Raw genomic sequence first — 144,179 nt, 5'->3', positions numbered from 1 at the left:
GGAATCTTCTAACTACCGAATCTTTTCTTCATGTGTCTTTATTTTTAGTCTTCTTATCCCTTTATCTCTTTGTGCTGTGTTCTGGGAAATTTTCTCAAAGCAACATTTTGGCTTCCTAGTTTATCGTTCAGCTGTGTATAATCTTCTATTCACTGAATCACATTTTTTTGTTGTTAAATTTTTAATATGGTATGGTTATAGTGTTTGAGTATTTATCTCCTCTAGGAAGATTCTCCTGGTTACATCCTGAGCAGAGATGGTTTTCTAGTGGGCCTAGAATTTTTTTTAAAAAGGAGTTGACCATAAAGGAGCACTGTAGCTGCAGGGTGAGCCTGGCCCTTGCCCTGGCAAGGGTCACCATCTTTCTTAGGTGAGGATCTTAATTGTAATTGGCAGAACCCACCAGATACTTTACACAGAAAAGGCATTTTATTTCTACTTTTTACTGAGGAATGAAATTAAGCACTTAAGGTGCACTAGTACAATTATATACCTTAATTAACTTTTATCTACATATACACTTCTATAATCACCACCTACATCAAGTATAGATTATTCCCAGCCTTCCAGAAATTCTTTGTGCCTCTTTCCTGTCAGTATGCATCCCCTCCACCCACCTGAAGTAACCATTTCCTCTGATTTCTTTCACCACTGATTGGTTTTCCTGTTTTTTGAACATTATGTACATGGAATTATACCATGTGTATGTGTCTAACTTCCTTCACTGAAACAATGACTATGAGATTTCTCCTTATTGTGCCATAAATTGTCCTTTTATGTTGTAGTGTAACATTCTCTTTGATGAATAGATCACAACTTATATATCCATTCTCCTGATAGGTGTTTGGTTTTTTCCTGGTTTTTAATTATACTGAATAAAACTATGAGCATTTTTGTTTCTGTCTTTTGGTGTACATGTGCATTCATTTACCTTGGGTACAAACTTAGGGTCCTAGAGTAGGCATACATTTAATATATACAGTCAAGCAAATTTTCATGTGGTTGCGCCAATTTATATTTCTATAAGCAATTGCTTCACATCCTTGCCAATACCTAGTATTATGAGTCTTTCTATTTTTAGCCATCCTAATGGATTTGGAGTCTTGTCTTTTGGTTTTAATTTGCATTTACCTGATGGTTAGTACTGTTGATCATTGTGACAAATCAGATTTTCCAAAGAAAGTGTCAAGAACATCTCATCCCACATGGTCTTATAATGTTACTTTGATACTCTTCCCATCAAGAGATGAAGTTTGTGTCCTCTCCATGAATCTTATGACTGGTGGAAGTGGGAACATGTGGCTTCTGAGACTAGGTCATGAAAGGCATTACTCACTTTTTTGAGATACTGCTTAGAGCACTGAACTTTCATATAAGTAGTTAACTAACTTAAGGTCACCAGAAGAGGCCCAAATCAACTGGTACAAGGAGACCATGTGGAGAGGCCCTAAGATACTATGTGATAAGAAAAATATTACTATCCAATCCCCAGCTGCTTCAGTCTCCACTAGTCCAGCTTAACCACCATTTCACCACAACTACATAAAACACTCTAACCTAGAACCTTCTAGCCAAGGCATTCCCTAAGACTTGATTGTTGTTTTCAGCCAATAGTTCTCAACTGGGAGATTTTGCCCCCAGGGGACATTTGGCAATGTCTGTAGATATTATTTTTGGTTGTCATAACTTAAAGCTGGGCTACTATTAGCATGTAGTACGTAGAGACAGAGATGCTGCTAAACATCCTACAGGACACAGGATAGCCACACATGACAATGACTTATCTGGTCCCAAATGTCTATCATGCTGAGGTTGAGAAACCCTACTTTAATTCACAGAATCCACTAAATTCTAGGGTGATCGTTGCATACCAACAGTAGTAGAACAAACATGCAGGCAGGGAGTGAGTATATTAAAGAATATTAGAAAGTTTGAAGATTTCTGAAAGGGTCAGAGTGTTAGGCTTCATGACTACTCAGGGAGCAGTAATCCTCAAACCACACTCAAGTGGTCAGTGAACACCAGTGACCATGGATTCACAGGTTGTACTGATGAGACTAAAAGCAGGTTCCAGAACCTCTGAATGCTAGATGCTGATGCCACTCTCACCAGAAAGTGCAATCTATATGTTTCCTGCTTTTCAATATTGCTCACTTTGAATCAGTCTGAGTTTGGGTTATCTGATGGATGAGCTCTATGTCATATGAAAACTATCTGCAAGGGAAGCTGAGAAAGCAAGTTTTCTGGATTCTATCAGGGAGGTAGGACTGACAAAGGAAGGGTGTTCCAAAGATGCTGAGAAGCCAGGAACTTTGGCAAGATTTCATAAACATAATTTATGATGATCACAGAATAACACATGTGATGACTTTAACACAACCAACTCTTTTATGAACACATTTGGATTATGTTTTAAAAATGTAGAAGTTAAAATAATGCTGTGATACTATGCATTCTGGGCTAGAAATTTTATTTTAGAAATTATAATCCCAAAGAAATAACTATTCCCAAGTCTATCATACAAAGGTACTAATTGCTTTATTAATTATAATCACTGAAAAGTAGAAATAGTTCAAGCATATAGAACCATGGAATGACTAATTTGTGATATAATAACAAATTTATAAGATTCCCCAAGATAGTAGTAATTTCAAATATTAGGTAGATTGTCTTCATCTGTCATCTGTTTATGCCTGGTCAGACGGTGTTTCCAGTTTACCTTGGAAAATGTGGTCACTGTAAAATGGGTACTTGCATAATGCAAAGGGTCATAAGAACTTTTTTTTTCTTTTGATTGGTAAAGTTGCTTAGAATAGAAAAATAAAAAGGAAATGTTCTTTTCTCTTTAATGCTTATATTAACTTCACAGCTTGTGAAGAGCTTGCCCAATAGGTGGCAGTACTGGATAAGAGCAGATGGAAACTTTTCCAAGCTGCCTTCAAGCAGTGTTTCTCAAACTTTGGTGGACATCACAATGACCTTGTTAAAAAAAGCTTGCTGGGCCCTACTCTCAAAGTTTCTGATTTAGTAAGTGTCTTAGTTTCATAGTGCTGCTATAACAAACTACCTGACATTGACTAATTTATAAAGAAAAGAAATATATTTCTTACAATTCTGAAAAAACAGGCTGGGAAATCTAAGATCAAGGTGCTGACAGGTTCAGTGTCTGGTGGGGACCTGCTCCATTGATGGCATCTTCTCATAGCAGCATCCTCACATGGCAGAAGGCTGCTGAGCAAAAAGGCTCCAAGCTAGTTCCCTCCTTTTTAATGCACTAATTCTAATTGCCTCCTAAAGGCCCCAACTCTTAATTCCACCATAATGGAGATTAAGGTTCAACATAAAATTTCAAGGGGTGGGGCCTGAGAATCTGCATTTCTAACAATTTTCTGGATGAAATTGATGCTGTTGATGGAGGACAGCACTTGAGAGCCACAACCTTTTCATACAAGGAGCTCCTTCTTTCCTGTTTTATAGCATTCTCCAGGCCTACCTCACTCCCATGTTAGTGGAGGAATTGAACCAGCCATTCAGGGGTGCCCCATGAACAAATGTTTCTTCTTGGTCTACCTGACCCTCTATATCCCATTTTTCATTTGGAGGGAGCAAATGGCAGGATGGAGGGAATGCCCTTCATTTATTGTTACTTGGAGGCACTAACAGACTTTACAATAGGGTCCAAGTCTGGCCAATATGGTAATTACTAGTACCCCTGGTTCCTACCTCATAAACCTTTTGTCCATTCTGGGGTACATCTTGTCTCTTTGCTAGGATCTTGGGGTCATATCCACTTTATCCTTCCCCCTCTCTGTAATACTGATCTTACCCTGAACTTAAGTCTTTGGTTAGCTCATTTATTGGCTCTCTGTATGTCTTGTGTTCTAACTATTGAATAAAAAGCTCACTTTCAACTTAAAGAAATTCAAGCAAAATTTAATGTTGGATTTTTATTTTTTTAAAAATTATCTAAGTGTGCTTTGTTTTTTCCCCCACATTTTGTTTTATTCGTATAATACTGGATTTTAAAAAAAAAACTCTCTTATCAAACTTTCAACTTTTCTCCTATCTGCGCTCTGTCCATTGAGCTTGACCTTGCTTCTTACTTCACTAAGATGAATGACTTGTTTATGCTCCTGGCCAAGAACAGTCCCTCCGCCTGTGTGCTAGATTCTATTGCCTCTCAAGGACATGGCTGTGTTAATCCTTCCTTTTCTACTGCATCACTGATTTTCTCCTATTTACTGGACCATTCCTATCAGCACACACATCTGCTGTTGTTTCTTCTTTATTAAATACTTATAATCATTGCCACTGTTCAATGTTTACAATTTTTCTGCTTCTAATCTCCCATGTAACCACCTAATCAGGTTTTGTTTCCACCTGTCTACTAAAACTGTCCTAGTTGCAGAAGACCTCCACATTTTTCTCAGAACACATATCCATTCTATTAGCAAACCTTTCTGATTTATTTTCAAATTGCAGAGAATTTTATCTTAACCATTGCCTTTACCTTCCCCTGACTTCTACCATGTTGATCCAGACCACCGTCACCTCTCACCTGGATTACTGAAATAGCCTCCCAGCTGGTCTCTTTGCTTCTGTCCTTGCCCTACTGCAGTTGCTTCTCAACACAGCAGCCAATAATTGTATTAAAAGGGGGAAAATTATTGTCATTCCTTTGTTTAACCCATACCCTCCATTTGGTTCAGAATTATACCCAAGTCCTTATTATTGTTATTTGGTACTGCAGATTGAATGCTGGGGGTGTTCTACCACTGAGCTACATCCCCAGCCTTATTTATTTATTTATTTATTTTGAGACAGGATCTGGCTAAATTGCTGAGGCTACCCTTGAACTTGCAATCCTTCTGCCTCAGCCTCCCAAGTAACTGGGGTTGCAGATGTGCATTACCACACCCAGCTGAAGTTCTTATTAAGACCCACAAGCCTCCATATTCCACTGGAATTCTGATCTCTTCTACTAACCTGTCCGGCACAATCTTATCTCAAGGCCTTTGCACTCTGGCTTCTCATTACTTTGATTTCTCTTCCCTAGATGTTTGTTTGCACAGATCACTCTCTCAATTCTGCAGATGTTTTTTCTCAAAAAACCACCTTCTTGGCAGACTTTGAACAAAGCAGATTACCATCATAATGTGAGTGGGCCTCATTCAGTCAGTTGAAGGCCTTGAGGAAAAAAAAAAAAAACTGAGGTCCTCTGAGGAAGAAGAAATCATGCTAAAGACTGCCTTCAGACCTGTGCTGAAACATTAACTCTTTCCTGGGTCTCCAGGCTGCCAACCTGCCCTGCAGATTTTAGATTCGCCAGCACTGCAATCATGTGAGATAATTCTTTACCTCAACTTCTCTCTTTCTCTTTCCACTTCTCTATCTTATTTTCTCTCTCATTCTCTCTTGTTCTCCCTCTCTCTTTCTACTCTATTTCTCTGATGAACCCTTACAAATACACATTATGGTTCCCCAGCCAATGTATTTAGAATTTTAATACCTATGCCCTGGCATTAGAAAGTTATTCTGCCAGAGGCAGAGTCAGGGTGAGCAGAGGCACTGAGGAGCTTGGTGTTTTGTTTTGTTGTATTTTCGATGAGGGGTTGACTATGGAGTAGTATTTTTGGCAATTAACAAATATTTGTTTAGCATCCACTATGTGCTTTAGAGAAAAAAAAGCCTTTATTTAAAGTGTTTTTGAACTGTGGTTATGGCTCAGTGGTAGAGTGCTCGTCTAGCATGCATGAGGCCCTGGGTTCAAACCTTTGCATCACATAAAGATAAATAAATAAAGATATTGTGTCCATCTACAACTAAAAAATATTAAAAAATAAACACATAAAGTGTTTTACTGGCCCCTTATTAGGCACTAGAAATTGTTGAGAATCAAAGTTTAAATGAAACTGGGCCCCTGACCTCAATGAGCTGCCACTCTAATCAGGAACACAAAAGCTATACCAATAATCCAGATAACAGTCAAAGACAGTAATAATATTGGACACAGATCCACAGCTCCATCTGCTTCTCTGCAATGTATTGCATTCAGAAGTGATTGGTGTCGGATGTGTAGTCATCTGGGTCAGGATGACAGCAATGTGGGCAGGAGACACCTTATGTGAAACGTGGGCCAAACCTACCTTACTCAGGGCAGCTGGAGGGCCTAGCTACATGGAGGCAGGTTTACCTTTATTTAGTGAGTACCCTGAATTAATGTAGAGAAGCAGCTGGGGCAAAACTGATGTTAATTAGGAATAAAGCCTAGAGGTGTTGGGCTTAGGTGGTCCTCAGTGTTCATACTTTGTGAGACACAGCTACTGCCCCTTTTCAGTCTTGGGGATCTCAACAGTATCAGAGATCTCATCCTATATCCTCTGACGACAATGGAGGTGCTATACCCTCCCACACCCTCTCTTAAGACTGTTAGATCATCTCCTCCGATACACAATACTACCCAACCAACCAAGTACTTTCTTTTCTTTGACCTTTAAACATAAGACCACCTACCCCATTTTCAGGATGCCAGGGCCTGGTTTTGTCCAATGACTCAGCCTTTCAAAACACAGTAAGCTTAATTATATCACATTTTCTCCTCCTCCCTGTTTCAAGAATTACCTTTACTAAGGTGACTAAGGTGGTAGCTAGCTGGCAAGAGTCCAAAATCCAAGTTTATCTTCTGACAGGATATTGTGTTCTCTCTCTCTCTCTCTCTCTCTCTCTCTGTGTGTGTATGTGTGTGTGTATGTGTGTGTGTGTGTGTGTGTGTGTGTGTATCCCCACCCCTAAGCTCTTTTCTCTCCTCCATTCTTTGATAGTTCCTTTGGCACTCTGCATTCTCCCATGGATTTCCCTGTGGCCTTTCTTGCTACAACAAAACAGACACTGCCTGCTGTGAATTGGCCTCATGTGTTATCCCTTCTCCAAGAACAATGATGTTTCAGAATTTGGCTCCAAAGGGAAAAATCAATTTTCCACAAGGCTAAAGCTTAGGCTTAGGACTCACATGGGATACATTTAAAAAATAACAGCACCCATTCAAAAGATACAATTCAATGGTTTTTAGTATATTCATGGATGGGCACAATCTTCACAATAGTAACGTTTACAACATTTGAATCATGTCAAAAAGAAACACTATTCTTTAGTTATCAACCCTTTATTCATCCTCCCCATCCCCATCCTTCCCAGCCTTAAACAACCACTATTCTACTTTCTGTCTGTATTGATTTGATTATTCTAGACATTTCCTGTAAATGGCATCATACAATATTGTCCTTTGTGTCTGGTTCCTTTCACATGGCATGATGGTTTCGAGGTTCATCCACATTGTAGCATGTATCAGTACTTCATTTCTTTTTGTAGCCAAATAACATTCCCTGGTAAGGATATACTGCATTTTGTTTATCCACTTATTTATCAATGGATATTTGGGTTGTTTTCACCTTTTGACTATTATGAATAATGATGCTATGAGCATTTGCATGCAAGTTTTTGTACAGAGCTGTTTTCATCTCATGGCATATATTTTAATCCTTTAAATGAAGAACTTCCTAAAATGCACTCTGATCAATTCTGTGTTCACAAAGAAACCATGGGAGAAGTCATTTATGGCCTGCTTCCTGGATTAACGTTATTGCTATATGACAATGGCTCTTCATGGTCTCCATGTGCTGCCAGACTGTAAGCAAATATCTAATCTTGCAATTCTGGATCAACATCTCTGCTTTTTGTAATCCTCTTTCATCTAACTTCTTTATTTTCAGTGAAATTAGACAAAATTTGTCAGAATTAAGAATAAAGCATTATTTATGAAATATTTATTTAGTTAAATAACTATTTGTTCAACAAATGGATGAATAAACGATTGGTATGTTTGACAATCTCTCAGGGGTTTCTTTAGTGAACCAAAGTGCATGAGCTCTGCGACAGCAATTTCAGTGGCTCTACAGCCTCTTTTGCCCCTGCCAGGGAGAGCTGTGTTCTAGAGAGTTGAGGTTGCCAGGAGAGTGGCTTTCAGGAAAACACAGCATTGTACCATCCATGTTTTGCAAAAGGAAGAAGAATTGTAAAAAATTACATGGCAATTTTGGACCAGAAATCAAGAGACTAGGGTTCTGTAGGCTGTTCAATAGCTATCAGCTTGATTTTGGTAACTCAATCACTTCTTTGAGCTTCTGTTTTCTAGTTTTTAGTAAAGCAAGAGTGGATTAGGTAGTTCTTAACTATTTTGGGTTTGCAATCCTGATGGAAGAAGTTAGCTCTCTCTACTTAGTAGTGCACACCTACATATATACATAAAAATTCATATGTAGTTTTCCTGGTCTCTCTGTAACTCATCCCCATACCTCCAAAATTAAGAATCCAGTGATGTGACCCAGATTATCACTATGATTTCTGATTTTGAATTATGGAATTTTTAGAAATTGTAATGTCTGATTTAGGGAAAATTTGGGGTGGAAAGCCATTCCCAGAGCCCTTAATTTTTTTTTTTTGGTACCAGGGATTGAACCCAGGGGCACTCAACCACTGAACTACATCCCCAGTCCTATTTTATATTTTATGTAGAGAGAGGGTCTCACTGAGTTGCTTAGTACCCCACTTTTTGCAGAGGCTGGCTTTGAACTCGTGATCCTCCTGCCTCAGCCTCCAGAGCCACTGGGATTACAGACATGCACCACCACACCCGGCTAGAGCCCTTACATTGTATGACTTCAGGAAACTGTTCAGAAACTCTGTCTTAATAATAATATTTGAAGTTTAAAATGTGAAGTATGTTTCTCTATTGTGAGCCCAATTACAATTGTTGAGTCTTGGAAGTAATTTTTACATAGTAAAACAGAACGTTCAGTGTATTTTAAAATGGTAGTTTCTATAATAAGCTGGTTTACCTACTGTGCCTAAAAAATCAAGTGACTTAGCTTTTTTTAAAAAATACTTTTTAAATTGTAGATGAACCCAACATCTTTATTTTATTTATTTATTTTTATGTGTTACTGAGGATCGAACTCAGTGCCTTGCATGTACTAGGCAAGTGCTCTACCACTGGGCCAAAACCACAGCCCAAGTGATTTACTTTTAAGGGAAGTTTCAGAAACAACACAAATGAGTGAGAGACAGCAAAGGTGACTGAGTGGGGCCCAACTCATGTCTGGGATTCTCTGTTCCTCACTCATCCCTTCCAGTCTTTGCCATCATCCCTCCCAGTGTCCCCAGTGCTCCAAACTCAATCTTCACTCTCCTGTGAGCATCTCCCCAGACTTAAAGATCCAGTACTGCCCAGATTTTATGGTGCCCCACCCCCACCCACTGGGCCCCCAGATGTTTCCACGTTGGTGTGGCAAACCAGTTGATTTGGTTAAACTAATCAGGTTTGACCAATAACACCAGTCATATGGCCTTGACCTCTTCTCACATAATGTGTTCCATTCTGTGGATGGCACTCCTTGAAAGCTAGTGAGAGTCATTTCCAAGGGCGGCCAGGAGAATGTAGCTTACTTCCGGAAGACTAAAGAAAGGCACTGGATAAATCTAGCACTTGTGCTTTAGAACTTGAACCAGCAAATGGAAGCCGCAGCATCTCTCTTTGGGCCCTGGGAGTGAGGACAAGAAAACAAAGTAACTGCAGAGAAATAAGTGCTGGTGACTGGAGCAATTCTTCAGTAATAGGCATTAATCAGGGCAATGTTAGAATGGAATAATGTGGAATTCAATAGAAATGTACATTACATCCATTGGGAGACAGATGACTTCATCACAGCTAATGTTATTACAATGAATATAAAAGGAATTAATGATTCACCGTTTAGTTACTTTCCTCCCTTCCTCCAACACCTTTTCTTCAGTTTTAACAAACTGGTCTGGAGCCAACTGCGACATCAGTTTAGTAATGACTTTAAGCACCATTTACGCTGCTATCATGGCAATTTAAATTGTCACTTTCTATTAAAAGGTCTACCTCAGAATGGTTTTAAGTGAAAGCGTTCCACACTGACAGTGCAATTAAACAAGAAAAAAAAATCCTTTCTTGGGATGTCAGTGCAAACGCATTTTAAATAGTGGTTCAGCAGCGCCTTGCTAATTTAAACTACAGTATTGCTTTCTATTAAAGAATAGAAACTGATTTGGGCTTTTTCCCCCCCTCCTCGTACTCTGTGACAGTTTGAATTGGCACTGTGCCCCAGTCAAAGCCCTGATGTGCCAATGGGGTCCCTGAACCTAAAGTGTACCCCTCCCGAGGCAGGCATTAAACAGAAATAATTTCCCCGTGTGATGGGAAGCTTCACCTTTCACAGCATTTGCTTTTAAAATTGCCCTTTTCTGATCCAGTGTGCCTTTTTTCCAACTGTGGTCTCACTTGCTCATCAGGGAGAGAATTGTGAGTTTCAGAGGAACTGCTTTATCTAGATGACAACTTCCTCATTCAAAAATGGACAATCAACTCGAGAGAAAATTTAGTGTGGAAAATAATTCTGAGTGCAGGTGTGTGAGTCTTTCTGTCTCTCTCAGATTTGGAAGTTTAGATCTTGAGGTGGTTTCTGCATTTCCCCAACCTCTTCTTCAATTCAGCCAAGGAAAGACACTTCAGGCACTTTAGTCTTTGAATACATTTTAACACATAAACGGTAAGGGAGCACAAATGTAGTACGTGCCAGTACAAAATAACACGTTTTATCCACCTCATTTGTCTTCTGGACTCCTGTAGCCCCAATAGACCATAATTCCCAGGCATTTGGCTTAGATAGATTCCAGCTATCAGAGAGAATAACACAATTACATTCTTAGGTGTTGGTGCCTTAAATTAGAAGTTGAAGAATATTTGAACAGCAGGAATGGCTGGTATTTTATTTTAATGGTCTTGAAGTGTTTCCAGCCTCTCTGACAGAACCTTATGTCTGAGGCATATCAGGCTTACCCAAAGTAAACGAGGCATAACATTTAAGTTGCTTCTGTTACATTCTCAATTGATATCGTTATTGCTCTGAAGGACACGGAGACAGCATCTTGAGAAAAGTGTCCCAATGATGGGTATCGAGATGCAATTTTTTATGTCTACACAATTACATTTCTAACTTTACCATATTCCACACTTGACTGCCAGGGAAAAGATGATCGATGTAAACCAGCCCTCACAAGAATAATACATAAGCTGCTGGGATCGAAAGTCATTTTATTTTACAAATTAGGCAAACTTTCTTTCAGTTCCATTTGCGTCTTCTTTGTTTCTGTTAATGTAACAGATGTTTGTATTTAACTCTGGGGCAACTGGAAACAGAAGTAATGGCCTGCTGATTTGGGGTCTGATGGGGGCCAGGAAAGGGTCACCTCAAAAAAGAAATATTACCTCTTGAAAGACAGAGATGGAGGGAAGAAGAGAGACCCAGAGAAACTTTCTTTGGAACATCATATAGAAAAAATAGTGAAATCAATAAAAATCCAGAGGGACATATAAAGAGGTACACACAGGGAACACAGAGCAGGTTTTGTTTTCGTTTTTGTTGTTTGGGCTTAAAACAGCAGAAATTTATTCTGTCCCATTAGAAGTTTGAAGTCAAGCTGTTAGTAGGGATGAAGGCTCTAGAAGAAAATCCCTTCCTTGACTCCACCCCCAACTTTCGGTGCTTCCAGAGCCCTTGGCCTTCCTGGGTTTTGCAGCTACAGCATTCTAGTTGTGGCCTCTGTTTGCCTGTGGCCATCCTCCTTCAGTGTGTGTGTCTGTGTCTCTGTGTCTTTCCTTTTCTTACAAGGACAATAGTCATACTGGATTTATCCCCATTCCCCAACATGGTATGTCCTCATTTTAACAAATTACATCTACAAAGACTCTGTCTCCAGATAAAGTCATACTCTGAGGTTCTGAGTGGCATATTGGGGGACATTCTCTTTTGGACATAAATTGGAATTTTGTATTTCTCTTTGGTGAATTTCATCAATGTCTTTTGACCTGTTGCCCAGTTCACCCAGTTCTGTGGGATTAAAAAAATTACTTTAATAGGTCTTCCTCCAGGATTTTAGCTTTACAGGTTTTATGTCCTCATTCATGTTGTTGATAAAAATAATAAAACGGTTGACTAGGGCCAACCTGGGGCATACCATTTTTGATCTCCCTCTGATTAAAGTTCTTTAATCAACTGAGAAATCATGTCTCCCTCCTGTCCAAGAAGACGCTCAACATCTTTTGAAGCACATACACAAAATAGACAACATTTTCCTAATTGATCAATCTAGAAATGTTTTTACACAAACCACAATGAGATGCCAATTTGAACCTGCTAGGATGGCTATAAAAAGAAAAAAAAAGTGTTGGTGAGGATGTGAAGAAATTAGAGCTCTTGTGCTTTGCTGGTGGGAATGGAAAATGATGCAGCTGCTGTGGAAAATAACTTGGCAGTTTCCCAAAAGGTTAAACATAGAGCTACCACATGATCAAGCAATTCTGCTTCTAGGTATATTTTCAAAAGAATTGAAAATAGAGACTCAAACAGATATTTGTGCACTTATGTTCATAGTGGCACTATTCACAGTAGCCAAAAAGGTGGATACAACCCAAGGGTCCAGGAACAAATTATGCATAAACAGAATGTAGTATATACATATAATGGAATATAATTCAGCCATAAAAAGGAATGAAATTTTGGGCTGGGGATGTGGCTCAAGCGGTAACGCACTCACCTCGCATGCGTGGGGTGCTGGGTTCGATCCGCAACACCACAAAAAAATAAAGATGTTGTATCCACCAAAAACTGAAAAATGAATATTAAAAAATTCTCTCCTCTCTTTAAAAAATATTTTAAAAAATGAATGAAATTTTGATATATATTACTGCACAGATGAACCTTGAAAATGTCATGATTGGCAAAATAAACCACATATGGAAAGATAAGTATTGCATGATTTTTGCTTATATGAGTACCTAGAACAGGCATATTCATTAAGACAGAAAGTGGAATGGAAATTATTAAGGGTGGGGGAGAGGGAAGGAGGAATCATTGTTTAATGGGTACAGAGTTTTTTATTGGGGACGATGAAAAAGTTTTGAGTATAGATAGTGGTGATGGTTACCATGGCATGAATGTATTTTTTTATTTTTATTTTTTGGTACTGGGGATTGAACTTAGGGGCACTTTACTACTGAGCTACATCCCCAGCCCTTTTTATTTATTTTTTTTTATTTTGAGACAGAATCTTGCTAAGTTGCAGAGGCTGGCCTCAAACTTGAGATCCTCCTGCTTCAGCTTTCCAAGTCGCTGGGATTACAGGCATGCATCCCCATGCCCAGCTTCTCTGAATGATTTTTCATGATCACACTAAAGTTACCTTACAGTATAACAACTATTTATGTAATACACCTTTGAATGTATTTAATGTCACTGAACTGTATATTTATGAATGGTTAAAATTATAATTATGTTTATTTACCACAATAAAAATAGAAAAAGTGGCTAATAAACATAGCACCCCCCAAAAAGAGATGCTTCCCCCAAAGAAAATTAACTGGTGTGACTTCAAATGTATACCCTAGGACCCTAGAGCTGCAAAAAATCTTCAAGAGAGTGAAAGCTAAATGTTTTACAGGTGAGGAAACTGAGGATGAGAGAGTGAAGTTATCTGCGTCTATGTAACAAGTCAATGGAAAAACTAGTGCTAGAATCTAGGCTCCTCCAACTGCTTATTTAATGTTAATCCCATCACTCCAGGTAGGACCTATTAGAAATTAATTCATGTGAACCCCTACTGGTCAACTATATTTTTTAGTTTTTGGTGTTTGGGATTGAACCTAGGGCCTTATGCCTGCTAAATATATAATGCACCTCCAGCCCAGGTTCACCATCTATTAATTCATGCTAAAATTGTGCTGAAGATCCATATCTAGCTCATCCATTTGTGGTTTCCAGAACCCACACCTTTTAGTAATTAAAAGCAAAACTTGTACTACTGATCCAATTGTCCGTGCTTTGGAAAGTTCAGGTGGGGTTTGGTGTCTCTCATTTCTCTTTCCTTTTTAGTTATGGCTGCAAAGAGGACATTCTGAGAAATGTGCAAAAACTGTCATCTGATTTATTACTTGGTACAATAACTCCTTAGAAATGTGTGATTGTAGTTCGGAGACAGGAAACACACAGGGAGGGTGCCAGGTGATGATAGAGGCAGCTGTAGGCCACAGAGCTCCAGTCACCACCAGACAGAGTAAAGGCAAGCAAGGAGTCTTCAGATGAGCATGCCCATGCTACACCCTTATTTCAGACTTCAAATCCTCCAGAACTGTGAGAGAATCAATCTCCGTGTTTTCAGTCACCCAGTCTGTGGAATTTTGTTATAGCAGCTTGAGGAAACTGATACTAATGGGCATTGGGGTTGCTTCTGCTGGAGATTCAGTTTTAATACTGTGTATGTAGTATGTGTGAAATAATGCTTTTGGCCTACTCAAGATCGTTATGTCAGTTAATCTACACAACAGACTTCCGAGGCAGATTAAATCCTTCCCAGTTTTTCATCCTGAAGTCCAGAGAAGATAGCAAGCAGCCAAGTCAGGATTTGAACCCAGGTCTTCTGATTCCAGGTTCAGCACTCAACAAACCAGAATGCCAAGTAAGTAACTTACATTGGAAGAGACAAGAAAAACTGTAGCAATGACAGTGGTCAGTGTTTACTGATCATTTTTTAAGTGTCCGGGACTATGCTAAGCACTCTTTTCACAAGTGGCTGCCATTGCTAGATATTGAAACACAATATCTTCTCTTGTTGAAGTTCACACAGCTAATTAAAAAGCAGACACCAGAGATTGAATCATTGGACTATAAAGCCAGACTGTTAACCAATATACCACATTTTTTTCCTTCTTTTTATTTGTTTTTGGTGGGGTTCTTTTTTGTTTTCTTTTCTTTTGTGGAACTGGGGATCGAACCCAGGGCTTTGCGAATGCGAGGCAAAAGCTTTGCCTCTGAGCTATATCCTGGCCCCATATTGTTTTTATCATGGTGCTGAGGCTGCAGCAACTATGTTGGTATTATGAGAGAAAGATCAGGGGAACTGCAAAATACCTGAGTTCTAAAATCTTTGAGTTCCTTAAACAAGGCTTAGACTACCTTCCTCTGGTGAGTGAGAAAACATAATCTGGTGGTCTGCAGAAACCATTATTTAGTCAGAAATTTGTTGCTCACAATGAAGCATGATCTCCAATACACTCCTTTGTTTCAAGTAAATTTCACCCAACTCCTCACAGGCAAGAACTGTTAACATTCCCATTTTATAAGAAATTAAATATTTTGTTGAAGTTCATGCAGCTAATTAAGAGGCAGAAACCAGGATTTGAATCATTAGACTACAAAGCTAGACTGTTAACCAATATACCATATTGTTTTTATCTATCTTGTTTTTTCCTTGAATATTCCTATTGTTCTATCTTGTATGGCATCATTGCACAGAAACTAAAAATCCACACCCAATTCAACCACTTATGTTTTATTCAAGTACATTGATGGATCTGTTTCTATAGATTCAAGCACCCGTGTTGGAGGATAATGCTCCATAAAACTGAACATAAGGGCAGAGAAACAGGCTGTTTCATCCCTATGACATTTAATCAGAAATATATCATCATTTGAACTTGCTATATTAGCAATCAAGTAAGATTGATCATATAACAAAAGAACTTCTTGGTGGCTGAGTCATTTAGTTTAAAAAATGATTCAAAGGCAACAACTTAAAATAATACATCAAGGTTTCAGCCTTAATATATAACTATTCTTTTCTTTTTTAATTTTTAAAAAATATTTTGTTTTTCAGTTGTAGTTGGACACAATATCTTTGTTTTATTTATTTTATTTTTATGTGGTGCTGAGGATCAAATCCAGCGCCTTGCATTTGCTAGGCAAGCGCTCTACAGCTGAACCACAACCCCAGCCCGTATACCTATTCTTTTCTTAATCTAATTCTCCTCTTATAAATAATGTCTCATGAAAATCAAAGGGAGGGCCTGGGGTCGTGGCTCAGCAGTAAAGTGCTCGCCTAGCACGTGTGAGGCTGTGGGAGGTGCTGGGTTTGATCTTCAGCACCACATAAAAATAAATAAATCAAATAAAGGTACTATGTTCAACTACAACTAAATAATATTTTTTTAAAAAAATCAAAAGGACATCAATAGAGTAGAGAAAGGGGACCAGGGGGATGAGGGGAGGAGGGGAAAAGAGAGGTACTGGGGAATATATACCAACGAATCCTACTAATATGTGTAATTATACTGTGTCAACAAAAAATTAAAAAATAAATAGTGTATCATGCTTTGATGCTTAAAATATTTTTTCTTTGATCTAATTCTTTTCTCTGTGGCAATAAAAACAGTTCTCTTCTTCCCTTCTTTCTTTCCCCATAGGATGCCAGCTCAACATTGGGCATCATCCAGGAATTTCAGAATCAGCTCTGATCCTGGGATCCTCTGGATGTAAACTGGTTATAAGGGGCAGACAGAAAAGATACTCAGGAGGGTCTGAGATTGAACATTCCTCAGTAGATAACTCCCCTAGTGGATATATTTTGGGGGCATCTACCTAGGCAAAAAGCCAGTGGTTCCCCCATGCACAGGAATTGACCTTCCAAACTCCCTTACCCATGTTCCCATTTTTGCACAGTAATTCCCTTTGGAGGGGGTGTTCTTACATATATCTGTATCTCATTGGCTACGGATGATTGTCCAGAGTTGAACACTTAACAGCAATCAGAATCTGTTTCCTAGGAGATTTGGAGGTTCAATTCTGTGAGATTCAAACTCCATCTGGGGTCTAGGACAGCAGAGATATTAAAGCTCAGAAACAGTGAGGAGCAGGTATGCAGAATGCCAATTGCAGAGAAAGACAGGGAGGGTGACACTACTCCCCAACTTCCCAACAACTTAAGTTTAATTTAAATCATATTCCAAATCTTAAAAAAATTATATATATATATATATATATATATATATATATATATATATATATATTTCTTTTTAGTTGTAGTTGGACATAATACCTTTATTTAATTAATTTATTTATTTTATGTGGTGCTGAGGATTGAAACCAGCACCTTGCACATGCTAGGCTGGCCCCCATTCTAAATCTTCACTGTGAAGGAGTCACAAGTCCAACAGCCTTATACAATAATGAATTCTCATTTTGGTTAAGTCAGCTTAAGTTGATTTCTTCTACTTGTAACTAGAGCCCTAATTGATACATTATAAGAGTGACTTGAGTGACAAACATGTCAGCCATAACTAATGGACATAGTGAACATATTCAGTAAAAGCTGACATTCCCTCTCCCCCTCCAAAGCTGCAATCAACCCTAATCATTCAGAGTAGGTTTGCCTCAGAAGTGGATTATCCAGTCCATTCCTTCTGCTCCTTTCCCAGTCATTCATTCATTGGGTTGATAAATATTTGATGTGTTCCTACAGTGTGCCAGATATGTTATTAGGGGTTGGGGACACAACCCCTAATAATAGAAGGATAATAGAAGGTCTTTTCCTCATGGAATTTCAATTCCAGAGGAAAAACAAATAAATTAAGTAGCTACTGGAAAGGCAATAAATAGTATGCTATGATAGAAATAAAACAGTCAGAGAGGGCCACTTAGAAGAGTAACACTTAAGGTGAGACTGGCAGGAGAAAAGGGAGTAGGCTATGTGAGGTGCCCAAGAAAGGGTGCTGCAGGCCAAGGGGGAAGCTAGAGGGAATTCACTGAGCAGGGGAGAAGGTGTCATGCTCCCTATAGGAGTAAATGGTCAGTGGGACTGGAGCCTACTGAGGGAGAGGAAAGGAGAGGGGTATGATTCAGGTTTCAGACATAAGTGGTAGCAGCCAGGTCCAGGAGGGCCTTGGGGTCCATGATGAGGAGTTTGGATTTTATGCCACTTGAAATAAGAAGCTATTGAAGGGCTTTCAGCAGGAAAATGGTTCATTAAACTACCATATAAAACAACCCCTCTGGCTTCCAGGTGTGGAATGGCTTGAATGGGGCAAAAGCAGAAGGGAGAAGGCTAATGCAGGTGAGAGGCAATGGCAGTATCAGCATGGGAGGTGGGAGTAGCATGGAATAGGCAGGTGACCATGGAGGTGGCAAAAAGTGGGTGAATGTAATTTATGTCTTGGAGATTGAGCTGATTGACTGTGAGGGGAAGGAAAGGAGTTAAGCATGAAGGATGGGGGGAGGAAAGAGTCAAGGACAGGACCAAGTAATTGATTTAATAAAAGGATAGATCTGGGGACCATTCTTTTTTTAAAAAAAATTTTTTTTCATAGTTGTAGATGAACACAATATCTATATTTTATTTATTTATTTTTATGCAGTGCTGAGGATTGAACTCAGGGCCTCACATGTACTTGGCAAGTGCTCTACCACTGAGCTACAACCCCAGCCCCTTGGGGGCCACTCTTGAACTGGAAGATGCTAGACAAAGACCAGTTTGGAAAATCAGGATATTAAGAGTTTCATTGTGTCACAGTTTTGGTGCCATCTCCCTGATGTAAGGTGAAGAGAGAAAGGGAGGACCATAATTCACTCAAATGGGAGATGCCTATGTTTCAGGAGCCACTCCACTAGGACAGTCTGAACTGGCCAGGGAGGGCTTTGGTTTCTAACAGATGGTGTGGCCAGAAAATTAAGTTTACATGTTCCTGGCAGGGGTGGGGGTGGGGTGGTTAGACACTGTGCAGAAGTGTGAGGCTTGCCAAAGATTATTTGTTATGGGTTAATTATCTCTGATAGGAGAACAAACTCCTCTCAAAAGGCAGGCAATTATAAAATGAGTCAGTTTGCTGCATGTGCAATGTGTGTACCCCACACATCACGTATTGGGTTCAAAGGGTGTCTGTGGCTGTGTTTCTCATAATCACAGCCTAACCCTGGCTGTAACCCTGGCTGCACATTGGAACCTCTTGAACAGCAGCTTTTTTTTTTTTTTTGTACCAGAGATTGAACCCAGGGGCACTAATCACTAAGCCACATTTCTAGTCCCTTTTAATTTTTTTTTTTTTTAATTTTCAGACAGGGTCTTGCTAAATTACTTAGGACCTTGCTAAATTGCTGAGGCTGGCTTTGAACTTTTGATCCTCCTGCCTCAGCTTCCCAAGCTGCTGGGATTATAGGCATGCACTACCATGCCTGGCTTGGCAGCAGTTTTAAAACATCACTGCCCAGGCTTTACTTCAGACCAATGCATCAACAAATTGGGAGTTGGTTTCAGTTACCAGTATTTTTTTTCCCAAGGCTCTCTTCAGATTATTTCAATATAGAGCTGTGGTGTGAAAATCACTGGTAAAAAGCAATTTAAATGTACCTCATGATATTTAATAATGGCCATTTTGATCAGCTGTTAGCCTTCAAGCAATGATTCTAAACCAAGCAATACCTTGAACCAAGAAAAGGTACAATTTGTCTTTATTTTCTTGAGTGCTTTTTCATACCGCAAGATATTAAATGTGTCCATCATTCAATGCCAGTTTTTCATAGGGAAATCTCCCTAAAGCAAAACTCACCAGCCAACTCATGTCCAAACTACCCACTTGGTTGACGACTTAATGTATGACTTTTCAGCTGATTGAGCCGACTGGAGCTGGAACCATCTCCGACCGTGAAAAATGTACTTGCTTTTCTCACCACTGTGTCAAATGGCAGCTCCTGGGCTGGCTCTGGTTGGAACACTCAGTGGCTTGCAAAGCCAGCTGTTTTCATGGTCGGGCGTTCCACACAGCTTGGCTTAGGTCAGAAGCATGTTAATGGGAACCCTGCAGCCGCTCAAGTATGAAATTTCCTGATTAAGGAAATGAGAGGAAATAAGTCATTAACTAGCACCTACACACAGTGCCCCAACTTGGGGAGTTCTTTTTTTTCTTTCTTTAGGAAAATGAAAAGCAGAAGATGCTGCTGTTACAATTCTCTGAAATAAGAGGACAGATCCAAGGATAAACATTTAACAGCTGTTTTGGAACTGATTCTGGGAATAAACAAAAAACTGTGTATGGTTTCACCACAGTTAAAAAACACAGACCCTCTGTGATTTGCACATGGTCTATAGCATGCAAGTGGATCCAAAAAAATCATGCCAAGAAAAGACAATGACAAAAGGGGAGGTTTAATCATCATGATGGTTGTAATTAGAATTAAATGTAAACTTGAGAAGAGGATTGCTTCACTCTGGTAAGAAGGCCAAGGGATCTACAGCAAGTGGACCAAAGGCTGTTGCTAAAGTTTTCTCCCTACTCAAAGAACGTCAACTTAATCTATTATTAATATTTATAAAACACAGGAAAATAAAATATTATTTTGATAGTTGGTATAGGAATTCCTCCTAGAAGGTCTCAATTCTTCTCCCCCTTCTTCTTGCCCTCTCTCTCTCCTCCTCTTGCCTTAAAATTTCACAAATAAGCCCATTTAAAGTAGAATCTGAGATGGCAAGGAGTCTAAGTATGAGCAGAATTGTCTGGGATGAACCGAAGAAAGAAATTTTGTGTTTTGAATGAGAGAGAGAGAGAGAGAGAGAGAGAGAGAGAGAGAGAGAGAGAAAGAAGAAGAAGAAGAAGAAGAAGAAGAAGAAGGAGGAGGAGGAGGAGGAGGAGGAGGAGGAGGAGGAGGAGGAGGAGGAGGAGGAGGGAGTGGGGAGGGGAGTGGAGTGGAGGGGGAGCGGGGAGGAAAGGAGAGGAGAGAAAAGTTAAAGTGAAGAGAAAATGGAGTGAACAAGATGGCCAAAGACTATGGGGTACACTGTGTAAGCCCCTAAAGTTTAGCAAAGTTCTAAACTCACAGCATACTTGTATGGGGAGGGTTGGGGATCTTGTGCAACAACTGGGAAAGGGTCTGACCCTTGGCAAGGGAAGGAATCAAGAACACATGGAGGACAACAAATTAGGACCATGAAGTAGAGTCAGGAATTTGCAGAAATTGTAGGGAGGACTGTGGATCCTCATTGTCTGTGACACTTGGGGTTTTGGCCAAGTTTACCTAAATCTCTGAAGGCCAAAGAGGCTTCATCTGGGATATATTTGTAAGGATTTGGAGAAATTTTCCATTTAAAGCTACATGGCTATGAAGTCATGCAATAGGTTTTCAACGAGTGCTGTGCACTGCATTTTTTGAGCCATACCCGTAATGAGGTATAAGGTACATGAATCTCTAAGACACACTTCCCAATTCTGATTGTATTAGGTATCTATCTAACAGTTCAGACAATATCTTTCATCTGACCAGCCACCATCAATCCGTTCACCCATTAACTTAGCAAGCATATTGAGCAATTTCTGTGTTTAAGGCATCATACCAGCCATCTGGGATAAAAAAAAAATATGAGCAAGGTGTAGATCTTGATCTCAAGGAGCTTGGGCTAATGACAACAGTAGTGGGTTGAATCATGCCCCCACCCCCCAAAAAAGCTATGTCCAAGACCTAGTCCCTGATACCTATGAATATGACTTTATTTGAAAACATGGCCTTTGCAGATGTAATCAAGTGGTGGATCTCAGGAAGATATCTTCCTAGATTTAGGGTGGACGGTAAATTTGATAACAGTGTCCTTATAATACAGAAGATGAAGAGACACAGAGAAAAGACAGCCATGTGAAGATAGAGGGAGAGAAACTTATGCATCTGCAAGCCAGGAAATGGCAAGAATTATCAGCTGCCACCAGAAGCTAGGAGGGAGGAAGGGAATCAATTTTCCCTTGAAGCCTTCAGAGGAAACCTTGATTTTGGACTTCCATCTTCCAAAACTGTGAGAGAATAAATTTCTATTGTATCAAGCCACTCAGTTCATGGTTATTTGTTATGGCAACCCTAGGGAACCAATGCAGCAACTGATATCAAAATAGCTAAGTACTAGGTAGAAAGGGGTAAATGCCACATTAAAGGATAAAAGGTGTTTTGACAATTCAGAAGGTAGGACGTATTTGGCAGGAGTGTAGGAAAGGAAGCAGTTCAGAAAAGTTTTCATGGCAGTGGCAACATTTGTGATGGAGCCTGAAGGAAAACAATATGATTTTGATATTCAGAGAGGGTGGTGTAATAAATTAGTCATATGGTTCCAGTTAATTCCAGGTGTGTTTCATATAGAACACAGTTATAGCTACCAAGGAAGCAGATAGCACCCTCTGGTGGAAACGTGAAATCACTCCTGAACTGTACCCTTAGATATTTTAACAGCTTTTTTGAAGTATAATTGATACATTCAGAACAGCACATATTTTTAAAAATACTATTTTCTTGTTGTAGATGGATACAATACCTTTATTTTTATTTATTTATTTTTATGTGGTGCTGAGGATTGAACCCAGGACCTCATACATGCCAGGCAAGTGCCCCACCACTGAGCTATACCCCCAGCTCCCAGAATAGCACATATTTAAAGTGTACAATTTGATGAGTTTGTAAATGCCTAGGATACCATCACCACAATCAAGGTAATGACTTATTCAATACCTCTCAAAGTTTCTTTGTGCCCCTTAGTTTTCATTTGTTTTGTGATAAGAACACTTAACATGAGATTTATCCTCTTAATAGACTATAATAAGTCTTAATAGACTATAATAAGACTATGATATCATATTGTTAATTATAGGCTGTTTGTTGTACATCATATCTCTAGAACTTAGGCATCTTTCATGAATGAAACTATACCCATTGAACAGCAACTGTCCATTTCTCCCACCTCCCAGCCCCATCAATCACTATTGTATTCTCTGCTTCTACAAGTCTATTTTAGATGGCCTTGGCTATGCTGGACCTTGGGACTACCCTCTCCTCTCTGGAACTGTATTCTTGCCATGTGTCTGGGTCCAGTGTGATCATGCATACTAATTCATATTTTATTCCACACTGAGGTGCTGAGGGAGGATGAACCAAGCAGAAATTCCTAAGAGCCCCTGTTATTCTGCCCTTGTAGCCTAGAGACTGGTCAGACTTGGGAAGACAGTGTCCTGGCTTCTTTCCCCTGGGTCTTACCTGATCTCTTCTGAGCAAAGGGTATACTCAGCTCCATCTGAGAGGTGAGAGGGAGAGAATCCACTCAAGAGAAGAGAAATTTGGTCCCTTTACTCCTCCTGTTCTTCTACAACTTCCTCTGGAGTAGAGGAAGAATGAGGGACCCACTATATCACTTTTCCCCAAATCCCAAAGACATCCTCCCTGAGACTGAGGGTAGAGGCTAACAGTAGAGAGCTGGGAGACTGCAAAGGGCAAATTGCTTTACATTTATATCTAATTTTATCTTCACAGTTCTATATATTAAATATTATTTCTCCCTATTTTATAGTTAAAGAAACTGAAGTTCCAGAGATGACACATAACTTTGTTTTCCTTTTCTGTTTCCTGTGATTTTATTGGTCTGGCCTCTGTTTAGGTAACTTTAACATTGCAATTTCCAGAAACTGTATGTGAGAGAATAGAATGACCTAAAAGAATACTGAAGCAGAGTCAGCCAAACACGTTGCCGACCCTCAAGTTATGTTTTATATATATATATATATATATATATATATATATATATATATATATATATATATATATAATTTTTTTTTAACATAATGCTGGGGATCTAACCCAGTGCCTCACACGTGCTAGGCAAGCATTCCACCACTGAGCCACAACCCCAGACAATTTGTTTTTTTTTTTTTTTTTTGAAGATTGAGATATACTTTTATTATGATAATAACATTGAGTAGGCAAATTGTCTTGAAATAATTCTGTGCTTAAATATGGTTCTGCTATGAGAAGGAGATACTGAATAATAGTTTCCCTTGGACAAGTTTAATTCTTTTTTTTTTTTTTTTTTTGGTACTGGGGATTGAACTCAGGCACACTTGATCACTGAGCCACATCCCCAGCCCTATTTTGTATTTTATTTAGAGACAGAGTCTCACTGAGTTGCTTAGCACCTCACTAATTTGCTGAAGCTGGCTTTGAACTCACTATTCTCCTGCCTCAGTCTCCAAAGCAGCTGGGATTACAGGTGTGTGCCACTGAGTTCGGGCAAGTTTAATTCTTAACTGTGGAGTTTTAAAACAGAAGCATAAGCAACATAAGCAAATAGATAAACAAAATAAACATATTTGAACCTTTAAAGCTTGGGCTAATAATCTCCCATGGGCTTTCATTATATTTCCTAATTTTATTCAATATTGCATGTCAGAAATTTCCATAACTCAGATTTGAAGGAGCTGGTGCATGTGTTTTGGGAAGCCATTAAAGTAAAGGAAGTAAAGTCCCTCTGCTGCTTTCTAGATTGTAGATGAAAAATAAAGGCTATTGGCCTCATAAAGTCTTCATTTGCATTTGTTGTTTTGTAACACATAACTTTTCAAAGGTTACACCACCAGTAAGAAATGGATTCAGGTAGGGATGATTTTTTAAATCAAGATATAATTCATATATCAAGAATTTTCACAGTTTGAAGTGGTTTTTAGTATATTCACAAAGTTGTGCAATCACCACCACTTTAGTTCCAGAATGTTTTCATCACTCTAAAATGAAGCTCTGTATTCACTGGTAGTCACTCTTCATTGTCTCCTCCATCCAACTTCTCATCACCACTAATTTGCTTTCTGTTTGTATAGATTTGCCTATTCTGGACATTTCATATAAACAGAATTATGTAATATGGAGCCCTTTGTGTCTGGTTTCTTTCACTTAGCATTTTTCTAATGCTCATCCATGTCATATTATGAATCATAACTCAGTGTTTTTTCTTTTTCATATTTTTATTTTTTATTGGTTCTTTTTAGTTATTCATGATAATAGAATTCATTTTGACATAATTATAAATTCATGGGATAGAATCTGTTCTAATTCAGTCCCCAGTACTTCCCCTTTCTTTCCCTTTCTCTTTCCTTTTGTTCCCTTCCCTCCCCCATCCTCCTCTTGTTCCTTTACCTCTACTGTACTGATTTTTCTGCTATTTACTTATAGTTTTGTTTTAATTAGTGTCTTATGGATGTCCATGATGGTGAGATTCACTGTGGTATATTCATATATGTTCATAGGAAAGTTAGGTCAGATTCATTCCACTGTCTTTCCTTATCCCATCACTCCTCCCATCCCTTCCTTCCCCTTTGTCTACTCCACTTGTTATGGTTTGGATGTGAGGTATCCTCCAGAAGCTCATGTGTGAGACAATGCAAGAAGGTTCAGAGAAGAAAAAGAAAAAAACTGATAGGTTTTAAAAAAAGAAGGTTCAGAGAAGAAATGATTGGGTTACAAAAGCCTTAACCTAATCAGTGAATTGATTTCTGATGGGATTAACTGAGTGGTGGCTGAAGGCAGGTGGGGTATGGCTGAAGGAGGTTGGGCATTGTGGGCGTGGCTTTGGGGTATATATTTGTATCTGGCAAGTGGAGATCTCTCTCTTTCTGCTTCCTGATTATCATGTGAACTGCTTCCCTTTGCCACACTCTTCTGCCAATCAGCCTTACTTTGAGCCCTGAGGAATGGAACCTAGTGTCTGTGGAATGAGACCGCTGAAACCGTGAGCCCTCAGATAAACTTTTCCTGCTCTATAGTTGTGCTGGTTGGGTCTTTTGGTCACAGTGGCAAAAAAAGCTGACTAAAACACCACTAATCTTTCTTCTATTCTTTTTTTTAACCCCTCCACCCTTATTTTGGATTAATTTCCACATCTCAGCAAAAACATTTGACCTTTGGTTTGGGGGAATTGGATTATTTTGCTTAGCACGATAGTCTTCAGATCCATCCATTTACTGCAAATGCCATAATTTCATTCTTCTTTATGGTTGAGTAATATTCTATTGTGTATATATGCCACATTTTCTTTATCCATTTATTTGTTGAAGGGTACCTATGTTGGTTCTATAGCTTAGCTATTGTGAATTAAGCTTCTATAAACATTGATGTGGCTGTGTCATTGTAATACGATGATTTAAAATCTTTTGGATATGTACCAAGGAGTGAGATAGCTGGGTCATATGGTGGTTCTATTCATAGTTTTTTGAGGAATCTTACTCCTACATTTTTGGTAGGTCTGCAAATTAGTGAAACCTTCCTTTTTTTTTTTTTAAATGGAAGAATAACGTTCTATTGTATGGATATACTACCTTTTTAATCCATTCATCATTGATGGACATTTGGGTTGTTTCCATTTTTGGCTATTATGAATGATGCTGCTATGAAGATCCATGTACAAATTTTTGTGTGAACATGTTTTCATTCTTGGGTATATACCTTGTAGTGGAATTTCTGGATCATATGGTAACTCTATGTTTTAACTTTTGTTTGTGTGGTGCTGAGAATCAAACCCAGGGCCTTGCCCGTCCTAGACAAGTACTCTTATCATTGAGCTATAGACCTAGGCCTGTTGTAGCTTTTGGCAGATCTGTCAAAGTGTTTTCTGAAGCAGCTTTTTTATATTCCCACTTCAAACTCCCTCATTATATACCCTTTCATTCAAAATGTTACTTATCTCTTCTCTTGTATGAGTGTGCCTATTTCTCCACATTCTCACAGGCAAAACTGATTATAAACCTCCTTTTCTTCCTCCCTACCTTGCTTTCCCACTGTGTATGAGGCACCATATATAACACTAGAGACTTAGAGATAAAAATGCCACTGTGTCCATTCTTTAGGAATTCTTAGCCCAGTAGCATGTTTATCTTTACACAGCTGTCCCACTCTCAGATGTCACTTATTGGAAAATATAAAATGAACTGTAAAGATTTATGCTGGTAATTTAAATTTTTCTTTATTATTTTTATTTTTTCTTTACTTAGAAAGACATGAAATAGTAAACAAAAAACCATGAGAAGTGGAGAGAGAGAGAGGGTGGAAGAAAGGAAGAAGTTTTATATGTTAATAGTTATAATGGCAACTCAGTTCCTGATTTTGAGTAAGGGAACTCATATTTTTATTTTGCACTGGGATCCACAAATCATGCAGCTGGCCCTGCACCTGGTGGAGCCATACAGGGAGAGAGTGCTTCAAAATTAGGGTGACAAAGGGTATGGATACAGGGAAGGGTGGAGAATCAGGCCTTTGATATAATTTACCACACTGTGATTCCATAGGCTGAGAAAGCTTTTATTTTGTGAGGACAGGAAGGGAATGGAGACTCGCAACCCTCAGATCTTTAAAGTTTCTTCTTGAGAGTAATAAAAGATGGTGTTGGATTCAACAAGGACAGTTGACATATGTAGTTCTGTTTCAAGTTTATAAATAAGGTCTAATTTGGATCCAATCACTGTTTATCTTTCAACTTCAAACGCTGGAAAGTCTTAGCTGATCTTGCTCACTTCTGACATCATTAAGAGGGTTGTTTTTGTTAAGTGGTCCATAAATTACTCTGATGATACAGTCCCTTGAATTCTAGGGAAGGTGAGATAACAGTGATGACAGAGAAAACCATCCAGGGAAAAGAATATGACTTCATGTCCCATCACACTGATATTCTCCTTTTCAAATAAAATTTCTTTGCTTTTCTTTTTCTTTTTTTTTTTAAATTGAAGATCAGATCCTTTTTTTAAGAGAGAGAGAGAGAGAGAGAGAGAGAGAGAGAGAGAGAGAGAATTTTTTTAATATTTATTTTTTAGTTTTCGGCAGACACAACATCTTTGTTTGTATGTGGTGCTGAGGATCGAACCTGGGCCACACGCATGTCAGGTGAGCGCGCTACCGCTTGAGCCACATCCCCAGCCCTGCTTTTATTTTCTTGATCCAATTTCTGTCATTTGTGTTATAAACAGATTCATATTTGGTGGAAGATGTAGACTTCCACTCAGTCACTTCCTTTTTTGCCAGAAGTCCCTTAGGTAGTAATCAGAAGACCCAAGACTGGAACTCCTATCTCCATAGTGTCCATTGTACTTAAAAGAAAATTGCATCACATATTTGTAGACTATGAAGTCATTTTTGCAAATATTATTGGGGCAATATATATGTATTGTTTTTGTCATTTTTTCACTTTGCTGAGATGTAAAATTCTGTCTAGTCAAAACATTTTAAATTTATTTCATTTTCATTTTATTTTTTGCCCTGCTGGGGATTGAACCCAGGGATTTGCACATGCTAAGCAAGGGCTTTATGTCAGCCCTCCAAAAAAAAATTTTTTTAAATTTAGTTTACACTGAAAATGTTATCACAGATAGTTTTTAAGACTTCAAAAAAGTTCTTTGTTGGTAATTCTATTAACCATTAGACAAGAAATTAGAGAAATATACTCATTATCTGTTTAATTCAGCTCTTCAAAAGAGTTTCACTTAGTAATATATGTTTCCATATCAGAAATAATTAGTGGATAGTTAAATTACAAGAGAAGAGATAAGTAACATTTTGAATGAAAGGGTATATAATGAGGGAGTTTGAAGTGGGAGAAAATTACTCCCAAATAGAAGAGAATTTTGAACAAGTGAAAAAATGGTCCAGCTATTTATGTATATTACTAGTTTCAGCCATTACACTTTGGGCTCCTTTTTAATTCTGGCTTGTGTTTCTTAAACTACTGAATGCTTCAACTTTACTGTCCAGAGTTTTGGTGCTAAAAGTAAAGGTACATTGACAGCACTGTATATAAATAAATAAATAAAATAAAGGTCCATCAACAACTAAAAAAAAATTTAAAAAAGAAAAGGTACATTGATCAGATAGAGCCTCCAAGAGAGTGTGCAGATTGCTCAGTGGCACAAGAAAGCTGGTCTCTCCTTTTCTCTGTATTTTTCCTTGGGGGGGGGGGAGTGCTAGGGATTGAACCCAGGGCCTTGTGCATGCTAGGCAAGCACTCTACCACTGAGCCACATCCCCAACCCCTTTATTCTCTCTTTTTAAATTTATGTTTTATTGCAGTAAAAAACCACAGGATTTAACATCTGAACCATTTCTAAATGTACAGTTCTGTACTGTTAAGTACACTTTCATTGTTGTGCTACTGATCTTCAGAACTTTTTCATCTTGCAAAACAGAAACTCAATATCCAGTAAGCACTAATTCCTCCTTCCCCCTCCTCTCAGCCCTTGGCAACCACCTTCCTACTTTCTGTTTCTGTGATTTTAACTATTCTAGATATTTGATATGCATGGAAGCATACAGTGTTTGTCCTTCCATGACGAACTTATTTAGCATAGAGTCCTCAAGGTTCATCCATGTCATAGCATGGGACAGGATTTCTTTTTCTTTTTAATTTCCTTTTCACGACATGGCTGCAAGTAGGTCTGGTTTGTGGGAGATGCATTTGCTGAGCACCTTCCCTCACCCCAAGGACAAAAGGGCCTCGAGGGGCTACACCTTGGGAGAGGCAGGTGAAACTAGCTAATTTCTCATAGAAAAGCTAAGAGGCAAAGGGAGTCATCTAGGGAAAGGCATGTAGGTCAGGTCAATGTGAGACAGCCTCTTTGGGACTTGAGGTGGTCAGAGAAGTCATTGAAAAGTCTCAGGGGCAGGATGCTGGAATATTTTTTCCATTTATCCATTCATCCTCAAATACTAATGAAATGTTTAGTATCTGCCAGGTGGGGGACAACTAATGGGAGCCTCTTAGCCACTATGGCATATCCACACTCTTGGAAAGGTGATGTGGTTAATGCTCAGGGAGAAATCTTGACTGTGGAGGGTGGGCCAGTGGATAAAGACTCTTCTGGATCTAGGTGAGTGTTCTGGGCTGAATCTTCTACAGAATTTCACTTGGGCCCCCTATGCAGTTGAGCTACCCTTGCTAAAAGGGATGCATCCTATGTGAACTACCTATGTATGAGCTGTCACCTCAGGATCTGCATTTGGAAGGAATAAAGTTAAGATTCATTGTTTTCATCTGTTCAGAAAAGCTGAATGTTGGAAAAGGCATAATTGAAATGCAGATGCTATCAAAGGACACCAGCAGATACAGAGTAGAAACAGTGTGTCCCCAAAATGTCAGAGTAAACTCTAAGGATCTTCTGGTACATTCATTCATGAAGAACCAAAATTGTTCCCTTGGTGACCTATGCAGCTGTTCAAGGGAAGAATACCCTGACTCATGTGAACCTGGACCCCTCAGATTAATGTCCCACAGGCTCAATTTGACTGTCCTTGTCCCGAAGGAGGATCTAAGAAAGTGAAAAACAGTCCTGCTTGCAATGAGGTTGTGATATTCCTGGCTGAACATTAATAGCACTCATGGGAAATAAATGATGTCAGAGAAGTCCACTTCAAGGCCATGTTTGGAACCAAATAGACAAAAGGCCATTCTTCAACCAGGTAAATGATTAACACCCACTCCTCCCAACCAGGACACAGTTATGCTCTTTTACCAATGAGAATTCTAGCTCTGTCTTAATCTTCTCACCCCTCAATTAAAAATTGAGATTCCCAACTACTGATTACCTCTGCCTTCTGATAATATGGAGCTCAGAACATGCTCTCTCTTCCCTTAAACTCTCCTTAGAATCCCTTGACACCTACCTAAATCCTTTCCCTCTTACTGAAATGCCCTGCAGTCTCCCTGCAGTGTCCTCTTTCTGGCTACAGCTTGCTAAATGAAGCTAATTTGGTGTGGACTTCTGGTGGTCTTTCTTCAGTAGGCATCTGCATGGGTCTTTGTTGCCAGGTGATTAGCATCAGAAAAAATGCTAAGGAAAAAAATAGGCACCATTTTCAAATGTCATGCTTTCTTCTTTCCTTTCTGTCTCATTTTCTTTCTTTCATTTTTGAGGTTACTGGGAATTGAATCTAAGGCCTTGTGCATGCTAGGCAATTACTCTACTACTGAGATATAGCCCCAGCTCTTTTTTTTTTTTTTGGCTCCAGTAGAACTCAATGTCATATATTCTGCTTTTAAAAATATCTCTCCACTATGTCAAGGAAAATTGTTTATGAAACTATTGTTCATAAAAATAAAACATACTACATAATTATGGTGAGTAGCATGATTACAACTAGGCAGCAATCATCTACATGTAGCTCAGGGCTGAACTTGGGTGTCCAGGAGGGATGTATAATAGATGTGGCTTCATGGCATGAGGCATATACCAATGCTTTATATGAATAAGGGGTAGAAGAATTTGATGGATAGAACCAGTGCTTGGGTCTAAAGTGAGGTTGAGAAAGGTACTAGTGCAATTTTTTTTTTTTTTTGGTGGTGTTGGGGATTGAATCCAGGGACTTATACATGCTAGGCAAACAATCTACCAACTGAGCCATATCTCCAGCCCCTAATGCAAAATTCAATTGAGTGCCAAAAACAAAAACAAAAAAACAAAACCCATCAGTAATTAAGACAAAAAAAATGAAATATTTTGAAAAATAAGGCAAAAAATTCCATAATGAATGGTTTTTTAAAAAATGAATGAATAAATTATTATTATTATTTTAAAATTGACTCTGTATTTGCATGAACCTGAGAGTGAGTACTTCACCTGCCTCACCCTAGTCCCAGCCCTGGTTAAGACAATGTCTAGCCATGAAGGGCCAGTGGCTATTTTCCTTGTTGAGGAGTGAGCCCCATTAGGAATAAGTGACAGTCTATACTAATCCCAGAGAGGGGGTCCAAGCGCACTCATTTTGTTAGGGAATGGTTGCTCAGAGGGAAGATTATTCCATGTAGTCTGATGTTAAGTAGATCTTTCAGGGGCTTGGGCTGGGATGAGAAGACATAGTAAATGATAATGCCGTACCACACAAATCTCCCTAAAGAGATATTCTACGAACCTAGTTCTTGGAGATTCTTAGAGTATGGAATAGAGGCATGCCTATGAGTCAGAAGTAACAAATGACATTGCTATAATAACCTGGGTACCTGAGCACCACTGTCTTTGGAGGAACCAAGGCTGAAGAAAGCCCATTATGTGTGTATAAAAATATATGTGGGGGCTGGGGTTATAGCTCAGTAGTAGAGTGCTTGCCTAGCATATATGAGATATTGGGTTCCATCCTCAGCACCATATTAAAATAAAGAAATAAAATAAATATTGTGCCCATCTACACTAAAAATTCTTTAAAAAAAATATCTATTTTTATGTGGTGCTGAGGATTGAACCCAGTGCCTCATGCATGTGAGGTAAAGAGCTCTACCACTGAGCTACAACCCCAGCCCTACACTAAAAATTCTTTAAAAAAAAAAAAAAAGAAATGGGATTTGACCAGTATTATAGTTCTTATGGATGTTAGAAAAACTTCCCTAAAATTATTTCTAAACTTGACAATAAGCATAGATTTTTAATTAGTGGATAGAAGAGAAAAGGGGATTTTTAGCGGGTAAGAAACATTACATTGTCTTAACATGGGCTGACTTTTTAAGTGTGAGAAATTAAGTGGATCTTTTAATGGGAAATAATGGAGCACCATCTTTTTATTTCTCCATACTGGTATGTTCCACAATGTCCCCCATACATTGGGCAGCTGTTCTTTTCTTAACAACACTCCAAGACTATGAAACTTCCATTTAGATAAAAGAACTGAATTCTGCACTGCATCTAAATTACAATCTGTTACAAATTGAAGATGCAGGGAGAATGGAGAGTTGCGTGCAAAATCCTGTGTTTCCACAGCATCCCCACAGGGAAGGGAGTGTTGTCATGCACAGCCTGTCTGCTCTGACCCAGAGCTGGCCCTGGGTGGAAAGTCAGTCGGAGCATTCTTGTGGGGGCCATTTTTACCTGTAGATTGGGGGATTCCCAGGGCACAGGGTTGCTATTACCATTTCCCACCTTTCCTTTTTCTATTTCTTGGTACTCTTTTTCCAGTTTACTCTTCTCTTCCCAACGTATAACTGTGGGGATCCTGCAAGATTTGATTCTGATCCTAGACTCTCTTCTTTGTTTATGCTGTTCAATGCATACAAGTCTGTGACAAGGTTCCTTCTTAAATTGTGCCTTTTGTCTTTTTTTTCCATTTGTACTGCTAGGGATCAGACCTAGAGCCTGGAACATGGCTTGGTAGGTAGTCTATCACTGAGCTATACCCCCAGCCCTGCTCCTGTCATATTCTTTTCTTTGCAGTGGCAGGGATTGAACCTAGGGTCTTGCGCATACTAGGCAAGTGCTCTACCACTGACCATACCCTCAACTTGTCCTTCTGTCATTTTTTTTTTTTTATTACTGGGGATTGAACACACAGGCACCACTAAGCCACATCCCTAGCCCTATTTTGTATTTTATTTAGAGACAGTATTTTATTTATTTATTTATGTATTTTATTTTATTTATTTATTTCTCACTGAAGTTGCTTAGTACCTCGCTGTTGCTGAGGCTGACTTTGAACCCACGATCCTCCTGCCTCAGCCTCCCATGCTGCTGGTATTACAGGCATGTGCCACTGTGCCTGGCCTTCTATCATTTTTTAATGTCCCTCTTCAGTCTCTGTAAATTCTTTTTTTTTTTTTTTTTGGATTGGGAATTTAACCCAGAGGTGCTTAACCGCTGAGCCACATCCCCAGCCCTTTAATTTTTTTTTTTTTTTGAGACAGGGTGCTAAATTGCTAAGGCTGGCTTTGAACTCAATCCTCCTGCCTCAGCCTCCAGAGCCACTGGGATTACAGGAGTATGCCACCAGATCTGGCTCTCTGTAAATTCTTTCATCTTCATTCCTCCCTTCCTAATAATAATTTTCTTTTCTTTCTTTTTTTTTTTTGGTGTGTGTATGTTTTAATGACACTGGCCTACCAGGTTTTTTTTTTTGTGTGTGTGTGTGTATATGTGTGTGTATGTGTGCTGCCTCGCACACACACATGCACACATCCAATCTAGGGCCTTGTGCTAAGCAAGCACTTTGCCACTGAGCTATACTCCCAGGTCTTTTTATTTCTTATAAATTATCGTATGGCTGGATTTGGTTTTTGTTTTTTAAAAACTGATTTTGATATTTTCTGTCTTTCAATAAAATTCAGTACATCCACATTAACTCAAATGATTGATATGCTTGATTTTATGCTTTCCATATTGTGTTTATGCTATACCATTTTACTTTAATGTTTCCTCTTTTAATTTTTCCTTAGTTAAAAAATTTTTTTTGGTACCAGGAATTGAACCCAGGGGTATTTAACCACATCCCCACATCCCCAGCCCTTTTAAGTTTTTAATTCTGAGACAGGGTCTTTCTAGTTGGGTGCAGTGGTGCATGCCTGTAATCCTAGTGGCTCAGGAGGCTGAGGCAGGAGGATTGTGAGTTCAAAACCAGTCTCAGCAATGGTGAGGTGCTAAGCAACTCAGTGAGACCCTGTCTCTAAATAAAATAAAAAATAGGGCTGGAGATGTTGCTCAGTGGTCCAGCACTCCTAAGTTCACTCCTTGGTACTAAAAAAAAAAAAAAAAGGTCTTGCTTAGTTGCTGAGTCTGGCTTTGAACTTGCAATCCTTCTGCTTCAGTTTCCCAAGTTGCTGAGATTTCAGGCATGCACCACCATGCCAGGATATTTTTTCCTTATTTTTGTTGATTTTATTGTCCATTCTGTTTTTTGGCCTTGGTTTAATTTGGAAATTTCGTTGTATTTTTCCATTATCTTAATGGCAACTTTTTATTATCTGGAATGTGTACTTTGTTACCATTATTTGAAAGCAGGGCTCCCAACTATTTTCTCACAACAACAATCTATTTTTCCTTGTACTCCTTACTGAAATAAAATGATATTTCCAGACTATTTCAATTCCCATTCTTGCCCTAGTTGAGAACTTTCAAATATTTCCTCTCCATTCCACCATACCCAATGCCTATATTTTCCAAAGATAATTTACTTCTAGATTATTATTAAAATTTCCTTTGCAGGAACCTCTTGTAATTTAAGGATCTTTATTTAGTACTCATATCACATGTTCTAAGGTATTCACTCATGATCAATTTAGGTTAAGCTACATATTATATATTTTCAGAAATACAATCATCTATTTAAACTTTAGTACTTGAGGCCTCTGTTTTTGTTCCTTTTTTTAAAAAATTTTTAGTTGTAGATGGACACAATACCTTTATTTAATTAATTTATTTATTTATATGTGCTGTTGAGGATCGAACCCAGGGCCTCACACATGTTAGGCGAGCGCTCTATCACTGAGCTACAACCCCAGCCCTGTTCCTTTGTTTTTGATTTGAATTTCTTAAATATTTTTCTCAAATAGATCATATGACTGCTAATTTTTTATTTATTAAAAATCCTCAAAAAAATCTCTTTTTAACCCTAATGGATAAATCAAATATTGACTGGGTATGAGATTCTTAGATTGCAATCTTTTACTGCCAGTAGAAGATCTACTTCCTAGGACTTCAAATATAGTGTATGAGGTGTCCAATACTCATTTTACTTTTTAAAAATTTGTGGATAGATTATTTTTTCTGACTGGAAGCTTAAGATTTATTTTTTCACTTTTGAGAGTTCAAAATTTTACCAAAATCTGCCTAAGTATATGTCAGCCAGCTATTGTCATAATAATGCTGCATAACAAACTACTGTAAACATCTCAGTGGCATTAAACAATATGCATGTACTTGTTTGTTACTCACACATCTATAAATCTAGGCTCGGCTTACTTCTAAGCTTCAGATTAGGTCCAGGTTTACTTGATGTATTTTCGTCTTCCTTTGATCAGGAGCCTCTCAAAGCATGTTATTTTCATGGGATAAAGCAGAAGCACAGGGTGGTGAGCTCAACTATGCAGATATAATTCAAGTTTCTGCTTGTACCATATCCATTAACATTCCAATGGTCAAAGTGTGTCCCATGAACAAACCCAAAGTCAAGAGTTAGGGAGGTACAATCTGTTCACCCATGTTAGGGAAGGGGAAGGAAATCATTATTTGTTGAGTACTAACATAACGTACTAAAGTGTGTGGATTATCTACTATCATTCTCATGGAACCTACTGGGAACTCACTGCACCTTTTCAATCTGTAAACTGAGGACTTTGTTTTGTTCAAGAAAATTTTAACTTATTTCTTGCTTCATCGTGCTTATCCTCCATCAGTTTCCTCTCCTTGATGTCCTACGTTTGTTTATTATATCTCCTAGCTTTATCCTTCAAGTTTCTTATCTTTGTTTTCATAATTCCATCTTTCACATTTTTGAGATAATATGTTTTGAGATATTTCTCCCCCTTTACCCGAGTTACTTACCCTGGATTTCCTAGTAGCCATCCTCTTTTTTAGTTCATCTGTTGTATTTTAAAATTTGACATTATGGGCTAGGGGTATATAGCTCAGTGGTAGAGTGCTTGCCTACGATGTGTGAGGCCCTAGTACCAAAAACCCAGCCAACCAAAAAAACAAAACAAAACAAAACAAAACAAAACAAAAAAATGCTCCCCCAAAACCATCTGAAGTCATGAAATCTACTTACAGAAAGTTGTATGTGTATGGGAGAAAGTATATAGGGTGATTAGGTCTGGACAGTTTGCCCTATATTATCACAGTTTTAGCACAGGAGTCTCATATCTTTGGAACTCCCTCAGTCCCGAATGCTGTATTTGAATCTCTTTAAATCTTTAATTTTTTTTTTTAGTTGTAGATTGACAGCATGCCTTTATTTGTTTATTTTTATGAAGTGCTAAGGATCGAACCCAGTGCCCCGCACATGTTAGGCAAGCGCTTTTCCACTGAGCTACAGCCCCAACCCTGAATCTCTTCAAATCATAATGTTATTATTTTTTTAGTTGTTATATATTTCCTCTAGCAATTCTGTTTTTCTGAGTACCTGTCCTGTTTGATCTTCCTCCTTCTGGATGCTGGGAACTCTTAGATGTCTTGTATTTTTTTAAAAAAAAATATTTATTTTTTTAGTTTTAGATGGACACAATATCTTTATTTTTTATTTTTATGTGGTGCTGAGGACCGAACCCAGTGCCTTGTGAATGCTAAGTGTGCACTCTACCACTGAGCCACATCCCCAGCCCCTGTCCTGTTATTTTTATTTGTCCACTGTTTTAAGACTGGATGGGTCTCAGCTGCCATGCAGCAGGGCTGGACATGAATTAAGTCATAGGCATTATTGGAAGAGAGGAAAACTTACAACACCAGGGTAGCAAGAGAAGGCACAGGTCCCCTTCCTCTTGTTATCCATTAGAGAAGTGTGCCAGTGCCATAGCTCCCTCCTAAATGCATAGTGAGTATCCATGTTCCAATAGAGAGACCCATCCTTTATTACTCTTACAAAGTCTGAGAAAAACACCTTATCACTGAAGGGATATACAAACTGCTGAGCTTCCAGGCAGTCTGGAGTCAGATACTAGTGTTTAAAGGAGTTGTTTAGGAATTCCAGATGCCAGTCCCTCAACTCTCCTGGGAAGCTCTTATCCATGGTTTCTTGTGCTTTTGCATATCTTGTGAGTAGAGACACTGACAGCTTTTAATCTGGGCTAACTTTTTCAAGGAAGCTTGTACAGTGAACAGTCTTAGGAGACAGAGAGAACTGTTTCCCTGGAGGGCCAAGAACAAATTTGTGTGTCGACCAGTGTAACCAAAATATTGTGTTCCTTGAGAACACAGCCGGGCAGATTTGCTTGCAACCTCCTTATTGGTGTTTCCTAAACTTGGTTTCTTCAGCTTTGACCCACATCTACTGCATGTGCAGCATCTACCTGGGTCTACCTCTGTGTTGTCCCCATGGAACTTGAGGGACAAAGGAAGCAATGCAAATCTGAAACTCCTGCTGTCATCTGTGCTGTGAGTAACCAAGTCCTCTGTTTTTGGCCCAATATTCTTGTGTCTTCTGCCAGCATCCATGAAACTGTGGCAGGCTAACGTGTTAGCTTGCAAATAGGGTAAAATCTTAGAACCTTCACGTGTGTGTGTGTGTGTGTGTGTGTGTGTGTGTGTTAAATACAGGGACACTCTACAACTGAGCTACATTTCCAGCCCTTCTTATTTATTCATTTATTTTTATTTTGAGAACAGTCTCACTAAGTTGATGAACCTGGCCTTGAGCTTGCAATTCTTGTCTTAGCCTCCTGTGTAGCTGGAATCACAGATGTGTACCACTGCATCCAGTTGCCATCATAGTTCTTAACAAAATCCATTAGAAGTTATGTGGCCTCCACATCAACGTTTATAGTAGTTCAATTCACAATAATTAAGCTATGGAACCAACCTAGGTGCCCTACAACAGATGAATGGATAAAGAAAATGTGGTACATATACACAATAGAATATTACTCAGCCATAAAGAAGAATGAAATTATGGCTTTTGCCAGTAAATAGATGAAATTGGAGACTATCTAATTGCTAAGTGAAATAAACTAACTCCAAAAAACCAAAGGCTGAATGCTCTCTCTGATAAGTAGACGCTAACTCACAATAAGTGGAGGGTGGGGAGAATAGAAGTTTACTGGATTACACAAAGATGAATGAAGGGAAGGGAGGAGGGATGGGAATAGGAAATACTACTGTATTTGAATGAATTGGACATAACTTTCCTATGTTCATTTATGAATACATGGCCAGTGAAATCCACATCTTGTACAACCACAAGAATGGGAAGTTACACTCCATGTATGTATGCTATGTCAAAATACTTTGTACTGTCATGTATAACTTAAAAAAAGTAATAAATAAATAAATATATAAATACACACCTACTGTAAAAAAAAAAAAAAAAGAAGAAGAAGAAGAAGTTATGTGGCCTCCAGTCAGGAGAAGGGAGCCACTGGTCCCATAGGAAGCTAAGTTCTCCACTCTGCACCAGTCCGAGCTGATCTGTGATTCCAGCAACCTAGAATGAGATCATTTTGGGATAATTCTGTAGTTACCTGTTATCTGTTTCAATACAACAGATAACAGGTAACTACAGGGAATTCAATAATCCCTGATCTCTATTGAGAAGTTCCCAATCTATAGAAGGGCTATCTCCTAAGGATTTAGTTGTAATTATTTCCCTAAAGGTACAATATTAATAAATGGTATCCTTGGCCTTAGTTTTTCCTAACTAGCTCTCTAAAACTGTTATACAGGTTTAGTGATTAAGACAATGGATTCTGGAGCCAGACTACCTAGTTTCAAATCCTGGCCCTTCTATTTACTAAACGTATGACCTTGGCAAATTATATTAACCTTCTGTTTCCTTATTTGAAAATAGGAGTTAACCTCACTAGCTACCAATGAGGTCATTCTGAGGATTAAATGATTAATGCACACCTAGTAAATAACTCCTTTCTAAGTTGCTGTGTTAACCGCCCATTCAATAATTTGACCTCTATGTACACTGTAAGCAAACTTGACCATCACCTGTAGACTTGCTCATATAACATACACTGTTAGGAGTAATGCTATTGACTATTTATTCTGTTTCTAGGGGAAGAGCTTCCATTAGAGCAAGGATTCAGAACCTAGGGTCTATGAACACTTTCAGAGGATCCATGAACTTAATGAGGAAAAAAATCCTACACCTTAATTTTCTCTGACTTCTAACTGAAATGGAATATTTCTTAAAAGTATGAATATGGGGGCTGTAGTTGTGGCTCAGTGGTAGAGCACTTGCTTGGCATGTGTGAGGCCCTGGGTTCGATCTTCAGCATCACATATAAATAAATAAAGATCCATTTACAACTAAAACATATTTTTTAAAAAAGTATGAATATGGACATGAAACCACAGTAATATTAGCAACATCTATGAGTCTGTAGCAAATAGAAATTGTAGATGTTTTCATAAGACATTTCATTTGTTTTAGAGATCACAAAGTATCATTTATGCTCATAATTACTTCAAAATTAGACTACTTATTAGTCCCACTGCCAAATTCTATTATTTTATGCATTAATAAAGGAGCACATACATTTTACCATAAATGTATTTACTCATATCTTCAGGTTGTATGTGAGTGTAATTCACTTCTTTTGTAATGGATTTTATTTTATACACTTAAAACATTGTTTTGAGAAAGTCTCCACAGGCTTCACCAAATGCCAAGGAGGCCTACTGCCCAGGGGTTAAAAAGCTCTTAAAAGTAAATTTGGGGTCTCTCTCACCCACCCAGTTCTCTCCAGTGGGAGGGCCAGACCCTTAGGAGAGACCTGTAGTTCTCTAACACTGCCTGTGAGGGAGTGGAAGAATCTAAGACCACGGTATGGTAATAGGAAACCAGATCTGAACTATGTTCTCAAATATGTAAGCATCACTTATAAAGAGAAGATATGGATGTCCAGCTGTTTGACTCCTGGTTTGTGCTCTTTCAGCTGGTTTCAAACTACAGCAGAGATATCCGTTATTAGCTCCGTTCAAACACCAACACATAGCTAAGTGACAGATTGCCATCTGTCATTTTCCCCATATGTTGTGGGGTGGGTCTTGGCAACCCACATATGGTGAACCCACTTGGGACAGGCCTATGTCTTGCCTCTTTTTTTTTTAAGAGTGTGTGTGTGTGTGTGTGTGTGTGTGTGTGTGAGAGAGAGAGAGAGAGAGAGAGAGAGAGAGAATTTTTTAATATTTATTTTTTAGTTTTCGGTGGGCACAACATTTTTGTATGTGGTGCTGAGGATTGAACCTGGGCCGCACGCATGCCAGGCGAGCGCGCTACCGCTTGAGCCACATCCCCAGCCCCTATGTCTTGCCTCTTGCAAGGCAGCAGAGAGGTCGGTATGGGAAAGAATATGGTCTCTAACCTAGGGGGCTTGGGTCCAAATCTGGGTTCTGACACTTCACAGCTGGGTGACCTTGAGTAAATTACTTAGGCTCCCACTGCCTTGTTTCTTTTTCTATAATTGGTGTGGTTCTTGCAAGGACTAAGTGAAAACATGTAAAACAGAGTGCCTAGCATATAGTGAGAATAGAAGGGGAAAATCCTATATTTTATAGCCTAGGTGTTTTTCAAATGCAATTTAAACAACTAAGTACACTTTCTGGAAGATGAAATCCTAAAATCTTGGAGATGAAGGATTATTTTATTAGATTTTACAGAAAGCATATTTACCTGAAACATTACTAAGGCTCTATTAAGACAGTCCTCTCCCTTTCCAGTAAGAATGAACTTGGCTTTTTCTAAGTAGGTTGACTTGTGACAACTATTTTGCTATCAGTAGGGAGGTGGGAGAAATGGGAACAAGACCCCTGTGGGAGCCGTCCAGGAGGGAAAATAAAATGTTTGTACTACTTTGAAAAAATAGGAGTTTCTTAGTGAGAATGGCTGTTTTTCTCAAAACAGAAATCTAAAATGAGATAATAGCTTCTTACACATATTACTTACAACAAATTCTCTATGCAGATCCACATAGTTGGACTTCATGGGTCAGAGATACTTTCCTCTTGAAAACTTATTTTCATCATCTCCTTGGTCTGTGTTCTGACCTACAACTCATGGTAGGGTAATAAACCATTTTCTATTTATCATTTTTTTCTACTGCATATTCATCTTGAGATATATATATATATATATATATATATATATATATATATATATATATATAACATCTACCTTTTATTGAGATTTTTATCATACTGAGAATCTGGCTTAAATTGCTAAAGGATAAAATTAGATGAGGTTTAAATGAGATACAGATTCCTGAGGTAGCATTTTTACTTTTCTTTGGTATTTGCATCCTCTGCCACCTCACCCAGGGCCTAAAATGACATGAGCTGTGTGGGAAACCCTCCTTACAGAATTTTTTGAATAAACACATACTCTGGGATTTTATTTTAAGCCTGACACATTTTCCTTTTCATCACTGTGGCAACTGCATCAAATTATCAACTGTGATGGGGATCATTTAAAAGAAATAAACAAAGACTGCCAAATGGTAATCTAAAACAAAGCTGAATTTATTTGCCTGTCTGGGAAGGGAGGGTTACATTACTAAAGCACAGATTCTGCTGGTATCTCCTGTAGTACTTGAAAGGACCAGCTAGAAAGGGAAGAAGGACAGCAAATCTGGTGATATTCTGTGTCAGATCTCTGTTTGGCTCCCAAGGTTGAACATAAATTCTTCTTTGCAATTGTTCATTGCATTGGTTCAGTTCTTAAAAGTTCAGGCATAATTCCCAATGATGTCCAGGATGCTCTAACGGGCTCATGGTCACTTGGATGGCAAATTCAATGTGTTTGCTTAAAGTTGGCTGAATCTTGAATATTCTTGAACAGCAATCGTAGGACATTAGTATAAATGGATTAAATGAGTCAAAACCACTGGATACATGTTTCTTCACCAAACTTTCAGCAGAACTGTCAATCAAAATTTCTTTTTCTTGTGATAGCAAAAGGCAGATAAACATATAAGTGTATTTAGAAAAAGTTTTACATAGGTAGATTGCCCTTCAAAGGTGTTATAGAATAAAATATAAGACACTAAAACTATCAAGAAGAGTCAAAAGTAGAAACAACTTAAGTGTCCAACAATGGATAATTGGGTAAACAGGAAGTGCTATGTATAAATAATGCAATGTTTTCTTTTGTGGTGCTGGGGATTGAACCCACGGCTTGAGCATACAAGGCAAGCACTCTACCAACTGAGCTATATCCCCAGCCCACCAAACAATGCAAAATTATTGAGAAATAAAAAAAGAATTAAAACATTAATGAAACATGAAAAATTTATAATAATATAAAAATTATTATAAAAAGAGGCCAGACACAAAAGACTACATATTGTATGACTCCACTTATAGGATATACTGAGAACAGTTAAAATCCTGGAAATGGAAAACAAACTGTTGGCTATCAGCAGCTGGGGCTAGGGAGGAAGACAATGCCCTGATGAATGGGTACAGGGTTTTCTTCTGAGATGCTGAAAATGTTTTGAAAACAGGCAGAGGAGGGTTGGCACAAAACTGTAAATGTACTAAATGCCATGGAATTTTACCTGAAAATGGTTAAATGGTTGTTATCTGAACAACTCGATTTTTTTTTTAAAGAAAGCACTTTATTTGTTTTCTTTTAAAAATTTTTATAGGGTACTGGGGATCGAACCCAGTGCCTCACTCATGCTAGGCAAGCACTCACCACTGAGCCACAACCCCAGCCCTGTTCAACTCAAATTTTAAAGAGGAAAAAATAAAAAAAGATGGCAGAAAAGTTCAAGGATCTTCCAGTCCATTGAAACAAGAAAGTAGAACAACAGAGGAGCAGGGAACCCTGAACTATTGATGATGAATATATAAAAGGAAAGGACAAGAAAGAAAAAAGAAGGCCAAATTAACCTTGTGAGAAAGCTTCAGGCATTTGAAAAGCAAACAAATGAAACAGATTTTCAAATGTTTATTTACCTCTTTGCAAGTAACCTAGTGTTCTAAAAATGTAAATAACCTTATAAAGACAGAGACAACAAGATGTCCCAGAAGTGCCTTTTCAAGACCACTGACAGGGCCTGTAGGAGGGGAGCTGGGCTTTGCAAGGCAGGGGGGCACTGAGTGCAAGGAGAGCCTTTGAAAGGGCTGGGGGCTGTCACACAAGCAAATCTGCCACCAAGACAGTCAATGGCCTGAAGGCCTCTGGTGGACTCAAACTTTGGTTTGTTGTAATTTCTTTTGACTTTATTTCTTCAACCTGGATTTGTAACAATTATATCTCATACATTGTGCAAAACATCTTAAACAAGTACCAACTACAATTTTCTAAAAGAAGTTTCTCCTATGTTACTTCTCTACATATTATGTCCAAGAAAACTCTTTTTTAAAAGCAAAGAGCTTCCTGTCACATGGGACAATATGGATGAAACTAAAGGACATTATAATAGTGAATTAAGCCAGTCTCAAAATGATGAACATGGTATGATGTCTCTTACATGAGGTCCTCTCAGTACTCAAATTCTTAGAGACAGAACCACCTGGGGCTGGGGTGAGGAAATCAAGAGCTGGTGTTAGGTAGTGCAGAGTTTAATTTCTGCAAGATGAGGATCTTCTAGAGTTCTGTGGCACAACCACGTGAAATGTTCTTAATATCACAGTAAAAAGCACACTTAAAAATGTTAAGAGAGTAAGCTGTGTTCTATTTTTTTCACACAAAAAAATGTAAAAACCAGCCATTTTCTAAAATGTTAACTCGAGGTATATTCTGACTGTAACTTTCTCATTCAGAGAGATTATAAGCTTCAAGAGTTTCAACTGCACCTAGTTTGGATTTGGGCACACATTAAAAATAGAATTAAATAATCATAAAAATAGAATAAAAATAATCATGTCAACAACAATTAAAAGAATAACTTAAGACAATCTCCTCTTAAATCCATCCCTGTTTCTATGCAAAAATCAAGGGATTGTGCTTTGCCCTAAAGCTTATACTCTAAAATGCCAAATACTGACACATTAAAAATACCACAGATGAAGTGAAAGCTTGGAATTGATTTGGCTCAATGCTGGTGTGTTTTTAAAAAGAGAAGTAAACCAAGGCAAGACTCAGAACTTTGGGGTGCGACTCTTCATTTTATCTTTTGCCTGACCTGCTGTGTGCCCAAACCCAAGTGGCTGAGCTGTCAGAGTGGGTGCTGTGGGCACAGACATGGGGCACTGCACCAGTCTCAGCTGTAGACATTGTGGCAGTGGCTGGGGCTGGAGCTGCCCTTGAGGGGCAGGGGAGAGCTGGAATCTCTGTGGAGGAAGGCACTGCCTAGGTGTTTGCTGACCAGAGCCAAGCTGACACAACATAGCTGACTGGGGCTGCAGAACACTGTTGCCTTGAGCTAGGTTAGTGACAACAGCTTGTGGGGCCAGCAAGGTCCACTGTTGACCACCTGAATCTGGCACAGAAGCCTGTGGCCCTGCCTGTGGAGGAGGAGCAGTTGTGGGTTGCTGAAGCTGTTGCTGTGGAACCAACTGGTAAAGTTGGGGCTGGGGCAGGGGCTGGGGCAGGGGCTGGGGCTGCTGGGGCTGCTGCTGCTGGGGGTTCAAAATGATGGAACCAGGTGGAAGCTGGAAGACAGTTACAGGACCCGAAGTGTTATTTAAAATCAGTTGCACACCTGCTTGAGCAGGTGACTGTGTTGGACATGGCTGTGCATTGCACAGTTGACCTCTGGGGGGCAGAAGGCCCTTGGGATGCATGCTTATAGGTACATAGGCACTGGTGGAATTGCTCAGCACAGGGTTGGAACCACTCACCAAAACCTGGGCTCCCTGAACTGGGCCCACCACATTGATGACCTTTAGGCCAGTGGAGCCCACTGGGCCCCGGGTGGTCAGGGTTCCTTCTGACAAGCTGGCAGGGGGCCGGGTGGCTGGATAAAGCACTACTCCTCCTCTGCTGACACCTAAAGGAGACTTCTGATAAAGGCCACATCGCTTAGGAGCTGGGGCAAGAGGTGGGAATCTGTGCAAGCTGCTTGCCTGCTGTGCAGGAGGACTGTTACCTGACAATGTCTGTCCTGCGCTGGAGGGAAGAGTCACAGCCAGAGCTCGAGGTTTCGATGCCTTGCCTCGTACTGAGGACTGCACCCATCTGGTGGTAGGCTGCTTTGGCTTTTTCCCTGGAGAGGGTTGCCTGAGAAGGGCTGAGCCACTGGAGCCGTGGGGCATCTTGCCTGCACATTCGACTTTGCTCTGGACTGACTCCTGGCACACATTCACTGGCCCTGCATCAATCTTTGACCCTTCCACGAAGCCATGTGAATGGTCAGCTGGGGAGACCAGGGGGGGATACATCTGGATCTCACATGGGCCCTGTTTAGGTGATGCAGTTTTGCCAGAGAAAAGCGGATCATTGAGTGACTGCATGAAGCTCAGCTTCGTTTCCCACAGCTGATTGCCACTGTCACACTCAAATCCAAAGTCATCTCCTAGCTCAGGATCTGGCCAGACTGTTGCTTGTGGGTCATCAGATCCCAAAGACTCCTTCACTTTAGCATATTTCTCCACATCCACTTGAGGAGGTATGGCCAAGTCAGAGCATCTCTCTTTCCACATGTCCACACAATATCCAACTGGAGGCATCCTTAGGTCTTGCTTCAGATCTGCTTTTCTCTCTTCCTCTTTTTTGCAAGCAGTCAATAGTCTTGCATCAGGGGGAGACTGATGTTGTGACAGCTCTTGCTGCCGATTCAGAGAGGACCATGAATACCTCTTCAGGCACCGTTTCATTGGGTTAGTATTCATCTTCTGCTTGTTATACAGTAGCCTGTTAGCAGTGCAGGTGACAGCCACAGAGGGATCAAGACACAATGGTTCAGCTGTAGCTAAGAGCAGTTCACTCTCAAGGGCAAGTTTGTCTTCCTGAGTCCATTGGAGGTCATCACTCGTCATGGACTCTATATCACATGCTAAAGTCTGCATGGTGGGGCGCAAGAGAATATGCCGGCTTTGGTAAGTGGAAGGTTCCATGTCACTGCACTGTCTGTAGTCACGGATTTCTGCTATGACACACCCACAATGAAAAATGTTCAGCTGCGATTTTTCTAGGACATCCAGCAGAATAGGTGGTAATTCTTCTGCATCCAAGTACTCAAGCAGTTCCCCTTCTCCATAAGGCAGCTGGATGGTCTCTGAAAAGAACTCACTTTTGTCCTCCAGCATCAGAGAATAGCCCTTATTTCCCGGGTACAAGTTGACTACTAAGCATGGCAAGGACTCTCTCCTAACCAGCTTTTCCAGCAAGTTGACATTGCTCCTGAGTTCCTCCGTCCCCTCGGGCTCTTTTTCACATTCTTCTACATAAATGTCATAAAGTTTTTGATGTAGAGATTTCTCCCCACTAGATGAGTATTTTCTCTTAGGGGGTCTCTGTTGGGCACTTTCAATGACATCCTCTGCACGATCCAAAGCTTGTTCTAAAGATCGCTGCATTTTAAAATAAAATAGGAGCCCTAAAAGAGGAAGAAACGTACGTGCATTGGTGGAGGGAGGTGGAAATCGTGTGGGCAGTTATCACTCTGGGTCCTGCAAACTCTACAGTCCACCCTGAAGCCAACAGCCTTCATTCAACAGGTTCACCAAGAAACCCACCCCCCTGGGGGCATTACAGAAAACACCCAGAAATTTCTGAAAAGACCTGTACCTGTTTGTGCCACCGTCTGTGCCGTGTTGGGTGCTCGGTCTGCCGGAAGTGGACCTGAGGGGCCAAGATCAAGGAGTGGCTGTTAGGACGCATGCACGCTCCTATGCACCCCAGGCCCAGGCCCAGGCCTGCAGGCCGCTGGCCTGCAGACTCGGGCCGCACTTCCTGTCTGCTGTCCACAATTCCGCTAGAGCTGTGCGTGTTGTGGGGCTGGCCACATCTTTTCTTTTCCATTTAGTTTGAAGAGCACGCACAGAAGCACCAGCAACCAAGGGAAATAAATATCGGATGCTTTGGGGACACTTTCACTATTCTCCAGAGTTCCCAGGAATGAAATTGCCAGGAAAGTCATGGAAGGTGTAATCTGTTTTGGTGGGAACTTCAAGATTTACTGTGTTTGGAATGTCTTTCCTTCATGTTAGGGCTGCCCCTGGTAGCCATCATCAGTTCAGTACACGTAAATGAGCCTGTGTTTCTAGCTCTTTCGTACATGGAGACTCCGTGCACTTGGTGCAAGCATCAGAATTCCTCATTGCATTCTTCTGCAAGCTCCTGCCTGAGGGTTTTCTTATAAAAATGTTTCTTATCAAGATGTTCTTATACACAACCACTTACCATTGATTTCTCCTTGTGTTAGAGTTGGGAATTTTAGAATTCTTGAAAGGAATATAGTGGGTCACTCTATTGTCTATACAATATAATCAGGATAGTAAAGGGACATTTAACCTTTTTGCCTTGAAAAGTTCCCTTGAATCTGTTGTAGATGAAAACAATTATTCCTGTTGGTGGCAGTACAGTAAAGTGTAGGCTAAAGCTGTGGTCTTGATGATGGATTTGGAGTGGTATGATTGAAGCTTCCACAGTTAATACTCAAAGGAATAAAGTTAATACTTCCACAATTAATACTCAAAGGAATAAAAGCAGCAAAGGGAGTGTTTGGAATTTCTCCCAATAAAATTATTACTCCATATACTATGAATCAAATTGATGAGTTAGCTAATGAGTTAAATACTTGGGCAATAATCATGTGCAAATCTAATGTTTCATTTGATAACCACTTACCATCTAATCCTTTATTGTCTTTTTGGTCATTGCATCCTGTAATTTTTCCAAAAATGACAAGAAAAACACCTATCATGAAAATTAACCACCAAGACAAAAAAATGGAACTGACAATGGGATAGAGAGTTTTAGAGGAGGAGATGGTCCCTCAGGGTCCACAAGGGCTTGGGTACTTGGTTCTGCTCTCTTCCCATTGCCAAAGTTAACTTAGTCATGGTAAGATCCAGTGTCTTGATCTTGTCTTTGTGTCCAGGCAGCAACATAATGGGTGGTTTTTGTGTTAAGGCCAAAGCCAGTTATCTTTGGCCCCTCCCCCTCTCTGTTTAAACAACAAGCATGTGGCTTAGGGACCGTGCCTGCCTTAGGTTGTCCAATAGTACATATGGTCCTTAGGTTGGTACCATTGCAATTGGATCTTACCCGTCACTGACTACCGGTCCAGTATACAGCCACACCTGTGGAGAGGTCTTTGTACCAGCGGGGGGGTGAGGTTCTTTGCCTCACCTCTGTTGGCCCCCAAATTTTAGCTGGACGATCATGACAAGCAGAAGGGAGGAAGATACACCAAGCCAATTGATGGCTCCTTTTGGAAAAATTGTACCACAGCACTAAGAAATTATTTATTGGGAGAAATTCCAAACACTCCCTTTGCTGCTTTTATTCCTTTGAGTATTAATTGTCCTACAGCCTCAGGATACCTAGTAAGAATAGTGTTAGGAGAATAAGATAAATGTATCCATAATAATGGACCTTCTTGCCAAAATACTCCTGTAGGAATATTTTTTGTTGGTAGTACAATAAATAATAAAGGCAAACTTATATCAATTCTATCCAAATGCATATTTTCCATATATGTTTCAATGATTTTTAATGCCTTTCTTGCTTCAGGCGTTAACATTCGGGGTGAATTTGGATCTGATGGACCTTTTAGGATATCAAATAAAGGTCCCAACTCTCCTGTTGGTATACCTAAATAAGGCCTTATCCAATTTATGTCTCCTAACAACTTTTGAAAGTCATTAAGTGATTTGAGTTGATCTACGCGTATTTGAATTTTTGGTGGACGGACCATGGTTGAGGATAATAGAACTCCTAAATAATTAATTGGAAAATTTAATTGTACTTTATCTATTGCTATCTCTAGATTATAATTTTTTAATAAGTTTGTAAGTGTGGCATAACATTCTAGCAATGTGTTTTTATCTTTGTGTGCTAATAATACATCATCCATATAGTGAAATATTTGTAGTTCAGGATTTTGATTTCTAAGTGACTGGATTACTTTGTTAACATAAATTTGACACATAGTTGGGCTGTTAGCCATCCCTTGAGGGAGTACTTTCCATTCATATCTCTGATCAGGACCTTCATGATTCAGTGCAGGGATAGTAAATGCAAAACGTGGACTATCCTCAGGATGAATTGGAATTGAAAAAAAACAATCTTTAATATCTATAACTAAAACATACCAGGTTTTTGGCAAAGCAGACAACTGAGGAATCCCTGATTGAGCAGGTCCCATAATAACCATCTCATTATTAATGGCTCTTAAATCTTGCAATAATCTCCATTTACCAGATTTCTTTTTGATGACAAAAATGGGAGTATTATGGGGAGATACAGAAGGTTGTATATGTCCTTCTGCTAATTGTTGTTTGACCAGGTCATGGGCTGCTTGTATCTTTTCTTTAGTCAGGGGCCACTGAGGAACCCATACTGGTCTTTCTGATTTCCAAGTAATTTTTATTGTCTCAGTGGCCCTTTCTGAAAATCCAACCCATGTCTGTCTGTTCCTTGATCTATTTGTATTGGTGCTGCTATACCTTGTTCTTGTTTTTCTAATCTTTTTCCTTTCCTAAAACCTTGTCTAGTCATAATAGTGGGTGCATTTTGGTTGATGTTATTTGTTAATGTCAAACCTAATTGATCTAGGACATCTCGTCCCCATGAATTTACGGGAAGATGATCCAATACATATGGCTGTATAGTTCCTTCACATCCTTCAGGATCCTTCCAATCTAATACCATTGCACTTCTATGGGGATTAGTCGCCACTCCTAGGCCTCGAAGCGTTTGAGTGGCTTGTTGTAATGGCCAATGTTTTGGCCATTCTTGATGAGAGATGATGCTAAGGTCTGCACCTGTATCCAGTAGCCCATTAAATTCATGTCCTTGAATATTTAGTTTTAGCATGGGGCGAGAATCTAAATTTAAAGAAAGCATAGCCCAATCTACACCTGTGGAGCCTAATCCCTTGGAACCTCTTTCTACAGTACGACTGGAAAATTTATCATGCAGGCTGGGTATTATTAGTAACTGTGCTATTCTATCTCCTGGTGAAATTACTGATATACCCTTTGGAGAACTGGCTATAATTTTTATTTCACCTTCATAATCGGGATCAATTACCCCAGGACTTATCATAAGTCCTTTTAGAGTAGAAGAGCTGCGTCCCAATAATAAGCCTACTGTTCCTTTGGGAAGAGGTCCTTTCACCCCTGTGGGAATGATTTGAACTCCCATCTCTGGAGTTAGTACTACTCTGGCGGAGGCGCAGATGTCCAACCCTGCGCTCCCTCTGGTTTGTCTGATGAGGGATCTGATGGACAATGTGTCCTGGGCACCACCCTGATGGGGTTGCTGGGTTCCTCCAGTGCTCCGTATATTTGTGGTTTTGGGCCCCGGAGCATTGGGCCCCCCTGTCCATTTTTTGGCAATGGAGCCCGATGCCTTTCTCCATGATATCGTGGATAAACACCTGGTCCTTGTTCGTTTTTTGATAATGGAGTACCCTCTATGGTGGTTTGAGAACGGCATTCATTAGCCCAATGTCTCCCTCTACGGCATCGTGGGCAAATACCTGGTATTCTACTCCTTTGATACCTAGTTTTGTTAAACCCTCCTCCAATGGGGCAATTCCTTTTAAAATGTCCTGTTTGTTCACAATTGTGGCATGTTCTTGGCCTGGCATCTAAAGCCTGTTTTACTGCAGCTGCCACAATTTGCCCTTGTTCATTAATGTCTCTGGCATCTAAAGCCTGTTTTACTGCAGCTGCCACAACTTGCTCTTGTTCATTAATGTCTCTACATAATTTAATATATGTGTTTAAATCTTCATGTTTCCATGGTCTAATGATATCTCTGCACCAATGATTCGCTTGCTCATAAGCCAGGTGTTTTAGTAATGGCATTGCTTGTTCTGTATTCCCAAAAACTCTGGTAGCTGTTTGAATAAGCCTATCTACAAATTCAGCATAAGGTTCATTAGCTCCTTGTATTACCTTAGATAATTGACCTTGTAAACCTCCATGTCCTTGTAAAGTCTTCCATGCCTTAATTGCATCTACAGCAATGTGTGCATATACACCAGGATCATATGCAATTTGTTGCTGCTGATCCTCATAAGGTCCCTTTCCTAACAACATATCTAGATTTCTCTGAGGATAACCAGCTGCTGCATTTCGCCTAGCCATCTCCTTGCAAAATTCCTCATTGGCAACCTTCCATAACAGGTATTGTCCTCCATTTAGCACAGCTTTACACATATTAGCCCAATCTGCTGGCGTCATGTTCAGGTTGTTAATGGATTCGACCATGCTTACAGTGAAGGGTGCTTGAGGACCATAGGTTGTTACAGCCTCTTTTAGCTGCTTCACTGTTTTGAAATTTAAAACATGGTAAAATCGCTGCCCTCCTGCCTCAAATACAGGGCATGTTAATATTTGAGATCTTGTCTCAGGATCCCAACTATCAACTGCGGGGGTTGGGGACCTCCCAGCATATGGAGGTGGCCTTGTTAGTTGGACACTTACGTCCTCTGGTGATAGAAAGGTGTTAGTAGCAGTCTCCTGTAGAGGTGGTGCTGTTGGTTGGACACTTACACCCTCTGGTGATAGAAAGGTGTTAGTAGCAGTCTCCTGTTGTAACTTTCCCCCTGATGGCTTTTTCTGTTTTACACTTTCTTTCTCTGTCTGACTAGCTTGAGAGGCCTTCTCTTTTACTTGAATCTTTTCCTCTGTCTGACTAACTTGAGAGACCTTCTCTTTTACTTGAATCATTATGTCTTCTCCTTCCTCTACCATTATCTTAACTGAAGGCTTTGGACTAAGCAAACAAGATATGAACGTCCACAATGGCAATGTGCCAACTGGCAGAGTCCCTGGGCTTTTCTTTTCTATTCTTTTTAAATCTTCACCATGATGGTTCCATTGTGATATATTTAACAACTCCTCCTTAAAAAGCCATGGGCTACATTTTTGTATTGTATCAACGTATGCCCTGACTGTTCTTGATTTTACTGAGATGCCTCCTTCCTCTAACAATTTACTTAACACTCTTTCAGTTTGTTTTTTACTAATTTCTGATCCCATATTTCTACTATAATACAACCCAACAAGATGACGCCAAACAAAACCGAGGCAGAATGAAATAAAAGGGGAACAACAAAAACTCATTATAGCCTTTTTATCCTCCTGACATGTGCATCCGTCCTTTCTCCCTATCTGTTCCTCAGACGTAAATAGTTTTTCCTCAGATGTGAGCGGTTTTTCTTCCATCTCACTCATCTCCAGGGACAGGCAACTTAAAACAAAAAGTGAAGCAAAATAAAAGAGGAATCTTAAAATGGCTACCCATCCTCTCGCCCTGCCCTCAGGGGCGAGCAGTTTCACTTACCCTCAGTCGCTCCCCGTGCGAGCCACCAAATGCTGCAGTCTGGCTGGGCACAATCAGGAGCCACTTGTCAAAAGAAACTAACTTTATTTTTAGAACCACACACGACAAACAAACAGCCTCTCAGGAAAAACCCTCAGAGCCTCAACTGCTACCACCGGCTTTCCACAAGCCTCTCTCTCCCACACCAGCTTCTCTCTCCACCTCCCACAATCCTCCTGCTCTTGAGGCCGATTGGCTGGGTCACATGGGCGGAGCCAAAAAAGTCCCCCAATGAGCAGCTCCGTGGTCTGAAAGGGCAGGGAAACAGCCCAATGAGCATCACCGCAGAGGAGCCAATCAGCTAGATGTTGCTGGGGCCGCTGTGAGCCAATCATCACCCGGCAGCTGGAAGTTTGCTGGGGCCCCTTTGGCTGTGGCTCTCAACAGATTTGGAGTGGTATGATTGAAGCTTCCACAGTTTATGGAATATTGTTTTCCAATAAATTTGTTGCCTTGATATCTGCTAGTGTTTGGGGGCAGGTGTTTAAAGAATCTCTGAATATTAACTTTTAAAATAAACGTGCTTTTTTGTACCAATAAAACTGCATTTATTACATGTTACAGTAGATACATTATATCAAGTTGAATTAAAAGCTCCTTTACTAAGAGTGTCTTTAAAAAGCCCTCATTTGGCTAAAGAGGTAGCTTAATGGTGAGTGCTTTCCTAGCACGCCCAAGGCCCTGATTGAGCCCCAGCACCACCAAAGGTGAAGCAAAATGACTCTCATTCAGAATCAGACTAAAATGATTTCCTTTGGAAACACCAATCACCATTAAACAAATGGGCAGTTCTGGACTATCTCAAGGACCTTGAAAACAGTTTCTTTTCTGGTATGCATTCTTCCTTGTCTCTCTATCTCTCTCTTTAAAAATTTCCACATGTCTGAATTTAGGCAAAATATAAGAGCTACTTTTGTGGATAAGTTAGTCACAGTTTGCTAACCATTAATTTTGTTTTCTTGGAATCTCCCAGTTTCCTGTGCTTTGCAGTTCCATGGTGTGGTGTAAATGCTGCCCCTGAGCTCACATCTCAGGCTACATCTCCCTTACCAGAGAGGTCTATCTGGCCACCCAGCATGGGGTGGACCAGCTATTCAGTTGTTGCAGGAGGAGTCAGCCACCATTTTAGTCAGTTATTTTGCTACTATGACCAGAAGACCCAACAAGAACAATTGTAGAGGAGGAAAAGTTTATTTGGGGCTCACGGTTCACAGGTCTTAATCTATAGATGGACAATTCCATTGCTGTGGGTTGGAGGTGAGGCAGAACATCCTGACAGAAGGGTGTGGCAGAGGAAAGTGGCTGAGGACATGGCACCAGGAAGCAGAGAGAGAGTTCCACTCACCTGGGACAAAATATATACCCCAAAGGCACACTCCCAGGGACCTACCTCCTCCAGCCACACCCTACCTGCCTACAGTTATCACTCAGTTAATCCCTATTAGGGGATTAATGCACTGATTAGGTTAAGACTCTCATAACCCAATCATTTCACCCCTAAACTCTCTTGCATTGTTTCACACATGAGTTTTTGGGGTACACTTAATATCTAAACCCATAATAGCCATTCATTTTTTATGATATAGCTAATGTGCTATATAATGTATTTGGACAATTGGAGAAGTGAGATTGTATTGTATTCAAGTGAAGTGGGCAACAACAGATAATGGGCTTTTTTTTCCCAGCTGTTAAAGGCAACAGGTCCCAAATGAAGGTTTTGGCCTGTTCCTTGTTCCCTAGTGGGCATACCCCATGGCAGCGAGGGCATGGGTAATGTTGCAGGAGACTGTAGATGTGTTGTTTTCCATCATCCATTTTTCGGTTTGGTACTGTTTTCATGGCTTACCCATCCCCTTCACCTGAACTGCCTAAATACTGAGTCTTTCCACAAAATTATTTTTTAATATTTATTTTTCAGTTTTTGGTGGATACAACATCTTTATTTTATTTTATGTGGTGCTAAGGATCGAACTCAGTGCCCCGCGCATGCCAGGCGAGGGCGTTACCGCTTGAGCCACCACCCCAGCCCATACAAAATTAATTTTTAATAAATTACTCTGAGTGCACAGCAACCTTTGAAACTTCGAAGCACATTGTTTAGCCTAGTGGCTGATTTTAAGAACTCCCAATTGAAGCCCTCCTCTAGGGCTATTCAGTGGATAATAATACGAGCTGAGAAATCTCATGACCAGGCTAAGATATTCTAGAGAAATAAGAAAATTCATTTAACTTCATCATAAGTGACCCAATTTATAATGAGCAAACTACCTTGTTCTTTACTCATTGACATCTAGGTCTAGGTTTTTGCTACTCTCCCCTGCTTCCATTAAGTAGAGGGACCAGCAGAGAACTTGGCACTGCAGGGTACACAGAGTAGAAAAGCTGAAGATCCATTGCTTGTTCATCTTATCCTGGGTTAACCCTCCAAAACTTGCTCTGAGACTTAATGTATGTCTCCTGTGATTAGGTCCCAGCTACAAGTAAAGCATGTCCTAGGGAACATTGTGGTTCTGTAAGATTGAGTGAATATCACTTCCTACCTCCTATTAAACAATCATTCAGTGCTTCTTCATCTGGTCAGTGTTGTTTATTGGACCTAAATTCTTTTCAGAGTCCATAACCATTGCATATCATGTCATTCCTTTTCCCAAACTTGATCTTCCCTTACTTTTCCTCCACTCATCCATCCTTTTATCATTTTTTTTCTCAAAAATAAAGTTGTATTTTGTTATGATTTTATTGCTTTATAAAGACTTCCATTTTACTTTCTGAGGTAAGTAGCCAGATCCTAAGCCAGGATTTCTTAACCTGCATCATTCACGTTTTTCAGGGGGATGTCTTGTACATTGTAGGATATTTAATAGCATCCCTGGACTCTGCCCACTAGATGCTAACATTGTTCCCTTGGATTTTATGGCAACCAAAAATATTTCCAGACATTGCCAAATGTTCCTGGAGGCAAAATTGTCCCTGGCTATGAATCGCCACTTGTTAGTGTCACAAAACCAGATCTGGAGAAATGAAACAGCAACAACCTATAAAACACCTCAATTTCTAGGGTTGTTTGAATGATAGATGTGCTTTCTGATTTTATTTTTGTTTTTACTGTAATTGCTGTTATGGCTGGTCCTGAATTATCCTGCTGATGCTCTAAACCTGCCATTGTTCCTAATTAAGAGAGTTCCTGGCCAGTGGGAGATATGCAAACAAAAACATCATCAAATCTTTAGAGGGTATATTTAAAAAAAAAAACAAACTAGCCAAGATAATTTTTGTTCATCTACTTGATAAATTGTCTGCAAGCATTTCCACATTCTCTAGGTTTATTCAACAACTGAAAACCTATGTTCATTTCAATACCTTTTCTTCAGTCTTCTTTCAATATTTGCTCTTTCAGTATGTATTCTCTGCACTTCATTTTCTTAATGTTGGAACATCCTGAACTTGATCATTTTACTGCTTTTCTCTATTTACACTTAGTTCTTCGATGACCTCATCTAGGTGCATAGGTTTAGGACTATCTATATACACTGATGGTTCCCAAATTTCTAATCTCCAGCTTGGACCTCAACCCTGAACTACAGACTCAAAACATCAAGCTTCCTATTTGAAATTCCCATTTGGATGCTGATTAGAATTTTAATTTTAACATTTCCAAACCAAACTCCTGATGTTGTGCCCAAGCTTGCTTTTTTCACGTGTATCAGTGGAGTTTTGAACAGAGAATTGGATCACAATGAGTGATATGGAATAACATTTATTTATAGTGATTGAACCCCTCACAATCATGGGTGAAGCTAGGGACATAAAGGTGTAGAAGAAGACATCTGGAGGATCAGAGTAAAGTTATGAAATAGGAGCCACAAAAAGAAGATGGTGAAGAAGTCTATGGAAGGTTGTTGCCTTGGCATCTGGGGGTGAGCCTGATACCACTGGGGGTCAGAAGCACAAGCCACCAGGAAGGAAAGGAACATGAAGCAAGAGAGAGCAAGGACCACCTGGAACACACAAGGTCTAACTGGAAGTGTTGAGGACAAGCCTGTGTCCGGTTCTCAATGCCTTTAACCTTGATGATGCAGGTAACTTGAAAAAGAAGCAGCTCCTTTTGCCATGGAGGTACACAGACACTTGGTCCAGGAGTCTGAAAAGCCCTAAAGGAGGAGATCCAATGGGAGGTGGAGGGGATTTGGGTCCAGCTACTGCTTACCTACTGGCTCCCAACAAGGTAAGCCAGAATATCAGTGATAGTGTATGTGAGCTGCAGTGGTGCCTGGTACCTGACACTGACCTTCAAAGTTTAATGGCTTCTGCTTTAATTCTGTCTTCCAGATATGAAAATTTCTATGAATTTAAACAAATGTATCCACCATTATAGTATCATACAAAAGTTTCATTGACCCCAAAATTCTGTTCTTTGTCTATTTATCCCTTCCTGCCCTCTCACTGCTGACAAACACTGATCTTTTTACTGTATCCATAGTCTTGCCTTTTCCAGAATCATACAGTTGGAATCATATAGTCTTTTCAGATTGGCTTCTTTTATTTAGTAACATGCATGATTTTATGAGTCTGGAGTTCAGGAGGCAGGCCTAGAGGGAAGGAAACTCTAAGAAGCATAGTCTCAGCTTAGCTAAGTTGACACAGTACGAAACCACCTTCCTCTTCTCAGGAAATGACAACTTCATCCTCCTAGTTGCTCAAGCCAAAAACCTGGGAATCATCCTCCCTACATTTAATTATAATATTTATTGAATGAAAATAAAGAGGACCTATGAATAGAAAACATATTAATCAGAAGGATTTTTATTGGGGGGGGGCATATGGAGGAAGCACTGGATAGGGTAAAAGAAAAACAGTCTTCAGCCATTTTAATTGCCATACTTCTTGATACCCATGAATTTCCTAGTTGGATCTATCAATTGTGGACATAGTTTTAAGAGGTCTCCTCTCAGATATCACAGAAAGGTCCCTTTGTGATAGATGATACATGCTCTTTGATGCTCATACCCTGTAATTCCTACTTTTTGCCCATTTCACTACTCCCTCACCAGCCTCTCAGAGCACTGCTAGAGGAAAAGAGGCCATTGAACTTTCAACTTGTCAAAAGTTAACAAAAGTTTAGTGGCTTAATCAGCAAAATTTCTAGACAAAGCCTTTGAAATATCTTTGGATTTAGAATGTCATTCCAGACTTTGGGGACTGACTACCTGACAGGGTAGCAGGATTAGGAGAAGGAAAAAGGATTACTTTTTTATTTTTTGGCAAACATCTGCCTGCTTTATTATTATTTTTTATACACTTTTTAGAGCAGTTTTAAGTTCACAGCAAAATTGAGTGGAATACACAGAGTTACTACATATTTCCTACCCCTGACCCACAGCCTCTCCCACTATCAACATTCCATACCACTGTGGTACATTAGTTACAATGGATGAGCTTACATTGAAACATTATTATCAACAAAAGTCCATAGTTTACATTAGGGTTAACTCTTGGTGGTGTACTTTCTATGAATTTAAACAAATGCATCCACCATTATAGAATCATACAAAAGTTTCACTGTCCTAAAAATTCTGTGCTTTGTCTATTTATTCCTTCCTGCACTCTCACTGCTGACAAACACTGATCTTTTTACTGTATCCATAGTCTTGCCTTTTCCAGAATCATATAGTTGGAATCATATAGTCTTTTCAGATTGGCTTCTTTCATTTAGTAACATGCACTTAAGGATCCTTATGGATTGACATCTCATTTCTTTTTAGGGCCAAATAATATTCCATTGTGTTGATATACCACGGTTTGTCTATTTGCTTTTGGAAGAACATCTTGATTGTTTCCACATTTTGATAATTATGAATAAAGCTGCTATAAATATCTTTGTGCAGGTTTATGGTGTGGACATGAGTTTTCAACTCAGGTAAATACTAAGGAGGGCAATTGCTGGATAATATGAGTAGGTTTAGTTTTGTAAGAAATCCCCAAAATTGTCTTTCAAAGTGGCTGTGTACTCCTATCCATAACGAATGAGAGCTCCTATTACTTCATATTTTTGCTGTCATTTGGTGATGTTAGTGTTTTGGATTTTGGCCGTTGTAATGAGTATTTAGTGATAGCTCCTTGTTTTAATTTACAACTTCTTGATTATATATGATGTTGAACATCTTTTCACATGCCTAGTTAGCATCTGTATGTCTTTAGTGAGGCATCTGTTCAGGTCTTTGACCATTTTTACAATTTGGTTGTTCATTTTCTATTGTTGAATTCTAAGAGTTCTTTGTATACTTGGTTGGGGTGGTAGTCTTTTGTCAGCGAAGGCTTACTTTTTACCTTTCATTCTTTTGAACTCTTTGAATGGTATAGTGCATGCATTCTTTACATATTTCAAATATCAATTAAAAATAAAATAAGAAAATCAAGTTGGCCAAACATGATTTTTAATTCTGATAGGTGACTTACTGATGGTTAAGTCAGTTAATATCAAAGTCACTTCTTTTATAACTTTGAACAAAAATAACACCCTACAAAATTTAACTAAACACATTCATCCTACTTGCAAATGGCTAAAATGGCTGAGGAAAACTGATTTGACCCAAGTTGACTTCATTAAGGAGATTTAATTTCAATTTATCACTAATACTGTTATTAAGTTTTGGTTCTTCTGTTCCCTGCGAGATCCTTTTGTTTGATGGGGTATTGGGAATGTTTAGTCACAAAACAGAACATAAGAACTATGTATAAGAAAGTAGATTTTCTTGTCTTGAGAGAAAAATAAGTTCATATAATAACCCTAAGGTGAGAGAAGACATTTGACTCCATGAATTATTCAGTCTTGCTGTGTCCCAGAAGAGGGAGATGGACCAAAAGGAAACCAGGTCCACAAAATGAGATCACCCTTATCTTGATCAGGGATATGCATATCCTGCATAAGAATTTCCACAGTGTATTCAAAGGAGGGCTCATGGCTCAAGTTGATTTTTCTTGAATAAAAAAAGAAATCATTAAAGCTAAAGACACAATTAAGGATTTTCATCTTTGAAACCATAAAAGGTGTCCTTGAATTTGTGTGTCCATATGCCCACCCCCCCATAAAAATCTTTCTGATTACTATGTTTTCTATTCATATGTCCTCTTTATTTTCATTCAATAAATATTATAATTTGTCCTTGAACATTTGGTTAGGTACTAAATAATTCCAGTGATTCCCAGTGGTTCACTTGCAAGACCTGTATCTGCACAGATTGGGATGGAGGGAGAAGTGCAGAGGCCCTCTCCATGATGTAAGGGCCAAATGAAATTTTAAAGCTGATCTTTGGGTGGGAATTATTCCTGAGATGAGCAACTCCCATTTCAGTGATAACCAGAGACAATCACAATTGATTTTGTTTTCTTTCAAGATTTCTTAGAAATTTTGAAATTGTGTGTTTTCTAATGGTTGTTAAGGGCAAAAAATGTCCATTTGTCTTGTAAGTGACTTTTGTTTGAATGAAAAATAAAGAAAGGAGAATATTGGGGAAATAGTTCTGGTTTGCCCATGGCAAAGGAGAAAAGGGGTCCAGATGAGAAAAAAAGGGGATGGCTTCTGGTCCAAAGTTGCTTGTGGGCAATTGGGGAGCCAATCTGGAATCAAGGACTGACTATGGAAGTTGGGGGATGCCATGGAGGTTAAAATAGGAGAAATTAAATTGCTCTAGTGTCACCCAGATACATGTACATATGAGCCTTACTAGACTTTTCAGACTTGCAGAGATTAACTTGAAAGGAGCCATAGGAATATCCTTGTACCTGAATTTGTCCTCTAGGCATGTAAACTCTGCAGTTTACTGGCTTGGTTTGCAATGCCCAGCCTCTCTTTACTCTGTCTTAGAACCAGAGCATGATCAGGATTTCTATGTATTACAGTGGGAGGTCAGCAACAGGAGAGCCTCCTAAGACTTAGCATCTCAGTTCATGCTACTTTATTAGATCAATGATTGTACCCATAAACCACACTGACAAAATATTCAGCTTTTTAGAGAGAGCCTGAGGACACCCTTGGGGCCTCATCTGTTGGACAGCCCACTGGGAAATTTTATGCTCTGAAAGGTCTAAGGACCATCTGGATACCCTAAGGGCAGGTCTGGAATAAAGGAAAAACATGCATAGGGGCACATGAACAGTGTTCAAGGTACAGGCCTTAGTTAGCAAATTATCTACACAGCTGCTCTCATGGTTTCAGGGGCCCTATTCCAAAAATACCTCTGTCCCAGCTTGATATCTGAAATTTTGAGTCAGAGTAGAAGTTTTAAACTTGGGGATCCATGGACAAATTCCAGAAGATCTTTACTGAGATCTTGGGGGGGGAGGTTTCTATTGTTTTATGAGGGGGAAGTGAGAGCAGAGAGTATAGTGTGTCTGAGGAAGGTGAGAAACAGAATTCCATAAAGGCACAGGAGGATCATGTGGGGGTAGGAAGGCATATTTCACCTACCTGACAACTTTCTCACAAAGTAGAGAAAAAATAACCCATCCAGGAAAAGACCACTGGGTATGTGCCATGTGGGTTGGCCAGACAAGCTGAACTAGTCTGCCAGATTTAGAGTCCATAGAAAAAATGGTACCCCTGGGAAACCATGTCAAATAAAACCACCAAGTGAATAGGAAATTAAAACATGAAATCCAACTGTTCAAGAATAGCCTTTTCCTTCCTAAACCCTGAAGGTCAGATGTCATTTTCCAGCTGTTTCCTTTCATAGTTTCCCTGCTATTGTGATGCTCCAAAGACCTGTTGATGATTAAAGAATGTGCAGGTCAAATGATAGTCCAGCCCACTCAAAAACTGTAATTCAGAATCCCTATTGCTGCTGTCTTCTGTCTACCCAGTGTACCAATCACCAGGTGAGTTTTCTTTGGAAATTCACAGACCTAACTTTAGGTCTGATGAAAACTGCCCTGGAATTCATTTTAGAAAGAACTACTTTCTCTGGGTGATCTCGTCAATGAACTTCCTCAGTCCCTGCACATATCTTCCTGTCTCACAAATTTTCACTGGCCCTTGTTATTTTGGAGAGTGACATTAATGTTGGCAGTGAGGGGTATTTTTGAAAATTTTTTATTAATCTGAGAGTTTTTCTTCTGAGTCATAGCAGATGATTTACTGTAGACACAGACCTTAGAATCAAAATATTAGGTCCTACGTACATAGGAGCTATGTGTCACCATAGGAAAGGTGATATGCCTCCCAGGTAACAGATAAGCAAACAAGTGCTGGGAGACTAACCCTAATCATTCTGGCTGATAATGCTTGGAGTCAGCCTTTGAAACAGTGGTTTGCATCCATGGCTTTTTTTTTTTAATTAAAGTTACTTGGGGAGATTTAAAAAATAGCAATATACTGGGTACAGTGGCACACACCTGTAATCCAGTGATGTGGGAGGCTGAGGCAGGAGGATTGTAAATTGGAGACTAACTTAGTGAGATCCTGTTGCATAATAAAAAATAAAAAAGGGCTGGTGATGTAGCTAAAAAAATAACAACATGTGGAACTGCTCCCAGAAATTCTGTTTAATTGGTCTGGGCAGGTGATTGGACATCATTCACTTTCAAAAGATTCCCAGGGGATTCTATTATACTACCAGAATAAAAAACCAGTACCTCAATGTCTTGGTACTTTCTGCTAGCTCCATTTAATTCTCTTAGACAGAGCTGATCTAATGTCCCTATTTTACAGATGAGAACACTGAGGTTCAGGAAAATTGGATGGTGTTCTTTTCTTTTTCTTTCTTTCTTTTTTTGGTACTGGGGATTGAACCCAGGGATGCTTAACCACTGAGCCATACTCTCAGGCCTTTTTTATATTTTGAGACAGGATCTTGCTGAGTTGCTAAGTGCCTCACTAAGTTGCTGAGACTGGCTTTGAACTCTCGACCCTCTTGCTTCAGCCTCCCAAGCTGCTGGGATTACAGGCATGCACCATTGTGCCCGGCTTGGATGATTTTCTTAAAGCATCAAAACTAGAACTCATTATTTTAAAAATCACTATTTATAATCTGCTATGGTTTGGATTACTGTCCTCCATAGATTTTGGTCCACTGGATGGTGCTATTGAGAGGTTCTGTTGATCTTTAAGAGGTGGAGACGTGGGAGGTTTTTGGTCATTAATACATGTCCTTGAAGGGGATTGTGGTACCCCAGTCTTCCAGGCTCTCTGCTTTATGGCTCATGATGTGACCATTCACTCTGACATGTACTTGCATCATTGCCATCCAATGCAGACACCCAATCTTGGACTTGAACCTCCAAAACTGTGAGTCAAAATATGACTCTTGTTACTTCATAAATAGCCTGTGTCAAGAATTTCATTATAGGGCTGGGGTTGTGGCTCAGTGGTAGAGCACTTGCCTAGCATGTCTGAGGCACTGGGTTTGATTCTCAGCACCGCATATAAAGTCCATTGACAACTAAAAAATATTTGGAAAAAAAAGAATTTCGTTATAGTGATGCAAAACTGACTAATACATAACTCCTTTTTGTCTCTATATTGGCTAAATGCAAACTTGGATGAGCCTAAGAATGACTTGACTACCAGGCATGGTGATGCACATCTGTAATTGCAGCAAGGAGGCTGAGGCAGGAGAATTGCAAGTTTGAGGCCAGCTTTAGCAACTTAGTGAGGCCCTGTCTCAAAATAGAAGATAAGGGCTAGAGATGTAGCTCAATGGTAAAGTGCTCCTGGGTGAAATCCTCAGGAAAAAAAAAGTCCTGAAATTGCTTTTTACAACTAAAAATTCCCAGATTTCTCCCCTGAATATTATTGAGTAGATCATTGGCAGGGGCCAGAAATCTAATTTAATAGGCATTCCATTGATAACTATGGTCTTCTGGCAAATTTGTTTACTTTAAACAAATCTGATTGTTGATATTTCCTAAGATAAAAGAAATATGATTTTTTAAATGGTAGTACAAAGGAGAACTTGTATTTCCTTTTAATATTTTTTCCCTGAGTGATGACATGAAGAAATAATACCAATCCTGCTTTATTAAACTTTAGGCCCTAATTACAATTCCATTATTCTGATTTTGTTTGGTGATTATTGTTTTAAAATGAAGTAGGTAGTTCAAATTCAAAAGGACCTGGATATGCTTTTTATTTTGTAATAAATTGTGAGTTGAGCTCAAATGAATATAGCTTTAGGAATAGAAAATAAATTGGCTACCACTGTGACCAACCACAATGACATAGCCTACTCATACCCACTTTGCTCTTTGCCCTGGTTTGGTGCTTTCCAGGTGGCAGGATAAAGCAGCTAAAGTCTCAGGTGACCCAAATGGAAGTATAGCTCAGCAACCATTTGTCACAAAACCCTCAATTAAGCATGTGACTCCCATGGGAATGTCCTTAAACTCCACCTTTCAAGGCAGCTTTACTAAGCAGTACAGTGGAAAGAGCCCTGGAGTTGAACTCTAGAATCCTCAGATCTGAAATTTTATTCTTTCACCTACTTGCTGTATAACTGTGATTAAAATCTCTTGACTTTTGACTCATTCTTTCACATCTGTAAAGTATGGACAATGATATTCATTCTACCTATCTAATAAGGGATATTTGTGGATTATGTTAGCTGATGTATTAATTAGTATAGGCCTTGTAACAAATAATCACAAGGCCTTTTGTGGCACATGACAATAGAAAATTATTTTTCATAGATCTACAGGGCTCAGCTTCCTGGGAAGCTCTGCTGATGTAAGCTGTACTCACATGTCTGGGGTATAACTGATCCAAGCTGGGATGGGCAAGAGTGATTGAGTCTGTTCTATCTGTTAGTCATCTTATTCCTGGGTTAACTTTCTCATAGAAATGGCAGAGGTGTAAGAGAACAGACCCTATTGCAGAAGTGCTTTTACAAGTCTCTCCTAAAGCAAGCCACATAGGTGAACTGAGACCTAAGATGTGGGAATATACATTATACTTTTTAATAGTAAGATTGATAAAGTCATATTATAAATAACATGGGTATTGGGAAGGATAAAGACATTGGATTATTGATGCAATCTAATATGGCTAATGCTTATAAAGTGCTAACAAACTAGACTAAGATAATGAGACTTTTGTGATCCAGAATTACATGTAAATTAACCATGGGTGCCCTAACCTGTGAATGTCTTTTATGGAAAGAAGAGAGTATAACTCAGTTTATATTCCAGAAATTTTCATTTTTAGTAGTTTTGTAGGTAATATTATACATAGTGCCTTTATAACTTATTGTGCTACATGATTAATAGTATGGAACCTAGGTTTAAATGATTTGGGTTGCCTGAAATTTTTTTCTTTTCTTCTGGATTAAAATCCTTTCATCAAGTTTGCTAGAAGGGGCCTGGGGTTGCAGCTCAGCATTAGAACATTTGCCTAGCACATTCAAGGTACTGGGTTTAATCCTCAGCACCACATAAAAATAAATAAATAAAATAAAAAGGTATTGTGTTCAACTACAACTAAAAAATATTTAAAAAATTTTGTTTGAAGGCTGGTGGTCTTGGATAAAGCCTATTGTATATGTCAGATGTTCATGTCCCAGTTTAAAACTGTTTCTCTGGCTGATTTCTGAGATGGAGCAAGGTTGATATAAGTGTGGAATATCTTGATATACCAGGAAGTAAGGAGGTAATTGGAAAAAAATGGAGACATGCCACAAGGACAGAGGAGTCAGCTCTAAACATCATTAAAAGATGTTCCCTCTGGCTAAATCTCAACACCAAGTGTGAGCATTAAATTAATTAAGCATAGTAATGAGTTATAAACCAATAGAAAATAGGAATGCATGAGTCCATGCTGTTTAGATAGATACATAGATAAATGGGGAAGAAAGGAAGGCTCTTGCTTACAGCAGAATGCCAAAGACTGTTCAATGTGGGAGGTTGGGAATGTGGAGCTAAAATTGGAAAATGAGTATTTTGCAACCATCATGGTAAAGACTGATCAGGCAAGAATCATCAGTAGACGCTAAATCCAGGATAAATTTTGATGAAGGGCAGGATAGAACTGTGATCTTTAAGTGTCTCCCCACAGATTGCTCATTAGGTGCAAGGGAAGAAAAAAAAAACAGTGATTATCCAATGGAAAAATGGGTGAACAAGATTATCATTATCAAGGAAGGAGAGATGGATATCATGCAGGTTTGGACAAGACACTGTGAAAAGGATAGAACATCTCCTCTGCAGCATTAGACTGAGAATGTCTAACCTGAATCTAACCAGGAGGAAACATCAAGCAGACTCGGGGGTGGGGGGAAGGTAAAGAGGGAGGAGCAGTATTCTTCCTAAATATCATTACATTCAAAGACAAAGGGTATGGAAATGTTCCAGATTAAAAACCACTGAAAAGACATGACAACTCATGTAATATCTGAACCTAAATTCAACACTACTGTAATGAAAGTAAAAATACCATAAAGCACATTATTTGGTTAAATGAAAAGTTGAAATATAGGGAGTAGATTAGATGGAAATATTGTTCTGACCAGGATAAGGTAACAGGGACCAGATTTACCCGCCTACCATAAATCACTAAAAGACCAAATAGAATATGTGAAATAATGGTTCTCAGATATTGGACAATAGGGGTGCAGGTCAGAGATCCGTAAGAGAGATGGAAACAAGCTGAGTCTGATAACTGCTTCAGCTGACTGCCCCAAAAAAGTTTAAGTCTGCATCGCAGAAAGAGGAAACCCAAACAGAGCTCCCAGTCTGAGTTGGGCAGCTGTGGTTACGGTTACGAATCTGGAGAGGACAAGGTGGCTAGAATTTGCAGGGCAGAAGACCAGACAAGAGAATGCTGCCTAGAGATTGAACTTTGGAGACCTAAAGAAGGGGTTTCCTTCAAATCTTCAGCTTAGTACTGATCTGTGCACATGTGTCAGGAAACCAGGCAAACAAGCAAGCTCTGAAAAGCACCAGATGGAAAAGTTCTTGGATATCACACAAGGCCAGTAGTAGTTTATATTTCCAACAGCCAGAGTGGAGAATCTCATAATATGAGGACACCAGGAAGAACACTTAGAGTATGACCTCAATAGTGGGTCAAGCTAGCCCTAGACTAAAGGCTACTGCTCTGGTCAAGAGCCACCCTAAGAATGATGAAAAGCAAGCCTTGAGAGAATCAAACTATCTCCAAGTAATTTAACTCCCCACCCCCACCCAGAGAAAAGTCCAAAAATATTTACAAAAAGTATAAAACATTGCAAAAATAACTTACAAAAAATTCAGCAAATATTTAACAATGCACCCAATGTCTGGCATCTGGTCAGTCAGTGACTATATTATGGTTATTTGAGATTATCTCTATTCTAAGGAAATGTAAACTGAAAGGTCTAGGCATCAAAGACTGAGATATGAAATTTGCAAAAGGGGAAGAGTAGAGAATAGGTGAATTTGGATAAGGGGTATACAGATTTCTTTTTACACAGATTTCTTTATCTATTGTTATTTTTACAACTTCTTGTAAGTTGAAATTGTTTCCAAGTAAGTTAATGCAATTTTTTTAAAAAAACTCTTATTTCGTATACTTTATAAACTAGTATAATCCCTTCTATTTAGATTGTGCTATGATGGTGCTCCATCTATTCACAGGAAAATGTGTAACTTTTAATTATCAAATAATTGCTGCAGAGAATTCAAAATAGCATTTTGGAGGATTACTGCAGTTGGTCAATTGTAGGGTGGGGAGGAGAGAAATTTAACAGATAACTACATGTAATCATAACAGGCGCTTGGAAGTACTTAAATTGTTGGCCTTTTCCCATTGTATTTTGCTGAAGTAAGGGACTTTCCAATTTGCTTTCTTCCAACCATTTCTGATGTTCCTATTGATTGATTCTGAATTAATAGAATCTAGAGCATTTCTGACCTAAATTTTGGGAAAATCTGGATTACTGTGCAAGGAAGGAGTAGGTAGTATGAGGTAACCAGCAATAGGGAGACCTGTTCCTGGTGACAGTGAGGCAGAGATGGTCCAGGGAGAGCCAAGAATCCTCTAAAGTACTTGATGCTTTAACATTCTCTAGTGTTCATTCCACATTGGGGGCACATGGACCTTCAATGCAGTGAGAACTGGATTTGTGAGATCATCAAGACATACCCCTAACCAAACATTTCTGGTTCATTCTCTTCCTGGGTAATCCTTGAGATCCTTCAATGTTGGTCCACTGTTCTGCTGAGGTCTTCACTGTTATTATCCTGTGACCAGTTGGATATATTTTTCTATAAATAATTCCAACTCAGTTGCAAGAAGAAAATGCCTAAATTTCTGATATATGCAGATAATGAATGTAAATTCCCTGATCAATTTGACTTTTGTGGCACATGTAAACACCCTAACATTTGATCTTGAGAAAGTGAAAGAGGTGTTATAGATTTTCAAGCCAATGGAATAGTTTTTATTTCTGATATTTGGGCATAAATCTGATCAGAAGAAATAAGCTATCAGTTGTGTGTGTGTGTGTGTGTGTGTGTGTGTGTGTGTGTATTACATCCTCCATCTTTAATAGCCTGGAACTTATCACTCTAAGGTGTCCAGAGACTGTTTATTGAACATTCTTCTGTTTCATGGTATATTGATTTGCTTTAATATGAAATTTCTATTTCCCTGTTGGATCCTTTCTAATCAGAAGCATTAAGTAAGACTAGAGTATTAATTTTATTTTAGGAGACCATGAAATTTATTTTATCAACAGCCAATGAAAACGATTCAGACAATCTCTAAAAGTCCTTAAAACCATACACAAAAATTGCTCACTAAAACCAAAAAAGGCCTGTCTATTGAGTAAATCAGGTGCCAAACAGCATTGATACAATTCTATGCTGCATCAAGCTCAGTAATCCTCAACTCTGGTTGTACATTATAACCATTTGAGGAACTTAAAAAAAATCCTGTGACTAGGAAGCCAAATCCTGGTCAGTTATACATAATATCTGGTGGTGGATTGGGCATCAGTAGTTTTTTATTTTTTCTTTTAAATTACACATGACAGCAGAATCTATTTTGATATATTTATACAAGATGAAATATATCTTATTCTAATTAGGATCCCAGTCTTGTGGATGCAGTTTTTAAAGTTCTCCAGTTTGTTCCAATATGCGGTAGCTAACACTGAGAACCATTAATCTAGAATGGGATCTGATTTTTACCACCACTGTGAGGTAGGTGTTTCAAAGAAGAAAACCCAGGGAATGATCTTAAGTTGATTTGCTGTGATTATTTGGCCAAACTATAATCATGATTCCATCTGTGTCTTTTTTTTTTGAGAGAGAGAGAGAGAGAGAGAGAGAGAGAATTTTTTAATATTTGTTTTTTAGTTTTCTGCAGACACAACATCTTTATTTGTATGTGGTGCTGAGGATCGAACCCGGGCCGCAAGCATGCCAGGCAAGCGCACTACCGCTTGAGCCACATCCCCAGCCCCCATCTGTGTCTTTAAGCAATTTCATTTTCATAGTCTACCTTGTAGGGCATAAAAGGCCACTCTTTTATTAATTTAATATTATTTTTTAATTTTTTCTTTTTAGATATACATAACTGATTTATTTTTAAATTGGTGCCTTATAGTTATACATAAAAGTAGAATTCACTGTGATATGTTCATACATGCACACAACAGTTTGGTTAATTTCATTCTGCTGTTCTTCCTCTTTCCCATCCCTCCCTTCCCCCTCAATTCCCTTCCTCTACTCCTCTGTTCTCCCTTTCTGTTTTCATGAGACAGAAAGGGAAAACATGTTTTCACTCCTTATTTCTTTCTAGCTTCTTTATATAAGAGAACATATTCTACCCTTGACTTTCTGATATAGCTTGTTTCACTCAGCATGATGTTCTCCAATTCCATCCATTTCCAGCAAATGACATAATTTCATTTTTCTTTATGACTGAGTAAAACTTCATTGTGTGTATATACCAGCTTTTCTTTATCCTTTCATCTGTTGATGGGCACCTGGCTGGTTCCATAACTTGGCTATTATGAATTGAGCTGTCGGTGTATTTCTGTAGTATGCTGCTTTTAGTTCTTTTGGATAAATACCAAGGAGTGGGAAAGCTGGGTCATATGATGGTTCCATTCCTAGTCCTTTTTTTAATATTTATTTTTTAGTTGTAGTTGGGCACAATATCTTTCTTTCTTTCTTTATTTTTATGTGGTGCTGATGATTGAACCCAGGGCCTTGCATGTGCTAGGTGAGCGCTCTACTGCTGAGCCCCAGCCCCAGCCCCCATTATTAGTCTTTTGAGGGATATCCATACTGCTTTTTCAAAGTGGTTATACTAATTTGTAGTCCCAGCAACAATGTATGAGTGTACCTTTTCCTCCACATCCTCATCAGAATTTATTATTATTTTTATAATTTGATAATTGCCATCCTAACAGGAGTGAGATAAAATCTCAATGTAGTTTTGATTTACATTCACTTGATAGCTACAGGTACTGAACATCTTTTTTGTATATGTTTTGGACATTTGCATGTCTTCTTTTGAGAAATGTCTGTTTAGTTCACTTGTCCATTTCTTGATTGGGTTATTTGGTGGGTTTTTGGTGTTTTATGAGTTATTTATATATTCTGTTTATTAATCTTGGTTAGAGGTGTGGGTGGCAAAGATTTTTCTCCCATTCTGTAAACTCTCTTTTCATGCTCTTGTTTCCTGTGCTGTGCAGAAGCTCTAAAATGGCCACTCTTATGCCTTTGTATAAATTTAAGTATCTATAAATGAAAAACAAATGGAAATGCACATAAAGTATATAATAGAAAACAAGTTATTAGTACTCTACATTAACAGTTAAAAATCAAAGAAAATGTTTTCTTTGCTTTATCCAATAACTGACCAATAGAAAAAGCTTTACAATTATTGGGGGGATGACAGCGTCTCATTAACAGTCCTTCTTCCTGCCCAGGATAATCCAAGCCACCCTAAGACTTAAAATGTCAAATAATTAGTAAATAACAAAGCACGACTACTCGGAAATATATTTACAGAAAGCAAAGCCCCTAATAGATCTAGTCCACATGGGTTCTGGAACTAGACAAAAGGCAAAATGGCTCCAGTAGTTTATTTAAGGGGGTACATCAAAGGCAGGGATAAGGTTTCAAGGGAGTAGTCTTGCAGGATGTCTTGCAGTCAGCAGATTGACATCTTGGCAGGTCACACCCATCTCAGATGCAGTGTGGGATCTTTGGTAGAGCTTAAGGGGGAAGTTCACCTGCATCAGGCAGTCAATCCCTATGGGGGGTGCCAATGCTAGACTTATCCCCTTAGGAGGCTACTATGTGCAACAGTCTACACACAGCCCACAAACGGTTCATGACATACAATAATGTTCCTTATCGGGAAGGAGAGAAGGGAAGCAGAGGAACATCAGAATCACTTGGAAAGCTTCTTCAAACCACACAAACTCCTCACCAGTATAGATTCACTTATTTCCCCCTTTCTGGAACCACCATCAACTTTCAGTCTTGAAGAAAAGTGTCATTGATGGTGTAGCATAATAAGAACTATATATTGCTCTTTATTACTAGTTTCTAACAAAGAATTGTTAGAACCCTTGAAATTTCCTGAATGATAGGGATATAGGAACATCTTTTGTTCCAACGCTTGGTCTTTGACCCTGTAAAACCTGACACAGAGCTCTTAAATTCCTTGGAATGGCTTGGTTGATAGGCACCCATGTTGCTCTAATGAGGCTGTTCTTGGAGCTTCAGGATTGGGGCTGATTGCCAGAAAGGCCAAACCTTAATTAGAAGCCTATAACTTTCAGACCCACTCTCCCACAACCTCTGGGTAAGAGAGAGGAGCAGGAGGTAGGTTAATAGTTGACCATACCTCCATGATAAAATCTTCACTAAAGTCTACAAATGGTGAGGTTCAGAGAGCTTCTGGGTTGATGAGTGTATCCACACGCTGAGAGGGTGGTATATCCTAACTTCTGGGAGAGAAGCTCCAGCACTTTAGGACCCTTCTGGACTATGTACCTGTTCATCAGTATCCTTTATAATATTTTTTAATAATGAACTGGTAAATGTAGTTCAAGTGCTTTTCTTGAGTTGGTAAGCCATTTTAGCAATTTATCAAACCTGGGGAGGGATTGTGAAAATCTCCTGGTTTGTTACCGGTCCCAGAGGTCTAGAACTTGCAATTGACATCTGAAGAGGGGACAGTCTTGTGGGACTGAGCCCTTAACTTGTGGGAGTTAATGATAACTCTAAGTAATTAGTGTCAGACTTGAATTAAATTGTAATATGAGCAAGCAAATGTCCAGAAAGTTGGGGAATTGGTTATTGGTATGAGGAAAATTTCACATATTTGGTTCAGAAGTGTTCTGTGGGTAAAGATACATTCTAGTAGATGGGTATACCAAAATTTTAGTAGAAAGTGACAGAAAAATGTGACTCAGAATGGCTTAAACAATAAAAATCATTTATAACTTATGCAAGCAAAAAGTTTAGAGACTGGGTTGGCTTTTGGAGAGGCTTGATCCAGTGACTTAAAGACATCAACAAGGCCACTGTATCTCTGTTTTGCAGAGTTATTCAACCAAAAGATACAAACATTTGCAGTCTCAACATGGCTTCTGGTAATAGTCAGGGTTCTTTATTCTTCCTTCATTTCCAGTAGGAAAAAGAGATGGTTGATTTCCTGGCAAATGTCCTGATATTCATTAATTAGCTTGGGTCATATCACATGCCAACTTCTGAATTAGTTACTGCACAAGGAGATGGAATGCATTGATTGATTTAACTTTGCTCAAATACTCTACCTCTGAGAAATTGGAAGGGAAATGGAGTGGGGAGTAGGAATTCATACTTGTAGTGCAACCAAGTCCACAAAATGATCTCAAATGTTAAATGTGAATATAGTTCAGTAATTAAAAAAATAATACATTTCACCCCTCCTCTGCCTCTATCCAGAGTCTTGTGACTTTATAGCAGGGTTCTGAATCTTGGCACTACTGGCATTTTGGGCCAGATTTTGTTTTTGTTGTGGGGGCCACACATCCTCTGGGACAAAATTTCTCTTTTATGAATCACAATTTTGTAGTTGGACTTCTCAATAAACATCTCTATCATGGATATTTGCAAAAATTTTCAGTTGTCCAACTGTGAGGGAATGGGTAGTGTTATTTGTATCTAGTGAGTAGAGGCCAGAGATACTGCTAAACATCCTTCATTGCACAGCACAACCCCACAACAAAGATTTATCTGGCCCCAATTGTCAATAGTACTGAGACTGAGAAATTCTGTACTAGACAAAAGTCTTAAGATAGTTTTGGCTGGGCATGGTGGCGCATGCCTGTAAATCCCAGCAACTCACAAGGCTGAGGCAGGAGGATTGCAAGTTCCAGGCCAGCCTCAGCAACTTAGTGAGGCTCTGTCTCAAAATAGAAAATAAAAGGGCTGGGGATGTAGTTCAGTGATTGAGCACCCTTGGGTTTAATACCAGTACCGAAACAAAATAAAATAAAAGATAGTTTCCAATCTCCACATTTTAAAAACAGGCCTTTCTGTATTTGCCAAAGCTAGAAGAAAAATATCCAAAGATACTGAACAGAAGTAGACAGAAAAAAGAAAACATCTTAATCTGACAGTCAGGGTTTGATTTATTATAGTTTTCACTTTCTAAAGTATTTCTTTTACGCCCTAGCTGGATCTGCACCAAATCATAACAAGATTTTAAGGATAACATCTGGCATATTAAAAATCATTATAGCCCAGTGGTAGAGAACTTGCCTAGCATGTATGAGGCTCTGGGTTGATCCCCAGTGCCCTACCTCCCAAAATTATTGAAAATACCACTATTATGATATGCTAATTAAATTCTATTGACATGAATGCCACCCCAAATTCTCATTGGCCATGGTGATTTATGACTAAATGTAAACTTTACTTAATTTATTTATGCTATATCTAAGGAAGGGCAATACTTATTTATTGAAGATCTTGAAATTCTTAATCCATTATGTAATAAAATTCTGCCTTATTGCACGATGTTAGATAGTAGGGAAATTGTCAAAAGCTTTCAGAACTACCCTGGCTTTTGTTTATCTAGTTAATATTTACAGAATTTCCTCCCTTTACCAGTATCTTGATAGCATTTTGTTAAGTGTTCTGAATATTAGAAGATTTGCTTAATGAGGATGATAGAACAGTGTTTGATTACTTTCTAAGATTATAAGGATTTCCTGTCTATAAAATTCTGGATCAATATATCTTAGGTGCAGGAATTCCCCTATGACCTCTTTCTTGCTTCTCAAAGGGTAGAGATTTGGCCTGCTGTTTTGTGTATCTTGGACTAGCTGCACATGGACAAAATCTGCACTCTCCCACTTTTCCCTTTCTGAAGTTTCTAAGATAAGGTTGATTTTATAATTTCTCTTCATTTTAAGGGACTTACTGCTATTCTGACATTAGCTGGTGTGCTACAATACAATTCTGGCATTAACTATCAAAAATTAGTGTTTAGATGTCATGAGTTAAAGAACATGGCCTCCAACAAGATTGACCCATGTTCAAATGCCAGCCATACTTCAAGTTACAAGCCCAAAGTCAATGGTGTGGGAAATTAACTTCTACATATTGGAAAACATAATGTGATATGTGCTGCAGAGCACATAGGGATGGCCCAAAGGATACAGTAATTAGTTCTGGCTGGAAGTCATGGAAAGTCTCAGAATATGTTGATTATATCAGGTTTTGAAGGATAAGTTGAAGCTTCCAGCAAACCAAAGATGGGGAACAAGGTGGGGAAGAGATCATTTAAGCCAAGTGAAGAACATAAAGCCAAAAGCTGTTTATTCTCCAAAGAAGATCCCTATAATTACATAACAAGATGGCCAACATCATTAGCCATCAGAGGAATGGAAATAAATATCACAATGAGATACTACTTTGTCCCCACCAGGATGGCTGTAAAAAATGACAGATAATGATAAATGGTGTGATTGTGGAAAAATTGGAACTCACATATACTGCTGGTGGGAATGTAAAATGGTACAGTTACTTTGGAAAATAGTCTGCTGGTTCCTCAAAATGTTAAATAGATTTACCATATGATCCAACAATTCCATTGCAATATGTATATCCCAGAGATCGGAGATATATTTTCATATAACAATTTGTACATAAATATTCATAGAAACATTATTCATAATAGCCCTGAAGTGGAATCAACCCAACTGTTCATCCACTGATGAATGGATAAACAAAATTGCTAAATATAAAGAATAGAGTATCATTTGTCAGTAACAAAGAATGAAGTACTGATACATGTTATAACATTATGCAAAGGAAAGGAGTTGGATACAAAAGATTAAATATTATATGATTTCATTTATATGAAGCATTCAGAACAGGCAAATTCATAGAGTCAGAAAGTAGATTGGTGGTTGCCAAGGATGAGGCAGAGGATTAAGGCAGGATGGGGGAATGGGAGTGAGAACTAATGGGTTTGGAGTTTCTCTTGATGGTGATGAAAATGTTCTAAAATGGACTGTGATGGTTGTACAACTTTGTGAATATACTAAAACCATTGAATTAAATACTTTGAGTGAATTGAATGGTATGTGAATTATCTTAATAGAAGTATTACCCAACCATAAAGAATAATGAAATTATGGCATTTGCTGGTAAATGGATGGAAATGGAGAACATCATGCAAAGTGAAGTAAGCCAGTCAAAGGTTGAGTGTTTTCTCTGACATGTGGAAGCTAGTTCAAAATAAGAGGGGGGAAATAATAAAAAAGAATAGAAGAAAGATCAGTGGAGTAGACAAGGGGGAATGAGGGGAAGGGTAGAGGGATGGAATAGGGAAAGACAATGAAATGAATCTGATGTAACTTTCCTATAACATATATGAATATGTCACAGTGAATCTCCCCATCATGTATAGCCACAAAACACTAATTAAAAAAAACGTAAGTAAATGGTGGAAAGATCAGTAGATATAGGGAAGGGAACAGGGGGAGGGAGAGGGGAATAGAAAGGAGAAGTATTGGGGACTGAATTAAAACAAATTATATCTCATGCTTTTATAATCATGTCAAAATGAATCCTAATATTATGTATAAGTAAAAAGATCCAATAAAAAGTGAGAAAAATGCATGAAGTATTAAAAAAACCCCGTGTTATTTACACACCAAAAAAATAAAATAAAAGGATTCTTTGCTCTGAAAAAAAAAAAAAAACCTGTTGGAAAAATGCTACACAGGGCAAGGCAGGGAGGCAGAAGATCATGGCATATTCCAAGAACATAAGCAGGTTGATATAACTATTGTGGAATAGGAATGGATAAATCTGGGATGGCAAGCAGGGCTCAGAGCATAGAGGGCAGTGAGAAACAATAAGAACATTTTAGAAATATTAATACATGTGTAGACAATAGGTCTAAAGAAATGAGGGAAAGAGAATAGATAGTCAAGACTACAGTTCAAGAACATGTGATCATCTAGAAAGACCCATATATCTCTTTGTGGAATCATCCTGTCCCCTTTGGGAAACCAAACCCCATCTGGAATAACTGTCTAATTTAGGCCACTCATATCTTTGGGGCATACTGGGATGCTCTTTGATGTGGCTGAAGACCTGAGGGCTGTGGTGTGAACATGTTTTCCTATTGTATGTGCTCTTTGTACACTCAACAGCTACAACTATACTTACTGCTCTGAGCTCATCATTTCTGAGCTAACACAGGGATTAAAGTGAAATTATTCTTTAAAACTCTTTATCACGTATTTAATCCGGTTTGATATCTTTGGAATGCATCTGTTACTAGAAAGTTATGAACTTTAGGAGATGTCATATTACCTTGTTTTATTTCATATTTCTTGTGTTCCTACATGGAGGTTTGTGTATCTGGTGAGATGGATATCTCTAACACTTTTATGGGATGGCCTTCTTAGTAAGCCACTTTTGCCTGATGATGCATTTTACAGTGTGGGTTTGTTATTCAATGTTGAGTTTATTTCCAGCTGGCTACTGTGATTTCTCTGAGGCTTTTATTGGGCTGTGATTAGTGAGTTTGTATGAGTTTATATGATACAGTGTGTATCATATCAAGAGTTGGAGAGACCTGCACTCTCTGCAGGTCAAGCAAGAGTGGGAATACTCTAGCAGTTCAGGCAGGTGTGGTGTAGGTAGCAGAGTATATGAGGTGCTCCTTATGTTGTTACTCCTACAGTGGAAGTGGTGTACCCTATCAGGGGATGTGGATTTCCTCAGGCACTGTTAATTTTGACTCTTTAACTTCAATGAGCCTGTGCTACTGCTTACTCCAGTATTTGTGAGGGACCTGAATCATCTGTCCTTTGGTTATATACTAGTGTGGGTTCAGGTACTTCATGGGGAGAGTCAGGAACAGGAATAACACTACCTCTCCGTGGCACAACAGGTTTTGTCAGTAACCTGTGATCAGGAAAGGTGTGAATGTGACAAATGCAAGGGACCTGCATAGAGGCAGATGTAAGAAAATTATGTTATTCCTCTCTGCTGCTACTGTGGGAGTGCCCACCCCCTCAGCTATGCACTCCTGTGGATGGGGTCACAGCTGGAATCTCTTCCTGATTCTTTCAGTTATAGTGCCTACAGGGATTGGGTGAGAGTCTGGAACCAGGTAAAATTCCTCTCAGCCAAAATGCTTACAGAAGAGAGGTAGTGTAGAATGCCACTGTTACCAGACAAAGTTTTCCTCTGGACCTTTTAGTCTGTGCACCTTTGAGGTAGGGCTACAGCCAGGCCATGGAGTTGTGTTTTATGTGTAGGGGAGGCAGTGGAGACTGTTTTTTCTGCATTATTAGTGAAAGGCACCTATATGTGGTGCTTGGAGAGGGAGGGGTGGTAGGAGTGATGTAGGCAACGTCCTTTGGTCCTGGCATCCAGGCAAAATGACATGTGATTGGCCATGGCCTTGGTCTCAGAGGGCAGTCTCCTGACTGCCAGTTGTTGTGGATGGCTCCTTCCACTCTTCTTTTTGTTGTAGCACCTATTTCTCACTATGTAGCACTCTCAGCAGTTTCATGTCAGAATCACTCCACTAAGCCTAGTCTGACTTGTGGGGCAGTCACCCACTGAGTCAATGTAGTAGAATGTTTGTAGAGTCCTGGAGATGGGTATCTTTAGGGATTTCTGACCCCTAGCTGAATTTAGATAACAGGTCTCCTCTCAAGATGGCTTCTGGACACAGCACCCTGGGGGAGATGAAGTGAATTCCTTTCCCTAAAGCCAGACTACTGTGCAGATTTTAGGTTTTCTGTCAATTTATGGTGTAAGCTGACAAGGGCTATGAAACTTTCCAGTTGCTAGCATTGTCAGTATCTGCACTGATAGGGTTTGCAGGACTCTCACTTTTACCATTTCTCCTGCAGAGTAGACTTCCTTGCCTCCAGCTGTGGAGTTAATGAGGGAATATTTTTCTAGGCTGCTGTCCCAGATCTCTGAATTTTACAAGGTTTCCAGTTTTCTCCTGTTTATTTCCAGTGTTTTCCCATGGTCACTCACCTCAATATACAGATATACATCTGTCACTTTGATTCTTCTTTGTGGAGGAGAAAGTGAAGGCTGAGTGCTTCTATTTAGCCATTACTCACCAAAGTACCTCTCATGTCTCCTTCCAGTAATTATACCATTGCCTCAACCAAGGATAACCACTATCCTGATTTCTTACACCATAGATTTTATCTTGCCTATTTTAATGTATTTTTATTAGTGCATTATAGTTATACATAATAATAGGGCTCATTTTGACATAATCATACATACATGGTATATAATTTGATTCAATTCAATCCCCAGTACTTCCTTTTCCCTTCTGTGCCTCACTCCCCCTGTTCCCTTTCCTTGAATCTGCTGGTCTTTCATATATATATATATTTAAAATTAGTGCTTTATAGATATCCATAAAGGTGAAATTCTCTGTGGTATATTCATAGTGTACATAGGTCAGTTTGGTCAGATTCATTCCACTGTTCCTCCCTTTTCCCATCCCTCCTCCCTTCTCTCAATCCTCTTCTTCTATTCCACTAATCTCTCTTCTATTTTCATGGGATCCCCTCCCCACACTTTTTCTCCCTTATTTTGATCTAGCTTCCACATATGAGAGAAAAATTTTGACCCTTGACTTTCTAAGTTTGGCTTATTTAACTTAGCATGATGTTCTCTAGTTCCATCCATATACCAGCAAATGCTGTACTTTCATTCTTTTTTTTTTATGGATGAGTAAAACTCCATTTTGTATGTATAACACATTTTCTTTATTCATTCATCTGTTGGCAGGTACTTGAACTGGTTCCATAACTTTGTTATTGTGAATTGTGCTGCTATAAGTGTTGATGTGCATGTATCACTCTAGCATGTTGATTTTAGTTCTTTTGGACAAATACCAAGGATTGGGATAACTGGGTCATATGGTGGTTCCATTCCTAGTTTTTGTTTTTTCGAGGAATCTCCATACTACTTTCCCGAGTGGTTGTATTAATTTGCAGTATTACCAAAAAATGTATGAGTGTTTTTCCCCATATCTTCACCAGGATTTATTATTATTTCCATTCTTGATAATTGCCATTCTTATTGGAGTGAGATGAAATCTCAATGTAATTTTGTTTTGCATTTCCCTGATTGCTAAAGATGTTGAACATTTTTTCATATATTTGTTGATCATTTGTATTTCTTCTTTTGAGAAGTGTCTGTGTAGTGCTTTGGCTCATTTATTAATTGGGTTATTTGGGTTTTTTTCTATTAAGTTGTTTGAGTTCTTTATATATTCTGAATATTAATCCTCTGTCTGAGGAGTAGGTGTCAAAGATCTTCTCCCATTCTATAGGCTCTCTCCTTACACTTTTGTTCCTTTGCTGTGCAGAAGCTCTTTAATTTCATGCCATACCACTTGCTGATTTGGGGTTTTATTTATTGAGCTTTAGGAGTCTTGTTAAGGAAGTTGGTGCCTGTGCCAATATGTTGAAGTAGCCTGTTTTCTTCTAGAAGCTGCAGAATTTCTGGTCTAATTCCTAGGTCTTTGATCCACTTTGAGTTGACTTTTGTTCAGGTTGAGAGGAATCTAGTTTCATTCTTCTATTTATGGATATCCAGTTTTCCCAGCATCATTTATTTAAAAGACAATCTTTTCTTCAATGTATGTTCTTGGCACCTTTGTTGAGTATCAGATGACTGAATTTGACTTTGTCTTCTATTCTACTTGATTGGTCTTCATGCCTGTTTTGGTGCCAATACCATGCTCTCTTTGTTACTCTAGCTCTTTAGTATAATTTGAGGTCCAGTATCATGGTGTCTCTAGCAACTCTTTTTGTTCAGAATTTCTTTGGCTATTCTGAGCCTCTTATTCTTCTAGATGAATTTTAGATCTGTTTTTTTCCTGTTCTGTGAAGAATGTTATTGGTATTTTGATGGAGATTGAATTGAATCTGTATAACACTTTTGGTACAATGGCATTTTGATAATATTAGTTGTGTCTATCCAAGAACATGGGAAGTCTTCTATCTTCTAAGATCTTTGATTTCTTTATTCAATGTTCTATAGTTTTTATTGTAAAGGTCTTTCACCTCCTTGGTGAAATTTATTCCCAAGTATTTTATTTTTTGAGATTATTGTGAATAGGATAGTTTTCCTGATTTCTTTCTCAGGAGATTCATTATTGGAGCATAGGAAAGCAATTGATTTATGCATTTTGGTCTTGTATCTTGCTATTTTGCTAAGTTTATGAGCTCTAGACATCTTCTGGTGGTGCTTTTTGGGGTCTTTTGGATATAGGATTATCTCATCAGCAAACAGATAATTTTACTTCTTTTTCTATTTGTATCCCTTTAATTTGCTACTCTTGCTTGATTTGCTCTGGCTAGAGTTTCAAGGACTATGTTGAATAGGAGTTGAGAAAGTAGACATATTTGTCTTGTTCCCAATTTTAGAGGAAATGCTTTCACTGTTTCCCTTCTGGGCTATTGAGGGGCTGCCTAGATCCTCTCCACCATCTTCCTACATCCATCTTGCCTCCTTTTAAACTTTATATAAATGCAGTCATACAGCATGTACTCTTGTGTTTGGCTTCTTTTGGTTCAACATTCATCCATGGGGTTGTGTATAGTTGTAGTTGGTTCATTTCCAAAAGAGTAGGTAGGTATTATTATTAACTCTATAGTTTAGAAAACTGAGTCACAGGTTATGTAACTTGTCCAGAACCACACACCAGCAAGTGACAGAGCTGGAATTTGAACCCAATTAATCTTACTCCAATCTGTGAACTGTTATGCTACACTGCCCCTCATACTATTTATTTACTGTCCAATTTTATACCCAGTTTCTATCTTCTGACACATACCAGGTGATCAGTAGATATTTCAGGAGTGAATGAATGAAAAACAAATGAATGAACAAATGAGAATTAGATAGGTCTACTTCTATGATTCAGTGCTTTTTGCTTAGGATCCTAGAAATGCCTCAGAATATTCTGTATGTTCACCTGCTCAGACTCACTCCCCTATCTTGTGGTCACATTCCCTTGCCATCATTTCTGTAGTAGCCCCATGTTGAAGGAAGATTTGCTTCTGTGTCCAAACCTTGGAGAATTCCTGGGCCTCTTCTTTTTCTTCCATATGAGGGAGACATGTGAATAAGTATCATTGATTGTTGCTCCAGGAATTGGAATGGCCCCAGTACAAGTTCCTGCCTCTAGAAGTGTCAGAGCAATTGGAAATGAGGATTGCAACTTTAATCCTCAGATTCCTGTATTGAACTTTGATGTTCACAGACAGGTCTCCTGAAATTTGTGGAAGTTTTCTTGGTCTGGTTTTCTCTTTTTTGTCTATCAGTAAATCTTGTTTTCATGATGTTGAGGCAAAGATACTCAGGAACAATTTCCCACTGTATTCCATACAAGGCCATATGAGGGTTGGTGAATCCCAGGCTTGCAATTAATTGATTTTACTCCATGAAGAGTCATGAGATTTTTAAGGAATTGCCTATTCTCTGTCTTAAAGCCCACAAATGATCACTAGGGAATTTCTAAAATCAAGAGAAGAGGCAAACTTCTCCAATATTTAAATTTCTTCTAATACTCTGAAGCCTGACACTATAATAAAGACAAGGAGTTAAGGATGTGCCATTTCAAAATATGGTAAATTGATATATTGATTATTTCAAGCTGAAATCACTTGAGGAACTGTAACTTCAGGAAGGACCATTTGGCCTGTCCTTCCATACATGTGGCAAGCCATAAAGATTCTTTCATGAGGGATGTCCTTCATACACCAAAGCTGGAAAATAGTCCTCATGACCAAAAACTGGTAATTTGGGTGCAATAAACCTCAAAAAAAAAAAAAATCTCTAAAGTGACCTTTAGCTTCCACTAGTTCCTAACCCCCCAGTATATCTCTTAGAAATATTCCTACAATTTACTTTCCTAGTCCAGATATCCATTTGTCCTGTCATTCCTTCACAAATGTATTATTCATTGTCTTAGAAGTATAAAAATTACTGATCGTTTCTTCAAACTTCACTCTGTTGTGAAGAGCCCCATGTACATGTAAAATTAATGAAATCTTTGTGTTTTCCTTTTGTTAATTAGCTTTTATATTAATTGGATTTCTAGATCTCACTAAAGAGCTCATGTAAGAAGTAAAGGAAATAGAAGGGACCTCAGTCTCCCCTACAATAGCAACAGTTCTTTGTATTATTGGAGGGTACTTTTGTCTTGGAACATTTTAGTCATTATTGTGATAATTCTGCATACTGGGAAGAGAGAAACCACTTACATGAAGTAAATCAACCCAAGAGTTAAGTTTATTACCCATCAAGTGTTCTCTCTTTTTTTAAGTGTTCTCATTCTCACTGTTTTCTCCTTATTGACTGTATACCATATTTGATAAAGGAAACACATGTTTGGGAGAACACATATGGTAGTATTATAAGAAAGTGGATTTTTTTTTGTACTTTTGTGGTCTAAGATAAGGGTTGGCAAGCTTTTTTCTCTAAAGGACCAATATAGTAAATATATTGGGCTGAGGACCATATAGTCTCTGTTGAAACTATGCAAGTCTGCCCTCTTAAAGTGAAAACAACTATAAATAATATGAAAATAAATGAGTATGGCTGTGTTCCAGTAAAAGTTTATTTACAAAATAGGCACAGGCTATATTCAATTCACAGGCCATAACTTGACAATCTATTTTCTTAGAGATCAGAGAGAAAACATCATTTCAAGGAGCAAAGACCCTGTATATCTCTTAGAAATAAAAGAAAAAAAATACTTTCTCTAAAATTGGTAAAATCCTTTATAGGAATATCTATTGTCTCTTTGATGTCTTAAATAAAGAAGTTGACCATGACAGTGAATGTTTTCAAATGGCCATGTGTACAGCAAAGAGTTAACATACCATGCCTAATTGTTATCCTTTGAAAAGCCTGCTTCAAGGATGGGCACTGACTGGCATCTGGGGACTTAGATCTTGGGGAGGTTCCCATTCTTAACTAAGGGTGGCTCACTATCTAAACTGTACAAACAATATGATTTATACTACACTCCTGCTTTCCTTTTGAGAGTCTGGAATCCTGGGATATGCTAGGCAGAAACTGCCTAGCGATAGGTGTACAATCAAAACCCTGAGTTCTGAATCTTCCCTCGTTGGAAACATCTCATGCATGTTGACACAGCTAACAATCTTCGTTGTTGGAAGAATTAAATATGTCTTGTGTGACTCCACTGGGAGGGGAGGGGACCCTGGTAAAAGTGTACTTAGTTTCCACAACTTATTTTATTTTCCCCCATGCACTTTTTCCCTTTCCAGATTGTGTTTAGTTTTGTTTTACAGTAAGAAACCATAGCTGTGAGTGTGACTATGTGCTGAGTCCTATGAGTCCCCTTAACTAATTGTCAAACCTGGGGTTGGCTTGGGGACCTCCTGACACAGGATACATTATTTTTTACCTTGTCCACTTAATGTTTTTTTCCCTCCAGATACAAACCATCAACTTTCAATTATGGAAATATTCTTGATCAGAGTGACAAAACCTAGGTTTAATGGAAGATTTGCAGAATACTGAGCATGTACTCAGGGCTCCCCTAAAGGGGACTCAATGGGTCAATACAGTCTCTAAAAATCACAAGCAGACTTGGAGTTCAGCAAATAGCCTGTGCTCGGCTTCATCACAATGAACCAATCTTGAACTAATAAGCTTGGTTTTGTTCAACCAATCATTCTTCGTAAATCTTTCCAGGTTTCCTTGTATGGGTCTCACCCTTGCTTTTGTCTTAGATGATCTCCAGAGTAGTTGTTCTCCCTTGTATATTCCTTAAATAACAGTCAATCCTCAACAGTGTCATCCCTCCATATCACGGGTTCCACAAATGTGGATTTAACCAACCACAAATAGAAAAAAAAATTGGTAAAAATTTTATCTGAATTGAACATGTCCAGACTTTTTTCTTGTCATTATTCTCTAAATAATGTAGTATAATAGCTATTTACATAGCATTTACATTGTGTCAGGCATTATAAGTAATCTAGAGATGATCTAAAGTATACAAGCAGATTGCATAGGTATGTAAATACTATGCCATTTTATATAAGGGACTTGAGCATACACAGATTTGGGCATCCACCCCACAAATCCCCCATGGATATCAAGAGAAAGGATGACTATACTTTGATTGTCTCTGAATCACTCTTTGACAGTTAGTTTGAAGACTCCATCCCACAGGTTTCCCCCTCATTTTGTCCATCAGTAAACTCACCTTAACATCATGTCTCTAGGTCTATTGTATTTCCTTCAATAGTGGTGACCTCAAGGGTTGTGTATAAGGAAACTTGTGGTGATCTGAATCAGGCAGATGTCAATAACCAGAAAAGAAAATCAAGGAAACTATCAAGATAAACACACTCAGCAAAGGAGAGGAAGACAAAATCCAGAACTTGTGCAAGAAAGCTAAAGATATTCTTTCACAAATCTGAAGGGAAAAAAACCCATTTCTCCAAGACCTAAAAAATATGTTTTATCTTTTTCTGCTTATGAGTTAGTTTCATGTTTCCACTCCTGGAAGATGATTTAAATTATAGTTTTCCATTTCTTCCTCTTAAAATAAGTGGTTCTTAGCTGAAAACATTCTTTCTAAAACAGTCTGAATAGCATTCTCCATCTCTCCGCCCCTAATGCACTTGGTTGGCAAGGTTCTTGAGTGAGCACCCCAGCACTTGTCCCACCTTGTCTTTAGGTTTGTTCTGCTTCCACCCTTAACCCCTTCATATGCTCCATCTTTAGACTTTATATCCTGCCACTCAAAACCCACTTTTTCCCAACCACTTGTAGCCTTCCAAAGAGTTTGAGAGCCCATGAAAAAACAAAAACTCCTTTAAAAAAATTCTAATGGTTAAAATATTATTTTCTGGGGCCTGAAAATCTACCACAGTCTTCTTTATGAGACAAAAGCAATTTAAAATTACAGTTAAAGCCCTTTCCTTTATGGAGTGTTTCTATTGCTACCACCCTCCCCTACCAGGAGATCACAATGTCCTGTACTTTTAAGCCTACCTGAAGTTAGTTTTAGAGCTGCCTTACTTATATAAATGTAAAAACAACAACCCTAACCCTCAATACTAATCCAAGGCCTTTACTCTGCTGAGGGATTTGCTACATTATTTTGATGCTTCATTTTTGTTTACAGAGATTAAAGAGAGAAGATGCTGCTGCGTTTGACAAAAGGAATGGCTCTCAAATTTGAGGGTTTTTTTTTTTTTTTTGGTACAAGGGATTGAACTCTGGGGCACTTGACCACTGAGCCACATCCCCAGCCCTATTTTGTATTTTATTTAGAGACAGGGTCTCGCTGAGTTGCTTAGCACCTTGCTTTTGCTGGGGCTGGCTTTGAACTTGCAATCCTCCTGCCTCAGCCTCCAAAGCTGCTGGGATTAGAGGCATGCACCACTGTGGCTGGCTCAAATTTGAGTTTTTATCAGAATCCCCGGAGGATTTGTTAAAATTCAGATTGCTGAAACCACCCCCTAATCCCAGGGTTTCATCTGCAGCAGGTCTGAGGTAGGACCCAAGCATTTGTATTTCTAACTAGTTCCCAGGAGATGCTGATGCTACTGATCTGGAGACCGCACTTTGAGACTCACTGGACCAAAGTCACAAGAATAGTTATAACAAAGCCCCTGCTGGTCTCTGCACTACTGAAAATGGCCCTTAGGGTAGATGACTTGTTCTTTTACAGAGCATGTTGTGTGCTCACTGCCTATGTGCCACTGGCATGTAGGCAGGTGATAGAAGAGGGGAGCAGAATTGGCTCAGCTTAATTTTAGTCCAAGAATAGTCTTCTAAAGTCTCAGGCACAGGCCATTAGGAGCAAAAAGCATACAGAAGCTAGAGGAGTGGAATGTAAAAATGAAAAGGAATCTAAGGGGAGCCCAGTGGGGCACAATATCCACTTTGGAAGCTGACTCAATGCTAACCCCAGAGGAAAGGGAGCAGATTTTTCCTAAAGTGGAGTGAAATATATACTGAACAAATTAGAGGAAGGGGACACTCTGTTGCTGGAAGGGAAAGAGGACAGTGAGCCTGGATACCAGGGAGTGAGGCTGAGAACAGGGATGTGCCTTCAATGGAATCCCACCCACCTCGGTGAAATGATTCATGTCCTTTGCTTCTTACCCTTGAACTGTGGAAAAGTCATATTTAGTTAGCATCCAGCTAAAAATTATTTCCGACCTTATAATGCCATTAAGATATACCCAGCTTGGGGCTGGGGTTGTGGCTCAGTGGTAGAGCGCTCGCCTAGCATGTATGAGGCACTGGGTTTGACTCTCAGCACTGCATATAAATAAATGAATAAAACAAAGGTCCATCAACAAAGAAAAACTACATAAAAGAATTTAAAAAAGATATATCCAGCTGATCAGTAGTCTTGAACACACCATTATCTGTTTGTGGAGGTATAGGAGAGGAGGGGATGGCAGGGAGTGTGGTCCACCTTGTACAAGCCTCCTCTGCTCCATGACAACATCACTAAATGAAGGAAGATATGCTGGTGGTGGCCAGAGCAGGAGCTCACACAGTGAAAAAGGATGTGTTAAGTTGATGACTCAGGAGCAGACAGATGACGAGCCTCCCTTTCTTCAAATACAATAGGAAAAAGTCACCTTTGAAGAAAGTTGAGGAAAGGTAATTCTTGGGTTACACTTAGTGTTTGAAAGTCATACCAGATGTAAGAGGTTCTTACAAGAGCTGACACCTTCAATACCTTGGCCTTGTAAGACCAGATTGTTATTGAAATGGTGATGGCACAAGGCTTTGACTCTCTGAGCCAGATGAATGGATAATGAACAATCTTTCCAGAAAAATGTAGGCCAGGTGTAATATCCCGCTTTTATATCTGACAAAACTAAAATTATAGTTGGGGTTATCATCTTTTCTTAGCAATTTATTTTGACTGTAATTTGGTATTAGACAGTGTTATATACTTAGTAACATTAGTCAGCCTTATTTAAATGGATCTGATGACACAATTTTTTTCTTTTAAAAATATTTTTTTTACTCTTTTCAAAATGTAAAATGACTAAATAGGAGGTACTTTGTAAGAATTTCTCTAGGTAAGGTAAAATAGTGGGCTTTAATATACCTATAACCTTAATAAATAAATGCATAAATATTAAATTATAATTATACTGAAGCCTGCTATTTTCCTTTATATTTTATATTTATAGTATATTCATATTTAGCATATATATTTATATATACCATTTAAAATATTTATATACAAAATTTGTTTCGATATAAAATTACATACATACATAAATATATACAATTACAACTTTATTTTTCTGCATTCCAAGTATAATTTCAGTTTTCAAAGCTGGTAGTCCTTGTTAAACCATGTTGTACATGGACTGGTTAGGCATTGGACTATTGTAGATAATGAAAAACTTGTTTGGTTTCAGCTCTTGTTCTTAGAAACCTTTATAAATGGCAGCATGAATCCACTTTCCCACCTCAATAAGTATGGTATATTGAATGTAATTGAGTCTTGAAATGACAATGCTTGTCTTAGTCCTTTTGGGCTACTATATCAAACTACTGGAGACTGTATGGCTTATATACAGCATAAATGTCTTTCCAACAGTTCTGGAGGCTAGGAAGACCAAGAACTGACACTGACAGATTCAGTGTCTGATGAGGGATTCCTTGCTGTAAAATGAGATTGTATCAACTGAGATTGTAGTATAATCTGAGATAATGAAGCCAGAATTAAAAAGAGGCAGTCAGTATAGATTGGCAACTCAAGTCAGGTAGGATCAAGGAGGCCAATTTGGATCTGGAAAGTTGGAGAGAGATTGAAATATTAATGCCTTCAGAGCTCTTCCTCCTAATCAAGATAACCTGCCCCTGCTCCAACGTGTTGCTAAAATAACCTGTCCCAGGGATTGTCCCTCCCTACAGGGAGTTATAAAAGTTGTTAATATATCCTGGGCCCCCTTCCTGCCTAGATTGCTTCACCTTGGCCCTTCCAGCCCATCTGCTTCTCACCTTTTGGCCATCCCACTGAGCATCTCCTGGGCCTAGTCACATATACAGGAAGGAGAGAGATAAGAGGAAAAGAGCAGAAGAACGAAGGAATCCTAGCACATATAAAAAAGGGCAGAACACCTCCTTCTTGGGATACCAGGATTCCAGCTATGGCCCCCTTCTCCCTCACGGGAGAAGTCTATGTTACCCCTTTTTAAAATGAATCCTGTTTCATATGCTTGCCTTGGCATGCTTCTCTAATGTACTTCAACATGTGAGGAAGCAGGACTCATCATTGGTAACCAGTAGTATCAATAAGCTGCTTTTCAATTGCATTTAATTTTATAGAATTGCAATGGCTACCATTTATAGAGTGCTCACTGCATATTGACTCTTTACATTCCTTAATCCTCAGGGTCTATTATAATATCACTTTACAGAAGAGGAAATAGAGATTCAGAATGGTTTAAAAACTCGTCAAACCTAATACAACTCCAGCAAACCCCAAAATATGAAACAGGCCAGAGTTCCTGCCACAATATCTTCCTTTCTAGTTTGTTTTACATCCCAAAAGACATTGTACCTCAAACTGACTTGTTTCTGAAATTTGAGACATTGGAAAACATTTTATAAAATCACATTAAGTAGTATGACATTACATGTTTTGGGAAAGGCTGCTTGTCTTTCCCTCTCCTCAATTTCAACTATATTAGACAACCAGACAGCTCTCTTTTGTTCAAGAGGTATGGAGTTGTGCAAACCTAGTTTCAGTGAACTGCAGATAGCAGAATACAGGTCTTTTCCAGTTCTGAGCACCATCCATTACATAAAATATGTATTAGTTTTTCCATTTCTATAGTCTTAGTGTTTGTGACCCCTGCCCCCAAATTTACATGTTAAAACCTAGCCCCTAAGAATGGTATTAAGAGGTGAGATTTTGGGAGGTGATTAGCTCATGAGGGCTCTATCCTCATGAATGAATTAGTACCCTCAGAAAAGAGGCCTTAGGGAGTTTTTTTGTCCATTCTATGACTTCAGAACATACTAGAAGGTACCATCTATGAGGAATGGACCCTCACCAGACATGGAATCTGCTGGCACCTTAATTTTGGACTTTCTAGCCTGTGAAACTGTAAGAAACAAATTTCTGTTATTAATAAATCATGCAATCTAAGGTACTTTGTAAGAGCAGTCTGAACAGACTAAGACACCAGTGCTGCTATACAAATTATCACAAATGTAGTGACTTCAAACAAAACAAATAGATTATTTACAGTTCTGGAAGTCAAAGTCTGAAATGAATCTCATTAGGCAAAAAAACAAGGCGTTGACAAGGCTGCTTTCTTTTCTGGAGGCTCTGGATGAGAATGTGTTTCCTTACATTTTCTAGCTACTAGAGGCCATGTGCATTCTTTAACTCATTGCTCCTTCCTCCATTTTAAAAGCCAGCAGGATAGCATCTTCAAATGTCTCTTGCTTTCTTTCTCACTCTCTCTGACTCTCCTGTGTCCCTCCTTCCCTTGTAAGGACCCCTGTAATTACATTGGTCCCTCCCAGAAAATCATGGATAACAACTCTATTTCAAGCTCCATACTTAGTCATACATGAAAAGTCTGCTTTGTACTGGAAGGTTACATATAAAAAAGGTTATGAAGATTCTGATGTGGACATCTTTGAGGGTCATTATTCTGTCTACCACAGAATTCTAGTTACATAAAATTGTGTTATTCCCTGGATAAAAAGTAGTGAGAAAAAATAGCAGTTGCTTCTTTCATGGCAGGTATGAAGAATGAAACCACTCCCTGACCACCCACAATCTTGACCCCTGATCCCCATAAAAATGTGAATTATACATGATATAAACACCAGAAGTTATTTGATCCCCTTAAGCCAGCAACTTTTCTTCAAATCGGCTCTTTTCATGTTTTCAATGTCTATAATCAATTATCACGCACCATTAAATCTATCTGAGACATGATTCAAGAATTTTCTTAACATATTTACTGACATTGACCTCACCAGTTGGTACTGGGATATCACAGTCACTTCCTAACCTGTATCCCATCACCAGTCTCACCCCACTCCAGCGCACTGTCCTCACCATGTCTACAGTTAACATGCTAAAACAGATTTCTTTATTTATAGGTCTTTAAACTGGTAAAGGGGTAAACAAACTCTGGTTCATCCATATAGTGTAATGTTATTCAGCAATGAAAAGGAAGAGACTGCTAATACATACATCATGAATAAATTTCAAATGTAGGTATATTTAGGAAGCCAGTTGCAAAGGCTACATGCTTTATGATTCCATATATGTGACTTCAATTTATATGCCTTTCTGAAAAAGGTAAATCTATACACATACAGTACAGATAAAAATTGACAGGGATTGTGGGTAGGAAAAGGAGTTAACATCAGAGATCCACGGTGGATTTATTTTTTGAATGGAGGACAAGTTCTATAACTAGATTATAGTGGTGTAGGCTCAACTGAATGAATTTGTCAACACTTATAGTACTATATACTCAAAAGGATAAATTTTATTTTACATATATTACACTTAATTTTTAGAAGTTTATTACCTCAAATTTTTTATTATTTTGTGGTGAGAGTACATCACAATCACTCTACTTGCATTTCTTTTTTTAAAACAAATTTTGATTGTAGATGGACAAAATAACTTTATTTATTTATTTTTGGTGGTGCTGAGAATGGAACCCAGGGCTTCATATGTGCTAGGTAAGTGCTCTTCCACTGAGCTACACCCCAAAATTCCTCTTCTTGCATTTCTAAAGAAAACAATATATTGTCTTTACAATATATTTTACACCTTGATATAAAATAGATCTCTATGTTGTATGCAGCGAACATATAAAATTTCTTTTAAAATTTAATGTTTATGCTTGACCCTTAATGTATGGAGTAAAGCAGCTTACTAATTTCAAATCAGGTCAATTATCATCCACTAAATGAATTAATTCTCTTATTCCTCTAGAAAATATTAGCCTAATCATGCAAAGGGCTCCTTAGCATGCACATCTCTGCTGAGATGTTAAAGATGAGGACTGCAGTTAGAATTCTTATAATCACCCAGTGTGCTCATATTCGGAAGCTTCAAAGGATGGTGTGCACACAGAGTGATTAAAAATAAAAACTAAAACACTTGATTTGGTGGAAAAACCAGGTAATTAGGCAGCTCAAGAGAAAGGGATGGGTGAGCCATGAAAACAGTGCCAAACCAAAAAATGCATGCTGGAACACACACATACATCCAGAGTCTCCTGCAATATACCCATGGACCTCACTGCCATGGGGTATGCCTACTGGGAAACAAGGAATAGGCCAAAACCTTCATTTGGGACCTGTTGCCTTTAATAGCTGGGAAAAAAAATTCTGTTGTTGCCCACTTCACTTGAATGCAATACAATCTCACTTCTCCAATTGTCCAAATACATTATATAGCACATTGTCTATATCATAAAAAATGAGTGGCTATTATGGGTTTATATATTAAGTATACCCCCAAAACTCATGTGTGAAACAATGCAAGAGAGTTTAGGGGTGAAATGATTGGGTTATGAGAGTGTTAACCTAATCAGTGCATTAATCCCCTAATAGGGATTAACTGGGTGGTAACTGTAGGCAGGTAGATTGTGGCTGGAGGAGGTAGGTCCCTGGGAGTGTGCCTTTGGGGTATATATTTTGTCCTTAGGTGAGTGGAACTCTCTCTCTGCTTCCTGGTGCCATGTCCTCAGCCACTTTCCTCTGCTACACCCTTCTGTCAGGATGTTCTGTTTCACCTCCAACCCACAGCAATGGAGTTGGCCATCTATGGATTAAGACCTGTGAACCGTGAGCCCCAAATAAACTTTTCCTCCTCTACAATTGTTCTTGTTGGGTCTTCTGGTCATAGTAGCAAAATAACTGACTAAAATGGTGGCTGACTCCTCCTGCAACAACTGAATAGCTGGTCCACCCCATGCTGGGTGGCCAGATAGACCTCTCTGGTAAGGGAGATGTAGCCTGAGATGTGAGCTAAGGGGCAGCATTTACACCACACCATGGAACTGCAAAGCACAGGAAACTGGGAGATTCCAAGAAAACAAAATTAATGGTTAGCAAACTGTGACTAACTTATCCACAAAAGTTGCTCTTATATTTTGCCTAAATTCAGACATGTGGAAATTCTTAAAAAGAGAGAGAGAGACAGGGAAGAATGCATACCTGAAAAGAAACTGTTTTCAAGGTCCTTGAGATAGTCCAGAACTGCCTATTTGTTCAATGGTGATTGGTGTTTCCAAAGGAAATCATTTTAGTCTGATTCTGAATGAGAGTCATTTTGCTTCACCTTTGGTGGTGCTGGGGCTCAATCAGGGCCTTGGGCGTGCTAGGAAAGCACTCACCATTAAGCTACCTCTTTAGCCAAATGAGGGCTGTTTTAAAGACACCCTTAGTCAAGGAGCTTTTAATTCAACTTGATATAATGTATCTACTGTAACATGTAATAAATGCAGTTACTATTAGTACAAAAAAAGCATGTTTATTTTAAAGTAGTCTGTGATTAAGGAGTTTCCCCAATTTATCCTGGATCTTCCCATTATCAATATTTTGATATGAATATCAGATAATCACTTTATCCAAATTTAATATTCAGAGATTCTTTAAACACCTACCCCCAACGACTGGCAGATTTCAAGGCAACAAAATTATTGGAAAACAATATTCCACAAATTGAGGAAGCTTCAATCACACCACTCCCAAATCCATCATGAGGACCACAGCTTTAGCCTACACTTTACTGTACTGCCACCAACAGGAATAATTGTTTTCATCTACAATGTGGATGAAATCTACAATCTACAACAGATTCAAGGGAACCTTTCAAGGCAAAAAGGTTAAATGTCCCTTTACTATCCTGATTGTATTGTATAGACAATAGAGTGACCCACTATATTCCTTTCAAGAATTCTAAAATTCCCAACTCTAACACAAGGAGAAATCAATGGTAAGTGGTTGTGTATAAGAACATCTTGATAAGAAACATTTTTATAAGAAAACCCTCAGGCAGGAGCTTGCAGAAGAATGCAATGAAGAATTCTGATGCTTGCACCAAGTGCACGGAGTCTCCATGTACAAAAGAGCTAGAAACACAGGCTCATTTACGTGTACTGAACTGATGATGGCTACCAGGGGCAGCCCTAACATGAAGGAAAGACATTCCAAACACAGTAAATCTTGAAGTTCCCACCAAAACAGATTACACCTTCCATGACTTTCCTGGCAATTTCATTCCTGGGAACTCTGGAGAATAGTGAAAGTGTCCCCAAAGCATCCGATATTTATTTCCCTTGGTTGCTGGTGCTTCTGTGTGTGCTCTTCAAACTAAATGGAAAAGAAAAGATGTGGCCAGCCCCACAACACGCACAGCTCTAGCGGAATTGTGGACAGCAGAAAGGAAGTGCGGCCTGAGTCTGCAGGCCAGCGGCCTGCAGGCCTGGGCCTGGTATGCATAGGAGTGCGCATGCGGCCTAACAGCCACTCCTTGACCTTGGCCCCTCAGGTCCACTTCCGGCAGACCGAGCACCCAACACGGCACAGACGGTGGCACAAACAGGTACAGGTCTTTTCAGAAATTTCTGGGTGTTTTCTGTAATGCCCCCAGGGGGGTGGGTTTCTTGGTGAACCTGTTGAATGAAGGCTGTTGGCTTCAGGGTGGACTGTAGAGTTTGCAGGACCCAGAGTGATAACTGCCCACACGATTTCCACCTCCCTCCACCAATGCACGTACGTTTCTTCCTCTTTTAGGGCTCCTATTTTATTTTAAAATGCAGCGATCTTTAGAACAAGCTTTGGATCGTGCAGAGGATGTCATTGAAAGTGCCCAACAGAGACCCCCTAAGAGAAAATACTCATCTAGTGGGGAGAAATCTCTACATCAAAAACTTTATGACATTTATGTAGAAGAATGTGAAAAAGAGCCCGAGGGGACGGAGGAACTCAGGAGCAATGTCAACTTGCTGGAAAAGCTGGTTAGGAGAGAGTCCTTGCCATGCTTAGTAGTCAACTTGTACCCGGGAAATAAGGGCTATTCTCTGATGCTGGAGGACAAAAGTGAGTTCTTTTCAGAGACCATCCAGCTGCCTTATGGAGAAGGGGAACTGCTTGAGTACTTGGATGCAGAAGAATTACCACCTATTCTGCTGGATGTCCTAGAAAAATCGCAGCTGAACATTTTTCATTGTGGGTGTGTCATAGCAGAAATCCGTGACTACAGACAGTGCAGTGACATGGAACCTTCCACTTACCAAAGCCGGCATATTCTCTTGCGCCCCACCATGCAGACTTTAGCATGTGATATAGAGTCCATGACGAGTGATGACCTCCAATGGACTCAGGAAGACAAACTTGCCCTTGAGAGTGAACTGCTCTTAGCTACAGCTGAACCATTGTGTCTTGATCCCTCTGTGGCTGTCACCTGCACTGCTAACAGGCTACTGTATAACAAGCAGAAGATGAATACTAACCCAATGAAACGGTGCCTGAAGAGGTATTCATGGTCCTCTCTGAATCGGCAGCAAGAGCTGTCACAACATCAGTCTCCCCCTGATGCAAGACTATTGACTGCTTGCAAAAAAGAGGAAGAGAGAAAAGCAGATCTGAAGCAAGACCTAAGGATGCCTCCAGTTGGATATTGTGTGGACATGTGGAAAGAGAGATGCTCTGACTTGGCCATACCTCCTCAAGTGGATGTGGAGAAATATGCTAAAGTGAAGGAGTCTTTGGGATCTGATGACCCACAAGCAACAGTCTGGCCAGATCCTGAGCTAGGAGATGACTTTGGATTTGAGTGTGACAGTGGCAATCAGCTGTGGGAAACGAAGCTGAGCTTCATGCAGTCACTCAATGATCCGCTTTTCTCTGGCAAAACTGCATCACCTAAACAGGGCCCATGTGAGATCCAGATGTATCCCCCCCTGGTCTCCCCAGCTGACCATTCACATGGCTTCGTGGAAGGGTCAAAGATTGATGCAGGGCCAGTGAATGTGTGCCAGGAGTCAGTCCAGAGCAAAGTCGAATGTGCAGGCAAGATGCCCCACGGCTCCAGTGGCTCAGCCCTTCTCAGGCAACCCTCTCCAGGGAAAAAGCCAAAGCAGCCTACCACCAGATGGGTGCAGTCCTCAGTACGAGGCAAGGCATCGAAACCTCGAGCTCTGGCTGTGACTCTTCCCTCCAGCGCAGGACAGACATTGTCAGGTAACAGTCCTCCTGCACAGCAGGCAAGCAGCTTGCACAGATTCCCACCTCTTGCCCCAGCTCCTAAGCGATGTGGCCTTTATCAGAAGTCTCCTTTAGGTGTCAGCAGAGGAGGAGTAGTGCTTTATCCAGCCACCCGGCCCCCTGCCAGCTTGTCAGAAGGAACCCTGACCACCCGGGGCCCAGTGGGCTCCACTGGCCTAAAGGTCATCAATGTGGTGGGCCCAGTTCAGGGAGCCCAGGTTTTGGTGAGTGGTTCCAACCCTGTGCTGAGCAATTCCACCAGTGCCTATGTACCTATAAGCATGCATCCCAAGGGCCTTCTGCCCCCCAGAGGTCAACTGTGCAATGCACAGCCATGTCCAACACAGTCACCTGCTCAAGCAGGTGTGCAACTGATTTTAAATAACACTTCGGGTCCTGTAACTGTCTTCCAGCTTCCACCTGGTTCCATCATTTTGAACCCCCAGCAGCAGCAGCCCCAGCAGCCCCAGCCCCTGCCCCAGCCCCTGCCCCAGCCCCAACTTTACCAGTTGGTTCCACAGCAACAGCTTCAGCAACCCACAACTGCTCCTCCTCCACAGGCAGGGCCACAGGCTTCTGTGCCAGATTCAGGTGGTCAACAGTGGACCTTGCTGGCCCCACAAGCTGTTGTCACTAACCTAGCTCAAGGCAACAGTGTTCTGCAGCCCCAGTCAGCTATGTTGTGTCAGCTTGGCTCTGGTCAGCAAACACCTAGGCAGTGCCTTCCTCCACAGAGATTCCAGCTCTCCCCTGCCCCTCAAGGGCAGCTCCAGCCCCAGCCACTGCCACAATGTCTACAGCTGAGACTGGTGCAGTGCCCCATGTCTGTGCCCACAGCACCCACTCTGACAGCTCAGCCACTTGGGTTTGGGCACACAGCAGGTCAGGCAAAAGATAAAATGAAGAGTCGCACCCCAAAGTTCTGAGTCTTGCCTTGGTTTACTTCTCTTTTTAAAAACACACCAGCATTGAGCCAAATCAATTCCAAGCTTTCACTTCATCTGTGGTATTTTTAATGTGTCAGTATTTGGCATTTTAGAGTATAAGCTTTAGGGCAAAGCACAATCCCTTGATTTTTGCATAGAAACAGGGATGGATTTAAGAGGAGATTGTCTTAAGTTATTCTTTTAATTGTTGTTGACATGATTATTTTTATTCTATTTTTATGATTATTTAATTCTATTTTTAATGTGTGCCCAAATCCAAACTAGGTGCAGTTGAAACTCTTGAAGCTTATAATCTCTCTGAATGAGAAAGTTACAGTCAGAATATACCTCGAGTTAACATTTTAGAAAATGGCTGGTTTTTACATTTTTTTGTGTGAAAAAAATAGAACACAGCTTACTCTCTTAACATTTTTAAGTGTGCTTTTTACTGTGATATTAAGAACATTTCACGTGGTTGTGCCACAGAACTCTAGAAGATCCTCATCTTGCAGAAATTAAACTCTGCACTACCTAACACCAGCTCTTGATTTCCTCACCCCAGCCCCAGGTGGTTCTGTCTCTAAGAATTTGAGTACTGAGAGGACCTCATGTAAGAGACATCATACCATGTTCATCATTTTGAGACTGGCTTAATTCACTATTATAATGTCCTTTAGTTTCATCCATATTGTCCCATGTGACAGGAAGCTCTTTGCTTTTAAAAAAGAGTTTTCTTGGACATAATATGTAGAGAAGTAACATAGGAGAAACTTCTTTTAGAAAATTGTAGTTGGTACTTGTTTAAGATGTTTTGCACAATGTATGAGATATAATTGTTACAAATCCAGGTTGAAGAAATAAAGTCAAAAGAAATTACAACAAACCAAAGTTTGAGTCCACCAGAGGCCTTCAGGCCATTGACTGTCTTGGTGGCAGATTTGCTTGTGTGACAGCCCCCAGCCCTTTCAAAGGCTCTCCTTGCACTCAGTGCCCCCCTGCCTTGCAAAGCCCAGCTCCCCTCCTACAGGCCCTGTCAGTGGTCTTGAAAAGGCACTTCTGGGACATCTTGTTGTCTCTGTCTTTATAAGGTTATTTACATTTTTAGAACACTAGGTTACTTGCAAAGAGGTAAATAAACATTTGAAAATCTGTTTCATTTGTTTGCTTTTCAAATGCCTGAAGCTTTCTCACATGGTTAATTTGGCCTTCCTTTTCTTTTTTATTTTATCTGCTCATCATCAATTGTTCAGTGTTCCTTGCTCCATCTGTGATTTTCCATTTTCTTTTCTCAGTTGGACTTGAGTATTCCTGACTTTTTGTCTTTTTGTCTTTTTTAAAATTTGAGGTGTTGGGCCTGAGGTTGTACAAGTGACAGAGCTCCTGCTTAGCATGTTCAAGGAATCATGTTTAATCCCAGCACCAAAAAAAAAAAAAAAAAAAAAAAGAACATAATTTTGGTGTAATTCACATCAGAAACATTTAACTGTTTACAAGTTCGTTTGGGAACATTTCATGTATTCACAATATTCACAATGAAGTGCACCACTTCTGTTTCTCAAACATTTTCAGTGCCTTAAAAGAAATTTGTGTACCCATTAAGTTCTCTGTTGTCTTCCTTCCTAGTCCCCAACAATCACCAATTTTCTTTCTTTCTCTATTGATTTAAATTTTCTCAGTATTTCCCAATCAACAAATGGCCAAAGGAATTGAATAGGCACTTCATAGAAGAACAAATTGAAATGATCAGCAAATATATGAAAAAATGTTCAACATCTCAATATTTCCTATAAATGGAATCATACAATATGAGGTATTTGGGCTCTGGCATAATGTCTTTGTGGTTCATTGATGTTTAACATTTACAAGTCCTTCATTTCCCTTTCTTTCTTCTTTCTTTTTTTTTCTGAATAATATTCCATTGTTTGTGAATAGCACCTCCTGTTTATCCATTCGTCTTTTGTTGAACCTTTGGGTTGTTTCCACCTTTTGACTCTTGTGGAAAGCACTGCTACCATCATTTGTGTATAAGTTATTTTAGTGTTTTTTATATTTTGTTCTGTTATAATTTTGAAGGACAATCTGCCTATATAAAATTTCCTTTTTTTAAATACACATGTATGTTTATCTGCCTTTTGTTTTTAACTAAAAAGGAAAATTGATCTGGCAACTCTGAAAGGGATTAGTGATGAAACAGGCTGATTTTAAGCAAATACGTTGAATTTGCCATCTGAGTGACAATGAGCCTGTTAGAGCATCCTGGACATCATTGGGAATGGTGCCTGCACTTTAAAGAACTGAACCAGTGCAATGAGCAGTAGCAAAGAAGAATTTATTCATGGCCTTGGGTGCCCATCAGAGACCTGACCTCAGAATATCACCAGATTTGTTGTCCTTCCTTTGCCCTATAGCTGGTACTTTCAAGAACTACAGGGAGACACCAGCTGACTTTGTGCTTGAGTAATGTGGTCCTTCCTTTCCAGGCAGGTAAATAAATTCAGCTTTGTTTCAGGTTACTATTGGCTAGTCTTTGTTTATTTGCTTCTAATGATCCCCACCTGGATGGTACTTTGACACAGTGTCCCTTTTGAGGGCATTAGCTGGCTACATTTTGTGAGTAAATTTTTCATTTATTTTAGCATCATGAGAACCTAGGGGCTCTTTCAAGATGAATCCTTACTCAGTGTCCAAAATTAGCTTTCTGAAGGCTATATCTTCAGGGCTTTACCAGAGGATATTGATAGAATTCTCTGATAGGTTGCAGAGAAAAGTGATCCCACAGATGAGCACCCATGAAAATTCCAGCAGGCTGAGTAAAACAGGACATGGGACTTTGTCACAGGGCAGGAGTTTGGGAACAAGATTATTTCATTCCTTCAGAATCCTTGCAAATGCAGGGTTGACCTTAGCTCTAGAAGAGTGCTGTCCAATAGAAATCTAACTTGAGTTCCATAGGTAACTTAAAATTTTCTCATAGCCATGTTTCATTTTTTAATTTTTTTAAGAGAGAGAGAAAGAGAGAGAGAATTTTTTAATATTTATTTTTTAGTTTTAAGCGGACACAACATCTTTGTTTGTATGTGGTGCTGAGGATCGAACCCGGGCCGCATGTATGCCAAGCGAGCACGCTACCGCTTGAGCCACATCCCCAGCCCCCATAGCCATGTTTTAAAAAAGTAACAAACAATAAAAAAATCCAGGAGAAATTACTTTAATAAAAAAGTTTTTTAAACCAGTGCAAAATATTATCATTCTCATTTTATCAATATTAAAAATTTTAATGAGACATTTTCTTTCTTTTATTTTTACTATTTTCAAACTCCAGACACTGTCTCAATTTGAATGTGAAATTTTCTTCAAAAATACCTAATCTGAATTTAGATTTTTATAAAGTTTACACTTGTAAATGTAGATTCACCGTCCAAACATACTTAGTTTTCCAATAATTGAATCAAGTACCAGTTTATAAATTTAAAGTGATTAAAAGTAAGCTGGGCATGGTGGCACACACCTGTAATTCCAGTGGCTTGGGAGGCTGAGACAGGAGGATTACAGGTTCAAAGCGAGCCTCTGCAACTTAGTGAGGCTATAAGCAACCTAGTGAGACCCTGACTCAAAATACAAAATAAAAAAGGCTGAGGAAGTTGCTCCATGGTTAAGCACCCCTAGGTTCAATTCCTGGTACCAAAAAAAGAGGGGGGATTAAAAGTAATATTTTTAAAAGAAAAAAGTAATATTTAAAAAATGAGATCCTTAGCCTCACTAGCCACATTTCAAGTGCTCAATAGCCACGCACAGCTAGTGGATGTTGTTTTGGACAACAACCTTCTGAGAGAGGGAGGAGAAAAGCAGATAACTAAGACAGTCTCAGGCATGAAATGGGTACTAGTTCTTGAGATCCAGGAGCTGGGCATCAGAGCATACTGTTAGAGTGAGAGCGATGATGCCGATTCCAAGGGCTCGAGTGAGCTTCCAGAAATCCTCATACCCTGGAGTTGCTTGGGCTGGGATCTTCAGGTAGAAATGTAGGGGCCCCTGCCATGGAGAAGAAGTTGGTAAAGACTGGTAGACAGGGGTGAGCCCTGCGCCAGGCTTTGCACACTCACATGCCAAATGCATTTGAAGAGGACCCTAACCACCCAGCAGTCAACTAAAATTTATCTCCCCTCCATCCCAAGCAGCTTGGATCCTGAGGGAATGGGAAAGAGAATAGGCACTACCTTCTCCTTTATTCTTCCTTTCACTCCTTCTCCCTGCCCATCTTTCAGGTTGGGTCACTAGTTCCCCCTGTACATGTTAAACCAGATCAGCCATGAGTTAATTTTGGGAACAGGGTGATGGGTAAGTGGAGGCTCATTATATTATCATCTCTATTTTGCATATAATTGAAATTGGCTATATTTACACACACACACACACACATATATATATATATATATATATATATATATATATATATATATATATATCTCCATCCCTTTGAACAGCTGAGTTCCTGATGTTGTTCACAGCTCATTAACACACCTTTCTCCATCTCAGCATTCATCTTGTACCTGAAGTCCTGCCAGACCCCAGCCTTGGACTTGCCCTTGCTTCTTCCTGCTTTTCTGCTATAACTGCAGGCAGCAAAGGGTGTGTGAGTTAATTGTTAAATTCAGTTCAACAAGTTCCTCATTAGGGACAAATTACCTGAGTTTGAAATCTGCTAATTTTCCAATCAGAGTGAGTGTTTGCACTTGTGATTTGGAAATAATTACCATATGGTAAAAGCAAAACCTATGTGGGGATTAAAGTAAAGGTGAGGGAGGACAGGAGCTTATTTTGGCATCTTCCCCGGAAACCTGTGTTAGCATATGCAGATTAGTTGAGGTGCCTCTGCGATTGGGAAAGCTCACCTGTAGCACTGTTTTGTGAAAGGCTGTTTACTTTATGTGCTAATCCTCCTGAAAGGTAACTTTGGCCTTTGATGAGAGAGCAGTATTGGCTTCATAGGCCAGAATTGGACCTGCGAAAGAAAACAGCATATTGAATCAAACCACTTCATCTAAAAATACACCTATAATTTTGCTTTAATCTCTCCACAGTCTGAAGGGTGACAGAAATATTTCCTTGGAGGTGGAAGTGGTGAGTCTAAATGTCCTTTGGGTGATGTCGCAATGAATATATTAGGGAAACTCATCTGAAAGAATTTGAAAAATTATGAACAGTAATTGCTGCAGAATTTGCCCCAGTTACTACATCATTAGTTATAAAGCTGTTGGAATCCCATGACAAAGAATAGTCAAAGTTTCATTTAATTTATAAGCCAATGTTCCCCCTGTGAGGTGCTGGGGTTGGAACTTAGGGCCTTGTGCATACCAGGCAAGTGCTCTGCCACTGAGCTACCCCCAGGCCCTGAGGGGTTGCTTTTGAAATTTGGAGCCAGGAAAAGCTTTGTCTCCCCTGATGAAGTGTCCTTCTTCCTTTCTGATAACTGGAGTTGAACAAGTTCTCAGGTTTCCCTTTGTACCTCAACTGCCAGAAAACTCAAAACCAAATTTTGAAACTCAAATCAGCTAATTTACATTCGTGGTTAGCACTTTAGCATTCTTTACTCCATATTTTTAATTTCAGTTTTATTAATTCTATTGTCATAGACTACAAATCTTTTGTCAAGGGAAAATGAGAACAAATACCTCTCTCTGCAAGTGTCAATGATAGTGGACAGACAGACATGAGTGGTGGGAACATGAAGGTTAGGGAATAAATCTATAAAATGGGCCTATTGTGCTGACCGTCATAGCTTTCACTTTTAAAAAGCAATTTACTTGCAGCCCTCCCTAGCTTAATTGTCAGGATATGTTACATTCCTCAGCAAACTACCTGTTATCTGCAAGAGAAATGCAGGCCCAAAATAATGCCAGTCAAAAGAATACAAATTACCCTAAAGGGGGATTTTTGCAACCCTTTCATAGACCAGGTACTGGAACTCAGGGAGATAAGGATAATTCCCCCTAACCAATTAAAACTGGTTCCCATGGGACAAAGTGACCTAGAGTTGTCATGGTAGTCATCCTGCTGTCAGTAAAAAGTCCAGAAGCAGACCTGGGTGGAATTCTGTGGGAACTTCTCTAAGACGCTTAATAAAATGGCACATTCTCCCTCTCCTCTTTGAGAGAATCCACTGTCTCCCTTGAGAGTGTCCCATTTCCCCTTTCCTATCTCCTTAAATACACTCATGCCTGAGTGAAATGTCTGAAATCTCTCTGACTTGATTGCAAGAATCAGGGTTTGAAGGGGAACCTTCATGCTGCCTCAGTTTCGCAGAAGGCCCCAGCCCTGTAACACCAACACATACCTAAGTAAATAGTAGCTTCTATTCATTTACAAGCACTGTCTCTAATCCTTTTACTTAACTTGTTAGTAATATCCATTAGGTATTATTCTTATTTGCAAAGAAGAAACTGAGGTCCAAATAGGACTTCTTAGGACAATAAAGCCATTGAGTGACACAATGATATTTTAGCTCCCTTTCTGTCCACTTCTGAAGTGCATGCCTTGTGTCTCGGTACATGTAACTGATGTGTTAATGGACCTCAACCCAGTGGGAGACTGTATATGTGAAACCATTTTATACTTTCTAGTCACTGCTTTTGAATATACACCACCAAGTCCTTTACCTGCCCTTTAATGACTCTTTGGCCAGATCTCATAACTTTGGGCTCTCTTGGTTGGTGAAAGTTGATTACAGTTACAATGTCAATATCAGTTATAATTTCATTATCATTTGATTATAATTTGAATATCATATCCTGTGTTCTGGGGGTGGGGGTAGGCAGGCAGGGGAGAAGACAGACAAAGGTCTTCCTGTGGAAATGGTTTCTTTACATGTCTGATGCTGTGATCTGCTGAATGGGGGTCTTCCTGCAGGGAGCTGTTCAGTTTTTCTGAGGTGACAGCGGTCAGCTTCATCTGGGTTTTCTCCTCTGGGGCCTTCTGCAGAGCAGCCCTGTGCTCCTCCACATGGAATCTTAGTGGTGGCTGAGGCCCTTTTCCACATTTTGAAGGCAGTGGGTGTCAGTGAATCAAGGTGGGAATGATGTTCCTATTTTCTTCTCAGCCATGCTTTTCCCTCAGTAGTACTTTTTTGAATCTCTCATATTTGCATATTTCTAGACCACGAGGGGGCACCAGACTCCAGGTTCACACACAACACATACTTAGAGAATATTTGTCAAACTTGCCCAAGAATTCTCTCACTGATAATCTCCAAGGGTCCAGGGTGGGCCTGTGGATCTCTGCAGCCCAACAAAAGTCCAAGAAGGAAACTGGGCACTAACTTTCCCTTTGTGCAGAACTCCCTCTCTCCTGGAGTGACTCCCTTACTGCTATCCTTCTCACAGCTCCTGGCTTGGTAAACAGGGGGGGCCCCACACTCCTCTCCTCTCCCCTTGCCACACTGTCCCAGAAGAAAGCAACCTCTCACTGGGAACACTATTCCTCTCCCTCCCCAGTAATCTCCTATTAACAGAGACTGGAAAAAGGTAGTAGTTGGTGGTTGAAGAGAAAGGTCAGAGTCTTAACAGGGCAGGTCCTGTTATCTCTTAGTCTCTGAGAGGATGTGTCTGTTGGATGGTTTCAGCCTTTTTGTTTCCAGTTTTAGCAACTCTGGGACAACAGGAAAAGTCCTATTGTGTACAGGAATGTACATTCATAGACAACACACATACACATACACACACACACACACACACACACACACACACTCTGCCTCCTGGTCTTCTCCCATCCTTGCCTATGGCTTTGCCCTCCTGTATTCCAATGGGAAAGGCCGGAAGGAAAAGAGATGAGGCCAGAGGCTAGTGGGATAGTTTTTCAAAGGTCTGTTTGGGGTGAATCTAATGAACTCTTAAGAGTTTATTGTAAGTAAGACTTGAGTCTGTCAGAGTGGAGGGTGGGAGGCATCTGGGGAAGCTTTAGCCTTCCACTCCCTAATCGTTATGGGGAACTATTAGAAAAGTGATGTTCTTTCGGAGATGTGGAAAGGGTTATGTAAATAGAGCTTTAAATCAAATCTCCTAATGACCTGCCCTGTCCCAAGTAGGATTGCTCTGGGGCTGTACCTGGCTCCTGTGTAGAAATGTTGGAGCTTTCACTGGAAGTAAGAGGAAGGGAGGGAAGGGGGTAGTTTTAATAAGTGTTATTTGGAGCTATGCATCTTCTTCATATTCTCCAAGAAACCAGACTTATTTTGAAATTATTGTTTGGCAGTATTTGGAGAGTGGGGTGTTTGAAGTTGAGACTATGGAGGTCTTTGTGGTTATTGGAAATGACAAGGTCCAGAGTCAATGTGGTAAATGTGGAGAAGGGGAGGTCAAGGAAGTGAGGGCCTGAGGGCCCAGGCTATTGGAATGCCCATTCGTGGAAATAATTCTTACCTGCCTAGTGTTAGAGTGACAATGAATCTTCAAGGTAAAGTAGGGAATTGACATCCCACAATGCAGGAGAAGAGAGGTTTGCTTGGGAGGTCATTTAGAGCAAGATAACCCTTAATATTGGCTGTAAGAAATGTCTTTGATGTCACTTTTTGAATTATTAGAGTATTCTTACAGGGGCTAGGACTATAGCTCAATGGTAGAACACTTGCCTAGCATGTGCAAGGCCTGGCACTACCAAAAAAGGGAGCCTGTTTACATGCAAGGCCTTGGGGAAAGAGTAAGTCACATTCTCTGTCAGTGGCATTAAAGTCTACTCACAGAGAAGGGAAATATACAAATAACTATAAATCAAGGAGATTCTGGCAAATACTGTTAAAGATAAATTTTACTAGATGGAAATGGGGAAGGCCTCACAAAGGCAAATCTTGGCTTGGATTTCAGTAGGCTGAGAAGGGCATGGAAAGAGTGTTCTAAGTAGAGCAACAACACAAGAAAGAACAGAGGAGGATGATAAGTGCAGAAGAGGAGCTATTTATAGCATGGTGTATGTGCAAAGGGGAAGTGAAGAAGGCAGAAACGACATGCTGGCTCCAAAGCATGGATCTTCTTGGTAATTTAAGTGGGACAAACTGCTGTTTGAATAAGGAATACAGTTGTCACAGGATTTATAACACCTTCATGCCTAGAAGGAAAGAAATTCTAAAGCTCTTCTTTCACTTAATAAAGAACTCTAGCAGAAATATTTGTTACCTTACAGAAAACAGAATTGACAATGTAAGTAAGTATTATTATTTATTACCAGAGCAACACTTTATTAAACAACATGACCAATCAGATATTCAGACCTTCAGGGGTTATAGGTTCCATTTTGCAGAGCATAGCAACAGACTCCAATATCCAGGTGTCTTAAGAAATACATTCTTTACAAATAACACTTCCAAAGACAAATTTAAAGCAATAGCAAACAGAACAGGATCATAGTCTTTCACTCAAGCCTCCACCCTGGCCAGGAGAGTGGGATAGATACTTAAGTGAATGTGTCCAATTCTAATTTTGTGACGTGGAAGTGTCTCTGTGCCACGCAACAGTGTTTGTTTCTCTGCAGCTGCAGGAGGAGAGGGGGACATTTTCTTTTTATCTTTCTGACATTTTTTTAAACTAGAAGTAGGGGTGGTAGGTTCAGGGTTAAGAATTAGAATTCCAAGAAGCTTAAATATTATAATGTGGAAAAAAGTTTTTCCATATTATTAGAGGTGTTTAACGAATTAAATAGGTAGATAATATTAGGTTGAGCCATATAAAATTGCTGACATTTGACCATTTTTGCCCCATTAAAGAGACAATTTCATATGATTCAACCTAATATCTACAGTTTCAGTCTTGAAAGCCAGATGAGAAATATAAAATTAATTTGGTTAAGTATTGGGGAGGCATCACTGGAATTGGGGAAGGCTATAAATTGCAGCTGGCAATTTGTCTGGCAGGAATGTGCAGGAGGCATTGGAGAAGAAGAGCTTGTGGATCAAACCATACTTATACTTGAAGTAATACCACTAGACCTGTACATAATATAAATCCATAGAGAATTGAATTAGCATTAACCTTTGAAGTTAAAGTGGAGTTTAAATCTCTCCTGAATGATAAGCCATGATGGGTGAACTGTACAAATGAGTTTTTATGCCCCAGTAGATCCATATTTTGGCAGAATGTTTTACCAACCTAATTTTTAAACACACACACACACACACACACACACCCCCACACACCCTTACATTTTAAAATCCATGGATCTCCCCTAAATCCTATGGGAAAATGCAGACTTGTGTTTAAGAATAATACTGAGTGTCCTTTACTGTTTTTTAATACATTTTTGAAGACAAGGGCTATGATATCTGTTTGGCATCTCAGAACAAATCCGAATCTCAGGATAGGCCAAATAACAGAGAATGCTCTCATCTCATTGTTTCTGAAACTTGAGAGTACATGAGAATCACTGGGGGACTTACTGAAACACAGATTGCTGAGTCCCACTTTCTGAGTTTCTCATACATTAGGTCTGAGGTGGAGCTGAGAATATGCATTTCTAATGAGTTCCCAGGAAATGCTGCTGCTACTCTGAGGACAGATGTTGCTGCTGAATTTTGAGAACCATAGCTTTATTCTGTGAGGAAAAAAAGACTTAATATGCCAGCGAAAACGGTTTTCTGCTTCTGAAGAAAGAAAGAAAAGCATGGAAGTGGTACACACCTGTCGTCCCAGCCTCTCAGGAGATTGAGGCACGAAGATTAAAGGTTGGAGGCCACCCTCAGCAACTTAGTGAGACCCTGTCTCAAAATAAAAATTTTAAAATTTTATTTTGAGGGGGACCAGGTGTGGTGGCACATTCCTGTAATCTCAGTTGTGTGAGAGGCTGAGGCAGGAAGATCACAGATTTGAGGTCAGTCTCAGCAATTTAGCAAAGCCCTAAGCAACTTAGTGAGACCCTGACTCAAAACAAAAAAAAAAAAAAAAATAAGGGCTAAGGATGTGGCTCAGTGGGCAAGCACTCTTGGGTTAAATTTCTGGTACCCAAAAGAAACAAAAAACTGGGGATAGAGTTATGTAGCTCAGAGGCAGAGCAATTGCCTAGGATATGCAAGGACCTGGGGTTCCAACCTCAGTACTGAAAAGATTAAAAAAAAAAAAAAAGGACAGAATACTCAGGTATCTGAAGTCCTCTAGGTAGGTCTGACAATTAGCATCTCTAACTAGTTCCCAGATGTTGCTGCTGAATCAGGGACCACCCACACTTTGAGAGCCACCCACACTTTTGGGACAGTCCAAACCCCATACCTAATCACATGGCAGTCCTCCAAGGTGAGTGTTGTATTTCCAAACTTAAACCCAAGTTATTCTTAGGGGAGCTAGTTCAAATACTCAGATTCTTTGGGAAGAATGCCAGTTGTCTCCAGATTCAATACCTCTTAGTAAAGTGGTAGAAAAAACAGAGGACTTTGTAGGAGGGGAGGAGATAGAAGGGGAGGGAGAGGAGAGTTAATAATCTCTTGCTGGAGACCTATTGGTTCCTAAGTCACCAGATCTCCAAAGCTAAATATATATCCATGTGAGTATTTTAGGCAGCAGAGAAAATAGGAAAATATCAAAGGTGATGGTCTAGACACAGTGTTATTAAGATTCGCTTTTAAACCTGCCAGCTGTTTGTTGAAACCTTCCTTTGAAAGAGAAATACTCAAGCCATTACTCTCATCTGAAAATTCTGGAAAACAGGAGGGTCTGAGGTTTGTTTTTTTTTTTAATTGAGGTACAATTAACATACAGAAAGATTTGCCAATTTTGTATGTGCGTATGTGGTGCTTGGGATTGAACCCAGGGCCTTGTGCATGCGAGGCAAGCACTGTACCAACTGAGGTATATCCCCAGCCTGAGGGTCTGGGTTTTATAGGACCAACCTGCTTCCTGGAACATTATTTACTTCATAAAAATACCATGGTTGAATTTCTTTGCTATTCCTGGGGAAGGAGTGCCAATTTCAAAATCCCTTCCTCTAGTTAAAAATGTTATCAGATATCTTCTTAATATGCAACTGTGAAATAATACCTTCTTTATGTATCAAGAATGAGTTTGGAGGCCTCAAGAACTGGTTTCTTGTTGATAGCAAAAAAAAAAAAAAGAGAGAGGGAGAGATATGGCCAAGAGAGAGGATGATAAGGAATGGAGGGATAAAGGCACCTCTATTTGATCACATCTTGAAATTATAGGGTTGTTGGAAAACTATTATTAAGTCTCCTGGAGAACTAGCAATATTTTAGTTGCCATACTTTTTCTAGTTTTGTTTTTTAAATAAAGCAAAAGCATAAGTATAGTCAAAAGAATCTGGGTCTTTTTTTTTTAAATTCCCATGATAACTTTAATATGGTAATCAGCCATCAAGGTGATTAAGGGATTAAGCAATTAAGGAAGGAAGGTTTTCCTTATAATCAGTAGCATGTCCCCACATATACCATTTCTCCTTGTTCCTCCCTAGTGCCTAGGACCATGCTCCAAGCCTAGAATTCCTTCTTCACATATAAAAATGCACATGATCCCCAAAGATCACAGGGAAAGATTTCTGAGTCATTGTCTTTTGGGACAGTCCAAACCCCATACCTATTATCAGGTCTGGTTGACCAGTATTGTGCAGAACTAGTTGTTAAGTTTGCTAACATTTTCTTCTGAGAGAAACAAATCCTTTATGTTTGCATATGGATTTGCAGATAAGAGAGCATTTCCAAGTGCACATAGAATTTTATCCTCTCAATAACTCTGGGTGGAGAGAAGGCCCATGAATAAAAGGAGAACAAGAATCTGAAACTGATTCTAAAAAGAATTGCTTCATGGTATGGTGCAGGTGTCTGCACTTGAATGTGTGTCAGTATTCCCTGGAGGGCTTGTGGTTTTTAAAATTAATATCTCTGTCTGAAAATATTTTTTATTTTGCCTTTACACTTGATCAATGCCTCAGTTAAGGAAAGAATTTTAGGTTCTAACACTTCTCTCCTCCATCTTTGAAGACATTGCCCCTGTGTCTTCCAGCACTGAGTGATGAGAAATCTGAATCAATCTGATTTTTGGATACTTTGCAAATGCCATGGCTTTTTACCTCATTAAAACACATATTGCTGGGCCCCAGCCCCAAAGTCCCCAAAGTTGCCTGGATTGGCTGGGGCTCAAGAATTTGTATTTTCCATAAATACCCAGGGCAAAAAATGCCTGTGTGTGGACCACACTTTCAAAATTAGTGCTATTGTAACATAACCCAGTCCCAGCCCAACAATAAATGAGTTTGGGCTTTTTATTTCTTTGATGTGTTGGACTCCTCATTCTGTTAGTTCTTCTTTGACAAGCTGCATCTGCTCGCTCATTTGGTGACATTCTCCCTGTCTTTGCAACTGATGGTGGTATACCCAGATTGTGGGCTGGACAACCTCACTGGCTACACACGCACACACACACACACACACACACACACATCGAGCATCAGAAAAAAGGAAATAACTTGTGAGAGGTCAAAGTAGGATATGGATAGAAGATATCCAACTTCAGTTTGGGTACTAAGAATATTCAGGGGTTTATGGAAGTATTCCCAGATTCATGATTTTAGAAATATAATAGTTTTAAAAATTTTAACTATGAAAGTCTCCAAGTATTGACTAGATGTTTGGGGCAGTTCATGAAGATCCTGCATGATCTGCTTGGTTTGGTCAGCTAATCACTTCATCTGCTATGGTATTTTGTTTTTGTTTTTGATTTTTGAGACAGGGTCATGATATGTTGCCAAAACCAGTCCTGAACTCCTTGGCTCAAGTGATGCTTCCTTGTTATTCTCCTGAGTGGCTGGAACTATATAGGTACCTGGCTCTGCAGTGGTTGGGACCATTTCACAGCTTTCAATTATTTTTATTCAATTGTCTTATTCTTGAATGGATTATTGAGTAAAGTGAGGTGGCATCAAGAACATTGAATTTAGAGCTGGTAGATAGCTCAGTGGTAGAGCACTTGCCTAGCACGTGTGAGGCACTGGGTTCAATCCTCAGCACCACATAAAAAGAAATAAATAAAATAAAGGTATTATGTCCCTCTATAACAACACAACAATAACAACAATGAAGAACATTGATTTAAAAATATAACTATCAACTATATTATTCCCTTAAAGTGGTTAAGAGGGTTAAAATATTAGAATGATCTGATGAGGGACATAAAATAATAATTATGAATTTTGACCTCATATCAATAAGGTAGATTCATATGATCATTTCTTAGTATATCAAGATATCTCTGGTTCTTCAAAACAAATGTTAAAAGGAGATTTTCTTATCCAATTTGGCTTTTCCTTTATTGGAAATAAAATTATCCAACCCCACAGTGTGTTATTTCTGGAGAGTACTTGCAAATAGCAGCCAGAAAGTACTCATGTCTCCTCATTTAGAAACAAAACATGAAAATTATAATAATAAAGTAATTGATTTTTTTAAAGTGCAAAATTCAAGAATTCCAAATATCAGGTCATGGAAGCAGTTTGGAGGGTTTCAACACATAGTTAAATTTCAATCTACATATTAATACACATTTGGTCCCCAAACACAATATTAAAATGTCATTTTGAATTTGTAGATAAACCATGCTCTTTCTTGCATACTTAATTTGAAATAAATTAAGCAGCATGCATCACTTGTTAAATTTGGGAAAGTCAAACTTTGTCCTGATATATTATGAATATTATTAAAGAATATATTAAAGTGAAAATTATAATACAATCTTTAATAATATACTCATCTAAATTCATTTTTAAAACACAAAGTTGCCTTCTCTCATACTATATTAAAATAACACAGTGATTTAGTATTTCTGTGGGAGTGGATGAAATTACAGATTTCTTTGAATGCCGTTTGTAAGAGTGGAGACAGGAAGAGAGTGGGGGTGACTGCAGTGGAGAGGGTGGTTTAGGTCAGTGTTTGTCTGAATGTGTTTCTGTTATCCAGGGTTTTCATGCTGCACCATTTGCTAGCACAAGTAATAGAAATACAATTCAAGGTAGCTCAAGGAAAAAGGGATTTATTGGTTCAGAAAACTGGTGAATCCAGAGATAGAACTTATTTCATGGACTTTAAGATGTCAAATGATATCATAAGGGCTCTCTGCCTCTCTCTCTTTTCACAGCTCTGTTTCTCTGTGTGTGTTGGTCATTTTTTTTTTTTTTTTTTTTTTTGTAGTGCTGGGGATTGAACCTAGAGCCTTGAGCATGCAAGGCACTCTACCAACTGAACTGTAACCCCAGCCCTGTGTGTTGGTCTTTTAATCTCCTAGATATTCTTCCATGAGTGGGGGAAGAGGTCAAATTTCATGTCATCTCAGCTTAGTTGACTCTGGAGAAAAGACAGTTTCTCTCTTCTCCATAGATGGATGGATGGACAGATAATAGAAAGGAAACAAGCAAGGACAGAAGAGATAAAAGTTCCAGGAACAAAAACCCCACTTGTTTCTCATACTAAGTATCATCTCCCCAAGTGTTGGGAACAGAGGGTGTTATCATTGGCCAGGCCTTGATGTCATTTCACCCTGGTCATCAGGGGGGATAGAGAACACACAAAGCTGGAGAAAGATAGTTTCACATGATAAAGCAGCTTCTGTTACCAGAAAAAGGAGGACTGAGGTGCTGGAGAGAGGTGAAACCACAGACAAAGGCTCTAGTGGCTACATGTGTAACCGGATGCCTTCAAGCTCTCCAGATGCCTTCAATGCCCAAATGAAAATAGCTTGAGACCTTGAGCTGGATATTTCCCATTTGTCCCTCCATATCCAGTCTGGAAAGTGGTTACTTCCTGTTGATTCTGGCTAATGAGGGAGATCAACAGGAAATTAGAGACAGGAATAGAGTGAGGAGGTCAGGGTATTTGTTCCTCCAGGTTGCTCCATTCCAGGCTTGGATGGATGGCAGCCATTTTCCTCTAGTGAAGGCCATAGCTCCCATCAGACAGCCCTCTCCCAGAGCTATAATGCCTACCAGTTTCAGAGAAATTAGTGAAGAAGTGGCATAGCTTCAGGCCTAGGTATGAGGGCGACTTACTCCTGTTGCTTGCTCTGGGGTGTTTCACCATCTCTTGTTGATTTCCTTCAATCCTGACCATATTTTGTATATAATTTCTTTATTAAACTCCCTCAATTCTACTTTTGAGTGTGACATCTCTTTCCTGCAGGAACATGCCCAATGCACTGCCTCATCCTCCTCACCATGGCAATGCTGATCCTCCTACATTCCCCCTTCTACATACTTCTACCATCTTGACCATTTTAATTTTTTTAGTCGTTGATGAACACAATACCATTATTTTATTTATTTATTTTTATGTGGTGCTGAGAATTGAACCCAGTGCCTCACATATGCTAGGCAAGCGCACTACCACTGAGCCACAACCCCAGCCTCATCTTAACCATTTTAAGTGTATATTTCAGTAATGTTAATTACAGTAAGCTGTTGTGAAACAGCTTAAGAACTGTTCATCTTGCAGAACTGAAACACTATACCTATTAAACAAGAATGCCCCATTTCTCCCATCTCCCAGCCTCTGGCAACCACCATACTACTTTTTGTCTCTGTGAATTTGACTAATATTCTATGTAAGTGGAATCATACAGTAGTTATCTTTTTGTGACTTGCTTACTTTGCTTGTCCTCAAAGTTCATCTACATTGTGGCATGTGACAGGATTTTCTTATTTTTTTAAAGATTTTTCTTTAGTTGTAGATGGATACAATACCTTTATTTTATTTATTTATTTAGCGGTACTAAGGATTGAACCTAATGCCTTATACATGCTAGGTGAGCACTCTACCACTGAGCCACAACCCAGCCCCTAGTTTCTTCTGTTTTAAGATTAAATAGGGCTGGGATTGTGACTTAGTAGCAGAGCACTTGCCTCACAAGTATGAGGCACTGGGTTCAATCCTCAGCACCACATAAAAATAAATAAATAAATAAAATAAAAGTATTGTATCCATCTACAACTAAAAATTATTTTTAAAAAAGGTTAAATAATGGGGCTGTAGCTGTAGCTCAGTGGTAGAGCACTTGCCTTCCATGTGTGAGGCACTGGGTTTGATCCTCAGCACCACATTATCTGACTATCCTGAGTACCATGGGTTTTGCTGAACAAGTCTGGGCAGATAACTGACTGAAGGAAATTGGTGCTGCTGATTGCTGACTGCACAGATTTCTGAGCAATAGATCACAAATGTCACACTGTTTAAGATCACCTTTGGAATTGTTTGAAATCTAGATTCCTGAGCTTCATCTCCAGATATTCTGAATCAGTTGATAGGCCCAAAGAAAATTCATTTTCAATATGCACCCCAGGTAATTTGGATGGGGAGAACTTTGGATCATGCCCTGAGACTCACTGACTTAGGGGCCTGGTAGAGGCTGGCAGAAGGCCATGTGGGCCAGTTGTCAGGCTGGCTCACAGGCAGGGTTCCCACAGTGTTTAGTGAGATGAGGATCAATGTGCAAGTGGTGTATTAAGGACATGCTCCTAGGGGAGACAGGGAAGGGAATGGAAGGGCATTCATGAGCAGATGTGGAAAACTATGGAAACTGTTTCATGAATGCCTTCCTGGGGAGGCACAAAGTGAGAAAGTTAGTCAGGGCTAGAGCCTAAGCCTACAAAGACATTTTTCCTGGAGTAGTCATTATGTAAGCCCTGAGGGAAGGGGGAGAAAGGGATGGGATTTAAAGAACTACAATTATGAAGTGTCTTAAGCTGAGAATACCCCCCACCATCCCATCCCACCCTGATCTGAGTCCAGTTTACTAGGAGGTGTGAATCTACCAGCATAGAAGTGGAGAAGGGAAGGGAAGGCAGTCCATCAATATAGACTGCTGTTGTTGTCTGTGAACCACTGTAGCAGCAGGGGCTCAGTCCTGCTGGGTATGTTTGGGAAACTACTTAGCACATAGCTCCAAGTTGTCCTACTTGGAGGTGAGAAGCTAGGGCATTTTGCCATCAAATCCCTTTCATCAATGGCTGAGGGCTGCTTTCCTGAAATTTTGGGTTTATGCTGGTTATGTGGCAAGCCCTAGGGAGAGCTGCAGATGTTTGCAATCAAAAACTGTCAGCATTACAGGGCTGGTAAGTGTTGAGCAGATATGGGCAGGACACCTATAGTGCCTGCCAGGGTGAGAGGGAATTGTTCATTTTGCCAACAAGGGCAGTGTCTGGCACTAAATTGCCTACTGACTACAGAGTTTATATTAGGTGGGTCTGCTTGGCTGTAGCCATCCTTAGTCCCTCAGCTACAGGCTCTGATGCCTTCAGTCCATGTGCTCAACCTGGCCAGATTTCTGGAACAAGCTTGGTGAGGGATTGTGAAGTCCAGGTCCTCTAGTTCATGAGATTCCAAAAGACTTGTGCTGCTGATGGCCCAGGAATTGGTGTATCCAAGGTAAGAACAAGGCAAATACTTCCACCCACCCCGATCTTGTACATTTTCTGTTCACTCCATTACTGCCTATTGGAGCTATACCTTAGTCTCTGAAAATCCACCCCTGGCCACTATTTCACCAGGGTGAGTCCATGAGAAAAACTATGAAACACAGTCAGCACTCAGAGAATTCTTTTTAGTACTGCTCTTTTGATCCATTTCTTCCTAGTTTCATCTTTGGCCTTAATCCTTTGTCACCGGCTTATTTGTTTACCTCTCATTACCTTACAGTGTCAGTAAAGCCATGAGCAGAACTAATTTACCAATCCTAATTATCACCAATGAGGTGGCAGTGGGAGTGATAGGAAATAGGAGAAAATGACAAGAATACTTTGACATAGCCTAAAAAAGGATCACAGGAATATTTCCAGAGTTTAAGGAAGAAAATTTCAAATAGGTATAATGTGCCATGAGTGTGTGTGTGTGTGTGTTCGTGTTCTCACAGAGTCCAAAGGAGAGATAAGAGAAAATGATTGCTTCTAAAGGAAGCTAACAAGAGATAAAGAGTGCAGATCTAAAGAAACCATCAAGGCTTCAGTTCAATAGTTTTGATTTTAAAGTGATTTGTGTAAAAACAGAAACCTGACATCATTAAAGGATAAACACAAAGCATGTCATAAATTTATCAGAATGAAAATGAAAAGACTAGAAAAATCTCAGATTTGAGGCAAATCTAATGTTAGCAATAAAACACTTTTAAGCTATATTTGAACCAGAAATGAAATAAAGAAAGGATAGGTCTGCTTAGGATGAATGAAGTGATACAGGACAGGGAAAAAGAACCACACAGCTCCTAGTTTGCTTCCTCCATTTTCTTATTTTTGACTAAGGGGTGCACTCTTTAAACTGGAAAGGGTAAAAGATTCTGAGTTAGACTGGAGAGTGGCAGAAATATAAAAGAGTGTTTGGATGTTTTGAACAAGTTCAAGTTAGGAAACCAGTAGGTGGAAGGGATGTCACAGGGGTAGTATGTTCAGTTTTGTGTGTCAGGTTTTCAAAGGAGCTTTCTATCAAAAAAAAAAAGGAGAGGGTTCCTTGAAATGAAGACTCTGAAAATCATGGCATATGAAAGCTGTAGGGGCCAGTAGGTTTAGTCTGACAAAGGTGAGACATGGAGGAAGGACATTGAACTGGCATGGATGATGTGAGGAGATGTCATTTGATATCTTTTTTTTTTTTCAGTACTGGGGATTAAACTCCAGGGTCTTGCCCATGCTAGGCAAGCACTCTACCACTGAGCTACATCCTTACTCCCTGAGGAGATGCCATTTGGAAAAGGACTAGATTATGCTGTGGTTGGGAAGACTAAGCCCATTAGATTGACATTTCAGGGAAGCACTGTTCAATATTCATATTGAATTTAATATTAAACTTCTGAATGCTTAAAAGCAATTAGCCTTGAATAACTGCCTCAAAGTAATGGCATCTTCACCACAATAAAGTCCAAACTGAGAGTTTCTGAATCTGTCAAGACTGCTATAGGTAGAATTTTCTTCCAGGGCATGAAGTCAGGCTAGGATCTCAAACATTATTTCTTAGTCTTTGTTAAGTCATGAAATCCTTTCAGCATCTGATAAAAAAGTAGTTTTTATGTTCAATGTTAAGCAGTTCATTTCCCTAAAGCAGTACCATGGTGCCCAGGGTAAGCCCACCTCTACCTAGAGAGACTTTTCTGTGTCTAAAATGCAGAGATTCTAAGTCTTTTTCCTAGATGTTGCATTATGATTCTCTACTAAGCGGCCTTTGTAAATATTTTCATGGCTGAGTGTTCGGGCTGACCAAAGTCCTTTTGTTTCCCAATTTATGATTTCCACCTTGTGGGAGCACTTAAACATTTTTAACCATCTCAACACCTGGATTTGGCACTTGCCACACATAATCCAATGCCAAGTCCCAGAAGTTCAACTTTGTATATCACAAAATGACTTGTTCCAAGTTGTTTGCCTCTGGTTTCCAGTTGTCTGCATCAGGTCTAAGAAATGTTGTAATACACATCAGCACCACAAGATGACACCCTTGGGAAAGTCTTGCTTTTGGGAGTTGGTTTCCCAGCTCTGACGTCTATTCTAAACATAGCCTTGTAAAACTGCGTGTGGAAGAGAGAAGAGAATCTATTACGGGGGAGGAAAAACACCAATGACAAAACAGCCCTGGCACTTTCCTGTGCTTTGGTAGACAGAGTCAAGCCTTGATTACTTTCTTCTACTTAATCATCAGCTTTTGGAGGCAGACGCGTAGATTTATATAATAGCGTCAGCATATCTTTCATACACATACATATATTTTCTGCCTTTGCTGACGCTCTGTGTGATTTAGAAGCTGCTCATAATTTGGGGGAGAAGCCTGTTCTTTTGGATTGTGAGCTTGCATATTTATTCCTATATCACTTCTATCCCCTACTTCATTTCCAGTAAGAATATTGGGTTTGCATGGAGACATTGCAAAATGCCCTTCTGAAAAGGGAGAAGCTTGGTTAGACCAGGGCTCTCTGCTGAAAACCTCAGGCCAACTGGAAAGAAGATCAAAGGGAGAGGGGAGGGCAGAAGTGGACCAGGCTGGAAAGCAGGATTAGCCACTGAAATTGACATGTCTCTTCAACCTTCTCTCTTCTTCCAAATTTTTCTTTAAAAAAGTGTGAAAAACCCATATATATGTTATGTTGCTTTATGTTTTATGCTTCTCTTTCTTGTTTGTTTGCTTGGGTGGCACTTGCCATCATTTAGTAAGCTTCCTTAAGAGAGGGAACAACATCAATTAGAGTACTGTTATCTTTGTTGAGAAAGAACCCTCCGTTGGTTTGTGGTCTTTGGCAGGCAGCTAAGCGAAAATAATAAGCTCTGAACAGATGCCATGTTTCTGTGGGGCATGGCTCTGCCAGCCCTCTTTTCATTTTTGTACCTGCAAGTGGAAAATCACCACTTTAATGAGCCATGTACCCTGGGGTAAAAATATTTGAAATTATTCAATGGAGGAAAGCAGCCTTTTAAAAGATTTGTGAGAAGAGGTAATAAAGAACTCCACCAAATTCCATGGGGAAATTCTCTTCTCCTTACATTTATTTTAAGGACAGTACTGCTAGAAACCTGCATTTCCAAGCAAAGGGCCACAAAACAGAATTCCACAGTAGCCATGACTGCAGCAAATAAGGCACATAGTCATTGAGGGAGTGCATCTTTCCTGGCCTGGCTCTGTGCTGGGCAGTACTGGTGATGGAGAAATTAAAGCGACACTGTTCCTCTCCTCTTGGAGTTTCCAATGAAGTGCAAAAGACAAACATACAGAGACCCCATGTTATGCCTGGAATTATAGTTGAGTGCCAAGAGCAAAATAAAATCAAAGTACAGCTCTGCCTGGCTGCGCATGGCTGCAGCAATTCAAATTCTACTAAAATGCAGACTGTTAGTAGTGTCAAATTATCTTTTGTCCTCGAAATGTAAGTAACTGGCTGGATGTGGGTTATTTTTTCCCTCTTTTTCATACTTTTCTGTTCTTTGTAAAATTTCTAAAATAAGCATGTTTAGTTTTTGCCCTCATATAGAAGCAAGTGGGAGTCTGAAGAGGAAAATGTATACTTTTTTGGCAATAGTCATAATAATGTTAACAAAAGCAAACACTTCCTTAGTGGTTACTATGGTGCCAGGTACTATTCTAAGTGCTTTTGCATATTAACTCATAATTCTCACAAGCATCATGTGAGACAGACATTATTATTAAATCTAATTTATAGAAGAAAAAAAATCAAGACACAGAGAAGTTAACCAATGTGCCCAAGGTTACACAGGAGTTAAATGGCAGGTTGGTTCCAGAATTTAAATTGCTTAATTTAGTGAATATAATAAAAGAATTTTTTCTCTTAAGTTAATTTCCCAGGTAACTGTCATTATGCCTGATGATTAGGCTAAGGAATAGGTCATTCCAGAGAGCAGAGTGGGGCCAGGCAGGGAGATGCTAGATTTGAGAATCAGGTCTGCATCTGATTCAGTCATTCTGGGGAACCTCCATTTGTAAACTGAAGAGTTTCCCCCTGGTTGACCTGGCCTGGCCTAAAGGGCTCAGGGGAATAGAGAAGGCTTTGTCTAGAAAAGCAGCTAATCCTGGGAGGGAGTCTGGGGAAGGAGTTGTAGGAGGCACTTGGCAGAATGTCCCGAAGAAGGGAATTGAGGGCTAGGGGTCATTTTGGGGCTAAGAGTTCAGGTTAAGGGTTAGAGTTATATGTTAGGGTTGGGCTTGAGGGTATTGTTAGGGAGTAGGGATTAAACATATACGATAGTGTTAGGAATTAGAGGATTGGGGATAGCAGTTGGTGTTTGGATTAGGATTAAGAGTTTGGGTAACCATTAGAGTTAGGATTCATGGTTAGTGTTAGAGGTTTGGATTATGATTAACAGTTAAGATTTAAAGTTCATTTTAGGGTTAGAGGTTAGAGATTAGGGTTAGAAATTGTGATGAGTGTTAGGGTCAGGGGAGCTAGTCAACCTCCAACTGGTTTGTGTGGTTGCACTAGCCACCTACAGGATGGGTCCTGAGAATTGAGGGCAGAGTTGAGCTACAGGGTGAGGTCTAGCATATGTTTATGTAATTTTATTTTTAATAATGACTATGTTTAGCTGGCTTGCAAAATTCCTGATAATTTGTCAGCTCTTGCAAGCTGGTGCAAGTCTGCTACAATGCATCACTGGTCTGATCCCATATCCAATTCTTTCTATGCCCATTACAGTTGTCTCTATATCATTGAGGCTTCCAGCTATACATGAATATTGAGGAGGACATTCACAGGGTGGATGTGAATGGACATGTGGATGGATTCTATATATATCATAGGGTATTGTACAGTTTAAATGATCAAGGTTGCTAATATCTAACACAATGCCTAATAAATACATAGATGATATTTGAAAAAAGTTTTTGGTTGGGACACAACATTACCAAATATAATCCTATCTTGGACGCATTTTAAGAGCCAGACTGTAACTTTAAAACTTGTAGAGATGTGTTACACTGTAAATTAGCTTTGAGGATATGCCCGTTGTTTACCAGGAAGGTATAAGATACCAATCAGTGTCAAGATGGCCTTGAACTTTGCGTGGGAAACTTAGAACTGGCTTCTCTGTACCCAGAGGCCACCAAAGGGTGATTACATTTCTGACCTGGTTTTCAATCACTGCATCTTTCTTTCTGCCCATAGCTAGGTTATGTGAAACACTCACACATACACACATACACACACACACTCACACCATCTTCTATAGATGACTATATATTCTCCAAAATGAAATATATTCTCTGCCAAGGCTCAGGCAATGAATTGAGAGAGAGGGAGAAGGGGAGGGAGAAAGAAGAGGGGGGGGATGAATAAATGAGAATGAATTGGCTTTTACGGCTTAGAGTAAATCCTCACTGCCAAACCTGGATTGAACCTACCTTCCACTGCCTTTAGGAGTAATTGTGTCTTATTAAAATACATTGATAATTGATCTGAAGCCAAGGGAATGTGCTTATTTGAAATAACCCTTGTATCTCTACCTTACCTACAATTCTAGTCAGTGAACACTTACAGCAAATCTTCATAGACAGAATTGGAGATCCAAAGAGAATCATAGGGGTGGGAAAGAAGATTGGAACAATGAACAAAGGTCATTGGGTTTTTGGAGATAGTAAACCCATTGGTAGGGGGTAAAAGACTAGCTTAGAATATTTTGTGACTTCCCATCTTGATATTTGACCTGACTCTCTACCTTCATCCCACTCTTCCACTGAGAGAGAGAGAGAGAGAGAAAGAGAGAGAAGGATTGATTGATAGTAATTGGGTACTTAATACATTTTCTTTCTCACTCCTCCTTGAGCAAATTTATGATATGCATAATTTGAATGTTGCTGGCAGGGGGATGGGAAATTTTGCATAATGAGGCCAAGAGCCTTCTGGAAGGAAAAGCACTGTCAATACCAAGCCCTCTCCTTGAGATTCAGAAACGAAATCTGTTGAAGTGGTCCTGGGTGGCAGAGAGCAAACACCAATGAGAGGGAATGGCTCAAACAATGCTGTAATGCAGTTCCCATGGGGGTAAGGAGATTGGAGCAGTTGCTGGGTGCAGCTTTGGATTACAAGTGGTATACCTATGTCTGGAATATGAAGCACCAGTTAATTTATTCCAAGGCATTCCACCTGGGGACAGATTTAGTCTGATAAAGTGGACATGTGGATGGATCCAAAGTGACTGGGCCATTAGATTTACCCTTTCTCACATTGCATGCCCTCTTATTCTCCATCTCTTCCTTGGTAGCTACAGTGGGGATAAGTGGTCACATTACCTGCAATGTTCCCTTGGCCTAGTGGTCTGGCAGACAACTGGTGGCAATTGTAGTATCTTCCAATGTCAAGGGGAGTATTATGAGTTCTGATTCCCTCTAAAACAAGTAGGAATTTTCAGATTGGGACACTAAAAATCCCAAGTGATTCTTATCATATGAAAGGCTATGAGGGGAAAGGGACTTCTACAAGTCTGGGCAGGTAGGGACCTAACAATTGCATTCTGGACAATACTGGGGTAAGCCCTCACTTGAATTGGAACTAAAATTCTGACATGCCAGTTACATAGTAATATGAGAAAAGATAAGACTCAATATGAAAATGTCCGTTATATTCTGAAATGCTAATGGGGTAGACTTTTATAGTTAAAGTCTCTGGATTTGGTGTGTATGTTTATTTTTTTGAAGTGCAGAGTTTTAGATTTTTATTGTGGTAAGAAACATATATAAAATTACTATCTTAACCATTTTCAAATATATAGTTTAGTCATGTTAAGTCTATTGACATAGTTGTGAAATAGATCTCCAGAATGTTTTCATCTTGCAAAATGGAACTCTATACCAATTAGACAACTCTCCTTTCTGTTCTCCCTGCAGCCCCTGGCAATTGCCATTCTACTTTCTATCTTTATGAATGTGACTACATTAGATACTTCATATAAGAGGAATCATATAGCATTTGTCTTTTTGTGACTGGCTTATTTCAATTAGCATAATGTCCTAAAAGTTTATTCATGTTATAGTATGTGACAGGATTTCCTTCTTTAAAAAAAACTGAATAATATTGCATCATGTATATATCACATGTCATTTTATCTACTGGCTCATCAATGGACATTTGGGTTGCTTCTACCTCTTGGCTATTGTTCATAGCTATGAACAAGTTGTCTTGTAAATGTCTCTTGGAATCTCTGTTTTTCTTTTTTTTTTTTGGATATATAGCTACAAATAGAATTGTTGGATAATATGGTAGTTCTACTTTTAATTTTTTCATATTGTTTTCCACAGTGGTTGCACTGTTTCTCAATCCTATCAATGATGCACAAGGGTTCTTATTTGTCTATATCCTGACAACATGTCATTTTCTGATTTGGTTTTTGTTTTTAGATAGCAGCAATATTAATGGGTATGAGATGATATCTCATTGTAGTTTGATTTGTATGATTTCTCTATGACTCATGATATTGAACATCTTTGCATATGCTTGATGGCCATTTGTATATCATCTTTGGATAAATGTCAATGCAAGTCCTTTATCCACTTTTTAATTGGGATATTTTACTTTTTTGTTGAGTTATAGAAGTCCTTTATGTGTTTTGGATATCAATCCATTATTGGATATATGATTTACAAGTATATATTTTTTCCCATTCTGTAGGTTACCTTTTCATTCTGTTGATTATTCCCTTGATGTGCAGTAGTTTTTTTTTTTTTTTTTTTTGTACCAGGGATTGAACCCACGGGTCTTTTACCACTAAGCTACACCCCTAGCACTTTTTATTTCCTATTTTGAGATAGGATCTTGATATATTGCTTAGGGCCTTGCTAAGTTGCTGAGGCTGGTCTTGAACTTGTGATCCTCCAGTGCAGGAGTTTTAAAATGTGATATAGTCCCATTTGTTTATTTTGCTTTTGTTGCCTATACTTTTGGTGTCAGATCCAAGAAATCATTGTCAAATTCAATTCCATGAAGTATTTCTCCAATTGTTTTCTAGTTTTATAGTTTGGGTCATATGTTTAGATCTTTAATCCATTGAGTTCATTTTTATATAGTGTAAAATAAGGGTCCAACTTCATTCTTTTACATGTGGATATGAAGCCTTCGTGATAATATGTGTTGAAGACACTAGTCTTTCCCCATTGAATTCTCATGACATCCTTGTTAAAGATCATTTGACTATATATGCATGAATTTATTTGGGGGCTCTCTATTCAATTTCACTTTCCTGTATGTCTGTACAGATGCTAGTACCACTGTTTTGATTATTTTAGCTTGATAATATGTTTCAAAATCAGAAAGTGTGAGTCATCCAATTTCTCATATTTCTTAAACTTTTTGGTTATTTGGAGTTACCTGAGGATTTTAGAATTTTTTCTATTTCTATTTTCTTTTTCTATTAAAAAAACCATTGAGGTTTTGATAGGGATTGCACTGAATCTGGAGATTGATTTGAGTAGTATTGTAGTATTGATGTTTTAAAATATTAAGTGTTCCAATCCATATCTTTTCAATTATTTGTGTCTTCTTTAGTTTTCTTAAAAATATTTTCAGTTTTAGATGGACACAATACCTTTATTTATTTTTATGTGGTGCTGAGGATTGAACCCAGTGCCTCAAGTGTGTGAGGCAAGCACTCTTCCACTGAGCCACAATCCCAAACCCCTCTTCTTTAGTTTTGTTCATCAGTGTTTTGTATTTCTCAGTGTACAAGTCTTTAACCTCCTTGGATAGGTTTATTCCAAAGTATTTTTTTTCAGAACATTCATTGTTAGTGTATAGACATGCAACTAGTTTTTTTTTTAACCCTGAAAACTTGCTAAATTCATTTGTTACTTATAAGAGACTTTTTTTCTTGGTATATGTAATTGTTAGGGTTTGGGGTACAATTTTTTTAAAAAAACACCATCAATATATGATTAAAATAGTGAATCTCTAAATAGCTCTTGTGAAAGTAAGTTAAAACTTCACTAGGGAGAAGTTTGTCCAGATTCTAGTAACCTCAGGATTCATGGCATCATCTATTTTCCCTTTTGAGATAAAAAATGTATCAATTGTATAATAGTTACCATTGTCCATTATATAATGGAAGGAAGTGGGCAGATTTTGTTAGTTAAGTCTTTTATAATATTCATGCATGTGACATTTTTGTTTTCAATGACATTTCTATTCCCTTACCCTTCTAGATTTTTTTGATAACCATAAAATAGTTTTCCCCATGCCAGTACAGGATATAAAATCGGGGCTTCTGGAGAATTCTGATTACAGTGAGTAGACTGTACATGGTGTTTCAGTCTCACAATTACAAAATTCACACAAAATATCATTGCAAAGTGACAATCTCTGTTTCAACAGATTCTTTGCCTAGAAATATTCTTCAGCTTGGAAATTGTTAGCATTTGAGGAGGTAAATGCACATGTGAAATAACAAAAGGCATTCTTTATCTTGCTACAATTTGAGAGAATTACTTTTACTTTGAAATAATATTCTGAGATATTGATTCTCAATCTTTTGGGAATTGTGGCAACGTTATTGAGTTACTTTTAAACAAACTCTTCTGAATTTATCACAGTTCTTCAGTTGCCAATATCAGAATCCACTCTCACTAGTGTAAAGGTTTTATTCCAAATATTAGAAAGTTCGCAGGGAGTGCCAGAGAGCCAAACTTGGAAGCTGCACCAACTAGGCACAGTACAGTTAGAGAGGTACGCAAATCTTCCAACCTCTTTATGATGCTGTTCCTGAGGAACCTCCCTGCCTGAGTACTTACGGCCCTAGATACACTACTCAGCTCTGAGTCCCTAGCTCTTAAATCCATTTATCATTTTTAAAAATAAATGAATTTAGATTTGAAAACTTCATAATAGTCTTTGATATATAATGGGCCAATAAATTTCCTTAATGATTTATTCATTTTGAATGCAGGACTTCTCTTACTTGCAGCCCAAATTATCCTAATTGTTAGGCATCCTTACCCCTATGAGTATATGTGGTAAGATCCAGAGTTGAGCCATACCCTAACACCACCTCCTGGAATTTTTATAGGCAGAGAGTAATGATAAGGATATCCTCAAAGGAACTGTGCTGAGAGTTGATGAGATAAACATAGGTTTGCCTTATAGATTAGTGCCAGGCATCCCTAAACTGGTTTGAGTTTGAAGCTGGTTTTGACCACCCCTACGTAGAAGCTGCCCTGATGTGCTGCTCTGAAGGAAATAAAGGCTCAAGACTAGAACCAAAACTGCCAAAGGAAAAGTTGAAGAATTAAAAATTGCCTTAAAGCTGATCCAAAAACAAATCAGGGTATCCCTTCCAGAGAAAAAAAATGGCTGCACATGCTATTAATTTTCTCTGTGTTTATTCAAGTAGTTATAGAAATTATCAATTTTGTAATTTAAAACACAAGTACCACATTCATCTGTTAATTTGACTATGGAAACATGAAATCTAACAGCATTTACCACCTTGGAAAGAAGTAGATTACAAATTTCAGACTTCCAAGTCATGCATTTGTGCCCTATGATGTGTTCATGGAAATCAAGTTTGGGTTAACAATAGTTTAGTTATACATCTATGGTGTTTGCAAAATTTCTCCCTCATCAAAGACTTGCTGGTCAATCAATTAATATATCTTTGTAGGGGAGTACCTGGTACCTCGTAACACACTACTCCAGTAAGTGATGGAATCTGCTATCATGTGACCAAACAGCACTTATTTCTACTGGGATCAGATATGACTGTCTTTCATCTGCTTTTCCAGAGTACAGAGAATGAATTGATTGAGATGAAACTATGGAGGCACATTGCCTAGTTCTTCTTCTAAGAAAGAACTTTCCATGCAGCCGTTAGTGCAGTTAGCTAGCAGGGTACAGTGGTGCATGCCTGTAATCCCAACCACTTGGGAGGTTGAAGCAGGAGGATTGCAAGTTTGAGGCTAGCTTGGGCAACTTAGTGAGACCCTGTCTCAAAAAAAGGGGGGATGTTAGGGATGTAGTGTCTCTGGGTTCAATCCCCGGTACCAGCACTAAAAAAAAAGGAGTGTGGTTAGATATCACCACCTTCTTCATTCAATGACTGGGCATGGTGGGGGGACTAGGGCCTGAAATCTCTGCCTAATGAAGGGCTCCTGTCATGGGCAGTCCTTGCTCCAATGCTCCCCTTGGAATTGGTTGAGACTTTGTCAGAGTGGTATCAAGGTCTGAAGCTCTTCCTGACAAATTCTGCTTTCCACAGCTCCAGCCACATTTCCTTTTACAGGTGTAAGAAGTGGCTTTATGGTCTGTAAATTTTCCCCGCCTGGTCTAGATTCTTCCCGTTTTATTTTTCACAAATGTCACTCTCTCCAGCTAGATCTCTTGCACTCCTGTCTTATACCCTACTTCCTCAAGGTCCCTACTGACAAAAATCTGCATTATCCATTTTCTCTGTTTCTAGGAAAAAATTATTGATATTGCTTTTTTCATCTCCTCACATCATGATAGAAAACTGAATTTTTCTCTATTCTTTAAAACCTCACTATTCCTTTATCCTTCCATTTCAAAGAGTGCAGACGTCTGGGTTCGCCGCTTTTCTCTGTATCTCAGGTGGTATACAGTGGAGCACAATGACTTACCTTGGATTTTCATGTGAAATAATATGGGATACTTCTTTGGCAAGATACCACACTGAAAAAAAAGTCATTGTTCAGTCAGTAAACATGGCCCACCTGGGCCATTATCCACACTTAGAGTCACAGAATTATACAACCAGAGAGAGCTGAGAACTTTTTTTTATTTAGCAGTTTTTACTTTCTTTACTTTAGTCAGAGCCCATAATGAAAGTCATGGACCCTCTTCATTCAAATTTCAGTTCAGTCATGTTCAGAGCACCATCCATGGACTACAGGTTAGAAAGCTGCATTTTAGCCAAACCAAATCCTTATTTTCAAGAGAAGGAACAGAAAACTAACAAGATGAGATGATTGGTTCATGATCTTCCAACTCTTGGCTCAGTACGGAGGAGTAGGATGGGGAGGGGGAAGATCTACCCATTTGCCAAGCAGGGTTGAAATAAAAAAGATGGGCACAGATAATGCTGGACTTCCTTTGCTAATTTGTCATTGGAAAGATGATATTTACCTTCTCTCCCCTGCCTTAACCTGACCCTAACTCTGGAATATTGGACAAATCATACAGCCTTTCTGGCTTCAGTAGGCTCACTTTAAAAACTCTTAGTGGGGGCTGGGGTTGTGGCTCAGTGGTAGAGCGCTCTCCTAAACATGTGAGGCCCTGGGTTTGATCCTCAGCACCACATATAAATAAATAAAATAAAGGTATTGTGTCCACCTACAACTAAAAAATATATATTAAAAAAAAACTCTTAGGGGATTGAGCATGAACCAAATAAACTATCATTATAGTCGACCCTCTGTATCTGCAGGTTCTGTGTGGGTGGATTCAACCATCTGTGGGAAGAAAATATGTTTTAAAAATTGTGTCTGTATGTCTGTAATCCCAGTGATTTGGGAGGCTGAGGCAGTAGGATCTGAAGTTTGAGGTCAGCCTGGGCAACTTAGCGAGATGCAAAATAAATAAAAAGGGTTGGAAATGTAGCTCAGTGGTAGAGCACCCCTGACTTTAATCCCTAGAACCACAAAAATTGCACCTGTAGCAAACATGTACAGACTATTTTCTTGTGATTATCCCCTAAACAATAAAGTATAACAACTATTTACATAGAATTTACATTATATTATGTATTATAGGTAATCTAGAGATGATTTAAAGTATTCAGGAAGATGTGTATAGGTTATATGCAAATGCTATGTCATTTCTATAAGGAATTTGAGCATCCTCAGATGTTGATACCCTGGCAGTATGGGGTCCTAGATTCCATCACTTGTAGGATGCACAGCTATGGAACTGCTGTTAAGCACTTCATGTGTACTATCTGACAACCATATTATGAGGAAGATACTTTCATTAGCTTGATTTTATGGATGAGAAAACTGGACCTAAAGTAGTTCATAACCTTACCCAAGGGGGTAAAAATCAGAACTTTCATTTGAGTGGAAAAGCACTAGCTAACTCTGGGGCACTTGCTCTGAAGCCCTGCATTTCCATCTTTACAGAAAATTCTAGCTTTAATATTCTATTATTCTGTGATTCAACCTTGATACTTCATTGGGAATTGAGTGCCCTGTGTGTTCCTGGAAGACCTATAATTGCCCACTGAACTGCACTCTTTCTGGTCTTGGCCCAGTGTGGTATAATGACACTTGTCCCTGTTTAACAGGGAAGAGTGTGAGGATTAACAAGGTAATGATTGGTAAGTGTTTTGAATCTATTTAATAAAAGTCTGGTCTTGTGGGATTCCACATGGGAAAAGAATGATTTTTTAATTGGAGTGAGAAACTGATGAGCACTCAGTACTAAGAAGCGTTTTGTTTTTAGATGGCAGTCTCTTAAACCAAGAGCTATCATTTTGTTTAAATGATTTCCAACCTGAATAAACACTAGAACAAGTGAGTCTCAAAATCAGTTAGTCAACCAGAAGGCAAACATTTCTGTAACCAGGAGATAGTGGAGCTTTACAACCTTTAAACAATATAATCTGAGAGTACTCCCTGCTATCTTACCAACTGGCAGCATAAAATAGGTGGGTTTTAATCATTGTGCTGTGATAGTTGGAACAGCCAGCTGATAGGAAGCTTAAATATAGTTTATTCCTGAGGAAGAAATAAGCTTAGAACCATGTGGTGTGTTTATTTTATTTATATGTTTTCAAATGGATTGCAAGGGATTTAGAATTCAAATGCTCTAAACACCACATTCAAGTAGTACCCTCTTCTAAAAATGATATGCTAAGCCCACTGGAAGATACAAACAAGGCCCATGGAAGAGAAGTCAAGTGCAGGAGCCTGGCTTCCAGTAGTTCAGTGCTCAAAGAGCCAAGAACATGTACTTTAGGCTAGATCTTGGTCTATTAATTCTGATGTCATCCCTCCCTAGAGCATTTATTGCTGCAGACATTTTGATATTCTCCATGCCCTCATCTCTAGTCTCTCTTGCCTTCTCTCTCAAGGCAACTTGAACTTGCCCTAATAATCTTATCCATAATTTTCACAATTATTTGTTACCTTCCACCTCTCCCACCACATCATCAACTCCACATAATAGACCCAATACTTAATGCAGAGTCAAAGTGCTCAAAAAATATTTGTGGATTTGTGTGACCTTGTAGGGAATGGGGAGGAATGGGTGAGAGTAGGAATGGGTGAAAAGTTTTTCATCTTTCTGATCTCTTCATAAAAAAATGTATGTTAACCAGTTAGATTTTGATTTTAGAAATCTGTGCTACAGGAGTCTTCCCGGGTTCTGGAGTTGATCTGAGAGAGTTCAGAAACATCCCCAGTGGTCCCTGCCTCTTTTAAAAATCAACATTACACTCCTTGGCATGGAGGGAATCTTCAGCACAACTAGAAAGTCTGTAAAGTTTGTCTTCCCAAGATCATAGATATAGTATAGTGGTAAAACAGTGGGATTTAGAGTCAGAAAGGTGTCAGTTTAAATCTTAGTCCCACTATTTATTTACTGGCTGTGATTTTAGGATTTATGTGGCAGTCTTGAAAGTGTGCCACACAAAACTTCTGTTTCCAGGGTGTGATTGAGGGCTGGCCCAGGCTGGGGCCACCAGTGCATGTTTGCTCAGGCCATGCTGCTCATGGGTTGTTCCCAGCTGATGTCTGAGCACAGCCAGGGTACTAACAGGGCTAAGAGATGCAGGATTCTTCCAGTGGACAACTTTGGCTTGAGGCCAGACCAGGGATTTCTTAGAGCTGGGTTACAGCCCAAGACTCTTTCTTCCCAATCCTATTTCCTCTATTCTCCACAAGGATCAGACTGGCATCTGATATCAGATGGCATTACCATCTGGAGGTGTACCCTTCCTTCCCTTGCTCCTCCCTCTGAGCCCTTCAGGGACATCTCTTACACATCTAATCCCTTCTTGGCCTGTGCTTCATGGAGGACCTCATGAATTAACACAGCTAGTTATCTTACCTTTCTATGACTCAGTTTCCTCATCTGTTCAATGGAGCTAATATTACCTACCTTTAGGGTTACAGTGAGGATGAAATGTAAATAAGTTCATAAAACTGTCTGGTGCCCTACCATACACAAACTATTATTAGTTCTCAGATTTTTGCCTCCATGTTGCCCACTCCTGCTCCTTCCCACTAACATTCTGTCTGTTTTGAAGTATTTTTTGTAGCTGTTCTCTTCAGTACCAAGGTATCAATTGTTCCATTTGCCTGAATTAATACACTAATGACAGCACTGTTTTAATGTGGATCCTCTGAGCAATGACTCATAAGCCATTCTCATGATGAAGCAACTAAAGTAAATCTGGAAATGGTGACCTATCTTCAACACCCTCCTAACTCCCCTTTCTGCCTCTTTTTCTGTTCATCTCCCCTTAGTGATGGAAGGAATAGAAATAGCCTTCAGCTGTCTCTTTGCTGCCTCTAATAAAAACCCATTGTCAGTGGGGATATGTCATTTGGGGCAGCCTTGTGTTTTACTCTGTATCTAGCTGCCTAGTTTTCTTAATCATAGAACAGGCCTGCCCTGGGTAGCTAGAGAGTGGACAGGTGAGACTACCAGCCCCAGTGACTCTGGCTGCCTCTCCACCCTGCTCTGGAACTCCCTTTGAAGAACTCCATTCCCAAATGACAGTCCCTCCCTTGTATACTGGGTACAAAGTGCTACTCCTTGCACCAGTGCAGTTGACCAATTGAGTGGGGCTTATTTATTTCTTCAAACACAAATATTAGAACATAGTACATGCAAGGACCTGTTTGGTAGACAGATGGCTTTAGCATAAGCAGGTTGTGGGCAAAGTCCAGATGCTGGAGACCTTCAAACTGTCTTCTTTACTGCTCAGACCTCTCTGGGTTGGCCTACTGCAACTCACAAATAGACTGATCCCTTAGGACACACCTGGCATTAAATTAACTTGACTTCTGAACTAGGGATAAACTGGGTGTTTAGTTTAATTCCTAAGCAAACTGAACTTTCTGAACCTTTTAGAACCACTCTGAGAACCCTTAGTCCCCCTTTCTGTTGCAATGTTAGATGTTGAGCCCCAAACAACATCTTACAAAAACCACTTTTCTGTGTCTATCAATAGCACAGGAGATCCTTCACAATGGGATGGTCCCAAAAAGTACAGAAGAGGCTACCTTGGATGTTTTTCTGACTTTGATTACATACTATTTCCAAAGCCTTCAGGACCCTCATGCATCAGTTCACTGGTATAAGTTAAAAGTTCAAAATGAAAGAATAATAAGATAGATGATAAATGCTGCAAACCAAATTCAAACCATCAATAAGCCCAGATGGCAGGTACTGTGGATGCCATCCATAAACCTTGGCCATCATCATTCCCATGCATGCCAATAATGCCCTCCTCTAAGCCCCTGACTCCCAGTCTGAGAACTTTCTTGGGCTTGCCCAAGCACAGGGAATATGGGAAGTAAATGCCTCAGGAGTGGTTCTTGGTTTATGATGGCAGAAGCTTGTATGTGACTGACTCTTTTCCTTTTCTGCAGGGTGAGAAAATTCTAAGGTAATCTACACCAGTTTTTAGTTACCCTGGTTGCCCACAGTGAAAACCTCATCACTAACATGTTCTATACTAATTTTCTTCCCTATCTGTTTCATATTTCCACTTCCTTGCCAGTACTTCCTGGGTGCAACTCTTAATTAAAACTATTTGCCCTCAAATCTTTGTCTCCAGGACTGCTTCTCTGGGAATTGCCCATATGAGAACAATGACCATCAGAGAATGTAATCGTCTTTGAAAAAAGTCTTCCTATTGCTCAAAGCAACAAACTCCATTTTTTGTGTGTGCCTTCATTTTAGTGTATGCCTTTCATTATGTGAATAATTTATTTATAAAAGACATCCTATCATTAACCAATATATTAAGGTTATACCTTGGGTAAGCTAAATATTTCCATATTTCCAACAGGTACCTGAATGATTTAAAATTCTTTGAGAAACTTTTCTCCATATATGAATAGATGGTCATTTGTTTTTGTTCTTTGCTTTTTTATTCTGTAAAGGTTTTATTAGAAGATACTCAGTCCTTTCCAGCTACTTGCCTGATGGTGGCCAGGACATTTGCTCAGCTACTCTTGCTTCCTGTTGGTATGAATGTGGGTCCTCATCCTTTTCTTGATAAATGTGACAGTCCATTTATCCTTGGAGACCTTACACAGCTTCATGGTGCACTACTTGTATGAGGCAAAGCCACAACCTCTCAGATCAAGCTCTGTGTGAATTTGGTGTGCTTGGGGAGGCAGCAGCAAATGTGGCTTCTTCATGTTCTTGGTCACTTTATGGTTCTTTTTGAAGCTTATGGTTATGTGGTAGCATGGAGCCATGGCTGCTGTGGTGGAAGGGCAGATTGTCATTATTTTGACTTAACTGTGGTAGACAAGGAATGTTCTGGAAGGAAGAGAAATGCCACATTTGTTGGTGTTGTCAAAAGGAAAAACCTCACATTTTCTGATTGTTTGCTTATTCTTGCTTTTTCAACACTTCTTTGTAGGATTGTTCAAAGTCACTGTTGCTTTTGGTGAGGATTGGTTTCATTGTAACTGTATACCAGAATCTGTAAGCACGCTTTAACCAGGCGGAAGAAAAAAAGCAAATGATGAGTCTTTTCTTCTCAGTGGAGGAATTCCTGTCTTCAAGATAACTTCAGTATTGTTCTTGTCTGTGACTGTCTGGCCTACAAATAGGGAAAGAGGACAGCATCAATCTCAGTATTACCTACTAAATGAGATTCCTTAGAACTAATTAAATACAACAGAAGTCACCATCTTTTCTTCCCTCGCACCAGGGGACTATCTTGACCACCCCTTAAGATATGCATTTTCTTGCATGCAATACCATTCCTTCAAGAGTCTTCCTGCCCTGCTCCCACCTTCCTGAACCTGACCAACCTCTCCAGAACACTCTGTTACAGTCAGCCCAGCCTCTTCCTCCTCTAGCCTTTTGTTTATTTGTTCCCAATTCTGATGTGTATCTTCCTGCCCCATTTTCACTCATGTTTTGTTCATCCTTCCTTTCCCAAGAGCCTCCTTTAAGCTATTCCTGACCAGAATGATCTCACCCTGCTTTAAATCCTTGGAACACGCTTAGCCCTCACCACACTTACTTACTTGTCTCTGTAGCTGAGCTCTAATAACTGACTACAGGCCAGAGCTACTTGAGCACAGAGAAGACAGAAAGATAATTGGAGGTGACCTGGTTTTTATTAGGTGTCACCAGGTCCTGTGTCACAAAACCAGCCCATGGGCCTGAGGAGCCTCTTGAATTCTTACCATAGACAAAGCTTTTCAGCTCTCCCAGATCTGCTTCCTCTGGTGACAGGCTAGGGAATGTAAACCTTAGTTTGTAGCACAGAGGCAGTAAGGAAGCCTTGGAGAAATGACTCCAATTTCTAGCTGAGAGAATAGAACTGTGTCAGGCTCAGAGTGAGTTAGCCCCTGTCTCTCATGCATTACAACTTCTGTTCTGATTTCCCAGGCTGAATCAACACATTCATAATAAGACTTTTGTTTTTTCCAAAGAAGCCCACATTTATTAAGATATATCTCACATATCATATAATTCACCCATTAAGAGTATATTCACCCACTTAGTATATTCACTGAATTAGTCAGTTTTACATGTCAACATGCTTAGGTTATAGTCCCGTGTGATTAAATTCAACACTCATCTAGGTGTTGCTGTGAAGGTATTGTGTAGAAGTGATCAAAGTCCATAATCAATTGACTTTAAGTATAGGATATTATCCTGGATTATCAGGGAGGGCCTGATTCAATCAGGTGGAAGGGTTTAAGAGCTGATGTTTCCTAGAAGAAGAAATCCTTTGTGTAGACTGCAGGTTCAGCTCATGCTCAAGAGGTCTAGCCTGTCCTTTCTGACAGCCTGCCCTATGGATTTCATACTTGCCTCACCAGTTCCACAATTGCATAAGATAATTCCTGGAAACAAATATCTTTATTTATTCTGCTAACTATATTTCTTTGGTTGAGCCTGACTGATATAAACCCACTTTTAAATTATAAAAACAAAATTCCATTTTCTATAGCAGTCTGTTTTTGTTTCTTATGAGCTCTTGCAGCCATCTCTCTCTTTGCCATGTGTTCTTAGGGTATTTCTATTTCCCTTCATATCCCAAGGACTAAGTACTGGATTGAATCTTTTTTGGTACCAGGCATTGAACCACTGAGCCACATCCCCAGTCCTTTTAAAATATTTTATTTAGAGACACAGTCTCACTGAGTTTCTTAGGGCCTTGCTAAATTGCTGAGGCTGGCTTTGAACTCACAATCCTCCTGCATTAGTCTCCCGAGTTGCTGGGATTACAGACATATACCACTACGCCTGGCCTGGATTGAATCTTACTGTAAGTAGGTGAGATCAAAGAAGTTTTTTATTACTACCAGAACAATTTGTTGGAAGTCTATTCTCAATTTTTCATATTATATTTTTTATTAGAATGTAAATTCCACAGGAGTTAGAATCTTTGTTCTGCTTATTGAACTATATTAAGAGCCCAGAACTGTGCTTGACACATAGTAGATATTTGTTCATTTGTGTTTTTTTTTTTTTTTGTCCTCTCCCAAACTCATGTTGAAATTTAATTGCTATTGTAACAATATTAAAAGGTGGGGCTTTAAGAAGTAACTAGTTCATAAGGATTCTGCCCTCTTGAATGGATTATGCTGTTATCATGAGAGTGGATTCCTTGTGAAAGGACAAGTTTGGCCTTCTTCCCCCGTGCCACCTTCTTGCCTTCTGCAAAGGGTGATACAACAAGAAGTCCCTCCCTAGATGTTAGCCCTTTAATCTTGAACTTCTGAGTCTCCAGAACTGTGAGAAATAAATTTCTGTTCATAATAAATTACCTAGTCTGTGGAATTCTGTTATAGCAGCACAAAGTAGACTGAGACAATATTCAATAAATATTTGTTGAATGAATAGATGACTATAGTAATTTTGTAGATTGCTTGAAAGGAGGAGAGGATCTCCTTTTACATCTTCTATAAGAGCCTAACAGTGCTGGATATATAGAAGATGTTTCTGTTAGATTTCAAAAATGGCCACAATTCTTCCCTTCTTGTAAGAGCTAGAATCCACTTTATTCCTTAAGTTTGGGATCAGCTATGTGAATTGCTTTGGTCAATAGGACATGAGTAAATGTGATCCAAACAGAGACTTTAAAAATGCTTGAATATTGAAGTTTGGGCTTGGAATTTGGGACCACCAGGTAAATAAGACTGAGGTAGCCTACCAGAGGGCAAAAGGCTACATGGAAAAGACTAAGGCATTTCATCCAATAACACCAGACTTAGGAATGAGGTCATCTTAGATCATCCAACCACCTACCAACCTGCAAACTGAACACAAGATGCATGAGCCAACCCAGATTAGATGATCTGCCCAAACTACCCACCAAATCATTAATAAAATAAAATGTTTGCAGTTTTAAGCCACTAAATTGAGACCATTTGTTACATGGCAATAGAGAACTAATATAGTGCCTAATTAATCTTCAAGGTCAGATAAAGAAAGATATGACATCTCATTTCTCAATTACTTTGTGTCTGCTATATGCCAGGCTTTGAGATTGGCTTCAAAAGGACAGAGTTTAAAAGATGTAGTTCTATAATCCTCATTAGATGTGACACCAAAAGCATAAGCAACTCTAGAAAAATTAAACTGGGTTTCATCAAAATTAAAAATTTTGCCAGGTACAGAGGTACACTCCTGTAATCCCAATGGTTTGGGAGGTAGAGGCATTGCAAGTTCAAGGCCAGACTAGGAAACTTAGCAAGACCCTGTCTCAAAGTTAAAAATAAAAAGGCTTTGTAGGTAGCTTAGTGCTAAAGCACCACTGGGTACACCCTGGTATAATTTTTTTAAACTTTGGGGCCAGGGGTTATAACTCAGTAGTATAATGCTTGCCTAGCATGCACAACAAAGTAGAAAGGGCTGGGGATGTAGCTTCAGCACTGGAAGTAAATAAATAAATATATTTTTTTGTGCTTCAAAAAATACCATCAAAAATGTAAAATACAGGGGCTGGGGCTATAGCTCAATGGAAGAGCTTTTGCCTTGCATGAGTAAGGCACTGGGTTCCATCCTCAGCACCACATAAAAATAAATAAATAAATAAAGATATTGTGTCCATCTACAACTAAAAAACTATTTTTAGAAAGTGTAAAATACAATCCACAGATGGGTAAAACTATTTATAAATCATATAAGGCATTTGCATCCAGAATATATAAAGAACGCTTACAGCTCAATAATAAAAAGATAAATAACCCAACTAAAAATTGGGAAAAGAATCTGAATAAATATTTCTTCAAAGAAGATACAGAAATAGCCAATAAGCATATGAAAAGATGCTCAATATCATTGGTTATCAGGGAAATGCAAATCAAAACAGCATGAGAACTTGAGGACTGCAGTTAATAATGTTTATTGGGTTGTAGAAATTACAGAGTAGATTTTAGGTGTTTTTCACATACACACACACACACACACACACACACAGAAGTAAATATGACTATGTGATGGTGAATTTGGTTTACTATACTAATAACTTCATTATATACACATATGTTAAAATATCATGTTGTAGACTTTAAATAAGACAATAAAATAAGCATGTATAAAAAGAAGAAAAAGTATGATTCTAAATAAACCCACAAAGTGACATCACTCAGCACCTACTAGGATGTCTATAATAAAAAGAAAGGACAAACAGTGACAAGTATTAATGAGGATGTGGAGAAATTGGAGACTTCATACACTGCAGTGGGCCAGATGTAAAATGGTACCTCTGCTTTGAAAAGCAATCTGGCTGTTCCTCAAAAGGCTATAGTTACTGTATGATCCAGTGATTTCACTCCTAGGTATATACCTAGGAGAAATGAAAACATACATCCTCACAAAAATTTGTACATGAAGGTTTATACCAACATTATTCATAATAGCCCCAAAGTGGAAACAACCCAAATGTCCATCAACTGATGAGTGGACAAGGAAACTGGAGTACATTGATACAATGGGATATTATTTGACACTAAAAATGATACCTGCTACAATGTGAATGACCTTGAAAACATTATACTAAGGAAAAGATTCCAGACACACAAAAATGATTCCGTTTATAGAAAATGTCCCAAAGAGGCTATTGTATAAAGACATACAGACAGTAGTTTAGTAGGTGAGGGGAGTGACTGCTAATGAGCATGAGGTTTCTCTTTGGAGTGATGATAATATCCTAAAGTTGGATTTTGGTGATGGTTGTGCAACTCTGTGACTATTCTGAAAAACACTGAATTGTACCTTTAAAGTAGGTAAATTGTATGATATGTGAATTATAACTCAATAAAGCTGTTTTTACAAAGTTCAGCCTCTTGTCCAAGGGCAAACAATTATTAGTAAATAGCTGAGGTCCTATCTGCACACTCTCTTTCTGTTTGACTTTCTTATCTCAACTATGCCTAATATTGTTATTTATTTTAGAACAGTCCAGTGACTCAGGAGGCTAAGGAGGTTCACAAATTTGAGGTTAGCCTCAGCAACTTAGTGAGGCCCTAAGCAACCTAGTGAGACCCTGTCTCAAAATAAAAAAAATAAAAAGGGCTGGGGATATGCTCAGTGGTTAAGGACCCCTGGATTTAATTCCTGGTATCAAACCAAACCAAACAAAACATCAGTGTGCCCCAGCTACTTGGGTGACTGAGGGTGGGAGGATCATTTGAACCCATGAGTTCAAGACCACCCTACATGATATATTAAACTCTGCCCCCAAAAAAAGTGTAGAGGAAAATACATAGGAATATATAATATGTATCACAGAACAATGTTTTATAATCTGCTTTTTAAACTTTAAAATGGATTGTAAGCACTTTTCTGTGTCATGGCATGGTCCTTAACAACATACAAATTTTAATAGTTTCCTAATATTCCATTGCATGGCTGAACATTAATTTATTTAACCAAGTTTTTTTTTTTATCTGAATGGACTAACATGGGGCTATTAACAAACTCACTGCTATAAAGAAGCTAGTGATTTGTTTTTTTTAAAAAAATGTTTTAACATCACCTGAGGCCATTTTTCAGTGATCAATGTAGGGTCTCTCATTCCAAATACTTTTTACTAAAGCACAATGTACATATATCAGAGTGCACATATGGTAAGTGGACACATTTTCATAAACCACACACATGTAACCAGCACTCAACTCCAGAAACAACATGACTGATACTTCAGAAGCCCCCTTTGTGCCCTCCCCCCCCACACTTGCCAGGTCTTTTTTTCTTTTTCAATTGAATATCAGCTGGCAATATATCAAATTGGTAAAGCCAATACTCCATTTTGGAGCAGCCAATAAGGACCTCACAGGTGCCACTTAATTTGTATTGCTGTCTCTCTGTTCTCTGTGCTTCAACTCTCCCATATTCAATGCTCTAATATCTGGTAACCTTAACCTTTACATGAGTGTCAACTCTACCATTTGTCTAGTAGTTTTGGTAACTGAGTAGGTAGCAGAAGAGGGCTGCCCTGGGTAAGGGTCTGACCAGGTATGTCGTACCCTATCCCTGCTCACACACATGGTGGAAGGTGGTAAGGAGGGCCTGCCTAAGTAGTTGGGAACAAGAGTCAGGTGTCCTAAACTCTTGAATCCCAAACTTGGTGGCATATTGAAATCTGTGGGGAACCGGAACTGTAATGATGCCTGGGATCCACCTCCAGAGATTCTGATTGAATTGGCCTGAGGTATGGCATGAAACATAAGATTTTTTTAAATACCCAAGGGATTCCACTGTGCAGTCAAGGCGAGAACCATTGCTTTCAATTCAGATTCTCCTTGGCTTTTGTGGGTGTTCTGCTCAGTGTCAACATTAGCTGAGGATTAAATGCCATGTCTCATTGACTCCATAATATTTGTGTAACTCATGCCAACTTTTTCTTGGCTTTCCTTAGAGGGCCTTTGCAACACTGTTCTGTCAACATCCCAGTCTCTCCTTAGATTAAGTTGACAATCTCTAAGATGATTGTGGATAGAGTGGGCCATTTAGCTTGAGTGGGAATTAAGATGATTTCAAACAATATCGAGTTGTAAAAACTAGTTCTTAAGCATATTTGTTGTGCTTTTCTATCTCTCTTGCAGTCTTTGTATCTTGACAAAATAGTGTGCTTACTGGAAGCAATGATAGTTTCAGATGTATAAATTACATGAGAGATTTGCAAAGCTATCATGTGTGACCCATTAAATTGTTCCCTGGCTGTTTCCTGCAGAGGATACAAGCCTTTGCTAGAGCAGGGGTGGGGGTGGTCTCTCAAACTGGGGCCCAGACAGCAGAGTTGAAAGATGATTAAAGGTTTCTTTTACAAGTTACCTTCAAGAAGGAGAAGGAAATGTCTGATTTTGAGGACAAATAAATGGGTTGAACAGAAATCAGACACTTAAATTAGAAAAGGAAGAGAAAGGAGTTTGAGCAGAAGAAAGAAGAGAGAAAAGTCTGGGATAAACTGGCATTTCCAGGGTATCCATGGTGTGAAGCCATTGCCCAGTAAAGAGAATGACCAGCTAGCTTACCTGGTAGGGCTGTTGGCAAGTATAAGCAGAGCCTCCTAGGCACTGAGGCACAGGAAACACAGGCAAGTGTCTTCTGTGTTAGACAGGAAAACAAACAATGAAGGCAGAGGCACAGATAAGACAACACCTCCTGACTCCCTGGAAAGTGTCAGGCTCCCCTCAGTGACACTATTCAAAACATTCACATGAGAAGGCTGATGCATGGGCTGGAATTCTCAGGAACCCCATCTTTTCCTTAGGAGTGTTGGTGGATATTGGCTAGGAGGTCTGCTCCAACAGAGCTTGGAGTTGATGATACATTTTCCCACGTGATTTCAAAGCAGTGGTGGGTTCTGTCTTATATTTATACAACCAACAGAAAGAACCTATTTTAGAGAAAACAGGCAAAGAAGGGAGCCGAGGGTAGCAATTTTGTAGCCTGCTCTGTAATTTAGTCTGATATTCTCTGCTGAAGGAGAAAATAGTCCCTGTGTTAACACACAGTGGAGGATGAGAAAAGGAAGGATCAAGCAACGTGATCCCTATTCCCAGAATTCTCAATTATTTGGTAGGGAGGAAAAACTTTTTATCATCATAGAAAGATACTGGTTATTTGTGGAAGAGACAGATGCACAGATTCAGATAAAAATAGATGGATGGATGGATGGATGGATAAGTAGAATGGTGAGCAGTACAATAATAGGATGACAGGAAATAAGAGTATTGGCTAAGAGCATGGGCTTTGAAGCCAGAGTGTGCTTGGGATTGAGTAGCCACTGCCACTGACTAGTAAGTAAGTAACTTTGGGAAGGTTATGCAACCTTTCTATGCCTTGGTTCCCTCATCTGTAAAATGGGTTAAAATAATACATACCTGGCACAAAGTAAGACAAGAAAAGCTGGCTTTTTTTGTTACAGTATTATCATTAGTATAACTTCCCAGGATATTACACGGGTATAGATGAGAACTCTCTATTCCAACCTGACTTTATAAAACATATCATTCCCCAGGCCAGGGGAAGTGGCTTGGCCTGAGTTTTAACTGATCAATAAGAATTAATATGAGAGGAGAGAGCCAGTATTTCCTTTCTAGGTAGAGGAGAGGAGTCTGTAAGTGAGATGTGTGGAAGAGAAGTTTTTAAGTGATTTGCATTTTTTGACTCACAATTGTTTCCATGTTTGAAAAATTTGCAGCATATTTGAAGCATATATGGAAGCCACAATTTTTTCAGTATACCAAAAATAACCTCAGTAAGGAGGTTCAAAAACATCTTATGATGTCTGCAAGTCTCCCCAAGGGTCTAGAGACCACAGTGTGTAAATTTTATTAGTCTGTGTTCTGTTGCTATTATCAATATACCTGAGACTGGGTATTTTTTTAATAAGGAGATTTGTTTAGTTCATAAGTTTTGAAGGTGTGAGAGCCTCTGCTCAGTTCTAGTTATGGAGCTCCTGACTATATCACAATGTGGTGGATAGCATCATGGTGGGAGAGAATGTGAGAGGGAGAGATCACAAAGTGAGACAGGAAGGCTGATAGAGATTCAGTGGCCAGGCTAGTCTTTTACAACAATCTGTTTTCCCCAGAACTACCTTATTCCATGACAGCAGCATTAATCCCTTCCAAGGGTAGTATTCTCAAGGAACTAAGTACCTTCAGCAGGCACCGCCTCTTAAAGTTTCCACCTTCTCAACACCACCACTTTGGGAACCAAGTTTCTAACACAAGAATATTTGAGGGGCAAATTGTAGCAAAAATCATTGCTGATATCTGCTGTATCTTGGGCCCAGGCCTTGTTTCCCTTCAGCAATGTTATATAGATGGAGATTCACTAAAGGTTTTCAAAAAGGGGAACCATGATAGAAATAATTATTCTGCACCTATTTCAATTTCTTTTCAGTGTGCCATTATGGATAGAAGTCTAGAGGAACAGAAAAACTAATACAGACTCCCTTGCAGCTGTGTAATTTAAGTTCCACTAATCAGATGCAGTCATTGAAGACATTCAGAATCCATTTACTTAAGTGGTGAAAGAGGAATGGTGGGATGATTCTGTTTTGCAGATGTAGGTTACAGTAGGTCTGGGGTGACTCTGAAGTCAGTGGTTCCAGTGGTAGCTTTCTGATCCCCAGATTATGTCAGAGGCAGCAATACTGGAGCCAACTGCTGAGAGGACACCTTCCTGATTTGCCCACATAACTCTTTCCTGAGGGTGATGGCTTGCTGTCAGGAGAACCTAGTTAGTACATGTCTGGTGTCTGCTGTATTCTAGACCCAAGTCCTACTGGCTTGCCTTCAACAGTGCAATGCAGTGCAGGGGCCAGCCCCTCTTTCCTTGTCACCTCCACCCCCGCCCCACCTGTAGCCCTCCATTGCAGTCATCTGAACCACTAAACTAAATCACACAGCTGGAGTCTTAGTTGTTTTTGTTCCAGAAGGCATCTGGTTTTCTTATACCCCTTCCCCACCCTCTCCCCACTGTGTAAATCTGACCATTCCTCTGCCTTTAAGCTTTATGTTTGTTTAGCTTGAAGGCAATTTACCTCCCCAGACACCTTGCCACAAAGTGGTGCCACTTTCAGGGGGTGGAGCAGTGTAATTTTCTGGTGGGGATGCTGCTACAGCTGGACAAATTATCTAGGTAAACTAACTGAAATGGAGAAGTTATGAAGGAAGCAGATGAAAACAAGAGTTAGGAGATGTTGACTGAAGTAGAAAGAATAATTCTTCAGGATCCTGAACCAAACACTTATAGACAAGAGAGATACAGAGTAGACTGCAGCACTGGCCTGGGGTGGAATAGCCTTTAGACCTGGGCAGAGAGTTTGAAGCATATATGGAAGCCATAATTTTTTTCAGCATACCAAAAATTATCTCAGTAAGGGGTGGGGGACAGTTTCTTCCAGTCCTAGACAGATTTTCCATGTGCAGTGTATGGACTGTGTCTTGCATATGGATACCTGGCAGAGGGAACCCAGCAGGAGCTAAAATCCAGCCTTTGCCCCACTTGCCAAGCTATGAATCCCAGCACAGCACTACATACTCCTGGAGGAAGGAGCACTTTTAAAAGTCCTCACTAAGGACAAGCAGGGACAGGCTTAGTTTCAGGTGATTGGATAGAGAGGAAAGACCCAAAAGCAGCCGGTTTCAAAGCTTCCTGACACCCAGAAGGGTGTGCCTTCCCCCACCCTTCAAACTACCAAGGGCACAGATGTGTGCAGAGCTGTTGGCCCAGCCCTCCCCAGCTCTGCATGAGACAGCAGTTTGACCTTTTATTACAAAACTGCACAGAATGAGCAAGATGGCATTGGCTCTGTTATTGCTTCCTCTGCCAAGAGTTTTCATGCCATAAACTGCACGTAACAAACTATGCAATTATTCCTTGGACTTTGAAAATTGCTTAGGAAAGAATACTTCATCTAAGAGAGGATGTGGGAAGATGAGGGGTGGAGAGAAAAACAGGAGGAGACAAAGTCCTCTGGGAACACAAACCGCCAGTTTCTCTTCTGGAGTGACTAACTGCATTTGTCTTTTGTTCTTTATCCAGGGAACATGTCCAACAAGTATAAGACTGGATCAGGTGGTTCATAGAAATGCTTTGAAGCCACCAGGCCTTTCTGCTGTAATAGGAGCCCGGGCTGTGTTTTCTACTGTCCTCAACCACATCCATGAAGAACAAATAACAAGTCAGACCCAATGAAGTCCTTTGGACACTGAGGCTCCCACCCTGCTGTTAACCTAGGTACAACTTCCAGGAAGGGAGTGTACCAAAGAAGCCTGTATTGGCAGCATGGGCACAGCCTCTGTATCAGGGTAAGAACAATGAACATACACGAAAGAGAAGATGGTTGGTAGAAAATCAGCTTTAAAGAATTTTGAACATAAATGTAAATCATCAAAACTACCCAAGAAGAAAAAGACTAAAGCAAATGTATGAAATATGATATGTCAAGAGCTTTGCATTGTTTTGAACAACTAACAATAAAAAGAAAAAGAAAAAGACTAAAGCAAACTAAAACCCATACCTAGGCCTGTTCCTGCCATCTGTAGCAGATGCTTTGGTGCCCCACTCACAGCCCTCAGCAGGTACCATTTTCGTGTGTACTTACCCACCCTCCAACAGTCAGCAACTACTACTCTTTGCCTTGAGACTGTCTGTGGACACCAGAGTAGCCCTCAAGCAGTGCACTTGCTTCTCACATGGGGCTCTATCTTGTCACCTGGAGTTTCCCAACACCATTAAGCTGCGCTTGACCAGGATGCTAACATGTCTGACAACACATCCTTAAGTGGCTTCCTTCTATTATCTTCTTTGTCTCACTTTTCCACTGTTCCTATGATGTTTCCTGGAATCTCCCAAATAAACTATTTGTACTGGAATCCTTACATCAGCTCTTATTTTTTGTGTAACCCAAACCATCTCATCCTTCAACATGTATCCATTTTATTAAAATATTCTCTCTTAATAAATAAATGAAAATAAATAAATAAATAATATTCTCTCTTCCCTTGTTGAACAGGTTTAGTTCTCCTTGAAATCATTCATTTTGAAAGCCAATGCAAAGTCGGGGTGGCTTCTTGTCATCCAAACATGTTTGCTACAAGGCATATTATCCAAGTTATAAAAATCCTTTTGTGTTTGTAAAGTACTTTTCCAATTCTTTGATAGATTGGAATTTATTGTATTAGGTATTTGATCTGGTCTCTGAATCAAAACCGGGTCTTAGCAGGTTTGGCAGGCTTTCACTTGGTAAATGTAATTTT

At 39.3% G+C, this 144,179-nt stretch overlaps 2 protein-coding genes and 1 non-coding gene across 3 annotated transcripts; 1 reads left to right on the top strand and 2 right to left on the bottom strand.

The window, feature by feature from the left end:
* Positions 1 to 28,691: 28,691 nt before the first annotated feature.
* On the bottom strand, positions 28,692 to 28,763 carry Trnaa-agc (transfer RNA alanine (anticodon AGC)). The gene has a single exon. It is a non-coding gene; the product is annotated as a tRNA-Ala (tRNA).
* A 15,751-nt stretch (positions 28,764 to 44,514) lies between these two features.
* On the bottom strand, positions 44,515 to 46,609 carry LOC124079656 (transcription factor SPT20 homolog). The gene is made up of 2 exons (XM_046425332.1): positions 44,694 to 46,609; positions 44,515 to 44,596 (listed from the first exon to the last, which is right to left on the bottom strand). Exons 1-2 carry the CDS (start codon positions 46,607 to 46,609, stop codon positions 44,515 to 44,517), a joined length of 1,998 nt encoding a protein of 665 aa, XP_046281288.1.
* Positions 46,610 to 93,925: 47,316 nt separating this feature from the next.
* Positions 93,926 to 143,837, top strand: LOC124079639 (transcription factor SPT20 homolog). The gene is made up of 2 exons (XM_046425322.1): positions 93,926 to 95,354; positions 142,963 to 143,837. The coding sequence occupies exons 1-2, from the start codon at positions 93,926 to 93,928 to the stop codon at positions 143,004 to 143,006; spliced, it is 1,473 nt and encodes a 490-aa protein (XP_046281278.1). The 3' UTR covers positions 143,007 to 143,837.
* The last annotated feature ends 342 nt before the right edge of the window (positions 143,838 to 144,179 follow it).

The sequence above is a fragment of the Marmota monax genome, unplaced genomic scaffold, assembly GCF_021218885.2.
Source record: "Marmota monax isolate L192 unplaced genomic scaffold, Marmota_monax_Labrador192_F-V1.1 WCK01_AAM20220418_F8-fsc00075, whole genome shotgun sequence".
NCBI lineage: Eukaryota > Metazoa > Chordata > Mammalia > Rodentia > Sciuridae > Marmota > Marmota monax.
This window is presented reverse-complemented; position numbering and strand designations above follow the sequence as displayed.

What these genes read in the sequence shown, in the direction of transcription:
- LOC124079656 (XM_046425332.1), bottom strand. Translation starts at nt 46,609, where the DNA reads ATGCAGCGATCTTTAGAACAAGCTTTGGATCGTGCAGAGGATGTCATT. An exon ending in CAGCAGCAGCAGCCCCAGCA is followed by an intron (nt 44,597 to 44,693) that starts GCCCCAGCCCCT and finishes CCTCCTCCACAG; the next exon opens with GCAGGGCCACAGGCTTCTGT.
- LOC124079639 (XM_046425322.1), top strand. Translation starts at nt 93,926, where the DNA reads ATGCAGCGATCTTTAGAACAAGCTTTGGATCGTGCAGAGGATGTCATT. An exon ending in CGCAGGACAGACATTGTCAG is followed by an intron (nt 95,355 to 142,962) that starts GTAACAGTCCTC and finishes TTCTTTATCCAG; the next exon opens with GGAACATGTCCAACAAGTAT.